Here is a 144,179-nt window from a genome sequence, read left to right on the forward strand (position 1 = left end):
ATCGTTTCTGAAGAAGAGAAATTTGTTAACATCGAGTATAGACTTAAGTGTCAGGAAGTCGTTTCTGAAAGTATTTGTACGGAGTGTAGCCATGTATGGAAGTGAAACATGGACGATAACTAGTTTGGACAAGAAGAGAATAGAAGCTTTCGAAATGTGGTGCTACAGAAGAATGCTGAAGATAATGTGGGTAGATCATGTAACTAATGAGGAGGTATTGAATAGGATTGGGGAGAAGAGAAGTTTTTGGCACAACTTGACTAGAAGAAGGGATCGGTTGGTAGGACATGTTTTGAGGCATCAAGGAATCACAAATTTAGTATTGGAGGGCAGCGCGGAGGGTAAGAATCGTAGAGGGAGACCAAGAGATGAATACACTAAGCAGATTCAGAAGGATGTAGGTTGGAGTAAGTACTGGGAGATGAAGAAGCTTGCACAGGATAGAGTAGCATGGAGAGCTGCATCAAACCAGTCTCAGGACTGAAGACCACAACAACAACAACAACAACAACTGATGCAGCAGACCATTTTGTGTGTATCACTGCCCGGGAAGGATAACCTCATCATCCATTTCTGTGACGAAATACAGGAATTCAAGATGAATCTGTCGCTCTGGGAAAGGCAGCCGGTGGCTACAAACGTCTCTTACTTTCCCAAGCTGTCAGCATCAGCAAACGTTGCCAGTGCTGCAGATTTTGGAGCGTATAAAGATCTTCTAAGAAAGTTGCATACTGACTTTTTAAAACCAGATTCAATGATCTTTCGCGCTTGGAAACAGGTTTAGCAAGTTTTGCTACTCCAGAATGTGTGAGTGTTTTCCTCGAGACCCTTTGGTGCGCGGTATTCAAGATGCTGTTTCTGCTCTCGCCGAGTGTGGTCGTTCAGCGACGTTTGTGTGGACTCCGGCCAACATCGCCATTCCAGGAAACGATCGGTTGGCCAAGCAGGCCACCACTTCGCCACCCCTGGAGCTTGGTCTCGTGGAAAGAGACCTCCGGTCAGCCCCACATCGCAAGGTCCGCGAAGTCTGGAGCTCTGAATGGTCTGTCTTGAACGCGCCAAATAAGCTCCGCATGGTCAAGTAGTCCACGGCCGTATGGAACTCATCTTTGAGGGGCACGCGTAGGTACTCAGTTGTTCTCTGCCGTCTCCGAATTGGACATACGCGGTTGACCCACAGCTATCTCCTTCGTCGTGAGAACCCGCCCTAGTGTCGCTGTGATGCAGGGCTGACAGTGGTCCATCTTCTGACGGACCGCCCCCTTTTAGCCCTCTTGCGGCAGTCCTTTAATTTACCAGCTGCACTTCCTTTAATTCTAGGTGACGATGCCTCTATAGCAGACTCAGTTTTACGTTTTACCCGTGCAGCTGGGTTTTATCACTCGCCCTAGTGTGGGCGCTCTCGCATGATTTCTCAGGCTACACCCACTCCAGCGACTTTTAATTGTGATGTAGATACCAAAATAGCGTCTTTTATGGTAACAAGTTGTGTTGATACCTCTATCAACGCTTTCCAGCTGGAGGTTCATCGTTTGTAGTTGAGTGGTTGACCTTTCACCTGATCCATTAACCACTGTAGTCTGTTTTACTTTGTTCAACTATTTGCTCTGCTCCTTTTAAGTGTCCTCTATTTTGTGTTACTGCGGTGTTCATTTTAGCTCTGTACCCCTTGGTGTTCCGTCCCTCTGGGTGCAGAGGTTACGCTTTTACTGTATAGGCCTTTTACAAGTATGTCTGTTTGGACCTGGGGACTGAGGAATTCGATGTTTAGCCCCCATCAAACCCCAAAACCAACCAACCAACCAGAATCTGTGGACGTCGATTCTGTAAGCCTACCTCTCCAAATGAAAAGCATACATCTTCCGTGCGATTCAAAACTGAAAGATAGGTATGAGAGCAGAAAGAGTGTAGGTGACTTTTACAAACATTCGTTACAGAAGCGTTACCCAAACCTTTCTGTATCGTCATGCATCGTGGATGCTTAGTCTGCTCGAGTCAACGTCCAATTCTGAGCATTTTCCCCCCTAATACAACTGCGTAAAACACTACTGAGATGCTCCATATAAAATTATCATCTGAAATGTGTTTTGAGACTGAGCTGTGCTGAATCGGTCATTTCCAACATCGAAGCTCGTATGCAGAGAAACGTAAATAAATGAACCAAACCGCAATAGAAAACTGCGTTGGATTAATTTCGTATATTTTCTCTGTTATTCAGTTTTCTAGTTTTGCCCTCGAGCTTGCCGTTATCCATTAGCTTTCGTGTTTAGTATGTATTTACATTCATTTTCTCCTTTTTTATTTACTAGAAATATTCTCTTAAATTCTCAAATTTAATCGACATTAAGACTATTGTAATAAGGGTTCTAATTAATTATTCAACACGTTTGATTAGAATTGTGGGTCCTTTTCACTGTTCCCTCGCCGGCCGGTGTGGCCGTGCTGTTCTAGGCGCTTCAGTCTGGAACCGCGTGACCGCTCCGGTCGCAGGTTCGAATCCTGCCTCGGGCATGGATGTGTGTGATGTCCTTAGGTTAGTTAGGTTTAATTAGTTCTAAGTTCTAGGCGACTGATGACCTCAGAAGTTAAGTCGCATAGTGCTCAGAGCCATTTGAACAATTTGAAATGTTCCCTCAGTATGCGTATCCGCAGTTGCTCACCAGAGTATTGACTTATTTGTGACTAAACAATTTCAAATGCTGCCTTCCACAGAAGGAGAATAAGCCAGATTTGCTTAGCGCCGCTTGGCTGCGACTGTCAAGCAAGCAGTCCGTACGTTCGTTCGTAAGTGACACATCTTCTGGAAGACGAAAATGGAATTTCAGAAACCGTTTTTCGCTGTCGTGTTTACCTGTTAAGGACTGAAGTGGATTTGCTAGTCCAGATGAATATGTCGCCAGGAAAACAGCTGATACATTTTATGATTTAGTCAGAACAGTCGCTATTACTCTTCAATTAGACGAGATGTAAACATCTTCAGTCTAATACTCCTACTTATCCTTCACTGTAAAATAAGCCACTCTGTCCGTATTAACCGAAATTTTTTAAAAACAAGACAAAAATTGATAGCCCACGCACGTTTCAAAACCGGATGCGTTTACATGGGAGCGAAAATCGATTGCGGAATTGTAAAACCGGTAACCAGAAGTAGATTTCCAGAATCGATTTTGCAGTGTTTACATGGTCACTCCTAAACGGAATTGGGAAACCGGTTTATGAAGTGCGGTTTTTAGAGCCCCATGTAAACGGGGCTCCGCGTTCCTGCTCGCCTACGGAGCCGGAGCAAAGAGAGGAACCACACTGCACCATACAGCGGTACCTTGAACGGCCCTGCTTGGCGTACATGTTTCTTAGCGAGAACCCCATTTCCGGACCGCGCAAATACTGAAAACCGCCGTGAGAGAGGGTGAAACAATATCCACAACAGTTCGGTGGCCAGCATGAGTCACAGTTGGAAATGTGCATCAGTGGTTGAGGACGGCATATTCCATACTGACAAGGGAAACTGTCAGTAACACACCCCACAGATTTAGTGGTAAAATGGCCCAGTGGATAGACCGGCGAAAACTGAACTCAGATCAAGCAAGAAAACAGGAAGAAGGCGACTTGAACTGTGAAAAAAAAGAAAAGGAAAACAGAAACAGTGAATGGTCCAGGTTCAACATATGCAGCATCGAGCAACGCTGAATAAACGTGGCGTCGTGGCTGTGTCGTAATGGTGTGGAAATGCAAAGCGGGAGATCCGTGTTCAAAACTTTTTCGTGCAACTTCTTTTTGTATTCCACAAAATTATGAACTTTCCGTCCCGTCGTTGACGTGTCTGTACTCCTTCTGGAGTTTTGGCGATTGTTATGCTATGCATTGTTGTTGATAATTCTTCCGGGTTATATGGCCGTGGTCCACGGAATTCTTCTATTCCTAACGTTTCGTCCAATACTACGTTGGACTTCCTCAGAGGTATGGCTGGTCCTGTTGAGTCCTGCCGACTGACGAGTCGGGCATCGGAGAGCGGCCTAAGTACCGAGGAAAGTGGGCGTGGTCTAGCTTCCACATAGTAGCAGAGAGAAAACTAGTCAAAGATAAAATATAACTATTGATAATAGTCCGTCATAGATAAAATTCACTTATCGATTCTGTAATGCCACTGTTCATATCTCGCTTAATTTCAAGGCCTCTTGTTTTCTATTAAAATTATCTTCATGTTTACAAATTTCAATAGCCTCCCTATACAGTCGTGGATAATAGTTCGTGGTAGCACTTAAAACTGTAGTTTCAGAAAACTTAACTACATGGTCACCGGACTGAAGTGCACGTTCCGCAACGGCCGATTCATCTATTTTACCCAGTCGGCAAAGACTTTCATGCTCCTTTACCCTCGTATTCACACTTCTTTTCGTAGTACCAATATAGACCTTGCCACAGGTACACGGAATTTTATACACACCGCTAGATGATAATGGTGGCCTTCTATCTTTAACAGAACGAAGTACTTGTCCTATTTTTCTGGTAGGTTCGAATACCGGTTTCACTTTATGTTTCAGCAAAATTTTGCCGATTCGATCTGTAACCTTACTAATGACAGGTAAAGACACCGTGTTCTTCTCTGCTACTATGTGGAAGCTAGACCACGCCCACTTTCCTCGGTATTTAGGCCGCTCTCCGACGCCCGACTAGTCAGTCGGCAGGACTCAGCAGGACGAGCCATACCTCTGAGGATGTCCAACGTAGTATTGGACGAAACGTTAGGAATAGAAGAATTCCATGGACCACGGCCATATAACCTGGAAGAATTATCAACAACAGTACCATCCGGTCGTGAAAGGCTTCATTGTATGATACTATGCATTTGTTAAAAAAATATGAGTCATGTAGTAGGAATGTATTCAAAAATGGTTCAAATGGCTCTGAGCACTATGGGACTTAACTTCTATGGTCATCAGTCCCCTAGGACTTAGAACTACTTAAACCCAACTATCCTAAGGACATCACACAACACCCAGCCATCACGAGGCAGAGAAAATCCCTGACCCCGCCGGGAATCGAACCCGGGAACCCGGGCGTGGGAAGCGAGAACGCTACCGCACGACCAGGGAATGTATTACGGTCGCAGCAGACGGAGTGGCCGAGTTCTAGATGCTACAGTCTGGAACCGCGCGACAGCTACGGTCGCAGGTTCGAATCCTGCCTCGGGCATGGATGTGTGTGATGTCCTTAGGTTAGTTAGGATTAAGTAGTTCTAAGTTCTAGGGGACTGATGACCTCAGAAGTTAAGTCCCATAGTGCTCAGAGCCATTTAAACCATTACGGGCGCGATGAATAGTGAGAGCAGGTGAGGTGTCGCATATACCTCTCACAGAAATAAATTGCTGCAAACTATACGAGGTGCGCCAAAATAATGAGACTGATTTTCTTTGCAAGATGTAGCAACCCTGCAGGCTTGCATAGGCGCAATATCTTTGATCTTGGTCCATAAGCTGCTTCTAGTCCAAGCAGCACATCGATGCAACTGCTCAGTCGTGAGTTGTGCTGTAATAAGTTAACACGTGTTTGTGTCACTCGTCACGGAAATGGAATCGCATAATATTGCGCAACGGTATGTCATTTCTTTTTGTGTTAAAATGGGTGAAAACTCGACGACAACTTACAGTAAGCTTTTGGAGAGGACGTTATGTCAAGAGCTCAAGTTTTTCGTTGGCATAAAATGTTTAGTGAAGGCAGAACGAATGTTGAAGATAAAGACCGCAGTGGACGATCATCAACCTCACGGACGGATGTCAACTTGGCCAGGGTGCGTGAACTTGTACGATCTGATCGAATATTATCGCTGAAAATGATTTCAGTAGAAATGAACATCAGTCGAGAAACGGTTCGTCTAATAATAACATTGCTGATAGTTGGATTCTGCATCACGATAATGCGCCATCCCATACTGCTCTGTCAGTACAGCAATTTTAAACCTCAAAACAAATTTCAGTACTACCACAGCCACCTTATTCACCATATATCACTCCATGCGACTTTTTTCGATTTCCAAGAGTCAAAACGGCGGTAAAGGGAGACCATTTTCAAACAACACAAGATGTCCAAAAAGCTGCGACTAGGGTCTTGGAGGGTATTACAGAGGATGAGTACCGGAAATGGCAATCAATGGCAGAAGCGCTGGAAAAAGTGTGTACAATCAGAAGGGAACTATTTTGAAGCAGACAACACTAAACGTGACTATAACGGTAAGCAACATTTTTTTTTCACATCAGTCTCATTACTTTATTGTCGCGTCTCGTATTACAAGAAAGGGAATAAAGAGTCAAAACTTACAAAACGGCACCCAAGTGTCATAACATGTGGTACGTGTGTAGAACAAATAAGTGGTACGTGTGTAGAACAAATAAGAGGTACGTACATCTGGAGGTCCCTTCCTTACACCTCGCTGTTGCAAACGTACGTTACACCACGACACAGACACAAATTTGAATGCAGCGAACAGACACATCAATAACCAGTCGGACAGTTCATAATTTCGCAAAAAAAATAAAAAAACATGGTGCATGAGGGAGATTTGGAACCGGACAGTCCATCAACATGACCGCACGACCACGATGCCACGTTCATTAAAGGTCGCTCGATGTTGCACATGTTGATTCTGGACCATTCACTGTTACTATTTTTCTTCTTTTCCCCACAGTTCAGTACACCTTTTTCCTGTTTCCGTGCTTGAACTATGTTCGGTTTTTGAGGGCCATCTTGCCGCTAAATCTGAGGGAGGGAGGGGGGGGGGATGGGGAGTTTGCCTTGTGAGTGGCCGATATGGTCCTCTATGTTGCGAGACTGACCAGTGTCGAACAGAACGTTATTTATGTCTGTCATCCTGCTTTCTCCTCACGTTGTAAAATCTGTACCATTTGTCGCCATGAATACATAACTCCGCCTCTATTACCTACGTACTGCGTTTCATGCCGTCCATCATTCGCCTCGATTATTGCTGTCCAACAATATCCCTCTTCCTTAGCAATTGACAGGCAGTGCACTACGCCGGAGTATCGAATTTAACATGAAACTATAGTCGTACTATTTTTTTTATATCTTGTACGCTGCTACAGTCGATTCCCTTTCAGACGGAAACACAAACGCAACGAATTATTATTTCTGAACCAGAGCATACACCTTCCTGGAAGATTAAAACTGTATGCCGGACCGAGACTCGAACTCGGGACCTTTGCTTTTCGCGGGCAAGTGCTCTACCTTCTGAGCTACCCAAGTACGACTCACGCCCCGTCCTCACAGCTTTACTTCTGCCAGTACCTCGTCTCCTACTTCCCAAACTTTACAGAGGCTCTCCTACGAACACAGTTTTAATCTTCCAAGAAGATTCTCATCAGCGCACCCTCCGCTGCAGAGTGAAAATCTCATTCCAGAGTATACACCGTTTGCATTTAGAATAACCACCCCAGAAAATAGAGATGACTTACTTACAGTTCCGATTTTGATGGCCCTGTTGTCGCCTCTTTTGCCTCGTCTATCTGGTGCCGAGTTGCTAGCCGAGAGCCTACTGTGACACATTGAAGTGCGTCTGCTCCAGCTATCGCTTTGTGCAAACCCTCCACCCCTCCAGCTGAGTCAGCCAGCCGCCTTCCTGCTAAGCCTGCTCCAGGACGCGGTGGTTGCCGAACATTCTGTACCAGAAGCAGATGAGCGCCACCTCGGAAATTTCCTCAATGACCCTCAGACGTTAGCTCAAGAAGTCTAGAGAGAGACCAAGAGAGGAATGCAATAAGCAGGTTGAACTGGATATCGCATTAGGTATTCGGAGATGAAGAGGCTTGCACTGGATCCGATAGGAAAGCTGCGTCAAATCAGTCTTTTTGCTGAAGACAACAGTAACAAAAACAACCACAACTTACATACATGCAACAATATTTAGGGAAATATATGTAGCCGGCCGAAGTGGCCGTGCGGTTAAAGGCGCTGCAGTTTGGAACCGCAAGACCGCTACGGTCGCAGGTTCGAATCCTGCCTCGGGCATGGATGTTTGTGATGTCCTTAGGTTAGTTAGGTTTAACTAGTTCTAAGTTCTAGGGGACTAATAATCTCAGCAGTTGAGTCCCATAGTGCTCAGAGCCATTTGAACCATTTTTTTTAAAATGTGTGTAGCCTATATACAATCCTATTGTTGAAATTATTACGTATATAGTAAAAATAATTCTTGATTTTTGAGACTTTGTCTTTATAGATAATGAATTTTCGGTATATAATATAATTAGGGACGAGAATCTAATACGTATGTAATAATAAAGTGTAATTGTAGTTAGTACAACTATAATAGTTATAAGACCCAAAGTAACTGTCACATGGGCCTAACATCGTGTAGGGCCCCCGCGAGCACGCAGAATAACGTGGCATGGACTCGACTAATGTCTGAAGTAGTGCTGGACGGAATTCACACCATGAATCATGCAGGGCTGTCCATAAATTCGAAAGAGCACGTTGCAAGGTATCCCAGATATGCTCAATAGTGATAATGTCTGGCCTGTTTGGTGGCCAACGGAAGTGTTTAAACTCAGAAGAGTGTTCCTGGAGCCACTGTGTAGCAGTTTTGGACGTGTGGGGTGTCGCATTATCCTGCTGGAATTTCCAAAGTCCGTCGGAATGCACAATGAACTTGAATGGATGCAGCTGATCAGACGAGATGCTTACGTACGTGTCACCTGTCAGAGTCGTATCTAGACGTATTAGGGGTCCCCCGTCACTCCAGCTGCACACGCCACACACCATTATAGAGCCTTCACCAGCTTGAACAGTCCCCTGCTGACATGCAGGGTCCATGGATTCATGAGGTTGTCTCCATATCCGTACAGGTCCATCCACTCGACACAGTTTGAAACGAGACTTGTCCGACCAGGCAACATGTTTCCAGTAATCAACAGTCCAATGTCGGTGTCGACGGGCCCAGGCGAGGCGTAAACTTTGAGTCTTGCAGTCTTCAAGGGTACCCGAGTGAGCCGTCGATTCCGAAAGCCCATATCGATGATGTTTCGTTGAATGGTTCGCACGCTGACACTTGTTGATGGCCCAGCATTGAAATCTGCGGAAGCGTTGCAATTCTGTCACGTTGAACGATTCTCTTCAGTCGTCGTTGGTCCCGTTCTAGCAGGATCTGTTTTCGGCCGCAACGATGTCGGAGATTTGATGTTTTACCGGATTCCTGATATTTACGGTACGCTCGTGAAATGGTTGTAAGGGAAAATCCCCACTTAATCCCTACCTCGGAGATACTGTGTCCCATCGCTCGTGCGCCGGCTATAACACCCCGTTCAAACTCACATCTTGATAACCTGCCATTGTAGCAGCAGTAACCGAACTAACAACTGCGCCAGACACTTGCTGTCTTATATAGGCGTTGCCGACGTCAGCGCATTATTCTGCCTGTCTACATATCTCTGTATTTGAATACGCATGCCTATACCATTTTCTTTGGCGCTTCAGTATAAATGATAACAAGTGTTTATGAAAGATGGCGTATTGCCATGGTTACGTTAACATTCGCCTATGAGGATGCTGGAAAATAATCGTAAATCACTGTTCAGTTTCTCTGTATTGTGATTACTTTGTATAACTTTATAAGTTTTTTAGGTTTCTTTTAAGCTCTTATCGGCTCAAGCCAAATACGAGGAACGTCCAATAAGTAATGAAACATATCTTTTTTCTGAACTCATGTTGATTTTATTCGGGATGCCAATACACCATATTATTTCGCAGTCTTTTGGCTACAACACCCTATTCTTGAACATAATCTCCGTCCTTACGTCAACTTACTGGGAGGCCCTGTGTGCCGCATGGTACCACACCATGAGACGATGGCGGAGTCAACATCTTGCTGCATCAATAAGCTCCCCATCATTTACGTACCGTTTCCGACGGAGTTCATCCTTCATTAAGCCAATGAGATGGCAGTCGGAAGGTGGGAGATCCGAGCTGTGGGGCAGATGAGAAAGAACAGTCCAATGAAGCTTTGTGAGCTCTACCAACAGAGACGTCCATTTGGGAGCAGCGAGGTGTTTGTTAGTGATCCATCGATGACTTCGAATGAGAGTGTCCGCACGTCCCAACATTGCAGAAGTCACAGGTGTGTGCAGTCTACCGGCACGCTGGAGATTGGACAGGTTTGTGCGACCGTGTTGCGATGATTACAGACGTCTCGCACCACGATTCGCCGTGCTTTTGTTCACTGCCGGGTCTCCACAGACAATCTGCAAAGCACTTATGAATACGTGTGATTTTCTGGTTTTCTGCCGAATGAAACTCTGCTGCCTGCTTGGAACCCACTTCCGTTACAGACGCCATTTTGAATGCGACGTACAGCGCCGTCACCTTCTGGCGTTAGGAACTGGCTTATACTGTATAAGAAGTAGTAGTAAATAATAATAGTGATGCTGTAACTGTTGGTTGGTAATATTTACTAACAAAATGCAACCTAACGCTAAATTGCGTACTTGCGGCTATCCTGTGTTGCCGTTTTTTAGTACGACTTTAAAAGAGATTATTAATTGATCATCGATGCGTCGGTTCTCGATTGTGTTCAGAAGACGTGCGGATCGATTACGCGAATAATTGACCTTTTCATCTGGATTGCCTTCAGGCAATCAGTATCTTCGATGAAAATACCTAAGGCACCTATTTGATGGTTCAAATGGCTCTGAGCACTATGGGACTTAACATCTTAGGTCATCAGTCCCCTAGAACTTAGAACTAGTTAAACCTAACTAACCTAAGGACATCACACACATCCATGCCCGAGGCAGGATTCGAACCTGCGACCGTAGCAGTCGCGCGGTTCCGGACTGCGCGCCTAGAACAGCGAGACTACCGCGGCCGGCGCACCTATTTGAATATAAAAATGGAAATGAAAGCAAATTAGTGGAATTTCGTAAGAGAAAGATTAACAGATCGGAAACTGAACATATTAGTGGTCTCCCAAATACAATCGAGACACCGAGATAAAGAGCGAACCTGTAACAAAGCTCATATACAATTTGAACATCATTTTTGGTTAATGAAAGAAAAGAATAAGAAGAAAATTACCGCATCGTAAAATATTAATATATTTTGAACAAATTGACTTTAAACTTCTAAACATTGACAAATACACAACAAATACATGACTTAATCTGATATTTCTTTTGTGCATGGCGCAGTCCAATAATCGTTGCTTTGTCAGTCCGTTCCTTCGTAAAGTTAAATGTCCTTGCATGCGCGTAAGTACATTATATCTTAAGCCGAGCTACCGAAAGGTTTGTTCGTCGTTTCACATAGTTTTTACACAAAATAAAAAATACAACTTGTAGCAATGCTATATAGTACGTCTTAACATGTCGGCGACCAAAAGTACAAAAGATAATGAAGTCTCTAGAATATTTCTTATCAAAGATAGATTGTTCTTTCTTCTGTTTCGCAGCTTCTTGATATCAAGTCCTGAGGCAATGATTTTAAATATCTGCGCCCAGCGGGTCATAGTGTTTATTTAGAGTATTTAAACGCTGGACACGCGTCTTGGTATCGGCGCATATTAAAAAAAAAAAAAAAAAAAAAAAAAAAAAATAAATAAATTTCTTCTGTTTACTCTCGCGCTGTGATGCTTAGCATTTTTACGAACTACAGCTCGTTGGCTCGAGGTGTACTGAATGCAAAGACTAAAGCGGACGTTACTGTCGTCAACACGAAGTAGGAAATGCCACGAGTGCATGGATAAAGTCTGTTGGCGAACAAGACACACAGCACACAGGGACATCATTTCGTATGATGTGCCAATATCTTCAATGCGGTACAGACGCAAAGATGAATGGGGTAGGAAATTAAACGAACGGCTAGTACTCTGGAATGAGTCACCTGAGACCAATGGTTACGTAGACCAAAAGAATCAGAAAATAGATCTGGGACAGAGTCCACTCACCAACCTCTAGTATTACGTAACATTCCGAACATAGAGGCCTGGTATTCTTCCGTTATTTATAGTTCGCACGTCAACTTTTCTATGCTCAGAAAATGCTTGCAGAGTCTGTGCAATCTTAATCGCTTGGAACCACACGTTATTTACTCCAACTTAACACATTAGTCTTACTGACTATTAGTTCCTAGGTAGTTGAAATCCTCATTTTCATATATTGGCTGTCTAGAAAACACGTGATCGTACACTCCACTTACGGTCTTCAGCCATCCGTTCCTCTCATTTTCCAGAGATTCAACGTCTCTGAAAGTACCACTTACACAACAGAATATATAATGATAATTAAATGGACACCCTAGCTGCAAACAGGCGTCGATGTACTTCATTGGGGACATGTTGAAAATGTGTGCCCCGTCGGCACTCGAACCCGGGACCTCCTGCTTACATGGCAGACGCTCTGTCCATCTGAGCCACCGAGGGCACAGAGGATAGTAAGCAGGAGATCCCGGGTTCGAGTCCCGGTCGGGGCACACATTTTCAACATGTCCCCAATGAAGTACATCGACGCCTGTTTACAGCTAGGGTATCCATTTAATTATCATTTCATTTCTAGCAAAGCTGCATGGTCATCTACGTAACTGTTCTGTCATCGGTCCCTGGACTTAACATTACTTAAATTAACTTATGGTAAGAACAATATATATATATAATTCTTACCTGCATACAAATTTATGTAGTTTACATAAAAATAGGTAATATTCTTTTCATCGGTGGAAAGTCTGAGACTTCAGACAGCACTATCAGCTGAGTCATTAATGTAAGACATGAAGAGTGCGCCCCTAAGAAACATCCGTGGTGCGCACCAGATATTACTCCTGTCCAGCGTGCTATTTGAACAGAGCAAGTAAAGACTCCCTAGAAATTACACAATGACTTTTTATCCTATTTTTCATGACCAAACGAAAATCGGGAAATAGACGAATTGGCTATCAAACTGACTAGCGTGAGGTCAAGTTTTACATAAAACTGTTTAATTCCTTAAAAGTAGTCAGAGTAAATTACGAAAAACTTTATTAGTGGTTTGACGGAAAACTGAAATATTTCAACAATAGTGGCTGCTAGCGATGTAAATAAAGTGCCAAAAAGTTAGTCTCTTCAAGACCTAGCTATTCCGCGCATAAAAAGTTGTATTGGTGTGACATGCAACTATCAGTAAGAAAATTTTGAACTACAAAAATTCAAAAGAAATGGTCAAATGTTTTGTGAAATATTTTGTCTGAAAGTAGTAAATAAATATAGGTACACGTGTGTTGCCCGTTTGAATGGTGCCAAATAAGAATTTAAAGTCAACGTTTAACTTAAAATCTTAAAGGTTTAAAATGTAGTGGATGGTATCTGTCATGTGGACTATGTAGACCGTGCTGTCTTATTTACTGTACATGATTTCGAACACCACTGGAAGGTGTCTCAATTTTTTCTAAACTGTTTTATTTTTTTAATTTTAGACACTCCTTTTCACAAAACGTTTCTCCAGTTCTTTTTCTCAACAACAAAAAAATTCATTGCGAAGAGTCAGTATTGTCGCAGACATGACATACTCACATGAATACTTATTTTTAGCTAATTTAGGAGCGATACTGGTGTTTAAAAATTGTAAAACCACATGCATTCGCATGGAGCCCCTCCACTACATTCTTAGTTATGTATGTCATTGACAATAAGACAGAGAGACCAACTTTAAAACAACATTATTTTCTCACTAGTTGTCGTCGACTTTTCACATTCCTAATGTCACATAATGTTGCACGCCAGAATACTTGTTGCCTATGCTCGATGTTAACTGCTGCTTTCTATTTTTTGTTTCAGGTAAGTCCTGCCCGACAGTCGAGAATTGAATAATTTACCGCTTAAATTGGTGAGTAACTCAACACAACGTTTTTAATGCAGAAAATAGTCCAGCAGTTTTAGAGGTATCGTATACGCCTACGTCATTAGAGAGTCAAAGCCTGAAAACTGTTTACTTCTACGTCGCCTCGTTCTGCAAAGGAACTGTGACATTTGTCTGCCGCAAGCCCTTGTGTCAGCGATATACAACTTGTAGTACTTATTTTCTAACTTCTCACACTCACCTTCCATCCTCTCACAAGTTTCATAAACTTCGCCACTATTTCTTCTAATATTACGGTTCCAGTCAAAAAAGATCAAAAATGTACCTATATATTTTTCAATAGCAGGATGCGAGAAGTGAATTTTTGCTTCTTTGCTTTTTGCACTATAGTTTGAATGAAATACCAAAAATAGTATGCATCTTGCTATCTGTAATAAACCTACATCTTAAAATGTATCCTTGAAGTCTTTATGTATGATATGCAATAAGACGCGAAAATCGTGAATAAACATCAGTTGATCTTTTTTTTCTTTATTGTTAATTACACACCTGATACAGGTAGGCCAGCAGCGGCATACTACACTGCTCTTCGGCCACTGATGAAACCAATGATACAAAAGAAAACAGTCGCAGAACAGACATGGTGGATATACAAACGTAGACATACATAATTAAAACACACGGAACCGTTCACGGGCGCAGAGTCCAAAATAAAAATGTTCAGGCACGTGGACACACACAGAGATGACGGATGACACACGCGAACGTTGGAGCACAAACGATTAAACACTGGAACACTTGAGCACGAACACGACGTCAGACACAAACCCTAGACAATGATCTCTGGCGCGCGAAAGTTCACTATACGTGTACGACTCCGGGCACCTGCCAAAAGGGGAAAAAAGGGGGGGGGAGGAGGGAGAGGGGAGTGTAGATGCCGGTGGCAGAGGAGGTTGGAGGCGAAGGAAAGAAGGTAGGGGGATAGGGGAAGCCTGGGGGGAGGAGGGAGGGAGGACAGAGAGAAGGGAGAGAGGGTGCCCTTGGAAAAATACACAGGGTACTGTAGAGGAAGATCAAAGTTGGTAGGAGGAGTAGATGGAGGGGATGAGGGTATCATCAGGGAGGGGGAGTTGGTGGAAGCCACCTTGGGCGAGGGTATGAAGAGTGGAGAGATGGAGAGCAGGTGGGACGTGGAAATACAGGTGCGGCAGCGGATGGGGGTGGGAGAGGATGGGAGAGACAATCGGGTGAGGGAGATCAAGTTTGTGGGAGTTGTAGAGGATCTGTATCTGTTCGAGGAAAAGAAGGAGGTGTGGGAACGGAAAACAGAATAAGGTCATATAAGATCCGCATGGTGGAGGGGAGATGGATACGATAGGCGAGGCGGAGCACATGGAGTTCTAGCATTTGAAGGGATTTGTAAAAGGTAGGAGGGGCGGAGATCCAGGCGGGATGAGCGTAGCAGAGGATAGCGTCGATGAGGGATTTATAAGTGTGGAGGATGGTGGAGGGGTCCAGACCCCATGTACGGCCAGACAGGAGCTTGAGTCGGGAGCGTGCCTTGGCTTGGATTATCCTGAGATGGAGGGTCCAGGAGAGGTGTCGATCAAGGTTGACGGCAAGGTATTTAAGGGTGGGGGTGAGGGCGATAGGACGGCCATAAATGGTGAGATAGAAGTCGAGGAGACGGAAGGAAGGGGTGGTTTTGCCTACAATGATCGCCTGGGTCTTGGAAGGATTGACCTTGAGTTGATTGTCGTTCTTATGGATTTATACATGTCATTCGTGTGGAAGGAAGAGAGGGGGTTGACATGATAAAGTCAGAAAAATATGAAAACCGACATAATTTCAAGCCCCTGCATATCTGTAGTCGAAATGTTAAGTATAAGGGGCGTTCCATAAGCAAAGTAGTTCTTTTTTTTCTCTCAGTGAGTTTCAGTCGAAATGCTGTATTTGTTGTGTGGCATTGTGGAATATTCCCGCTCAGCTCTTATTGTTTCATGACGTTCTGATAGATGGCAGCGCTATAGGTAGCCTTCAAAATTGCATCTTGCCAATATTGGCTATGTTCGTCATTGAAAATGGACTCGATAAGCAACCTGAGCTATCAGCAAACGGAATCTAACCTGCATAGCACTTTGTGCGTGTTGTGTGAATGTCATTTAAGCCCTTAACAGATCGTTACATGAAAAACTTAAAACTAACATTTGGAAAAGCTATCTGACTGCGTATTTGAATACGGAAAACTACAGGAACAAATGAACCTGTACCAATGAATACTTAAGCTATGTGACTGCGTTTTTGAACAAGAATCTACAAGTGATACAGAATCTGACTTGTGCAGTGGAATTTACTGGATTAGAGTAAATGATATGTTGTGGTGTGTCAGTGTCTCTGTTTTGGTCCTAAGTTTTGCACTGTTTTGGTCCTATGTTTTGCACTCACCTCGTTAGATGACTGCCTTTCTCCATGTGGTTTACAGCAATTCGCAGCAGCATGCAGCAGCAGTGGCTAAAGCTTATTGCTACTAAGAATGAATTTAATAAAAAGGACTTTGCTTGGATCCTGTTAAATACTAAATAACTTGTGAGAAGGGATTTCATAATTTAAGTCTATTTATAACTTTAAAACTGCAGAAACGCGTTAACAAGTCTGTATTTGCAATTCGAGTGTTAGCAGACATACGCGACATAAAAATGAAAAAGCTTGCATACTTCGCCTACTTTCATTCCATAATGTCATATGGTATAATATTTTGCGGTAGCTCTTCAAGTCGAACAAAAGTTTTCAGAGCCCAAAAGCGTGTAATGCGTATTATTTGTGGAGTAAATTCAGGGACGTCCTGTAGAAACCTCTTCAAAGAACTGGGTATACTAACTACTGCCTCTCAGTATATTTACTCCTTAATGAAATTGTCCTAAATAATATATCTCTTTTTCCAACAAACAGCTCAGTTCATACATACAATACCAGGGACAAAAATGATCTGCACAAGGACTTAAAAGCACTTACTTTAGTTCAAAAAGGGGTCCACTACTCAGGAACACTCATCTTCAATAATTTGCCAGGAAACATAAAAAATTTAGTTACAAATGAAGATCAGTTTAAAAGGAGCCTGAAAGACTTACTAGTGGCCAACTCCTATTCCATTCACGAATTTTTTAATTGAAACGAGTGATGTATTGTATATATTCATACTATTAGTATTGTTATTTCAGCTTAAAAAAAATAATTGACATGTTCCACATCCACGAGGATCTCCTCAGCACGGATCTGTGGAACGAAAAACTAATCTAATCTATCTAATCATAACCCATAACCAATAATAGACAGTGACAGTCACAATGACATAGGTATCAATAATGCCAGAGTGTCAGAATAATACATTATTTCAATTTCAAAGTTAAATTAACATTTAATAAACACAGCATTTATTTATTAATTAGATGTGGAGAATAATTCTTATTATTTGAAGGATAAGGAGGCTTCTTTAACCGACAAGCAAAACAGGGGATTACTGCAAACTCGGACCAACAGTGACGAGCATAACCCTGTAATTATTTTAGCGCTATGATTGCAAATTTTACCTTGAATTCCATCTTCAAGCGTATTTAAGCCCTCTAAATCTCTCCTGGCTATATAAATGAAATCATGCCTTGAGTGTGGTAGATCTGGCATCACCGACGTGAGGGCAGCATGACACGTCTTCAATCTCCGAGCTGTTGACCGACACTGCTACTTCCACTCAGACCTTGTCTCACAACAATACTTAGAATCGCGCTCCCACGTTTCGCCATCAGATTGTTACTATCGATATCTGAGTGCTTACACAATGCAAAGAATAGCTTTAAGTTGGATATATTGTTTTCAATGTAATGGAGAGTTCTGACACGCTCCTTACAATCTGTAACGGACGTACGTTTCAAGCAAAGATCTGTCATTGAGAGTCTTTTGGCGGGAAAGCAGAGCATCGCAGATATTCATAGGCATTTTCAGAATGTGTGCGGAGACCTAGCAGTGAACAAAGGCACGGTGAGTCGTTGGGCGAGACCTCTGTCATCATCGCAACAAGGTCCTGTAAACTTGTCCGATCTCTCGCGAGCCAGCTAGCCGCACACAGCTGTGACTTCTGCAATGTTGGAACGTGTGGACACTCTCATTCGATGGGATCGACGGATCACAACAAAACATCGCGCTGCTCAACTGGCTGTCTCTGTGCTGACACACTCGTCCATCAGATGGGGTGCTCAGATGATGTTTGGTTTGTGGAGCACTCAACTGCGTGGTCATCAGCATCCGTACAAAATTCAAATTTTGACACTGTCCAAATTTTGTCACAGTCCAAATTTTGACGCAATCCAATCTAGCCACTGTCACCAATGATGATGATGAGGATGAAATGATGAGGACAATGTAAACACCCAGTCCCCAGGCAGAGAAAATCCCCAACCCGGCTGAGAATCGGAGTCCGCAGCTCGTGGTCGTGCGGTAGCGTTCTCGCTTCCCACGCCCGGGTTCCCGGGTTCGATTCCCGGCGGGGTCAGGGATTTTCTCTGCCTCGTGATGACTGGGTGTTGTGTGACGTCCTTAGGTTAGTTAGGTTTAAGTAGTTCTAAGTTCTAGGGGACTCATGACCATAGATGTTAAGTCCCATAGTGCTCAGAGCCATTTGAACCATTTTTTTTGAGAATCGGACCGGGAACCCCGTGATGCAGGGACAGCAAATGGTGCTCTTAAGCGTATGCTATCCTCAGGTAATCGAAAAAACGACCTCAGCATATTCGTTGCCATGAAAATGCAAATGAACTTCTCCAGGAATATGCAAGACCTTATACAGGTCTGCATACACTAGAGAAGCTCACAAAACTTTATTGGATTGTTTGTTCTTCCTCACCCACCCTACAGCGTGGATCTCGCAACTTCTGGCTTCCATCTGTTTGATGCAACGAAGGATGCACTCCATGGGAATCATGCAGAGGCTATCAATGCAGCAAGATATTGGCTCTGACGTCGACCAGTAGGTTGGTATCATGTGGGCATGCAGGCCATTTCAGTAAGGTGGCGTAAAGCCGTCGCATTGAACGGAGATTATGTCGAAAAATTGTTTTGTAGCCAAAAGGGTGGGGAATAATATGTTGTATTGCAGTCCTGAATAAAGTCAACCTACATTCACAAAAAAAGTGTTGCATTGCTTGTTGGACGCCTCTTGTAGACTTCATTCAATCTTTTACATTACTTTTACTTATAAAAATTTGGAAAACAAATTTCTGTACCATACATATTGTTCCCTTATATGGTTCAAATGGCTCTAAGCAGTATGGGACTTAACATCTGAGGTCATCGGTCCCCTAGACTTAGAAATACTTAAACCTAACTAACCTAAGGATATCACACACATCCATGCCCGAGGCAGGATTCGAACCTGCGACCGTAGCAGCAGCGCGTTTCCGGACTGGAGCGCCTAGAACCACTCTGCCACAGCGGCCGACTTGTTCCCTTATACAAAGTCACCTGTAGTTTCTATACATTCATTATAACCGTTTAGAGTGTTTAAGCAATCACTTTAACTACAAGTGCTATTGGTGGCTGGTTATAGTCAATCAGCTATACAGTAAAACAACAATGATAGGTTTGTCACATAATGTTTATTAAAAAATATATACAAAGTTTGTTAGTGATAAATGTCGGTGTATGCATGAGAGACATGGCAAGGGGACAGCGCTGGAGAATGGACCATGCTGGATCACTGTCCAGCTGTCATCGCAGTCCTCAGGAGGAGGATACGGGGTGATGCTCAGTCGTCCTGTTGGGAGATCCTCCTGGCGATTCCAGTTCCTACCAGCTGGCGGTAGTAGCTGAACACCACCAGCAAACTGTAGGCTGCACCCACTGGAACACACACCACCAACATGCTGGTATTTGTCACACTCTAGACATGCCAATACTGCTAGCTCCCTTTTGGCATCAGATGCTGCTACACACCCAGCTCACTTTCTGGCACACAGCACTGCATTCTAGACACCAGAATACAATCAGCGAACAGTATGCAGTGCCCTGAGGAACGCATGCAACCTATTCCCTGGTATACGATGAGTGTGAGAGAAGTACTAATTTTTTATCTGCCAAAATTTTTATTTTTTTTTTCAAACATCAATATTTTCCGCTTCAAAGTAGTTTGCTTCGGCTGCTGTATACTGTTGGATTCATTGTCTTGGTAACTGCTCTGAAAGGCTTGAACTGGTAGGTCCTTTTACATGCCGGTCACATTCTTTCGTATGTTCTGTAGAGGCCTAAAATGACATCCTTTTAAGATATCTTTCTACTTTGGGGAAACAAAATCGCCACAAGATCTCAGATCAACTGCATAGTAGGGCATAGTATTTTACAGACTAGACTGCTGAATTCCACCGCCCATTGTACCTCCTGGCGTAAGTTATACTTAACAGTTGAATTCCACCAGCCTATTATAGACGGCACCCCTTAGAAAACACATGGTAGACCCTCTGGAATATGATACACAACAAAATTGAATACCACTACCCTCTTGTTGGCGATGCTAGCTGGAGCAGGTACAATAAACACTCTGGTACTGATCATGTAAAAATCTATCAACGTTCTTTTTTTGTCTTACTCTGAGTTTCATTTTGACGTTACTGTTGTCGTGTCCGAAACATGAGCATTTCTCTGGATTAAGGGAGTGCCTACACGGAGTCGGCTGCCCCAAGTGAGAGGGAATCTTGGCCTGACTGTGTCGTTGAAAGTCCCTTATTACAAAAGTTAAGGATTGGGATTAGTCCTGAATGACGAACCTTGATTGTTTTATAATTTCTGACTTTATTCAGAGGCTATCCTCAGCCTAGTATGCATCTGTTCTAAATGAGTTGTATCCACGAAAGACCAAGTCTTTGCAAATAGACGGCGGTTAACTAGCACCATTCGGTCTATTAAAGGACCTGTCAGTGCTAATCGCTTGTGCAGACACGGCAGGACACGCCTAAGTCATCAGCTACCCTGGCTGTTTCTGCCAATGCTGCTACCTGTCCACCTCCACTAGGACCTGCCTGCCCTGTCTATTCTCTGCTTCTCTGTGCTCTAACCGCCACGACTTCCTCTTCGGAACGTCTGCATCCGAGTTTTCCCTTCACCACCTGCCAGACTTGGCGATATGTTGTAGGGCCCTCGCCAACTCTTTATGTTTCTCAGGAAGTGCGGAAGGTGCCTGTTGTAAATGTTGCCCTGGACCTGCTATACGCTCTTCATGACGTACATATGCCCCTTCCATATCTTCTCTCGCTTAACTCTCTCTTGCTCTGAATGACATTTTACGGCTCACAGTGCTATTCCTTAAGTGTGGCTGCCGTCCCCATGGTGCCACCGACCAAAAACATTTCTTCTACGTAACATTAAGTATCTGTCATTTCAAGTAAGTCTCTTGTCGTGCTCTGGTGCTGTCTGCAGGCCTCGTAACTTTCCCCTTGTTATGGTCGTGAAGCTCTCCCCTGTTATTAATTCTTAAGACTTTGCCGTTATTTTCTTGACAAGGCACTTCGTCGATGTTTACTGCTCATGTTCTGTTCACACTGAATTCTATTGTGAAATTAACGACGTACGTGTGGTTTCTTGCAAAAGAGTGACTGAATGCTTTAGTCTTGTCAGGTGAAATAAATGAATAAATAAATTATGTAAAGCGCCAATCAGCAGTCTCAGTTTTGCTGGAGAAGGTAGAAAAATCGTGGATATTCGTGTCTGTGGGATTGCAATACATTCCTAGCGTTGAAACTGTGTCAGCACCTTACAGAAGACATATGTGCAGACATCAGTTGCATAGTCATGCTGGGGCATTGCGTAAAGCAAGGAGCATTTTTATTTGATCGCATCCAAACAATGGTAGAGTTTTCAGCCGAGGCAGTAAGTAGATTCGTATGGCCGTGCTACTGCCGTACCCCTCTGCCCTCTGGGAAGCCATGTGCTGAATACAAACACCTAAAATGGCTCCTTGCACCTTACCAGTTGCGTTTTCTTCCACGATCTCCACAGAAACCATTGAAAACTACGACACAAATGTCCAACCTATTGCCCGCATCTCGTGGTTGTGCGGTAGCGTTCTCGCTTCCCACGCCCGGGTTCCCGGGTTCGATTCCCGGCGGGGTCAGGGATTTTCTCTGCCTCGTGATGGCTGGGTGTTGTGTGCTGTCCTTAGGTTAGTTAGGTTTAAGTAGTTCTAAGTTCTAGGGGACTGATGACCATAGATGTTAAGTCCCATAGTGCTCAGAGCCATTTGAACCATTTGTCCAACCTATTACAAAATGACCAATGTCCAGTGTGAAGAGGAGGAGACAGTTTTGGTTGTACACCTCCACAGATGTTCTCCATCTATAAACATGACCTCTAGTAGGTAACTGTGTAGACATACATCCATAGGACCCCATTATAGGTTTGCATTAGTCAGTAGTCCACTTTCTTACACCTGACAGACCACTGAAGCCTCCATCTCATAGAAAACTGTGTACTGAGAGGTTTAGCAAACGCACAGGAATGGACAACATAGTATGAACTCAATACAGTCAGTTTAGGATATTATAGAATCTTAATAATTTTAAAACTACATGCTTGGATCATCCTTTGTAGACAACTTCATTTGGCACATATCTTGTACGCTGTGACAAGTCATAACACATGTTTCGTAAGTTATGAGCTCACCCCCTTAAAGGAGCACTGTAATTGGTGTAGAACTAGGAATACCTACTGACAGTCACATAGTCATCTACACCGACAGCAGCAGAGCGTTGTGTATGTGCCAACCGCATGTACAGAATCAGTACAGTAAGATGTGTAGACGTGGAGACATAACAGAATGGCATGGATGTGCTGAAGTCCTCACCGTGAATGAAGCTGCTATATTTGTTGGTGTACCAAGATGGACTGCCCAGTTTGTCTACCACGAATGGTCCAACACTCACTGACATGTAACATGGCATAAGAGCAGATATGGATGGTACAGAACTAACATGAGAAGATCATTTCAACCACCACCATCACACCAGTTATGTGTGTGTGCCAGTCGCTTCTGTAAGATCAGCATAGTAAAATGGGTAGATGTGGAGATGTAACAGAGTGGCATGGATGTGCCGAAGTCCTCACTGTGAATGAAGCTGCCATATTTGTTAGTGTGACAAGATGAACTACCCATTGTGTCTACAATGAATGGTCCAACACTCACCGCCATGTAACATGGCATAAGAGTACATGTGGATGGTAGAGAACTAACATCAGAGGATCATTTCAACCACCACCACCACACCAGCTATGTGTGTGTGCCAGTCGTTTCTGTGGGATCAGCACAGTAAAATGGGCAGATGCGGAGATGTAACAGAGTGGCATGGATGTGCCGATGTCCTCAATGTGAATGAAGCTGCCATATTTGTTGGTGTAAAATCACAAACTGCCCAAGAGTGTCTACAACGAATGGTGCAACACTCACTGCCATTTAACATGGCTTAAAAACAGATGTGGATGGTGTAGATCTGGTACCAGAAGGTCATATCACCACCACAGCACCAGTGTATGTGTGCTAATCCCTTCTATGGGATGAGTGCAGTAACATGTAGAGATGTAACAGAATGGCACGGATGTGACGAAGTCTCACTGTGAATGAAATTGCCATATTTGTCAGTGTACCAATACAGATAGCCCAGAGTGTCTACAACGAATGCTGCAATATTCACTGCCACGTAACATGACATAAGAACAGATGTGGATGGTGTGGATCTGGTACCAGAACGTCATATCAGCCACCATCAACACAACACCAGTCTATATGTGCTAATCCCTTCTATGGGATGAGTGCAGTAAGATGTGTATATGTAGAGATGTAACAGAATGGTATGGGTATGCCAAAGTCTCACTGTGAATGAAAGTGCCATATTTGTTAGTGTACAAACACAGACTTCCCAGAGTGTCTACAATGAATGCTGCAATACTCACCGTCATGTAACATGACATAAGAACATATGTGGATGGTGTAGATCTGGTACCAGAAGGTCGTATTACCACCATCACCACACAGCACCAGTGTATATGTGCTAATCCCTTCTATGGGATGAGCGCAGTAAGACGTGTAGATGTAGAGATGCAGTAGAATGGCATGGATGTGCCAAAGTCTCACTGTGAATGAAGTTGCCGTATTTGTTAGTGTACCGGCACAGACTGCTCAGAGTGCCTACAACGAATGGTGCAACACTGACTGCCATGTAACATGGCATAATAACAGATGTCGATGGTGTAGAAATGGTACCTGATGGTCATATCACCACCATCACCATTGCACCAGTGTATACGTGCTAATCCCTTCTATGGGGCCAACACAGTAAGATGCATAGACATGGAGATGAAAATGAATGGCATGGCCGTGTCGGTGTCCACATTGTAATTGCTGGATTTGCTGGTGTTTCAATGCGGACTGCCCAGTGCATCCATGAGAACTGGTGTACCACATGCTGTTACGTAGCATGGCGTAAGATCGGCGACCAGCTGTGGGATCGTCTTGCTATAAATCTCTGTCTTCACGAAAGCTTTCGTGCCACACGAAACCACGACTTTTCTTGAAAGTGCCTCGCCTGCATATGCTTGCTTAATCATCGTTTACGTTTCTCTAGGGCTTTTCCCGAGCTTAATGCAGAACTTAATGTTTGCTTATCACTTTTTCTTACACCTACGGTAAAGTGTATAAGGGTAATAAGAGAGCGAACGCACCTGTTAGGACGACCGCTACGGAGAGCAGGATGAAGCCTCCAATAACGAAGTCGACGTAGAAGAAGGTGCCGACTATGACGATCTGCAGCAGCGTGCGGCTACACGTCGTACCGAAGAAGCCAAACAGCCAGATGAGCACGTGGCGCGCGGAGTCCTGCGGCAAGACAGAGGAGCGTCCACTTCACTGGTGCAGCTTGAGCAATGCTCGCCGCTCAACAGTGGTTGTTACGAGGGTTATAATCACTGCTTTTACAGAAACTACAAAGAGAAGAAATCATTTTATTCATTATATCCGTAGTGACTAAAAGAAGGGATCGATTGGTGGGACAAGTTCCAAGGCATCAAGGGATCACCAATTTATTATTCGAGGGAAGTGTGGAGGATAAAAATCGTAGAGGGAGGCGAAGAGGTGAATACACTAAACAGAATCAAAAGGATGTAGGTTGAAGTAGGTACTGGGAGATGAAGGAGCTTGCACAGGATAGAGTAGCATGGAGAGCTGCATCAAACCAGTCTATGAACTGAAGACCACAAAAATAACATCCATAGTGGATGACGAACTGCGACCGTCATTTAAACTGACGATCTACGTATGTGGATACTATATGCAGCAAGTTCCTTTTTTTTAATTTAATACGATTTTTTGTTCCATTAAGTAGTTTTCCACTCACTGCAGGCTCATTGTGATTTGGAGGTCCAATTGAAACATTGTTTTTGGAGTATAGGGTCGTGGTGATGTCGGGAATAACGGAAATTTAGGTATGAGTTAACGAAATGTGCACGGAAGGAAAAAATGATTATGTTTTAGGATACTGAAGTTAATAAATCAATCAAGAAGGCTAGAGAGTAGTGGGCAGATAAGCAAATTGCTGGCATCCCACTTAAACAGTGAATGAACGTCATTCAGCTCCAGTATGATGTACAGTCGTGGACAAAACGAGCGAGACCCCTCGCCTTTTCGTTATGCTGATCCGCACAGCTTTAAAGTTTGCTACACAGCATAACAGGCAAGGCGACGAAGTGCCAACATAATATACACAGGCGTGAAATTGAAAAACTATACGAACTTTTTCAGACTGTTTTCAATCATGTGTAAGACTATATTAATGCCGATTAGTGTGTTAAACGCAACACTTAAATATAAGATATAAATGAAAGAAGAAACGCTAATTAATATGAACTGTACTAATAAAAATGAATTTTAGCTTATCGAGATAACGTAACTCTTTTAGTAAGACAAAGTACCCCAGATCGTAACGAATTAGCAAAATATTATGCGCATTCAGTGTCACACTTAAGTCAATTCAATTATTGACAGAAGCGGAAAAAGTAGGCAGTTACAAGTATGAAATTCTACAAGAGTTTCATATTGACATCCACAGGGCACCCGTACAGAATAAAGGTAGCAATAAAACGTATTGTGGGCGCGAGAATTTCTTAAAATTGCTTTACTGATAGTCAATCTGCCTTCATCGAGGTTAGAACCGAAAACAAACCAGACCTCCCTTGCAGTACCAAACATCTTTCACTACGCTATCAGACAACCCAGGCAAACAGCCCTCTGTTATTACCCCAGACATGAATAAGCCGGCAATTTCGCAATGAAAATGGCAAAATGATCTGCAGTTTCTGTTCCATAGAGCTTTCTGGACTCAAAAACATGAATTTCCTACCTTTATGTCACCGCTTATATGACAATCATTCGGGATGTTTATCAAATTAATAAAATACTGATATTAGCGAGTAAATTTAGTAGGATAATTCTGAACCACCCCTGGAAATAAACGGCGACATAGCTGGCAAACGTATCCTACAATGTTTCGAATTCTCCATTAGACTCGGCACAGCCAGAAAACGTTCATTAGCCCAGGTGTTTCTTAAGCTAACTAGCAATGGGAATGGTCGCACTTCTAAAACGCGGTGGCATTAATACTGGGATCTGAATTACCACGTGTATTGGCAAATGGATTTTATTTGCATTCCTGTAAACGTGATTTGGATCGAAAGCTTGGCTGCGATTAAAATGCCTGATGTATCGACTGCAACTAGAACATTTCGAATAAAGAGTAGGGGGAATTATATCTATGCGGCCCTCATCCTCAGTAACTGTCGTAGCTATTTTCGTTGTTAGGATTTCGTCACACGGTTCGCGCGGCTCCCCCCCCCCACCCCACCCCACCCCACCCCCACCCCCCACCCCCCCTGGGCCGCCGTCGGAGGTTCGAGTCCTCCCTCGGGCATGGGTGTGTGTGTTATCGTTACCGTGAGTTAGTTTAAGTTAGATTAAGTAGTGTGTAAGCCTAGAGACTGATGGCCTCAGCAGTTTGGTCCCATAGGAACTTAACAATTTTTTTTTAAGTAACTGACGACAGCAGAAGTATATAAGCTAAAGAGGCCAAGCGCAAGAAATGCTTAAAGAGATACATGTTAAGATCAAATATAAATTTAAGTGTGGGGAAGTCTTTTCTACTGGTGTCGGTCTGGAGTGAAGCCTTGTATGGAAGCAGAAAGTGGACAACAAACTTGTGTAGACGAGAAGAGAATACAAGCTGTTGAAATGTGGTGTTGCTGCTAAATTTTGAAGACTGGATGGGTAGATGGGGTAACTAATTTAGAGGTACTGAATGAAGGAAGAAGCTTAGTGGCACATTACATTGGGCTGTAAGAAATCATCTCTGCGGATTGAAGACTGGAAAAATAACAAGTGTTTTCGATTATATCTCCGACTACAGCCAGCATTCCGTTTTGGCCATGTGTATATTTTCCGTTAGACTGTGTCATCATTCCACAATTGTGCTTACAATTTGCCGTCTTCCCGAATATTGTAGCGAACCACGAAGACTAAAGGATCTACATGAAATGTATTTGCAGTTGCGATTATTGAGATCAATCAGCTGTACAATCGAATGACGACAATGAAAATTTTACCGGACCGGGACTCGAACCTGGATTTCCCGCTTATCGCGAGCGGTCGCCTTACTATTTAGCTATCCGAGCACGACTCAAGTTTGTTTTCACTTTGTTCGTTGTTGATCGTTGTGTTTGGTCGTTGCGGATGTCACATGACATCCAGTCAAGTTCGTTTGTTGATCCTTCCACTCAGTTTTTTATTACAGATGCCAACCGGCTCTCTGACCGAACACGCTGAGCTACCGTGTCGGCATCGGCCAGAACCAAACTTCCATATGTCGTTAACCATGTGTCTACAACCTGTAATCGTACATCCATTACGTATATTACCGTACAGGGGAGACATTTTACTCGAAGCCGGCCGCGGTGGTCTAGCGGTTCTAGGCGCTCAGTCCGGAGCCGCGCGGCTGCTACGGTCGCAGGTTCGAATCCTGCCTCGGGCATGGATGTTTGTGATGTCCTTAGGTTAGTTAGGTTTAAGTAGTTCTAAGTTCTAGGGGACTGATGACCACAGATGTTAAGTCCCATAGTGCTCAGAGCCATTTGAACCATTTCTTTACTCGAAAGCCGCTTGCCCGGTATCGACGGGTAAATACGATATTGGTGCCTGTGTTACGCATGTCCGAAGGAGCTTTGCATCGTAATTCGGAATAAGAAAGGTGCTGCAGCATCATACGAAAAGATCTCGTCAAAGGATCTGCTCCACTGGAGCTAAAAACAGGAGGAAGTTAGTGGCAAGGAAAGACTGTTGTCAAGCTTACAAATGATTCCAGCAATAAGTACAATAACGATGATCATCATTCTGGATTTATTCCCAATTGTAGGAAGTTACCACCTTTATAGCAACACGTTTCAAACGTTTCTGCCGGCCGCTGTGGCCGAGCGGTTCTAGGCGCTTCAGTCCAGAACCGTGATGCTGCTACGGTCGCAGGTTCGAATCCTGTCTCAGGCGTGGATGTGTGTGATGTCCTCAGGTTAGATAGTTTTAAGTAGTTCTGAGTCTAGGGGACTGATGACCCCAGATGTTAAGTCCCATAGCGCTTAGAGTCATTTAAACCGAACGATTCCAGTCTCTGTTTCTGGTGCTACGGAAGAATGTTCTGTGACAAGTAGAGAGATAATGTATTGAATAAAGAAGGGTTATAATCAACAGGTCACGAATCTCCTTACATGACATACTGTATTAATGGGACTTCTGTCACGGTACTCAGGAGTGGTTAAGTTGGTGCTGAATGTGCCCTAAAGGGCATTAGAATATGCAAAAAGTGTCATATCAAAGCTGGTGGTTGTAGTAGGTATGTGGAAGAGAGTTGTAAGATCTTACCTTATTGGCTGCGAACATGAGCAGTATGTTGAGGATGAAGTTGATCGTCTCCGTGATGCTGAGTAGTATCATGCACCACCTCCAGACTGCAAACAAAAACATGTTTCTGTGAGCAAACAGATCGCTGGCCCGTCTTAAAGGCGGTTTTGAGAAACTTTACACAGTTATCGTGAAGTGGTTAAAATTTCTGGTACAAAAGCTGTTAATGGGCTATAAGGATGGTGAAGACTTCTGCACGTGAATAAACATATGGAAGATACACGCTAGTCATGGTATCCTGGACTTCTATCAATGGAATACATAGCCATAAAAATCGGACGGGTGTTTGACTGAAATTAATTACGAGTAATATGTTGCATTGTTAGCGTTCCAAAGAGGCAGTAGATTCTAGATACCTGTTAGTTATTTAACAGTTTCCACGTACGCTGTGAAGTACAGAGAAAGCTACGAAGTAGTTCACATGACAATAACAATTTGTCTGTGAAGTGATAAACTTATTGGTGGATGTCTGCGCTCAAGACTTATTCTGGGTTATATACTTTTGTTTCGGAATTTAATCTTTGACCACAGATATAGCAATGTGCAATTATGTTACTTCGACCCTTACAGTAAACATATACCCACAAATAACTAGATTTCTGTCTTTTATTCATTGCTGCTACACGCAAAATTAAAGAAAACGAATGTAACAAAATTTGTGTCGTTTTCCCGTTGCTATCGAACGACAGTGAAAACTCTTCTACATAATTCATGGGCTTTAGTGCATAACTTATTATTTGCTTCATAAGTATTACTCACAAGCGATGTTAAACTAATACCTTTACTATCGCCTATGCCTAGAGCGAAATGCGTTATCAGAGAAAAGGTGATGCACGCCGGTGTGCAAAACTTATGGACGAAGTAACTTCCGCAAGATATGTCGCTGGAAGGAAACATAGCTCGATGAAATTTGTACCATACATAGAAAGAACTGCTGCAGTGTAATACAGAAGGTAACGGAAAGACATACGCACTGAGACGAACAGAAATGACCCTCTTATTCTGAGACAATCGATACACTGAAGTCAAGCGATTTATGACGTTCCCCCTAAGATTGCAAAAGGTGAGACATGATTCTTAACAGAATGTGTGAACACCACAGGCAGCAGTGTATGCACTGAAATGTGCTGCCAAGCTGGCCATAAGCACGGCAAGGAGTTCTATAGGAGGAGTTCCATCCCTCCGTCAGCGCGGTTCGACTGCTGCATGGCCGTCGGTACGCCTCTCCAATGCATCCCTCATGTGCTCCGTGGGTTTCAAATCGAGGGAACGGGTAGGTGAATCTATTCGCTGAATATCCTCTCTCTCCAACAGCCGGTCCGCATGCCCGGTTTGTTGCTCATTGTCATCCGTAAACACGAAGTCAAGACTGGATGCCCCCCACCCCACCCCCTCCCCACCAAAATACGCATATAGGGAAGTATTGCAGTGTCACAATAAAGTTGAGCTGTGGCAGTATCGTGTTCAAAGATTTGGAGGTCAGTACGTCGATGCAAGATTATACCTCCCCATATACACTACTGGCCACTAAAATTGCTACACCAAGAAGAAATGCAGATGATAAATGGGTATTCATTGGACAAATATATTATACTAGAACTGACATGTGATTACATTTTCACGCCATTTAGGTGCATAGATCCTGAAAATCAGTACCCAAAACAACCACCTCTGGCCATAATAACGGCCTTGATACACCTGGGCATTGAGTCAAACAAAGCTTGGATGGCTGCCCATGCAGCTTCTACACGATACCACAGTTCATCAAGACTAGTGACTGGCGTATTGTGACGAGCCAGTTGCTCGGCCACCATCGACCAGACGTTTTCAATTGGTGATAGATCTGGAGAATGTGCTGGTCAGGGCAGCAGTCGAGCATTTTCTGTATCCAGAAAGACCCGTACAGGACCTGCAACATGCGGTCGTGCATTATCCTGTTGAAATGTAGGGTTTCGCAGGGATCGAATGAAGGGTAGAGCCACGGGTGGTAACACATCTGAAATGTAACATCCACTGTTCAAAGTGCCGTCAATGCGAACAAGAGGTGACCCAGACGTGTAACCAATGGCACCCCATACCAACACGCCGGATGATACGCCAGTATGGCGATGACAAATACACGCTTCCAATGTGCGTTCACTGCGATGTCACCAAACACGGATGCGACCATCATGATGCTGTAAACAGAACTTGGATTCATCCGAAAAAGTGACGCTTTGCCATTCGTGCACCCAGGTTCGTCGTTGAGTACACCATCGCAGGCGCTCCTGTCTGTGATGCAGCGTCAAGGGTAACCGCAGCCATGGTCTCCGAGCTGATAGTTCATTCTGCTGCAAACGTCGTCGAACTGTTCGTGCTGATGGTTGTCGTCTTGCAAACGTCCCCGTCTGTGAACTCAGGGATCGAGACGTGGCTGCACGATCCGTTACAGCCCTGCGTATAAGATGCCTGTCATCTCGACTGCTAGTCATACAAGGCCGCTGGGATCCAGCACGGCGTTCCGTATTTCCCTCCTCAACCCACCGGTTTCATATTCTGCTAACAGTTATTGGATCTCGACCAACGCGAGCAGCGATGTCGCGATACGATAAACCGCAATCGCGATAGGCTACAATCCGACCTTTATCGAAGCCGGAAACGTGATAGTACGCATTTCTCCTCCTTACACGAGGCATCACAACAACATTTCACCAGGCAACGTCGGTCAACTGCTGTTTGTGTATGAGAAATCGGTTGGAAACTTTTCTCATGTCAGCACGTTGTAGGTGTCGCCAGCGGGGCCAACCTTGTGTAAATGCTCTGAAAAGCTAATCATTTGTACATCACAGCATCTTCTTCCTGTCGCTTAAATTTCGCGTCTGTAGCACTTCATCTTCGTGGTGTAGCAATTTTAATGGCCAGTAGTGTAATAATTACTACCCTGCAACAAGACTGTTTCTTCATCGAATATTACTTTGTTTCTAAACATTACGACTAGTTCGTAATGGATCTGCACTGCTAGCACCAGCACGGCACGGTAGTCGGTCGGCGTTACGTCCATCTTCGGTAGACGGCATCTTGTACACAACGGCAGGGAACTTAACTTCATCACAGCTCAGCCAAGTAGCACGAAATGTTTTTAAATTATATACACAAACCTTCCTCGTGAACCACTCTATCTTTCACTAAAAACCTGATCAAAACACCTAACGTAGTTCCTGGCATTGTTGACGGATTACGAATGCAGTTTAAGTTTCTAAGAGCAATAAAATTTTTGTGGTATAACTTAAAACTAAGAGTTTTTTCGATTTTTTTTTCTTTATAAGAATCTAGGGGCATGGTTGGGAAGAAGAGAAATTTGTTAACATCGAGTATAGATTTAAGTGTCAAAGTCGTTTCTAAAAGGATTTGTATGGAGTGTAGCCATGCATGGGAGTGAAACGTGGGCGATAAATAGTTTAGACAGGAAGAGAATAGAATCTTTTGAAATGTGGTGCTACAGAAGAATGCTGAAGATTAGATGGGTAGATTACGTAACTAATGAGGAGGTATTGAATAGAATTGGGGAGAAGAGAAATTTGTGGCACAACTTGACTAGAAGAACGGATCGGTTGGTAGGACATATTCTGAGACGTCAAGAGATCGCCAATTTAGTATTGGAGGGCAGTGTGGAGGGTAAAAATCGTAGAGAGAGACCAAGAGATGAATACACTAAGCAGATTCAGAAGGATGTAGGCTGCAGTAGGTACTGGGAGATGAAGAAACTTGCACAGGGTAGAGTAGCATGGAGAGCTGCATCAAACCAAGTCTCTGGACTGAAGACCACAGCAACAACAACATGTGCACGGGGAAGCCTTGCTTGGTACCAAATTTCATAATTATAAATCAGTGGGAAGTTCTATGTAGGTTTTGATAAGTGATGTCGCGAGTTTCAATAAATGGCTGTATCTTTCGATTGTACTGAATTTGAAGTTTCGAGCTCTTACACTGCAAAGGGACCGTAGTGCCGAGTATTAGATATTCAATTTGATACCTCCTCAATTTCAGTTTGATACTTCTACATGTTTCTGAGAAAAAAGGGTCTTAGTAGTCGGCAGACAGACGGACAACAAGTGTTTCTTCCTTATGGACTGAGGTATGGAAGTGGTCACAGAATTAAACTGAGGTGACAATAGTCATGGGATACCTGCTAATATCTCGTCAGACATCCTTTAGACTTGCATGGTGCAGGAGCTCGACGTGGGATGGACTCAAAAGGTCGTTGGAAGTCCCCTGCATAAGTATTGAGCCATGCTGTCTCTATAGCTACCCATAATTGCGAAAGCGTTGCCGGTGGAGGATTTTGTGCACGAACAGATCTCTCCATTATGTCTTACAAATGTGCGGTGAGATTCAAGTCGGGCGATCTGCGTGGCCAAACCATTCGCTCGAACTGTCCAGAATGTTCATCAAACTAAATGCGGACATTTATGACCCACTGACATAGCGCATTGTCGTCTGTGACGGTATAAACCCCCGTTACTAGATGAATATTTCTAGTATGAAAGGATTGCTTTGTGGACAGCGAGCGCTCTACATGGTGCGCGATTCGCGGAAGCGCGTGGCGCGTTCGCGCGTGATTTGCAACGGTCGCCGGGCTGCCACGTCGCCCGCAGCTTGGGGATTGTGTGGTTTTTCGCGCATTACTCGAAAACTATGTAACTTACGGTGAAGAGCGATGCGGTAGTGGATTGGATCAGCAATATGCACCTTCTGAAAGATAGATCTTTATTTCAAGTCACGAGACGCAAAAGTTATAGTAACCTCAAAATCGGTTAATATCACGAATACTTAAAGATTAATAAAAATAGTAAATAACAACTTACAGGGATTAGCGCGCACTCATTAAAAATGTTTCGTCATAGCGGATCGAGTTTCGTAGTCATAAGTTAAGATTCATATATAATTAAGGCCGTAAAGTGCAATAAACGAAGTTTGAGGGAAAATTGTTTATAAAATTCAAAGGAAAATTTATGACGTAAAGAACGGCACTATATAATATTTTGGGTGGCATCACACGTGTTTTAAACTAGTTAAGTTATACTATACACTTAACTTGCGATAGTTTTCATTGTTTGCAAATTATTATTAATATTTTTCGCCCATAATTAATTAATTATTGTAGATATGAAGATTTTGAGCAGCGCAATGTGTATATCGCTACAGATTACGTCTAAAAACGGTGCTATATGCAGTTCTATGTAAAAACTTTGCAGCACAGATGTCAATAAACAAATTTGCGCTAAGTGGCGAAATTTTGCAGAAACTGAAACTTGATTTACGGTCGACAGAATAATTCTAGATATTAATGTAATAGTAAATAAGGTGTACTTTTTAGCGCGGTTCCGATGGTGTACTTATTCCTGTCGAGGGATGTATATATCAAAATTTGTAACCTTAACTGGTGAGATTGGTACTTGCATAACCAGGGGGTTGACGTCCGAGCCCATATAAGCGAGCGGCCATCTTCGTCGGGGTCAGCCGTTTTGGAGTGTGGGTGGCGATCAAGCCCCACTTGAGGGTGGCCCACGTGATCGTTTGAGAATTCTTTTTCACGCCGATTTATTTCGACAAAGAGTATTGTTTAGTAGTGCAAGTGTGCAAGCATATTTTTGGTGAACTGGAAGTGCTACGATTATGTGTGTGAGTACAATTTACGAGGTGTACTCCGTCGTAATTGAACATGTGGCGAACTGTGATTTCGTGCCAAAACTGTTAGAACAAAGAGGACAGTGGGACTTGCGGTTCTGTTCGAATTATTCGAACAATTTTCGTTTGTAGCAGCCTACACGACTGCTATTGGGGGCTCGGAGTCAAATTATTATTAAAGTAAAACTGTAAACCGTCTCACCAGTGCTAATTTCATTGTGTGAAAGAAAAGGACAACGCCAATAAATAGTGATTGAACTGTGTCGTGAAAAACAGATTTTGCTATAATAATCGCCTAATTTTTGTTCCCTAGCATAAACTGTACTTATGTCTGAGTGAATAATTAATTCAAAAACTATAACAAATGCGCGGGTGTGGAAGTGTACTAATGAACCAAGGGTGGAAATCATCCCCTGAGACTTACGTGAGAGCCAAAATCTGCAATAACGTTTTTTAAGCAACATTTTGATACGCACATTTCGTGTGAAAAAGCTTCAACCGCACTTCTTTATGTTTACCGCCCTGCCGTATTCCATCGTTGTTTGGGAACATGTAGTCCAGGAATGGCTGTACATGGGCTCCAAGTAGCCGAACATAACCAGGATCCAGTGCAGACAAAGATCACTCCATTATGGAGCCACCAGCAGCTTGCACAGTGCCTTGTCGATAACTTTGGTCCATGGCTCTCTGTGGTTTGCACCACATCGAATCCCACCATCAGCTCTTACCGACCGGGATCGGGACTCATATGACCAGGCCGCGGTTTACCAGTCTGTAGGGAAGCAGCCTACTCACGTCATATAGAACTCATATGCTTATCACTGTGTACCAGCCTAGTCCGCTGTAACTAGCTATGACGTCACGAATGTTGAGCAATACCTTAAAAGTAAAGTAAATAATCTGGAAAGTTAATAGCATGTCATGAGAGATGCTAAAATAATAATGTTTAAGTTTCAGTTTAGTAACTTTAACAGTTTTCGAAATTTGGACGTTTTGCGTAAAAATCATCGGTGCAACAGCAAGGAGCTAGAAATTTCAAAATTTATATTCGGATTCCTTTTTCATTGTAATTTAATGGAAACAGCATGCTGGATCTCACAAAGTAATATTTTGGTTGAAATTCATAATTTTCTGTTTTTATGTCCTAAGCGTATGGAAGCAAGATAGATTAAGTAAGTGATTAGATAAAGCTAGGATGTTTAGATATAGTTATAATGGAGATAGGCTATAATAACAAAGACGTGAGAAGTTTGCAAAAGGTAGCTATAAAACTATAGCTGTAGCACCTCCCCAAAGAGCAAGCTCAGAGCTCATCTATTGCATGCAGTGCAACTAAAATAATTCTCTCGCCAAAAATATTTAGCATAGCCACATCAGAATTTTATTACAGATACTTACCTGTGTCCTGATTGCACAATTAAATTGAGAGCTTCATTGGCCTTCAGCGTGAGTTTGATGAGTATTAAGATCAAATTTTGGCGAGCATTCTGTTTAAACATTTACATCGATAATTATTATTGAACAGTTTCGTTATGTAGGGATAATAGGATCCGCACAATAGACTCTGAACAGCTCTGATACTACAAGAGTTGATAGGGTAAACTTTTGTCTGGAACTTTAAGCTTTATTGTTTTCGGAATATAGTGAAACTTGTTATAGTAAACTACATTTTCTATGAATCCCAGACATCATTCTAAATCCTGAGCATAATGAACTTCAATGATCAATAACTTTATTTCTCCATCAGAGTGGGCACAGTGAACTTTAATTACAGGTATCTCGTTTTTGTTAATCACTTTCTGGTTGCCAACATTGTAGTTAGAAAGCCTATGTTGAGAACGGCAACAAAACAATCGAGATAAACTTTTCCACTCACCGCCCCAGAAGTCGCCTAGGGTCCAACCGATATGGTCACGAGCTCAGGAGAGGACCTGCAATCGATTTCTTGCTGTTAGCAAAACGCACTCGCTTCAATCGTTTGCTACCATAGAACATTAACGCCAGTCTCGCCGCACCGTCCCAACGGATACCTCCGTCGACATCCGATACAGATTTCTACAGTTGTTTCACGCAGTGTTGCTTGTCTGTCAGCACTGACATCTCTACACAAACGCTGCTGCTCTTGATCATTAAGTGATAGCCGTCCACCAGTGAGTTGTCCGTGTTGAGAGCTAATGCCGGAAATATGGTGTTCTTGTCACACTCTTGACAGTGTGGATCGGGAAATATTGAATTCCCTAACGATTTCCCAAGTGGAATGTTCCATACGTCTAGCTCCAACTATGATTCCGTGTGCAAAATCTGTTAATTCCCATTGTGCGGCCATAATCACTTCACAAACCAACATGAGTGGCCCCAAAACTGAACCCTGTGGAACACGACTACTAATTACAGGAAGTAACGATACAGGCTCAAGGCTTTGGAGTTGTTCGAGGCGTGACTTACTGTTAGTGATTTTCTACCTTGTGTATACGATATTACCACCACGTCTACATGTGCATGTCGCTATCCCGAGCTTGTCATCTCAGTGCAAGTTTGTAATAGCGAAAAACATGTTTTATATGATATAATTAAAAATTGACAGATTTCAGAATTTTCCCTTTACTTGGGCTGCGAAACCTTTGTTTTTGCTAGATTTCATGAATCTAAGGGAATGTAGGTTGTGATGGGTGACTTTACGAGTTTGAATAAATGGCCGCATCTTTCAATTGCAAGGGATTGTAGACCTTGGTATACGACATGAACATCAATTTGATGCCTCAACTCGTGTCTGAGGAAAAGTCCCCTTAGCAGTTGGACAGGCAGATGAATAACAAAGTGTCCATGTAAGTGTTCCATTTATACCAACTGAGGTATGGAAGCTTGAAAAACATGAGAGGTCCCAAAACTGAACCCTGTGGAACACCAGTACTAACTATAGGAAATAACGATAAAGGCCCAATGTTTTGTGGTCGTTCGAGGCATGACTTACTGTTAGTGACTTTGATCCGCAAGGTAAGGGGCACAGGGTGCTCGTAGCTGTGGTGGCGGCTCGTGTCGTTGCTGCCTAGTGGCCCTTCGTCCTCGTCCCCGGACGGCATTGAGGTCCCAGTCAACTCCTGCTCCTGGAACGCCAACTCGCCGCGCAGATAGTCGTAGCGCTCCGACAGCTCCACGGCGCCCAGTGAGTACATGGTGACCTGCAGGCCCGCCAGGATCTGCAACAACACACCACGCCACACTTGTCTAAAACCACACGTTTAACGACCCACCAGCCACAGTGCCTCCCTTTTTTTCTTTTTATTCATCAGTAGTCTTCTTCTTAATGGTTTGATGTGGCCCACCATTTCAGAGCAGGGCTTACAACCTACATCCTCAATTATTTACTGGGTGCATTCAAATCTCTGTTTTCGTCTACAATTTTTGCCCTCTACAGCACACAGTGTAGCGTGGCTATAGCATCATCTCAAACAATGTACTAGTGGCAGAAATCCACGTCACGTAGTCGAGTCGACAGGACCCATTTAGCACCCTGCATCACTTCGAACACCTTCTCTAAATGGACATTCAAGGCACCTTTTTGACCTTCTTCTTGACCTTACTGTTACACATTTTTGAATTTATCTCGATAGCTGCTATCAGAAAATAAGTACCAAACTATAGCATCCTATTTAAAAAACAAAGTTGACCGTATCTCTGAAGTGACCCCACCTAGCAACAAAAAACCAATGTCATATTGTGGCCCCCATTGTCCCATGCAACTTTTGTCCCACAAACTTTTCAGCTCCTATCATACTTTCGAAGTTTTTCATGGTGCCAACAGTTAGTGACTCAATCTGTATACTGAACAGTAGGGGTCAATGACTACATCCCTGTCTTGTGCCCTTTTAATCCGAGCACTTCGTTCTTGGTCTTCTACTATTATTATTCCCTCTTGGCTCTTGTACATATTGTGTATTACCCGTCCCTATCTATAGCTTACCCCTATTTTTCTCGAGATTTCGAATGTCTTGCACCATTTTACATTGTCGTTTTTCTTCCAGGCCAACAAATCGGAACATGTCTTGACTTTTCTTTAGTCTTGCTTCCATGGTCTGCCGCAACGTCAGAATTGCCTTTCTGGTGCCATTACCCTTCCTAAAGCCGAATGATCGTCATCTAACACCTCGTCCGTTTTCTTTTCCATTCTTCTATATATTATTCTTGTCAGCAGTATGAATGCATGAGCTGTTAGGCCGATTGTGTTCGCTAATTTTCGCACTTGTCAGCTCTTGAAGTATTCGGAATTGTGTGCACGATATTCTTCCGAAAGTCAGATGGTATGTCGCCAGAATAAGACACACATCGAAAAATGTCTTGCATCACCCCGGTTCCCAGAACTGTGGATATTGTATTACTGACACAGTCCCTTTGACTGACAAGAGATGTCACTAAACCCGCCTAAAAATGTAAATAACCTTGCATGAGCTGCGCCTGCTACACGGAGGGGGACCGACAGCCAATCAGTTCCAGTCATAACACCAAAAAGGAGGTACACGGCTCGTGTTGTCTGTAGTTCAACGAGGCCTAGATGGTCAATACCACGGTTCGATCGCGTCCGCATTGTTACTTTGTGGCAGGAAGGGCTCTCAACAAAGGAAGAAGTGTCGAGGCGTCTCGGAGTGAACCAAAGCGATGTTCTTCGGACATGGAGGAGATACAGAGAGACAGTAACTGTCGAGGACATGCCTCCCTCAGGCTGGCCAAGAGCTATTATTACTGCAGTGGATGACAGCTACCTGGCTTGGAGAAACCCTCACAGCAAAGCCACCATGTTGAACAATGCTATTCGCGCAGCCACAGGACGTCGTGTTTCGACTCAAACTGTGCGCAATAGGCTGCATGATACGCAACTTCACTCCCAACGTCCACGGCGAGATCCACCTTTGCAACCACGACAACATGCAGCGCGGTACAGATGGGCCCAACAACATGCCGAATGGACCGCTCAGGACTGGCATCACGTTCTCTTCACCGATGAGTATCGCACATGCCTTCAACCAGACAATCGTCGGAGATGTGTTTGGAGGCAACCAGGTCAGGCTGAAGGCTTAGACACACTGTCCAGCGAGTGCAGCAAGGTGGAGGATTCCTGATGTTTTGGGGTGGCATTACGGGGGGCCGACGTAGTGGCTGTACGATACGTGCAACCATATCGGCAGCATATTGGCGAGGCATTCGTCTTCATGGACGACAATTCGCGCCCGTATCGTGCACATCTTGTGAATGACTTTTTTCAGAATGAGATTTTCACTCTGCAGCGGTGCGCTGATATGAAACTTCCTGGCACATTAAAACTGTGTGCCGGACCGAGACTCGAACTAGGGACCTTTGCCTTTCACCAGCAAGTTCTCTGGTAGAGCACTTGCCCGCGAAAGGCAAAGGTCTCGAGTTGGAGTCTCGGTCCGGCACACAATTTTAATCTGCCTGGAAGTTTAGACTTCCTTCAGGATAACGACATCGCTCGACTAGAGTGTCCAGCATGTTCTCCAGACATACACCCTATCGAACATGCCTGGGATAGATTGAAAAGGGCTGTTTATGGACGACGTGACCTAGCAACCACTCTGAGGGATCTACGCCGAATCGCTGTTGACAAACAGTGCCTTGAGGAACTTGTGGATAGTATGCCACGACTAATACATCGATGCATCAGTGCAAGAGGACGTGCTACTGGGTATTAGAGGTACCGGTGTGTACAGCAATCTGGACCACTACCTCTGAAGTTCTCGCTGTGTGGTGGTACAACATGCAATGTGTGGTTTTGATGAGCATTAAAAGGGCGGAAATGATGTTGATGTTGATCTCTCTTCCAATTTTCGTTGCAGGTTCTGGAACTCTCGGAACCGAGGTGATGCAAAACTTCTTTTGATGTATGTATTTCCAAAAGTTCGAGTGGTTGTAGTAACAGTAAGCTCTGTTGAGCGTGTTTTGATTCTGTTGCTGTCATCTTGGCTCTCAAGATCATGAATTTATAAGGTGCGGCGTCTCTGATCTGGATACATGGCGCAATTAAATCCGGTATATCTGTGGCATACTTTTTCTTTAGGGTTATTTGCGAAAAAGTCAAATAATAGTGTTAAATAAATGAAAACATTTCTTGTTTGCTTTTATTTTCGTTAAAATGACTTAACACCCATATTAGGTACTTCATTCAGTCTAATGAAGATCAATGGACTTTATTATTCAGTATTCACGATTATATATACCAGCCAATTACTTAAAATTTGCCGACGGGTGTGGCCGAGCGGTTCTAGGCGCTACAGTCTGGAACCGAGCGACCGCTACGGTCGCAGGTTCGAATCCTGCCTCGGGCATAAATGTGTGTGATGTCCTTAGGTTAGTTAGGTTTAAGTAGTTCTAAGTTCTAGGGGACTGATGACCTCAGCAGTTAAGTCCCATAGTGCTCAGAGCCATTTGAACCATTTTGAACTTAAAATTTAATCGCAAAATATTGAAAAAATAAATGTATACATACAGTTTTTGACGTGAAAACAGAGTAGTTTTGAGGTTTTTTCAGATGTGGCGTTTCACCCCTAGAATAAAGGATAGACGCTGCATCGTAAAGATTTTTTCATGGTCAAATATTTTGTTTAAACGTTACATTGAATAAAATCAAAAAAATTGTATCCGGTAGACAAGTGGAGTTTTCAGTTGTGCAAAAAAATTCATACTAAAAGTTCGCTGCGGGACTTCACACATGCGATTTTGAAAATGCACGCCATCTCTCCCGGATTTACGCTAATTTGAGGAAAAAGTTTCTGGGACTGTACGTTTGGAATACAACATTGTATGGTAGTGCGGGCTATCCAGGAAAGAGGAGCAGCAAAGCGTTTCTACTGATACAGAAGGATATTAAAAATTAGGTGGGCTGATAAAATGACAAGGGAGGTCCTCTGTAGAACCGGAGAGGTGAGAAAGATGTGGAAAATATAGATAGGACGGTGTGGCTGGATGATAGGACATGCGTTAAGACATCAAGGAAGGAGCAGCAGAGGGTAAAAACGGTAAGAGAAGAGAGAGAGTGCTATGTATCCAACAAATAAATGCGGACATTGGATGCAGGTGCTTCTCGAAGGTAAGTAGGTTGGCCTAGGTGAGGATTCCATGGCGGACAATCTCGTCCTAGTCACAAGGCTAACGCCCTCTTCCTTCTCCCCCCCCCCCCCCCCCCCTCCCAAAAAAAAGTAAGAAAGCAGCTGTGGCAGGTACTCACCGCAAACACGACGGCGATGATGAGGGTGCCTGTCTTGAGTGTGCAGCCGCAACAGCACTGCTTCAGCATCACCACCATGGTGGACACCACAGCGTCACCAACAGACTAGCAGGAGCGGCCGAACCAGGACACCTGCGCGCGGAAGACAACATAGTCAGCATTGTGCAGTCCGAGTGCACGAACCACAGTTCAAAGTTAACTGCAGTAAAGTCGGCATTTTTACCCCGTTTGAATCAAAATTCTGATGCATCAACCCCCATCAAAGATAAACAAGACAGTTGACCACAGTTAAATTTGAATGTAGTTTTCGCGAAATGACGAGGGTTTTATAAGCATGTGGTATAATGATGGCGGCGCGTTTCGATGTACTGAGACAGAGTGTATGCATCATATATCATACCCTACACCTCAGATGAACCCAGAGAGTTTATTAATTTATGAATAACACTTACCAGGAGCAGAATAAAATAGCGACACAAAGAATTATAGACGTTGGCTGTGAGTGGGCTTTGATTGAAATCAATATGGAAACACGAAAATTTGTACCAGTCTGGGACTGAAACCCAGGCCTCCTGCTTACTAGGCAGTTACTATGATCGCTAAGTCATTTTAGCACAGTGGTCACTGCAACTGCATGGACTGCTCCAGCACGCCTCCCGCCAGACCGAGATGGTCAGCTTATCCACCCACTACTAATGCAGTGCCCCTCGTCTATTATCCTCATTACTCATGGCATTTCACCGATTTACACACACACATACACACACACACACACACACATATATATATATATATATATATATATATATATAATGTATATTGTCTTTAAATATGTCTGCTTGTGTCTGTATATGTGTGGATGGATATGTGTGTGTGTGCGAGTGTGTAACCGTCCCTTTTTCCCCCCTAAGGTAAGTCTTTCCGCTCCCGGGATTGGAATGACTCCTTACCCTCTCCCTTAAAACCCACATCCTTTCGTCTTTCCCTCTCCTTCCCTCTTTCCTGATGAGGCAACAGTTTGTTGCGAAAGCTTGAATTTTGTGTGTATGTTTGTGTTTGTTTGTGTGTCTGTCGACCTGCCAGCACTTTCATTTGGTAAATCACATCATCTTTGTTTATATATATATATATATATATATATATATATATATATATATATATATATATATATATATATATACTGGGTGATCAAAAAGTCGGTATGAATTTGAAAACTTAATAAACCACGGAATAATGTAGATAGAGAGGTAAAGATTGACACACGTGCTTGGAATGACATGGGGTTTTATTAGAACCACCCCATATTGCTAGGCGCGTGAAAGATCTCTTGCGCGCATCGTTTGGTGATGATCGTGTGCTCAGCCGCCACTTTCGTCATGTTGGCCTCCCAGGTCCCCAGACCTCAGTCCGTGCGATTATTGGCTTTGGGGTTACCGGAAGTCGCAAGTGTATCGTGATCGACCGACATCTCTAAAGATGCTGAAAGACAACATCCGACGCCAATGCCTCACCATAACTCCGGACATGGTTTACAGTGCTGTTCACAACATTATTCCTCGACTACAGCTATTGTTGAGGAATGACGGTGGACATATTGAGCATTTCCTGTAAAGAACGTCATCTTTGCTTTGTCTTGCTTTGTTATGCTAATTATTGCTAATCTGATCAGATGAGGCGCCATCTGTCGGACATTTTTTGAACTTTTGTATTTTTTTTTTTGGTTCTAATAAAACCCCATGTCATTCCAAGCATGTGTGTCAATTTGCACCTCTCTATCTAAATTATTCCGTGATTTATTCAGTTTTCAAATTTATGCTGACTTTTTTGGTCACCCTGTATACATACACAGAGTGGTCCATCGGTCGTGACCGGGCCAAATACCTCACGAAATAAGCGTCAGACGGAAAAGCTACAAAGAACGAAACTCGTCTAGCTTGAAGGGGGAAACCAGATGGCGATATGGTTGGCCCGCTAGATGACGCTGCCTTAGGTCAAACGGATATCAACTGCGTTTTTTAAATAGGAACCCCCATTTTAATTACACATTCGTGTATTACGTAAAGAAATATGAATTTTTTAGCTGGACCACTTCTTTCGCTTTGTAATAGATGGTGCTGTACTAGTCACAAACGTAATAGTACGTGGTATCACGTAACATTCCGCCAGTGCAGACGGTATTCTCTTCGTGATACATTACCCGTGTTAAAATGGACCGTTTACTAATTGCGGGAAAGGTCGATATCGTGTTGATGTACGGCTATTGTGATCAAAATGCCCAACGGCTGTGTGCTATGTATGCTGCTCGGTATCCTGGACGACATCGCCCAAGTGTCCGGACCGTTCGCCGGATAGTTATGTTCTTTAAGGAAACAGGAAGTGTTCAGCCTCGTGTGAAACGTCAACCACGACCTGCAACAAATGACGATGCCCAGGTAGGTGTTTTAGCTGCTGTCGCGGCTAATCCGCACATCAGTAGCAGACAAATTGTGCGAGAATCGGGAATCTCGGAAACGTCGGTGTTGAGAATGCTGCATCAACATCGATTGCACCCGTACCATATTTCTTTGCAACAGGAATTGCATGGCGACGGCTTTGAACGTCGTGTACAGTTCTGCCACTGGGCACAAGAGAAATTACGGTACGATGACAGATTTTGTGCCCGAGTTCTATTTAGCGACGAAGCGTCATTCACCAACAGCGGTAACGTAAACCCAGCCTATTGAAGTAGCCGTACTGACGTGTCTGAGTGTTTATCACCGTGTTTGATACGAGTGGCTAGTGTGACGTACGGCACCCACTGCGTCTGCTCCGTATAGTCGGTGACATCACGGGGTCAGACATGGTGACCTTTCCCGGGACGGTCTGGGCCGCGGCGATACCCCGGCGCGGTTCCGCTCCCACGGAAACTAAACACTGGGCACTCGGCCTGCGTGGACAAACAACACACTGCCGGCAGAATGCTGCGGACCGTTTAAGTTGTTCAGCGTGTCGCTTCAGACGGACGAGCTCACAGCCAATAGTGTGGCAAGGAAAATACTGTTTCCGGATTCACTCTCCAGCTTACGGTGAGCAGCAGAGGGTACACGAGCTAACACTATCATTTCGTCACCTTCCTGTCGGATTCGCGAAAGGTTGGTTGGTTGGTTGGTTGCTTGGGGAAGGAGACCAGACAGCGTGGTCATCGATCTCATCGGATTAGGGAAGGATGGGGAAGGAAGTCGGCAGTGTCCTTTCAGAGGAACCATCCCGGCATTTGCCTGGAGAGATTTAGGGAAATCACGGAAAACCTAAATCAGGATGGCCGGACGCGGGATTGAACCGTCGTCCTCCCGAATGCGAGTCCAGTGTCTAACCATTGCGTCACCTCGCTCGGTTTTTTCGCAAAAGGTGCGCGTGAGGAATTACTGTGAAAAGCCTGCGTTCGATGTCGATTTCTCCGATTTTCTCATCGGGGTCATTTCATGAGACGTGTGTGGGAGGTTGTACGAGGGTCACTCCAAAAGAAATCCACAATACAGTTTTCATTCTGCATTTGTGAAAGTTTTACAGTGTGTAGATACATCCTTCCCGCTTGTTTTCAAGCTTAGTTCAACCTGTTCCCGTGAGTGGCGCCGTCACAGCTTGTCTTCAAGATGGCTGCTACACTTGACAATCGTCAGAAGCAACGTGCTGTCATAGAATTCCTGTGCTGTGAAAACGAGACAGTGGGAAACATCCACAAGAGGTTGAAAAATGTGTATGGAGATGCTGCTGTCGATCGCAGTACAGATAGTGCACAAGCAGGTTACATGATGAAAGCGGGCACGGTAATATTAAGGATTGTCCTCTCAGCGGCAGGCCTCGTACTGCACACACTCCAGACAATGTGCAGAGAGTTAATGAATTTGTGACTGCTGACAGACGCATCACAGTGAACGAATTGTCACGCTACGTTGGGACAGGGGAAGGAAGTGTTTGCAGAATACTGAAAGTGTTGGCGTTAAAAAAGGTTTGTGCCATGTGGGTTCCCAGGATGTTGACAGCGGCTCACAAAGAAACAAGAAAAACGGTATGCAGCGAACTTTTGGAACAGTACGAGAATGGTGGAGATGACTGTCTTGGAAGAATTGTGACAGGTGATGAAACATGGCTCCATTATTTTTGACCAGAGACGAAGAGGCAATCAATGGAGTGGCATCATGCAAATTCACCCAAGAAAAAAAATTCAAAAACACACCTTCTGCTGGAAAAGTTATGGCCACGGAGTTTTTCGATTCCGAAGGACTCTTGCTTGTGGACATCATGCCAAGTGGAACCACCATATATTCTGATGCATACGTGACGACACTAAAGAAACGTCAAGCACGACTGAGTCGTGTTCGACCACATCGGCATAAGCAGGATGTTTTGCTGTTGCACAACAATGCACGGCCATATGTCAGTCAAAAAACCGTGGAAGCGATCACAAAACTGGGATGGACAACACTGAAACACCCGCCTTACAGTTCCTGACCTGGCTCCATGTGACTATCATCTCTTTGGGAAACTGGAAGACTCTCTTCGTGGAACAAAGTTTGAAGATGATGACTCCCTTGTGCACGCTGCCAAACAGTGGCTCCAACAGGTTGGTCCAGAACTTTACCGTGCGGATAGACAGGAGCTGGTTCCAAGATGGCGTAAGGCAGTTGAGAGGGATGGAAATTATGTGGAGAAATGAAAATATTGTTCCTAAAGGATGTATCTATACACTGTAAAACTTTCAAACATGTAGAATAAAAGATGGATTTTAAAAAAATAGTGTGCATTTCTTTTGGAGTGACCGTCGTACGTCGCCAGACTCTTCTTGGAAGGAATGCTATGGGAATTTTAACAGTAAACTTATCAATCAACGTCTACATCTGTACTCTGCAGAACAACGTGTGCTGCATAGCAGAAGGTACATACCATTGTACAAGTTATTAGCCTTTCTTCCTGTTCCATTCACGTATGGAGCGCGGGAACAATGATTCTCTGAATGCTTCTGTGCGGTCAGTAATTATTCTGATCTTGTCCTCACAATGCCAATGTGAGTGGTATGTAGGGCGTTCCTAGTGGCATCGTTTGTAGCCAGTTCTTGAAACTTTTGTTAGCAGACTTTCTCGGGATTGTTTTCGTCTGTCTTCTCGAGTCTTCCAATTCAGTTCAAAAAATGGCTCTGAGCAGTATGGGACTTAACAGCTGAGGTCACCAGTCCCCTAGAACTTAGAACTGCTTAAACCTAACTAACCTAAGGACATCACACACATCCATGCCCGAGGCAGGATTCGAACCTGCGACCGTAGCAGCAGCACGGTTCCGGACTGAAGTGCCTAGAACCGCTCGGCCACAGCGGCCGGTGGTCAGTGTTGTCTCGACATTGCGAGGAGAATGTTCGTGTCATGAAAGTACCTCGCGTTGTGAACATAGATTTTTGACTTTTTGGCATGGTTCGTGACACTCTGGCCAGGGCATTTCCAATTTGGTGATTTTCTTACTGAGTTCGGCCTGCTGTCAGGCTTAAAGAGAACAACTGAGCAGCAGGTAATTTCGATCTTCCTGTTCCGAGGGGTAATCTTCGCAATGTAGAGTGGTCAAGTCACTGATTCTGTAGAGATGTGAAGGATAACACCCGTCTCCATTACGTATTCTTATGGTTGACGTTGTATGTCGTCATGAAAGTTTTATCTCTGAATACCAAGTTATTTGGGAAATGCATTTTGAATCCCTGCAAAGTTTTGTCGGCTGAGAGGTTTTGATATTCAGTTCACATAGCTCTAAGCGCTATGGGACTTAACATCTGCGCCGGCCGAGGTGGCCGAGCGGTTCTAGGCGCTACAGTCATGAACCGTGCGACCGCTACGGTCGCAGGTTCGAATCCTGCCTCGGGCATGGATGTGTGTGAAGTCTTTAGGTTAGTTAGGTTTAAGTAGTTCTAAGTTCTAGGGGACTGATGACCTTAGAAGTTAAGTCCCTAAGTGCTCCGAGCCACTTAACATCTGTGGTCATCAGTCCCCAAGACTTAGTACTACTTAAACCTAACTAACCTAAGGACATCACACACATCCATGCCCGACGGAGGATTCGAACCTGCGACCGTAGCAGCCGCGTGGTTCCAGACTGTAGCGCCTAGAACCGCTCCGTCACAGCGGCCGGCCCAATATTCAGTACCAATCGTCAGTTACCCCATTTAGTTACAGTGATTACGAAGCCTGTGTGAAATGCGACATACAAAGAAAGGTATTCCTTCCGTGATATCACCCTTTGCTAAGTAGTCAACATTTTCGTTGTCTCTGATACTGGAATGCTCTTTGACCAAGACATCTTGCACTCTTTTTTACTGTTTGATACATTAACAGCTTAGTTCCCGTCATAGCGAAGAGGTAATATTACGGGCAGTGACATGAAAATGATTCTGTGTATACACGGAAGTATGTCGGGTCGGCACGGGAAACCGTGCATTCGTTGTAATGCGGAAACGGAGAGATTTATCTAACGTCCAAAAGGGCGTGAAAACTCCACATTATGTAGGACACTTTTGATCGCATAATTGTAAATGTAGAACTCTTTAAGAATTAAATAAGACTATCTGAGACGGCTGTTGGACCCCCTTGTTTTACAATTACCGAAATCACCTTTTCCTGTGTCTCTGCGGCGTCTTGGCTTCTGTTTTGAGGGCGCCTTGATGTAGAGCCTCCACTGCTTAATTAGGAAGTGCCACAGAAAGAGTTTAAGTCGCCTCGCGTATAAAGCCCGTCGCACAGAGTGGTGCGGTATTACTACGGAGGTCGGCTTTAAGATTTTACCCAACGGCGCTTTTGAAGTATGACAGTTCTATTGACGTAAATTTTTTCTTTCTCATTTATTATTATTAAGACAGTGTTAGCTCAGTTGTTAGCAGAATAGTTTGCTTTCATTAAGCGTTTAAGTCAACTTGCCCTGTGACCGCTGGAAAAATGCTAATAATTTTCACAAGTTTAGGCGGCTCTAAATAAAGAAAAAAGTGGGCTCTTAGCAGAATGGACGTGGTAGGATAATACGAGTGTTTATTGTTCAACATTTAGATGTACAATTAATCACATTAGTTCACATATTGACTTTGTTACGTTTTTTGGTGAAGGTCGGCGAATTACCTTTTTTATTTGCTGGTCTTCACTTGAAATCTACGCAGTGATTATCTTACTCAGATGTCTGGGACCTGAAGTACACTTTAACAACATTGTCTAATTTCTCTGCCTCGTTATGACTAGGTGTTGTGTGATGTCCTTAGGTTAGTTAGGTTTAAGTAGTTCTAAGTTCTAGGGGACTGATGACCATAGATGTTAAGTCCCATAGTGCTCAGAGCCATTTGAACCATTTGAACATTGTCTAACAAGTAAATTACAATCATATCATTTCAGTCACAAGTTTTTGGTCTAGAAATATCTGCATGTGACAAATCGAAGTACGGCTACTTTTTTATAACGAATCAGTGTGTATTTTTCTTCGTGTTGATAGTACGTTAGTGTCTCTAGTCTGCCTTCCTCCAAATCGTATCCTGAAACACCTCAAAAACATTCGGAACCCTAGTTCAGACAGATTGCATAAAATAAATGTCAGAGAGTTTTCTTCTCAGAAAATCAGGGCCACCTTCGAGCACGTGACGCGGTAACAAAAGTATGTAAACGGAGCAGACACGGACGGATCACCCTAGCGAAGGTGTGAGCTGCAAATGGAGAAATCCAAAGAGATTAACAACTTTGAAAAAGGGCAGATTATTGTTAAGCAGAGGCTATGAGCGAGTATCTCCAAAACAGGGACGCTGGTCGAATGTTCACGTGCTACTGTCGTGAGCATCTACGGAAAGAGTTACAAGTACAGTGAAACTACCACTATGCGCTAAATGCTTGGACGTCCACGACTCTTCAGAGAACTTGGGTTCCGCAGGCTTGTCTGCTGTGTAAAGGAGGATATATGGTGATCTGTGGCATCTCTGCCGAAAGAGAACATTGCTGGTGCACACACAAGTGTTTCGGAGCACACCGTTCATCGTACGTTGCAGAACACGGAGCTCCGCAGCTGATCACCCCTACGTGTTCACATGTTGACCCAACGACAATTAGGATTGCAGTGGGCACGGGACCATCGGGATTCGACGGTCGATTAATGGAAACGTGTCGGCTCTTGTGATGAATCACCTTCTTGCTACACTACGTAGATGGTCGTCTCTAGAAACGCCGTCATCGAGATGAACGGCGGCTCGGACGCAGGCTGATGGGAGCAGTATTATGCTATCGGAGACATGCTCCTGCGCTTGCATGGGTTCTGTGGTAGTAATCGAAGACACGCTGACCTGCGAACCGCCTACATCCCTTAGTGCTTGGTGTGTTACCCGACTTCGACGTCATGTTTCTGTATCTCAGTGGTTTGAGGAACATTATAGTGAACTCACGTCGATGTCTCGGCGATCAAATACGCCTAATGTACAGGGTTATTACAAATGATTGAAGCGATTTCACAGCTTTACAATAACTTTATTATTTGAGATATTTTCACAATGCTTTGCGCACACATACAAAAACTCAAAGTTTTTTCAGGCATTCACAAATGTTCGATATGTGCCCCTTTAGTGATTCGGCAGACATCAAGCCGATAATCAAGTTCCTCCCACACTCGGCGCAGCATGTCCCCATCAATGAGTTCGAAAGCATTGTTGATGCGAGCTCGCAGTTCTGGCACGTTTCTTGGTAGAGGAGGTTTAAACACTGAATCTTTCACATCACTATGCGTGAAACTTGCCCGCACGCGTTCAACCGTTTCTTCGCTCACTGCAGACCGACCCGTTGATTTCCCCTCACAGAGGCATCCAGAAGCTTTAAACTGCGCATACCATCGCCGAATGGAGTTAGCAGTTGGTGGATCTTTGTTGAACTTCGTCCTGAAGTGTCGTTGCACTGTTATGACTGACTGATGTGAGTGCATTTCATGCACGACATACGCTTTCTCGGCTCCTGTCGCCATTTTGTCTCACTGCGCTCTCGAGCGCTCTGGCGGCAGAAACCCAAAGTGCGGCTTCAGCCGAACAAAACTTTATGAGTTTTTCTACGTATCTGTAGTGTGTCGTGACCATATGTCAATGAATGGAGCTACAGTGAATTTATGAAATCGCTTCAATCATTTGTAATAGCCCTGTATATCCTGCGCAGTCTATCTGTGAAGCTATCACCTCTTACGCAAATCAGCGCGAATTATTTACGCAAATTGCAAAACCTGTGCGTAGACATCTAATGCTACGTGCCCCACAAACCTACCAACAAATTGTTAGATCCCTGATACTCAGAATCAGTGAAGTATTTCGTTTGAAAGACGGACAAACAAGCTATTAAGCAGTTGGTCATAATGTTTAAGTTCATCAGTATATGTGATCTGTGCCTCACCTCTGCTGTTACTAGTACTGAAACTTCATTATTTAAATGAGTGTGTCTCTACATAAATTGCAGGATGACTGAGAAGTTGAAACTTACACGTTATTTGATTCTGAAACAGCTCAGTAAAACTGAACGCACTGAGCCTACTTTCTCTCTACTTTTTCTTATCATGTCAACACTGACCCACAATATTCTAGCGCAATCCAACCGCTCAAAAAAATTACAACCTGACTTGAAATAATTAATTCAAAAGAATGGCCCTGGCTAAAAAGAAATCGTAACAATAACATATACATTTCATTAAGCACTTACCTCACAAGAATCTTCATTACGCGAACTACTGCAAAACAGCGAGTGTCAATACTGTTAGGTAAATAAAAGATTCTAATTACTAAAGCCACTAACTACTAATAGGCATATGGTAAGCAAAGGAAAGATTTTGGTGAAACCAAATAATGTATTTTTTACCTTAATAATGTGACATCCATTTCAGACACGAATATAAGTCGTCATTGACATCTTGTACAAAGGTATATAATCATGAATAATATTCATTCTCCAAGTCGAACATGTACAGATCGTTAGCCTACGCTAACACTTCAGACCTCTACCCTCCATCAACCCTAACTTCCCACATCTAACATCCATCACTGCTGGTTGTTCACCTCCAACTGCCCAACAGTATTTCCATCACTGTTGGCGACTAACTTCCAACTGCCCAACACTACTGGCGATTAACTTCCAACAACGAGTCCGACCAGCCACAGAGTCTCTTACAAAGAAAGCGCAGTCAAAGATCCAATGCAAAGCGCTACACTCTGCTGAGATAGAAGCAGCCCACTTACAGTACTGCTGCGTAATCTTAAGGGTTTCCACCTTCCTCATGTTCTCTCTTCGCTTTCATATTTTCGCACCAACAGCAAAGACCAACCCAAACGCCAAGCTATAAAACTAAAAACACTCGTCAGTCAGTCATTAGTAACAAATGTCCACAGGGCAAAAACCCTAACGAAATGATCCTCAAAAGATGAGGAAACAAAAATAGTGCGAGAGAGAGAGAGAGAGAGAGAGAGAGAGAGAGAGAGAGAGAGAGAGAGAGAGAGAGAGGATATGGACCCGGCACTTCGGCTGAAAATGACGAGTAGGAAACTAGTCGGAACGTTGCCGCAGAACGATGCCTTGACTCGACTGATAACATGCGGCGGCTTCATCATATTTCACATTTATCTGTACACGTATTTCATCCGTATATCTAGTGAATTTCGTCCGGCACTTTCATCTTAACTCGGAAGAAATTTGTAATTCTGCCAGTAATTGATCGTCGTTGGAGAAAAAAGACTTCCTTTGACAACTGCCTGGTTGTGTACTGTTTTATATAATGCGCTTCTAGAGAGGACGCTAAACATGAGTCGATACTGAGCCGTTTGGCGTGATCTCTGGCCAGTAAACACGCCGGCAAAATTATTGGCTCGCTTCAGTGCTAATTCTCACGATGTGGATGATGCACTTAACAACGAAAATAAGAGACTGAATGCGCTTCATTCTTTTAAAGTACCCCTACTTCCATCAAATTACAGGAAAGACACAGCAGCACGTCGTTACCGGTCTTTCTACTCCTTCTCACTGCCATCACCCCCCTATCGATATTAGAGTATCTTGCTCGCAAAGTACTTTTATATAAACAGTGAATCATGTATGTAGCAAACAAACGAACGAACACCGTCCGAACAGGGCATGAAGGCTAACACTGCCGACCAGCCGCCGCGTCATCCTCAGCCCTGCCGCGTCACTGGATGCAGATACCGTGGGTCGTGTGGTCAGCACACCGCTCTCCCAGCCATCGTTAGTTTTCCTGACCGATGCCGCTATTTCTCAGTCAAGTTGCTCCTCAATTGGCCCCGCAAGGGTTGAGTTCACCCCACTTGTGAAATCTCTCGGCAGACCTGGACGGTGACCCCTCTTCCACCCCCACCCCCCACCCCCCCTCCAAAATGCTAGCCAAGCCCGACAGCGCTAAACTTCGGTGATTTGACGGGAACCGGTGTTACCGCTGCAGCAAGGTCTTTGGCATAATGTATCAAATTTGAATGAAACTGCTGCAAACGATCCTGACTTACGCTTCGATGTCATCCCTTTTTAACACCCAACCCTACGCGGTGTTAACTGGTTCTCGCTGTATTCTAGCGTGCTTACGCAGTTGAGCAAAGTTTCATCGCAATGGGATGACTAGTGTAGGAACGCACAGAACATGAGCAATGAAACATTCATTTTTATATATTACGTTGCTGCGTGCTGCTGGAACAGGTGTTCACTCCAGATTCTAAAGACTAATATTCTTTGGAGTTGGGTCACAATTGGAGCGACAGAACATTATTCACATTTTCGGTTATTTGTGTTTTACGGGCATTAGGCCGTGGGCCAAAGCATAGTTCTGTCCCTAAAGTTTCGTCTTCCAATGCTGTTGACATCATCAGAAGCTTTAACGACACAAACATTTATGATGTGCAGTGCCATTTGAAAACTGACGTTTTTTGTTGTTTGACTCGGGTGAGCCGCCGAAACTGGGGGCCTAAAATAAAAATCCCCTGAAAATACCAGTTAAATAGCTAAAACTCATGAGTGCAACTCTTGAATTCGTATCTACGTAAATGATCATATAATGCAGGTTTTCACGGCCGGTATGTGCATTTTTGGTGATATTCATTATATGGTCGTTAGGCCGTGGTCCGAGGCATAATTCTTTGCCTAAAGCTTCGTCTTCAGTGCTGCAGGAGCCATCAGAGGTTATAACAATTGTGATAGCAAGGTTTTATCAAATTCTAATCATTACTATTCTAAGAGGTACAGACAGGCCGTAGAAATTCAAAAAAACAAGAAGAACATTAACAGAAATGAAATGAAATGATCGTATGGCATTGTTGGCCGGGAGGTACTGTTGTGACTTAGCACGACAGCCAAGTCACAACGAGAGGAAGCCGAAAGGCACGCGTTAAGCTCACGCAGATTGGCGTGAGGTCTGGAACAGTTAAAAGGAAATGAGAACTTAGAAAATGGACGCAGTTGCTGTAATACTTAACTTTAATCCACAATTGTAGAACATCTCTCGTTACGGTACATGCTTCATAATTTTAATTATCAATTGAATACGGCGCCTTGCTAGGTCGTAGCAAATGTAGCTGAAGGCTATGCTAACTATCGTCTCGGCAAATGAGAGCGTATTTGTCAGTGAACCATTGCTATGAACGTCGGCTGTACAACTGGGGCGAGTGCTAGTAAGTCTCTCTAGACCTCCCGTGTGGTGGCGCTCGGTCTGCTATCACTGACAGTGGCGACACGCGGGTCCGACGTATACTAATGGACCGCGGCCGATTTAAAGGCTACCACCTAGCAAGTGTGGTGTCTGGCGGTGACACCACAGGTACCATGCGGGGAAGTTCGGCCGCCGTATTGCAAGTCCTTTTTAGTTGACACCACTTCGGCGACTTGCGAGTCAATGATGATGAAATGATGATGAAGAACACACAACACCCAGTCATCACGAGGCAGAGAAAATCCCTGACCCCGCCACGAATCGAACCCGGGACCCCGTGCGCCGGAAGCGAGAACGCTGCCGCAAGACCACGAGCTGCGGACTAACAGAAAAGAAGAATGATTGAAATTGGACAAGTTGTAGGTCTTAGTACAGAATTACAGAGTATACTGAGATGATAAAAGTCATGGGATAACTATATGCACGTGTACTGATTGCGTTAGTATCGCGTACACAAGGTGTAAATGGGCAGTTCATTAGTCATTTGTAGTCAGGTGATTCATGTGCGAAGGTTTCCGACATGACTGTGATTGCCCGAAGTGGAATGGTGGTTGCAGCTAGACGCATGGAGCATTCCGTTCAGGAAATAGTTAGGTAATTTAATATTCCGAGATCGTAAGTGTAAGATTGCACCGAGAATGCCAAATTTCATGCATTATGTCTCATCAAGAACAACGCAGTGTTCGACGGCTCTCACTTAACGACCGAGAGCAGCGGCGTTTGCGTTGAGTTGTCAGTGCTAACAGACAAGCAGCAGTCAAAGAAATAACAGTAGAAATCGACGTGGGATGTTAGCCGATCGTATGCGTTAGAACAGTGCGTTGAAATTTGGTTCTAATGGCCTGTGGCAGCAGACGACCGACGTGGGTGCCTTCACTAACAGCACGACATGGCTTGCAGCCCCTCTCCGTGTGACCGTATCGGTTGGATCCTAGACGATTGGAATATCGTGGCCTTGCCAGATGACCCACGATTTCAGCTGGTAAGAGCTGATAGTAGGGTTAGAGTCTGGCGGAAGCCCTTTGGGGCCAATAACCCAAGTTGGCAACAAGGCAGTGTGCAAGCTGGTGATGGCTCCATAATGGTGTGGGCTGTATTTACATGGAATGGACTGTGTCCTCTGGTCCAACTAAACGGGTCATTGACTGGAAATGGCTATGTTCGGCTTATTGGAGCCCATTCATGGACTGCATGTTTCCATGACAGTGCGTCATGTCAGCGGGACACAATTCTTCACGATTGGTTTGGGGAACATCCTGGACAGGTCGAGGGAAAGATTTGGCCCCGCAGATCGTCCGACATGAATCCCATCGAACATTTATGGGACAGAATCGAGAGGTCAGTTCGTGCAAAAAATCCTGCACCGTCAACACTTTAGTGATTATGGACGACTGTAGAGGCAGCGCTACTCAGTATTCCTGGAAGGGACTTCCAGCGGCTTGTCGAGTCCATGTCATGTCGAGCTGCGGCACTAAGCTGGACAAAGGGAGGTCCGACACCATATTAGCCATGGCTTTTGTCACCTCAGTGCATATGGACCACTGAGCTTCAACGATAAAATTATATCTGCCGTTGCCGCAGTGGATACACCGGTTCCCGTGAGATCACCGAAGTTAAGCGCTGTTGGGCGTGGTCGGCACTTGGATGGGTCACCATCCAGGCCGCCATGCTCTGTTGCCATTTTTCGGGGTGCACTCAGCCTTGTGATGCCAATTGAGGAGCTACTCGACCGAATAGTTGCGGCTTCGGTCAAGAATACCGTCATTACGACCAGGAGAGCGATGTGCTGACCCCACGCCCCTCCTATCCGAATCCTCCCCTGAGGATGACACGGCGGTCGGATTGTCCCGGTAGGCCACTCGTGGCCTGAAGACGGAGTGCTTTTTTTCTAAATTTATATTTATACTTTACAAGCATGTATTCAAATAATATACTGGAATCTGACAGCTGAGTTGGTCAAGATCATACTGGAAAAAATCTTGTACTATGTAAAACTGGATACCAACTTCCGAAGCTGGTAGAAACGGGCGCAATTTTATCTCCCCTCTTGAAAGCGGTCAGAAATTAATAAATGGAGGCTTTACTTTTAGATCGAGACTATCCATGAATGCCATGTCTCGAATGAAAAATTTATCCGATTGCATTTGGCTTCCAATGCTGAAGGGCATCTCCCCTGTCTTCACTGAAGGCGCGCTCGTAGGCGTAGAAAAAAATGTTCAAATTTGTGTGAAATCTTATGGGACTTAACTGCTAAGGTCATCAGTCCCCAAGCTTACACACTGCTTAACCTAAATTATCCTAAGAACAAACACACACACCCATGCCCGAGGGAGGACTCGAACCTCCGCCGGGACCAGCCGCACAGTCCATGACTGCAGCGCCTTAGACCGCTCCATAGGTGTAGAATACATGGCTTCAAGAGAGGTACAAATGGCTCTGTACTGAACCGTATACAGTATACACCTAAAGAAGCTGTTGAATCCTTGCAGCACCATATTTTCGAAGCTCCAGCAGAGCGGAATAAATAATTTCCGTTTTGATTCGAAGGCGTGTAAATGTGTATGAATTTTAAAAGGAGGATATTCAGATTAACAGTAAATCGATTTGTACAAAAAGAAATTCGTTTTCCTTGTTTCCGTAAAAATGAAAAGGCATTCCTTGCAGAGGGGCATTTGGTAAATCTTTGCATTGGTTGACGCGTATTCTGCCATCTGTAGATAAAAAAACCGTATGGATCATGTAACGCGTCCTCGTATATTATTATGCTTTGCTATTGTTTTTATTAGAAAAATCTTTATTCAGTCGGTCGTCGAAATTTTGAAACAAAAGTTACTGTGGATATCGCGTAATAAATATTTCTCGTGAAGCACTGTTGCAACACAGGCAAAGATCAATTGTAGAAACTAAGCCACTGAATATTACAAATAATGTTATTAAAGAATACGGCCGCCTAATCAAAATATCCACCGGTATGCTGCCGGTCTATAGTGTCCAACGGGCACAATATTTCGGCGATCATACATGTCGCCATCATCAGGTGAACTGACGGACTGAGCTCCTGTGAACGTGCCGGCACGGAGATCCGTACGCTATGGCTGCTCAGAGGGAACTGGGTTCGGTCGCGGCGGCGGCCGATTTAAATACCCTCCGCCCGCGGCGCGCTCCCTCCGCCGTCCGCGCCCAGCGCCACGGTCACGCGGTGGAATAGATTGCGACGGCGTCTGAGATGACGTCGGTGTGATGGCTCTGTCCGCCGTGGTCGTCACAACTATACGTTTGCTCGATTTACTCTTGATTAACCCGATCGCTGGTTCCCAAGCCTTGCTAAGATTATAGCCACAGCCACGGGCGGAGGGTATTTAAATCGGCCGCCGCCGCGACCGAACCCAGTTCCCTCTGAGCAGCCATAGCGTACGGATCTCCGTGCCGGCACGTTCACAGGAGCTCAGTCCGTCAGTTCACCTGATGATGGCGACATGTATGATCGCCGAAATATTGTGCCCGTTGGACACTATAGACCGGCAGCATACCCGTGGATATTTTGATTATCAAATACGCCGGGAGAAACTCAAGAATCACACAATACGGCCGCCTGACTACATCAAATTTGAGGGCACGTACATTCGCGAATGAGTGGTCAAAAAAAAAAAAAAGACGACGCGTTAATACTGTGTAGGAAACGAGTTTTAAATATGGTTACGCTTGTACACACTCAGATGTATGCGAACATACGAACGGAATAGACACACGTACGTTTTGAGTGCCATTATTTAACCCAATTTTTATCAGTAAGAAATGGCACAACACGTCATAACACTAGGCCAGGATGACAGCGAAACGTAACTTATTCTAAGACTAATAAACGAAGACCGTAAAGCTTCTTTTGTTCAGCAAATGCTTTACGTTTTAATCTCTGGTAGTTGAACTAGTGTCTATATATTCATAAAAAAAATTATATAATTCCTTTACAATCACGTGTTTATATATGAGCTATTCGGCGCCGTACGGAAGTTGCTTGACGCTAAACACGTGACTCTGTACTCCCTGACCGACGCGGTCCGCTTGTTGTGCCCATTATGCAACACCGGCACGAAAAAAGACCACTCCACTTATCTCCTCACTGAATGGAAAACACAACTTCTGCCTCCACTACTATCGCTTCTCTTATTTTGCTTACCCAACCGATTCCACAGACTGGTACCCCTCTTGAGAACTTTCCATGTAACTGGTATTCCGAAAAAAGCAGTGAATCTTTACAACGATATATCGAAACTGCACAGCTGTGATATTGAATGACATCGAATACGCTTCTAAACACTGTTCGTAATATACATTAAGCAGTAATTTATGTGGCACCCGTAAAAAATTTTAGTAAGATTTAAAGAGAACACAACAACTTTCAGTCACGATCCATTCAAGTCGATAATGATTCTTAGAGTAGTAGTAAACTGAATGTTCGTACTCGGATATCGTACGATAAAATTATTGTAGGTGCAGTTCCCGTCAAGTTACTAATGGTAAGCCATTAACTCATCTTGACACGTTTATAACTTTATCACTACATACTCACTTAAAATCAGTGTAAAAATTTTTTTTAAAAAAACGTGGCACCCTTTAGTTGCCACGTCAGTGTTTAATAATACATCATCTTGTATAGGGTTTTGGTCGTAAATTGCCCTAGTGGGCTGGCGACCGTTAATTACTTCCTTTTCGTTCATATATTAGTATAAGTGGTACCCCTTTCTGTCCAGTGTTGTTCGTGAGTGAATGCACAAAATAACTTCCATTTTCCAAATTATAGCCCTGTTCGGTTTAATTACTTTTAATTTTAGTAGACTTTCCATCAGAAGAGTCGGATGTACACTTTCCTCCTACTTATCGGTATCACTTCTTTAGGAACGATAGCCTTATACAATTAGAAAAAATCCCTTAGGCATACACGCGATCCACGGTCATAGTTTATATCGCAAGCAGGATAGACCGATTAGTAAGAGGGAGGTTGCACGTGTAACAGGGCTATAATTTGGAAAATGAAAGTTATTTTGTGCATTTACTCACGAACAACACTCGACAGGAAGGGGTACCACGTGTAACCTCCCTCTCACGTTATGTCTTGGCCACCAGATTCGTCTGCTGTGGACCTGGTGGAAAACGCCTGGGACGCTTTCGGGCACAGTTCCGCGCTCATAGAACACCGTCTCGAAATTTTTCGGGAATTTCGTGCGGCGTCCATGGACATCTGGCGTCACATACCTCCGGGAGCCTTCATGCCGCGTAGAGTTGCTGGTGTATTACGTTGCAGAGATGGAGCAACACACAGCTAAGAAAGTTGGTTAGCGTATATTAACTGGAAAACGGATGTGGTTTAGAGAAACTAAAATATTTCCATGAGGTGAAGTGTTAGGTGCAGTGCCTTCGGACTGTGCAAGCGTGCCTGAGTTTTTTGTTGACTTCCAGTGGTGACAGACACAGCTGTAAACTGCGACATGAAACGCACTCACAGACGCTTGACAGGCTGTGTTTTTCTTCATAGCAGTTCACTGAGTATTCATCATGGTAACGCCCCAAGTGTCGTAACTGCTTCGGAGATACAACTCCGAAAATACCCAACATCCTCCGCAGGAGGCAGTTAACGAAAGTGTCTATACTTTGTTTACTAAGGATATTAGTGGTCCTGATACACTCACCTGAGAGACGAAAGAAAGAAACGTCTGGGGTTAACGTGCAGCTGTACCGATACCTGATGATGACATCAAATAAAGTCAACACTTTTTTTACTGCGTCTAGTGGTTATAGGCGCTCAGTCCGGAACCGTGCGACCGCTACGGTCGCAGGTTCGAATCCTGCCTCGGGCATGGATGTGTGTGATGTCCTTGGGTTAGTTAGGTTTAAGTAGTTCTAAGTTCTGGGGACTGATGACCACAGATGTCAAGTCTCATAGTGCTCAGAGCCATTTTTTTTTTACTGAAATATTTTTGATTATACGCAAAGACTTTGATTGAGGCGTATGTAAAGAAAAAAGGAACTAAAATTAATTTAACAATATTGTCGATAAGATCGACATAGAAATTTTATAATAAGAAAGAAACTCTTTGTTCTGTGTAATTAGAATGAAAAAATTATCTTTGTTAATCATTACTCAAGGATAAAGAATTCGCTACTAGTTTTCTCTTGTTCTGGAATGCACGCAACGGTCTGCGATCGAACTTTGTGAGTCTGTAATAATTTAATGGTTGTTATAGATAGAGCAATTATTTTTTCACTTAAATAGATATCCTGTCCCATGCAGGAACTAGTAACTTCTCTAATTTTCAGTGCCTGCAGTAGCGCGGAAAGATCGCGCAATGGAAGTCATTGTTGGCAGCCATTACCGCCCGTAACATTTATTTTAATGTTTCCATAGGTTCTCTTAGGCGTAAACACCTGAGAGTGAGTAAATAATTTCTTTTTGACAGGCCTTACTTGAATATATTACTAACTTCAAGGCATGTGCAGTATTTATCGTAATTTGTGGACTATCAGTTGGATTCAAATAGGCCGCTTCACGGCGATTACCATTTCAAAGACAATATTTTGAGGTAAGAAATAGTAAATAATTTACGGTCCTTAGAAAGACACACCAATATTTTACCGACACCTGCTAATAATAATAATAATAATAATAATAATAATAATAATATTTTTTCATGTGTAAGTTTATCAAAGATTCCTTGAGACATTTAGTTTTTCGATAGATCACGTAAACATTTTACATGTAATACTTTAAGGCACCTCACGCCACACATACGTAGCAATGTTGTGCGCCGTTATTTAAAACAAAAGTTATTTTAATTAATGAATCTGAGCAGATTTCAGTATATTGTTCCCCGTTTGTAACTGGAATTCTATTCTTTCCTGTAGTATATACTTCACAGAGTGCTTTTCAACATAATCCCCCCCCCCCCCCCCCTTATGACTAGATGCCATAAAAGCCAGTATATTTAAGGTACCTGTACACATCCGCCAATGAGCCGGCACCAATGCTTTAAAAAGACGCGATCGACTTCGTTCCTCATTTTTTCTCAATGCTAGCTTGTTACAGGAAATCGAAGTAATCATACATTGGTCTGTAGCAAGATTTTGAAGCACATGAACTACTTCGGATAAAAATGACCATTGACACACAACGACGCCGATTCAGAAAACATCGTTTTTGGAAACACAGCGGACTCTTTATTTACAAGAATTAATGAGTATTACCGACAGCAGATCTCAAGTTAATTCTGTATTTTTAGATTTCCAAAAAGTTTCTAATACCGTCGCTCACAAGCGGCCTGTAATCGAATCACGTGCCTACGGTGTATCGGTATCAGCTGTGCAAGTGGATTCGTGATTTCCTGCCAGAAAGATCACATTGTGCGAAGTCATCTAGTAGAACAGACGTGATATTTGCGGTCCTGAAGGGAGTGTTTTTGGCGCTCTACTATTCTTAATGTATATAAACGATCAGCAGACAATCTGAGCAGCACTCATAGAGTTCATGCGTATGAAGCTCTAGGGACCGATGACCGTTGCAGTCTGGTCCCTTTAATCCCACAAACCAACCAACCTCATTAAGCTCTCGTTCACCGACTAGTAGTCATCGGATGATCAAAACGAATTCGAGAATCATTTCGACAAGATATCAGTATGATTCACAACGTGGCAGTTGACCTTGAACAAGAAAAAATGTGAAGTCCTCCACCTGAGTACTAAAAAAAGATCGTTCAGTTTCAGGCACACGATAAATAACACAAATTTAAAGGTCAGACATTGGAAACTCCAGGTAGAAACATCAGCAATGCAGAAAAAGACAGTTTGCTACTTACCTTAAAGAAGACACGTCAAGTTGTAGATTATAGGTTCGTGGCTTGTGGAAAATAATTTGATGCTAAATCACAGTAAGACTCAGTTTTTACAGTTTCTAACCCACAATTCAACAAGAACTGACATTTTAATCAGACAGAATGGGCATGTTATAAGCGAGACGGAACAGTTCAAGTTCCTAGGCGTACGGATAGATAGTAAGCTGTTGTGGAAAGCCCATGTTCAGGATCTTGTTCAGAAACTAAATGCCGCTTTATTTACCATTAGAACAGTATCTGAAATAAGTGACATTTCAACACGAAAAGTAGTATACTTCGCATATTTTCATACGCTTATGTCATATGGTGTTATTTTTGGGGTAATTCTTCTGATCCAAAAAGGGTATTTTTGGCTCAAAAAACGGGCTGTTCGAGCTATGTATGGTGTAAGTTCGAAAACCTCTTGTCGACCCCTATTCAATAGTCTGGGAATTTTGACACTGCCCTCACAGTATGTATTTTCTTTAATGTCGTTTGTTGTTAGCAATATTAGCTTATTCCCAAGAGTTAGCAGCTTTCACTCAGTTAATACTAGGCAGAAATCAAATCTGCATGTGGAATGCACTTCCTTGACTCTTGTGCAGAAAGGAGTGCAGTATTCTGCTGCATCCATTTTCAATAAGCTACCACAAGAACTCAAAAATCTTAGCAGTAGCCCAAACACTTTTAAGTCTAAACTGAAGAGTTTCCTCAAGGCTCACTCCTTCTATTCTGTCGAGGAGCTCCTGGAAGAGGTAAAAAATTAAGCAAATTCCAGTGTTACATTCTTGATTTTCTTTATTTAAACTAACGACTTGTCGCCTGAATATGTTTCTTATATTTCATTTTATCTGTTTCTACAATCGTGTTATAATTTCATGTATTGACTCGTTCCATGATCATGGAGACTTCTCCTAAATGTGGTCCCACGGAACAATAAATAAATAAATTAAAAAAATAAACTAAATATCTAATAATTATAATTAAAAACAATTTAAATCTGAACCATCACAGAAATCGTTGTTGGGAAGGCGAATCAGTGACTGTGTTTTATTGGCAGAATACTCAGAAGATGCAACAGATCTACTAAACACGGCAGTGCAGTGTTTTTATTTTACAGTGTCTGGCTGCTTGATACAATGTTCCCTCGGACATGGCTACACCGTAGGCACGCAGTTCGATTAGTAGCCGCTTGTGAGGAACGGTGTCGAAAACTTCTGGAAACTAGAAATGCGGAATCAACTTGAGATCTGTCGATAATTGTTCTAGATATTCTGCGAGGTACAAAATTCAAAATAGTCTGTCCAATCTTCCCACTGTTAATAAAGTCAGTTAAAACAGACGAATCCAAACGTTTCGATTAACGAACAGCCTTACCGCAAAGCCACGTGCTGGTCATCATACTCGTGTGACCATCCAGGTTCTGTCGGCGTGTTTGACAAATAGCGTAGTTCCGGGTGTTCAACCAAGCTGTTTCTTCAGTGGACCAGACCATTAGAACAGCTGAGTAGAGATTCAGCACAACTGACTAAAGCAACTAAGCAAATCTGCTGTCGCAGACCACTGACTGGGATGTAACCATGAAATACAATACAATAGACCAGCAACGTGGTGCACACGGCAGGTTCATAGGAGGGCGTTGTTAATTTTCCGTAACTCGGTAGCAAGAGGGATGAGAAGGGTACCTCGTGCCCAACCGAAAAAACTTTAAAAAAGAAAAAAATCGTCAGTTGTTGTTGAATTAGATCAACAACTTGCTTTTTGTAAGGTTACTGATGTGTAAGTATGGTCCAGAACCTGACAATATCTTTCAGAACACTCTTAGCAGTATCAAAGTACTTTCAATAATGTGTGCTACTGAATTCATGACCACTACAAAGAAGAATTTTAAAAATACAAATTTCGTTCCCTGTCGTTGATTTTTACTCTCAGTATACTTCTCAAGCAGACGTTGACGTGTTAGTAAGGCTCTGAAACTCGAAATATTGAATAGGGCATTCATTGGGGAAAGTTTAATGTGTTATTGAGACTTAAATTTTTGTATGAGGTTTAACTGAAAAATGTAAAAGATATTTGGCATCTGGTAGAAGTCTGCCCCCGGTAGCTGAGTGGTCAGCGCGACAGAATGTCAATCCTAAGGGCCCGGGTTTGATTCCCGGCTGGGTCGGAGATTTTCTCCGCTCAGGGACTGGGTGTTGTGTTGTCCTTATCATCATCATTTCATCTCATTCGACGCGCAAGTCGCCGAAGTGGCGTCAAATCGAAAGACTTGCACCCGGCGAACGGTCTACCCGACGGGAGGCCCTAGTCACACGACATTATATATATTATCCGGTAGAAGAATTTATTACAAACAATACATTTATTTTTCAAAGTTTTAGAATATAAAGGAACTGACTAGATTACAATTTCTTCAAAAGGTGGGCATAAAGTACCACCTCCCCCCCGCCCCTTTCCGCCCCTTGGCATTGCGAGGGTTAACAAGGCCTGCCGTAATAAATGCGTCGGATGACCTGCTGGCGACAATAAATGTATCACGGATATAAAGAGCAGAATAGCCTTGGCAAAGCAAGCTTTCCAAAATAAAATGAATTTACTAACAGATAATCATAGAAGTCTGGAAAGTAGGAAAAAGTTAGCCAAAAATTTGTCTGGAGTGTCTTAACATTCGGATGAGAAGCGTGGACTCTGGGAAAGGCAGAGAAAAAGAACTGGAACCAATGTAAATGTGGAGATGGAGAAGAATGACGAAAACAAGCTGGATAGACAGAAAAAGTAATGAATAGGTCTTAAGAGAAGTGAATGAGAACAGAACCCTGCTAAATTATATAGGAAGAAGAAAATCAAAAATGATAGGGCACATAATGAGACACAACCAATTCCTAAAGAATGTATTTGAAGGAAAAGTTTTAGGGAAAAAACGAATAGGCAGGCCAAGAGCAACGTATCATCAAAGAAAAATGGTTCAAAAATGGCTCTGAGCACTATGGGACTTAACATCTGAGGTCATCAGTTCCCAAGAACTTAGAACTACTTAAACCTAACTAACCTAAGGACATCACACACATCCATGCCCGAGGCAGGATTCGAACCTGCGACCGTAGCGGTCGCGCGGTTTCAGACTGAAGCGCCTAGAACCGCTCTGCCACTCCGGCCGGCCATCAAAGAAGATATGGGGATAAAATCGTATGAAGAAACTGAAAAGGATGACAATGGAGAAAGTGACGTGGCTAAATCGACAAGGCATAGCCTTTAGTTTATGATGATGATGATGACCTGTTATAACTGGACGGAGGCTTTAACGAGGCGTCCGGAACTCAATTTATTAAGATCTAGCCGACCATCACGTCCACCAGAGCTGGTAAAATATACGTAACGCGGAATGTCATTGCGGGCTCTAAAAAATAAAAAGAGCATCAAAGGGCGTAGTGGGTGCGGGAGTCAAACTCGGCTATAAATAGCGGAGTGAGACCACCAACAGTTCAGTGGCGTTGCATTCCACGCAGCGAGCACACATAACAACAAAACTGGCAGCACCTGAAGGCTAGGGTTGCGTCGGTCGTCGGAATATCGTGTGTAGAACGCAATCAGCAGCTCGGCTGAATATCCGGAAGTACACCGTTAAGCCCAGAAGGTACTTCCACATTTGTCGCTGGCTCTCTCATTTGCTGCACAGCTTACCTCGGCGAAATGCACGTCGTGGTGTAGCAGAGCGCGATGATGCGTTCGCGGAGCCGGTCACAAGGCGACTGTTGCGACCCAGCGTGCTGTGATAGCCGCGCGGGCCGCGTGATGCCATGAGGGGGGAGGGGGAGAGGAGGAGGCTGGACCATTATGCGGGCCACAAGTGGCAGAGGGGCCCCTCTCATGTGTATTCCGCGAACGTCGGTACAAAAACACGCTGCACCAGAGTCATTCACTTCGATGTTGAAGTTTTTATCTGATACCATGGCAGAAGCTACGAAGGCTGCCCAGAATGCAATGCGCCAACAAAGAATGGTGTTTTATCTGCACACCCTATTTTTTCAGGTAATCTCCATCCCATTCTGTGCCTTTCTACAGCGCGAAACGAGGGCGTGTATGCCCTGTCGGTACCAAACCTACCGCTACGGTCGCAGGTTCGAATCCTGCCTCGCGCATAGATGTGTGTGATGTCCTTAAGTTAGTTAGGTTTAAGTAGTTCTAAGTTCTAGGGGACTGATGACCTCAGCAGTTAAGGCCCATAGTGCTCAGAGCCATTTGAGCCACATGCTATGCCTATTCTAACAGTTGTATTTCAGATTACAGTCAGTTACGTAATTTTAATAATACTTCAAGCTTCATTTATATCAAACGTACATGTTTCAGCAGGACTGAAGAGACATATTCCTTGCAGAGCTAGACGCTATAAGCAGAAAGCTAACGCATGTTCCATGTAGTCCAATGCCTTTACGAAACAGTACCTCTGTGCAATGCACCCTCTCCAGTCACATTACTGTGAGCACCTGCAAAAAACCTGAACAATCACCTTTTGCACCGCAGACGCGCAGCAAGAGAATCAGTGACATTCTGGAAGGTACTGTCAGGCTTATGGAGCCATGTCGACTCCAGTGTTTCGGCTGGAGGAGGATCCATGGCGGGAACAGCCCGGTCGAGGTGGTCCCATAGATTTTCGATTGAGGTTAAATCAGGGGAGGTTAATGTCCAAAGGAGTGTGGCAACACTTCAATGCGAGATGCTTTTAATAATTTCCACAACGAAATTCTGTCTCGAAATCTGGCAGAAAACCCAAAGAGATTCTGGTCATACATAAAGCACACCAGTGGCAAAAGACGGAATCAATACCTTCACTGCGCGATAACAACGGTGAAGTCACTGATGACAGTGCCACTAAAGCAGAGTTATCAAACACGGTTTCCCGAAACTCCTCCACCAAAGAAGACGAAGTAAATATTCCTAATTCCAATCAAGAACAACTGCCAAGATGAGAAACATAGAAGTAGATATCCTCGGTGTAAGAAAGCAGCTTAAAACACTTAATAAAGGCAAGGCCTTCGGTCCAGATTGTATACCAGTCAGGTTCCTCTCAGGGTATGCTGATAAAATAGCACCATTATTAGCAGCTATATACAACCACTAGCTCACAGAAAGCTCTTACCTAAGGACTGGAAAATTCCTCAAGTCACACCAATACCCAAAAAGGGAAGTAGGAGTAATCCGCTAAATTACAGGCCTATGTCACTAACGTCGATTTGCAGTATGGTTTTGGAACATATATACTGCATTCGAACGTTATGAAGTACCTCGAAGAAAACGATTTATTGACACATAGTCAGCACGGGTTCAGAAAATATCGTTCTTGTGAAACACAACTAGTTCTTTATACTCATGAAGTAATAAGTGCTATCGAAGGGGGATGTCAAATTGATTCCATATTTTTAGATTTCCAGAAGGCTTTCGACACCGTTCCTCACAAGCGTCTTCTAACCAAACTGCGTGCCTACGAAGTATCGCCTCAGTTGTGCGACTGGATTCGTCATTTCCTGTCAGAAAGGTCACAGTTCGTAGTAATACACGGAAAGTCATCGAGTAAAACAGAAGTAATATCCGGCGTTCCCCAAGGAAGTGTCATAGGCCCTCTATTGTTCCTGATCTATATTAACGACATAGGAGACAATCTGAGTAGCCGTGTTAGATTGTTTGCAGATTAGGCTGCCATTTACCGTCTTGTAATGTCATCAGTTGATCAAAACGACTTGCAAAATTATTTACATAAGATATCTGTATGGTGCGAAAGGTGGCAATTGACCCTGAATAAGGAAAAGTGTGAAGTTATTCACATAGTACTAAAAGAAAGCCGGCCCAGGTTCGTCGTTGAGTACACCGTCGCAGGCGCTCCTGTCTGTGATGCAGCGCCGGCCGGAATGGCCGAGCGGTTCTAGGCGCTTCAGTCTGGAACCGCGCGACCGCTACGGTCGCAGGTTCGAATCCTGCCTCGGGCATGGATGTGTGTCCTTAGGTTAGTTAGGTTTAAGTAGTTCTAAGCTCTAGGGGACTGATGACCTCAGATGTTATGTCCCATAGTGCTCGGAGCCATTTGAACTAAAAGAAATCAGCTAAATTTCGATTACGCGATAAGTCACGCAAATCTGAAGGCTGTAAATTCAGCTAAATACTTAGGGATTACAATTACAAATAACCTAAATTGGAACGATCACACAGATAATACTGTGGGTAGCGCAAAGCAAAGACTGCGATTCATTGGCAGAACACTTAGAAGGTGCAACAGTTCTACGAAAGAGACCGCTTACACCACGCTTGTCCGCCCTATTCTGGAGTACTGCTGTGCCGTGTGGGATCCGCATCAGGTGGGACTGACGGATGACATCGAAAAAGTACAAAGAAGGGCAGCTCGTTTTGTATTATCGCGAAATAGGGGAGATAGGGTCACAGACATGATACGTGGATTGGAGTGGCAATCATTAAAACAAAGGCGTTTTTCGTTGCGACGGGATTTTCTCATGAGATGTCAATCACCATTTTTCTCCTCCGATTCCGAAAACATTCTGTTGGCACCCACCTACAAAGGGAGAAATGATCATCGCGATAAAATAAGAGAAATCAGGGCTCGCACAGAAAAATTTAAGTGCTCGTTTTTCCCGCGCGCCGTTCGACAGTGGACCGGTAGAGAGACAGCATGAAGGTGGTACATTGAACCCTCTGCCAAGCAGAGTAATCACGTAGACGTAGATGTAGTTGAACCTCTTCGAAACATGCACGTTACACTGCGAGTTTTGTGACACGTTCCACTGTTCAGATGGTAGATGCCATAGTACCGAGGAAAAGCAAATTAAATGTAGGTGAGTGGACATGGCCAGAAATAGATGCATACTTTTGTTGATCCACTATGCATTCCAGAATGACGAGATCATCCAGGGAATGCCCTCCCATCTGGACGTTTTCGAGAACTGTTACAGGGTGTTTACTTACAGACGTTTCACGCCATGCACGCGAACTGCCATTGTCCCATAGAGTATTAAGCGTGACTCATATGAAAACACCACCTGTCCCCAATCACTGGACGTCTGGTTGTGGTACTGGCGTGCAAATTCCAGTCGTCGTCGCTGATGAAAGGCAGTCAGCGTGGATATACACTATTGGCCATTAAAACTGATACACCACGAAGATGGCGTGCTGGAGACGCGAAATTTAACCGACAGGAAGAAGATGTTGTGATATGCAAATGATTAGCTTTTCAGAGCATTCACACAAGGCTGCCGGCGGTGGCGACACCTACAACGTACTGACATGAGAAAAGTTTCCAACCGATTTCTCATACACAAACAGCAGTTGACCGGCGTTGCCTGGTGAAACGTTGTTGTGATGCCTCGTGTAAGGAGGAGAAATGCGTACCATCACGTTTCCGACTTTGATAAAGGTCGGATTGTAGCCTATCGCGATTGCGGTTTATCGTATCGTGACATTGCTGCTCGCGTTGGTCGAGATCCAATGACTGTTAGCAGAATATGGAATCGGTGGGTTCAGGAGGGTAAGACGGAACGCCGTGCTGGATCCCAACGGCCTCGTACACTAGCAGTCGAGATGACAGGCATCTTATCCGTATGGCTGTAACGGATCGTGCGGCCACGTCTCGATCCATGAGTCAACAGATGGGGACGTTTGCAAGACAACAACCATCTCCAGGAACAGTTCGACGACGTTTGCAGCAGCATGGACTATCAGCTCGAAGACCATGGCTGCGGTTATCCTTGACGCTGCATCACAAAAAAATGGCTCCGAGCACTATGGGACTTAACTTCTGAGGTCATCAGTCCCCTAGAACTTAGAACTACTTAAACCTAACTAACCTAAGGACATCACACCCATCCATGCCCGAAGCAGGATTCGAACCTGCGACCGTAGCGGTCGCGCGGCTCCAGACTGAAGCGCCTAGAACCACTCGGCCATTCCGGCCGGCGCTGCATCACAGACAGGAGCGCCTGCGACGGTGTACTCAACGACGAACCTGGGTGCACGAACGGCAAAAGGTCACTTTTTCGGATGAATCCAGGTTCTGTTTACAGCATCATCATGGTCACATCCGTGTTCAGCTACATCTCGGTGAACACACATCGGAAGCGTGTATTCGTCATCGCCATACTGGAGTATCACCCGGCGTGATGGTATGGGGTGCCATTGGTTACATATCTCGGTCACCTCTTGTTCGCATTGACGGCACTTTGAACAGTGGACGTTACATTTCAGATCTGTCACGACGCGTGGCTCTACCCTTCATTCGATCTCTGCGAAACCCTACAGTTCAGCAGGATAATGCACGACCGCATGTTGCAGGTCTTGTACGGGCCTTCCTGGATACAGAAAATGTTCAACTGCTGTCCTGGCCAGCACGTTCTCCAGATCTCTCACCAACTGAAAACGTCTGGTCAATGGTGGCCGAGCAACTGGCTCGTCATAATACGCCAGTCACTACTCTTGATGAACTGTGGTATCATGTTGAAGCTGCATGGACAGCTGTACTTGAACACCCCATCCAAGCTCTGTTTGACTCAATGCCCAGGCGTATCAAGGCCGTTATTACAGTCAGAGGTGGTTGTTCTGGGTACTGATTTCTCAGGATCTATGCACCCAAACTGAGTGAAAATGTAATCACATGTCAGTTCTAGTATAATATATTTTCCAATGAATACCCGTATATTGAGCAAGCAGTAAAGGAAACAAAAGAAAAGTTCGGAGTAGGTATTCAAATCCATGGAGAAGAAATAAAAACTTTGAAGTTCGCCGATGACATTGTAATTCTGTCAGAGACAGCAAAGGACTTGGAAGAGCAGTTGAACGGAATGGATGATGTCTTGAAGGGAGGATATAAGATGAACATCAACAAAAGCAAAACGAGGATAATGGAATGTAGTCGAATTAAGTCGGGTGATGTTGAGGGTATTAGATTAGGAAATGAGACACTTAAAGTAGTAAGGAGTTTTGCTATTTGGGGAGCAAAATAACTGATGATGGTCGAAGTAGAGAGGATATAAAATGTAGACTGGCAATGGCAAGGAAAGCGTTTCTGAAGAAGAGAAATTTGTTAACATCGAGCATAGATTTAAGTGTCAGGAAGTCGTTTCTGAAAGTATTTGTATGGAGTGTAGCCATGTATGGAAGTGAAACATGGACGATAAATAGTTTGGACAAGAAGAGAATAGAAGCTTTCGAAATGTGGTGCTACAGAAGAATGCTGAAGATTAGATGGGTAGATCACATAACTAATGAGGAAGTATTGAATAGGATTGGGGAGAAGAGAAGTTTGTGGTACAACTTGACCAGAAGAAGGGATCGGTTGGTAGGACATGTTCTGAGGCATCAAGGGATCACCAATTTAGTATTGGAGGGCAGCGTGGAAGGTAAAAATCGCAGAGGGAGACCAAGAGATGAATACACTAAGCAGATTCAGAAGGATGTAGGTTGCAGTAGGTACTGGGAGATGAAGAAGCTTGCACAGGATAGAGTAGCATGGAGAGCTGCATCAAACCAGTCTCAGGACTGAAGACCACGACAACAACCCGTTTATCATCTGCATTTCTTCTTGGTGTAGCAATTTTAATGGCCAGTGGTGTATGAACCTGGCGCCTGCTGCAGAGGCCCATACGCAGCAACTTTCGCTGAACTATCGCTCTGGAGATACTGTTACTAGCCCCTTGGTTCATTTTGGTCGTGAATTGCTCAACAGTTGCACTTCTATTCGCCCGTAAAGATTTCGGCAACGTCGTTCATCCGTGTCAGCTGTGGCCCATGTTCACCACTGTTAACTAGGCGACGGTTTTGGAATGCGCTATTTTGCCATGCGCGGTGTACCTTAACGACTGCGGTACGCGAACGGTTTACAGACTTAGTCGTTTCTGAAATGTGTGTACCTTCGGTCGTAAAGCCAATGATCATGTCCGTCTGGATGGCAGCTAAATCGCTCCTTTTCGGCATTGCGACGACGACTGCCCTGTTTTCTTCGTCCCCCAACACGCTTTATGTGGTGTCACCGCCAGACACCACACTCGCTAGGTGGTAGCCTTTAAATCGGCCGCGGTCCGTTAGTATACGTCGGACCCGCGTGTCGCCACTATCAGTGATTGCAGACCGAGCGCCGCCACACGGCAGGTCTAGAGAGACTTCCTAGCACTCGCACCAGTTGTACAGCCGACTTTGCTAGCGATGGTTCACTGACAAAATACGCTCTCATTTGCCGAGACGATAGTTAGCATAGCCTTCAGCTACGTCATTTGCTACGACCTAGCAAGGCACCATTACCAGTTACTATTGATGCTGTAAAACTTGTACCGTGAAGAGTGATGTTCACCATTTATGGATTAAAGTTAAGTATTCCACAGCTACGTCCTTTCTTGCTAGTCTAATTTCCTTGACCTGTTCCAGACCTCACGCCAGCCTGCGTGAGCTAAAACGCGTGCCTTTCGGCTTCCTCTCATACCGGGTTGGCTCTCTTGCCAATCCACAACACTTTATATGCCCTCCACTGTTAGTTTTTATTGCACCTTGACGTTGACCATACGCGGTGGTCACCTTAACGTGACTGGACCGTGTACAAGTATTAGAAACATTATGTGATCAAAAGCATCCCGACACCTTCTGAAAATGACCTACAAGTTCGTGTCGCCCTCCATCGGTAATACTGGAATTCAGTATGGTGTTGGCCCACCCTTAGCCTTGATGACAGCTTCCACTCTCGAAGGCATACGTTCAATCAGGTGCTGGAAGGTTTCTTGGGGAATGGCAGCCCATTCTTCACGGTGTGCTACACTGAGGAGAGAGATCAATGTCGGTCGGTGAGGCCTGGCACGAAGTCGGCGTTCCAAAACATCCCAAAGGTGTTCTTTATAATTCAGGTCAGGACTCTTGGCAGGCCAGTCGATTCAGGGATGTTATTGTCGTGTAACCACGCCGCCACAGGCCGTGCATTATGAACAGGTGCTTGATCGTGTTGAAAGATCAGTCGCCATCCTCGAATTGCTCTTCAACAGTGGGAAGCAAGAAGGTGCTTAAAACGTCAATACAGGCCTGTGTTCTGAGAGTGCCACGCAAAACAACAGGGGGTCGAAGCCCCCTACATGAAAAACACGACAACATCGTAATACCACCGCCTCCGAATTTTACTGTTGGCACTACACACGCTGGCAGATGACATTCACCGTGCATTCGCCATACCCACACACTTCCATCGGATCGCCACATTGTGTACCGTGATTCGTGATTCGGCACTCCACACAATGTTTTTCCACTGTTCAATCGTCCAATGTTTACGCTCCTTGCATAAAGCGAGACATCGTTTGGCATTTACGGGTGTGATGTGTGGCTTATGAGCAGCCGCTCGACCGTGGATTCTCACCTCCCGCCTAATTGTCATAGTACTTGCAGTGGATCCTGATGCAGTTTGGAATTCCTGAGTGGTAGTCTGGATAGATGTCTGCCTGTTACACATTACGACCCTCTTCGACTGTCGGCGGTCTCTGTCAGTCAACAGTCGAGGTCGGCCAGTACACTTGTGCTGTACGTGTTCCTTCACGTCTCCACTTCACTATCACATCGGAAATTGTGGACTTAGGCATGTTTAGGAGAGTGGGAATCTCGCGTACAGACGTGTGACAAAAGTGACACCCAATCACCTGCCCACGTCCGAAGTCCGTGAGTTCCGCAGAGCGCCCCATTCTGCTCTCTCACGATGTCTAGTGACTACTGAGGTCGCTGATATGGAGTACCTGGCAGTAGGTGGCAGCACAATGCACCTTATATGAAAAACGTAGGTTTTTGGGAGTGTCCGGATACTTTTGGTGACATAGTGTATGCTGGCCCCATTTCTTCCGTTTCGTTGAATTTTTGAAAGTGTCCGTATATTGTGTGTATGTGTGTGTGTGTGTGTGTGTGTGTGTAGAGAGAGAGAGAGAGAGAGAGAGAGAGAGAGAGAGAGAGAGAGAGAGATTATTTCTACTCAAATTTACGAGTTAGATACCGTTTCCAAATTGTCTCTCTAGGGCATTAGAATTATACATTTTGCGTATGTCGAAAGTATCACAGTTCGACTACCACCACTTAGGTGAGTAGTCAATGTTTTTTAAACGCACACCTACCTTTCAGGTTGTGCCGTAAGACTCTGTTTGCCGTAAGACTGTTCTTCACAACTATATTCCTTACCTTTTCATTAATTGCTGGATCTACGCATCTAGTCTTTAGTATACTCGTGTAGTACCACGTTTCGGAAATTTGTATTCTTTTTGTGTTTGAACTGTTTGCCGCTCTTCTTTTCATTGACGCGTAAGGCTATGCTCCATACAAACAATGTCAGCAGAATGATATTAAAAATTAGTTCATAAAAAAAGAAACTGACAGCACACAGTAAACACAGTCTTAGTACTTCTTTATTAATATATACAGCATCTAAAAAAAGTTAACTTCGTACAGTCTCTAAGTGATTTGCTTCACAAATCGAACACTGAATGTTACAAACTTATCTTCGACTTTTCTTTCTAAGTACGACGTAGGACACCTCTAGTCATATAATTATTTCTTAGAAAGGGGCAGCAGAGAGTAAAAATGCCACAGAAGTCAGAATAAAACAACAGTTCATTTTCGCCACACACATTGATTTCTGCAGTGTTTACAGAAAACGTCTTAAGATATCAGCCAGAGGGTCTGTTTGATTTGTAGTGACGCGATTGAGCAGACTCCCGAAATGATATTTGTTAAGAATTCGGTAAACGATAGGACAAGTTTCCGGGCATATCGCTTTTTCGTACTACACAATACATTTCGATGCAACTAACAACATGTCTTTCTCTTGACACCATGCTTAGAGTAGGGCAGTTCACTGAAAGTGAAATACAGGTGCAACCATTTTTAAAATAGTCACAAATTTCATTTGCATGAAAGTAATTTTTTCCTTCTAATTGCCTGCTATACAGATAACAAAGGAAGGAAGACATTAGAGACAGTATGCCATAGAATTAACTCTTTACCACCAAAATTTGTATCATTCCAGACCTCTGAGGATGTCGAATGTGTCTGTAATGGAGACCGTACAAAATTTCGTGATCCGTTCAATATTTTCTCCTATTTAGGGTCGAAACTATATCCCTTTTCTAAACAACCGTGTTCATTTTCGCCAAATAATTTTATACCAGCCTCAAGTCAAACCAAGTGATTACGTCGTATTATTCTGTAAGAAAATTCGACTTTTTTACCAGTCTTTTTTCACCATCGACTATTAGCTTTATGTTCAGGCATCACGATTACAGTTACGACCTTCATTTATAAGTGCAAAATTTCCTCAGCAAGCACTAGTCAAAATAATTTCAACCTCGGGCATGTATAAACGTTTCGTGGCACGTGGATAAAAATGATACGTGCTAGAAGATCATTATAATTTTTATAATCTCTGGCATGTTCTTGGGAACGAAAGTTTCCTGCTCGAAAATGATCCTGCGGTCGAAATGGCAGTCTGTATTGCTGGAAATAGAGCTAACAGTCGAAGACAAATAGAAAAATTTACGTCCTGTGAATCATGCTCATTGAAAGATACGTGGGTACAGATTTATTTGATCCAGAAACTAAACATCCGCAATTCCCAATGAATAATGCCGTATTATGGTCTCTCATCAGAGGCTCGCTTGTTGCTAATTGCATCGAAGGGCCACCGCACAGCTTCAGGAATCAATAGTCCGGACCAATAACACAACTCTCGCTGCAGCATTACGTGTGGCCCGTCAGCTATCCGCTGAAAAACACGGAGCGGATGCCGGGGTCACGAAAGTTGCCGGTAGAGTTCCGGTGGCGGGTGCTTCGGCGGTTTTCCTCAGCAATCGGCAGCGCCGGCGGCTTTCACCGCCTGGAGTTGCTGACGAGCTGTCCTCACCAGCACCACGACACTCCGCGCCAGCACCACTGCAACACGAAAACACGGCGAGCTTACCCCGTGCGCTACGACTACACGAGATGTTACGTCACGAACCGTCCGTATGACCAAACAGCTAAAAACCAGAGAGATAGAGTGTACATGGAGAGTCATTCTGTGGTAGTTTCGAAGGCGAAATAATACGTGCATGAACTTGTGAGATAAGCTGTTGGTGAATTTCTTTTCGAAATCATGCCTCACGTTTGCGCAACGACGCCAGGTCTGTTGCAGGCATACTCATAATGGTGGTGTCTCCCTCTCTGACACAGGAATATGTGAAACTGTTGGCGGTAGTTGACCAACACACATTGTTCTGAGAGATTTCTGCAATCAATTAATTGTGCAATTCATTACACTTCTTAACAAATAGTGTACACCTGAATTTAAATTACCACCTGTTTTAAGGATTGACATACAAAAACAACTTCATGGTCCAGCAGCAACAGAATTCGTGCTTCTTTGCCATATTTGTAAATCTGAGCAAGTTATGTTTGTACTGGGTTGCTTTTACAAGAAACTGTGAACATATTGGTGCTCTTCTTTAGGTATCTTGGTTGACTATGGGGTGAGGAGCACTGAATGTTAGTGAAATATATTGCGATTGTACACGTTGGGGGAAGGGGTAGGGGGACAGAAGAAGAGGCAAAAGAGAGATACTCGTTTTATCAAATAAAATTTTTTTTCTCTTATAAGGTTTCTCCTCTCAGTTGCAAGAGAGGAATATTTATCTTTCCTAATGTACATGTTTAAAAAAGTTTAAGCTCAGCAATATTTTCCATGTATGAAGCTATTTTGTTTCCTCTTTAGAATTCCTTTCGTTGAAAACGACTGTAATCTAATGAGTGGCAACAGTTGGACATTTACACATGTAAATTAGTTCACATTTCCAGTGACGATGTCAAACGAAAATAAATAAATAAATAAAAGAAAGGAGTTCCGTGTGGAGTTGATAGTCTCCCATCGGGCGCCTCCCCAGGTGGCGGATAGGGGAATTCTCTGCAGATATGGAGGGTACCGGGGAAATAAAATACCCGGGGTGGACCAAAACTATCAACCGAAATCCACCAACGTCTGCCTGGTATCAGCGTCTGTTCGCCTAGATGGTGCGGCTGCAGCAACCTTCTTGATCTCAGCAATCAAGTCGTATTCCTCGCGATCTTTCCTCGGAAGGACCACCACCAAGTTAGTTTTCAACTTGAAAACCAAACATGATGATAACACAAGGAATGAATCCACTACCCCGGGCACCAGTCGCAAGGCTGGCTTTACCTGGTCATCGGATTCCGGGGGACCAGGAGCATCATGTTACGCCTAAGGTTGAGAACCAGACGACGTCCAAATTATTACACACAAAACAAAGACACTTCATCGGTACACTTAATACTAATACTCTTTTAAAAAACTGGGCAAGATCAAACAACTTACAGACGTGCTGCAAAAATTCCAGATCAAAATCCTTGCAATCCAGGAAACACGATTTACGGACGAAAACCATTTTGATACAGACAACTACAGGATCTACAAAGGAAAACCAGCAGTTAAAACTAATGAGAAAGGACTCAAACAGTTTGGCACAGCATTTGCAGTCCACAAATCTATCAGCGACTCTGTCATTGACTTCCAGTCTGCCTCAGAACGTATATCAACGATCTCCGTCAAATCGGCCAACAAAGCATATACCTTGATAAACGCACACGCACCCACGAACAACTATAACAAGAAGAACGGCCAGAAAGTGGATGACTTCTGGAATGACCTTGAAGAGACGACAAACGAAATTGCCAAACACCATGTAATAATCTTGTTAGGCGACTTTAACGCACAATTAGGTAAAGAGAAAAAATACAGGAAAATCACAGGAATCCATACAGCTCACAAGAGAACTAACAAAAATGGGGAAAGATTGATAAGCTTTTGCGAAAATTTCGGCCTCGTAATTATGTCAACACAATTCAAAAAACCCAACAAGAAACTGTATACTTGGAAGTCGCCCAACACAATGTTGGGTGAATTCCAGATAGACCATATGGCCATCTCCAAGAGTAATACAGCAGAAATTCTGAATGTGAAAATGAAAAGAGGATTTTTTGACTCAGACCACCATCTTCTACAGATAAAGACCAGATTACAGACCAATAGAAAAAAGCCAAAATTAAACAAAGTGCTGAGACCAGACCCCGAATACATAAAAGTCAAGAAGGAGAACATCTTACAGGAAATTAGTCAGACAAACGCCACAAACTGGACAGAAGTTGTGGACGTCCTCAAATCCACGATGAAATTGGGTCAACCCCCGAGAAGGAGAAAACACAGGTGGTGGAATATAATATGTGACCAAGCAATAGAAGAAAGGACCAATGCCTGGAGAAACTTCAATAGTCACAAAACATCAGAAAAATGGCAACAATTTCTAGTAATCCGAAAACAAACATCGAAAACTATTCGGAGGGAAAAAAGAAATTATGACAAACGGCGACTAGATGAGATAGAACAAGACTTTAAGAACAACAACACCAGGAATTTTTATGAGACGTTTAAAGAACACATTGCAGGATACCGGCCACCCAATCTTTGTTTCAAGAAACCGGATGGTTCACTAGAAACTAACACGAAGAATAACTGACAAATCCTCGCAGACTATTTCAACAAACTTCTCCACTGCGAAAGACCTACAGAGGATATTCACTATGAGACGTCTACACCAAATCCTGACTCTAAGCCGCCAACCATCAACGAAATAGTAGAAATTATCAAGACACTCAAAAACAATAGAGCCCCAGGAGAAGATGGAATTATTGCAGAACTACGGAAACTAAATAATGAAAGATTAACAGGAAAAATTCACAAAATCATATTAAACATTTGGGAAACAGAACAGATCCCTTCTGAATGGAAATGCGCACTCATCCATCCACTCCACAAAAAAGGGGACAAAACTGAACCAAATAATTACAGGGGTATCTCACTCGTACCGGTCACATATAAAATCCTATCAAAAGTTCTCATGAATAGATTAGAAGAACAAGCTGACCCACAAATAGGAGACTACCAGGCTGGTTTTCGCAAGGGACGATCATGCATAGAGCAGATTTGGAATCTGAAAATGATTCTCCAGATGAGAAACACCCGAAACACAGTGATTACTTTTGTAGATTTTAAAAAAGCCTACGACTCAATAGACAGAGTATCGCTCTGCAACACGCTGGAAGAATTCAACATTGACAGAAAGACAAGAGCAATCATTCGGCAAACATTAACTGACAGTCTCCAAGGTTAAATTTAGGGGGGATATCTCTGAACCATTTGAAATCCAAACTGGAGTGCGACAGGGTGACGGACTTTCACCATTACTCTTTAATATCATTCTTGAAAAAATTATCAGGACGTGGGAAAAAGAAGTCAAAGGAATCCAAATTGGCATTAGAAAAGATAATAGATTCAATGTGGAGTGTTTAGCTTTTGCGGATGACCTTGCAATCCTCACAAATAATAGAAAAGAAGCCACTAATGCCATAGAGAAGTTACACGAAATTGCAGAAAGAACTGGCCTGCAAATTTCGTGTGAGAAAACCCAGTACATACAAAGAGTGCCAAAAGACAAATTGCCTATTGTGACAACCCATGGGAAAATCGTACAAGTACCACATTTTAAGTACCTGGGAGGAATCATCCAGCCATCAGGGATCAACCTAAAGGCCAATGAGGAAAGAATAAAAAAACTACAGAAAGCATATAAACTCCCGTGGAACTATTATAACAAAAAGTCCATATCCATTAACGCAAAATTGAGGCACTACAACACTGTCGTACTTCCGGAGGCACTGTATGCATCTGAAACAACACAAATAGGTGGGCAAACTAAAATCAAAGAAATAGAGAAACAAGAAAGGAAAATTATCAGGAAAATTTTTGGCCCGATACAAGAGCAAGGAATCTGGAAGAAGAGACCAACATCAGAATTATATAAATACACAGACAAGATTACGGATACTATAAGGAAAAGAAGAATGCAGTTCTACGGACATATCCACAGGATGAATGAAAACAGAATTTCAAAGCGCATTCTTAAAGTCATCAACTCAGGCAGGGGAAAAACAAAATGGATAAAAGAAGTTGAAGAGTACCTCAGACAAGCACACATAACAGTAAACGATGCAGAAAATACAACTGAATTCAGGAACATCATCAAAAAACATAAATTTGATACCACAACACAGAAGAGACCAGGATGCAAATGGACAGCGGAGCGAAAGAAACAACACAGTGAACACATGAAGAAAATTTGGGCTCAGAAAAAACATAAACAATCATCATAAAGGAATTCAAGTTCAAACGCTCTCTTAAATGGGAATAATCGCAAATAATAATAATAAAAGAACGAGTTCATTGTAAGGGGAGTTTCGATAACAAAGTGGATCAAGTAAATATAGTTAGCTGAATGTAAAATTTCCGAAGCTTGCAATGGAGCAAAGCATCTTCTCATATTGATCTACGTTTGTTTCGACAGGATTCAGTAATACAGAACTATGATCTTCATTTGTAGCTTTACGATAGTAAGAAAATCTTTCATCTAAGTAAAACTGCAGAATCCAAAACAATACCAAACATTTTGTCCAAAAATAAGATATTTATAGTGATAAGCACGCCGAGGCGTTTCTGCCTGCAACAGACCTGGCGTTCGCCGTGCCTAGCTGACGTGACGTCACCAACAAGCACCGAGGCCTTCCTTTGAGTCGGTGTTGGTTTGCGTCAACGAGCACAAAAGAAGTAAAATACGAATATATCTTATTTAAAATGAGACATGTTTAAAAATGTTATCTGTCAGCGGTTTTGTTATTTAGCGTTACACGCGCAATCGGAATTACTGGTATCTTTGATCAATAGTAGATCACGATACTGTTTGACGAAATTTGCGATTCCGTTATTTTTCGATCTATGTTTTACCCGAATTTGCAAATCTGACGTAAAAGAAACGAGCCTGTGGGATCGGTGTATCCTATGGAACCATTTATGTAATTTTCATACTTCTCCAGGTTTTTCAATAAAACTTTGCAACATTACTTTTATTTTTTTATTTTAACAGAATTTAATTATCATATAAGTTCTATTTGTTTTATTTGACCGTAAATTGTGTATATCACGCACTTTACAGGTTGTTGTTTTTTTTGTGGTTTTCAGTCAGAAGATTGGTTTGAAGCAGCTCTGTTCTGTGCAGCCTCTTTATCTCCGAATAAATATTGCAGCCTATTTCCTGGATCTGTTAACATGGTTAGTTGGTTGATTTAGTTGGCAGAGGACACCAAACTGCGAGGCCATCGGCCCGAACGGATTAGGGAATTATGCGGAAGGAAATCGGCCGTGCTCTTTCAAAGAAACCATTCCGGCATTTTCCTGAAGTGATTTAGCGAAATCACGGAAAACATAAATCGGTATGGCCGGACGCGGGTTTGAACCACCGTCCTCCCGAATGCGAATCCAGAGTACTAACCACTGCGCCACCTCGCTCGGCCTACTTACATGTATTCATCTCTTGGTCTTCGCCTACGATTTTTACCATCCACGCTTCTCTCCAATACTAAAATGGTGGTAACTTGCTGTCTCAGAATGTGTCCTAGAAATCGATCCCCTCTTTTAGTTAAGTTTACCACGAATTTCTTGACTCCTCAGTTCTGTTCAGTACTTCCTCATTAGTTATGAAGTCTATCCATGTAATCTTTAGCATTCTTCGGTAGCACTGAACATTTTATTACCTATTAAATAAGGAACTCTTCTAGTTTTCCGTGAGGAAATTCATTTATAAAATTACAGTCATATGGAAGATTAAAATTTTATATTGTCTTTCCTATGACTGTACTTTTATGAAAAATTATTTTGGAGATGTGACATACACCATAATCTTTACAGAACTGTGTTTCACAATTATTTACAATAATATACAATTACATTTATTCTTATAAATTTTACTGATCTCAAGAGCCATGTTTTCTTCGTAACTGATCACTCATGTTTGCAGAAAACTATGTGCAAATGTTAATTTGACCAATTGCCGGTTCTAGAGCACTCTAGAACTTGATTCTGTAATATATCGCTTTTCAAGTGCGCCAAAAGTAATTAGTCTTTGTCTCGGGGTCGAGGAATACAGTCTTTGTTTGAACGCATAGAGTAGAAATATCTCTGGAGTGAGCATTCAGAAGCGCAGAATTGATTTTCTGTTGTCAACATACGTTGCCACAATGGTCACGTGGCCGGCCGGTGTGGCCGTGCGGTTAAAGGCGCTTCAGTCTGGAACCGCGTGACCGCTGCGGTCGCAGGTTCGAATCCTGCCTTGGGCATGGAAGTGTGTGATGTCCTTAGGTTAGTTAGGTTTAATTAGTTCTAAGTTCTAGCCGACTGATGACCTCAGAAGTTAAGTCGCATAGTGCTCAGAGCCATTTGAACCATTTTTTGAATGGTCACGTGATCTCGGGACGCCGTAGATTTGTCCGACATTTGTCCTATAAATTTTGAATGTTGTCATATCGCTAGTAAAGACAGATTCCCTTCGTAAGTGGTGTGGACTTAGCATAGACGTTTTGCAGGCGCCATAGCAGTTTACGTCTGATATTTGAAATAAATTGGGCTCTTAGCTTTGAAGAGCAAAATGAACGAGCATGACGTCAGAGAAGCTTCACGTCAGCATGTATTTACAATGTCTTTCATGTCACATCTCGTCAAGTCGCTTAACACAGTACTGAACGGCGAAATTGGGGTTTTGAGTGACCATCCCTAATATGCATAAAATGTTATAGTATCAGAACTGAGGAGTTAACAACGACAAAATTTGTCAATGGCCGAAGCAAACTTTATTACCTATGTTCTTGATCAATTATGTTTGGTAAATTACTTAGAAGTGAGACAACGTTTCAAAACATCGACAGTTATTTACTAGGGAAAATATGTACATTCATACACATCAAAGAAAGCTTCAAACGAATTAATGAAGCCTATTAAACTTATCCATTATGTTTTTTCTTACGTAATTGATAACGTCATAAACAACTGTATTTTACTCCTTCATTAAAGCTGACTTTTTTGCTTAAAATGTCATATGGTGGAATTTGCTTCGTCTACTTATGTTCTTATTCATACACATTGTGGGCGTCAGCGCCGTTGTGTTATTGTAAAACCTAAATAACTTTTCGCCTTCAGATATACGATCTCGGTTGTGTAAGAAAGTGGATAAAATATCCCAGTCGTCATGGAACATCTCCAATCTGTCACTAAAACAAAGCGCTATTATAAAATAAAAATTTTGAAGGTACAGCAGCACAAAATCCACTACTATAAGGAGAATGAGCGCGGCGAAAATAGGTTAACTTAAGATGTTAACAGACGGGTACCGTTAAAATTTTCTTCCCGAGAAACCTTGACGTACCGTGAAATGACGTGACGTTCCGTTGACGACCTGTGCGAATACCTCCATTCGAAAGGTATTGTAGGCTCACTCCAGAGATATTTCTACTCTATGTTTGACCGTGAAGTTGTAAGTTAGTCTTCGTGCCGTGGACAGAATGTGTGTCAAGCGAGATTTTTACTTCGGTAACTGTAATTTCCATTGAAAATGCATTCGGTATGTTCTAGGATTTTGTTGATTGAGGGCAGTGATCAGTATGAAGTCTGTGTATGCTCTAAAGAAAGCCCTCTTTAGTTATGTGCAGAATACTGATGCACATATTTCATTGTTTTCCTTTGCACATGAAAGAAAATACGATGAAAAAGTATCTCCACGAATGTCAACAGACATGGACCTTTACATCATCCCTTTGACAAGAAGTAGTCTGGAGCCATAAGTACTGACACGAAATAAGATGAGAATTAAGTCTTTTCCTCATTACATCATCCAATTTGGAACTGTTTTGTATTACTGTTTCTCGTACTATATAGCTACGCATTTACATAGCTGAGTGACTAGATAAAAAAATGCAATTAATTATCATCAAATTTCGTAACAGTGACTTTTAAACCGGCATAGAGAACATTAGTACTAGAACCAGCACAAGCAAGAACTTTCACTTGTTTAAATCCATGTGAATACGTGAATTTATTGTACTAATAAAGGCTTCGTAATTTCCTTATGCTGTATCATGTACCATGTCCATTTGATTTGACTTCCAGAAACATGGCGGAGAGTTGTTCAGTTTGCTCTACTTAAGACACGGTGTTACTTCTTTATGTATTCTGTCTCTTTGGCTAAGTCGGTCATCCGGTCGAAGTGCCTATATAACGGATTTCAAGTGCAACAGAAATTTGATTTACGTTACTTCACACAATTATTGACCGACTTTAAACATTTGAAATGCTTTCTACAATTACATCCATACTCCGCAAGTCACCTTACAGTGTGTGGCGGAGGGTACTTTGAGTACCTCTATCGGTTCTCCCTCCTATTCCAGTCTCGTGTTGTTCGTAGAAAGAAAGATTGTCGGTATGCCTCTGTGTGGGCTCAAATCTTTCTGATTTTATCCTCATGGTCTCTTCGCGAGATATACGTAGGAGGGAGCAATATACTGCTTTACTCCTTGGTGAAGGTATGTTGTCGAAACTTTAACAAAAGCCCGTACCGAGCTACTGAGCGTCTCTCTTGCAGAGTCTTCCACTGGTGTTTATCTATCACCTCCGTAACGCTTTCGCGATTGCTAAATGATCCTGTAACGAAGCGCGCTGCTCTCCGTTGGATCTTCTCTATCTCTTCTATCAACCCTATCTGGTACGGACCCCACACTGCTGAGCAGTATTCAAGCAGTGGGCGAACAAGTGTACTGTAACCTATTTCCTTTGTTTTCGGATTGCATTTCCTCAGGATTCTTCCAATGAATGGCATCTGCTTTACCGACGATTAATTGTATATGGTCATTCCATTTTAAATCACTCCTAATGCCTACTCCCAGATAATTTATGGAATTAACTGCTTCCAATTGCTGACCTGCTATATTGTAGCTAAATGATAAAGTATCTTTCTTTCTATGTATTCGCAGCACATTACACTTGTCTACACTGAGATTCAATTGCCATTCCCTGCACCATGCGTCAATTCGTTGCAGATCCTCCTGGATTTCAGTACAATTTCCCATTGTTACAACCTCTCGATATACTACAGCATCATCCGCAAAAAGCCTCGGTGAACTTCCGATGTTATCCACAAGGTCATTTATGTATATTGTGAATAGCAACGGTCCTACGACACTCCCCTGCGGCACACATGAAATCACTCTTACTTCGGAAGACTTCTCTCCATTGAAAATGACATGCTGCGTTCTGTTATCTAGAAACTCTTCAATCCAATCACACAATTGGTCTGATAGTCCATATGCTCTTACTTTGTTCATTAAACGACTGTGGGGAACTGTATCCGACGTCTTGCAGAAGTCAAGAAACACGGCATCTACCTGGGAACCCGTGTCTATGGCCCTCTGAGTCTCGTGGACGAATAGCGCGAGCTGAGTTTCACACCATCGTCTTTTTAGAAACCCATGTTGATTCCCACAGAGTAGATTTCTAATCTCCAGAAAAGTTATTATACTCGAACATAATACGTGTTCCAAAATTCTACAACTGATCGACGTTAGAGATATAGGTCTATAGTTCTGCACATTTGTTCGACGTCCATTCTTGAGAACGGAGATGACCTGTGCCCTTTTCCAATCTTTTGCAACGCTACGCTCTTCTAGAGACCTACGGTACATTGCTACAAGAAGGGGGGCAAGTTTCATGATCTACTCATTAGGAGGTACACTCTTTCGTTACAGCCGGCCGGTGTGGCTTATCGGTTCTAGGCGCTTCAGTCTGGAACCGCGAACCACTACGGTCGCAGGTTCGAATCCTGCCTCGGGCATGGATGTGTGTCATGTCCTTAGGTTAGTTAGGTTTAAGTAGTTCTAAGTTCTAGGGGACTGATGACCACAGATGTTAAGTCCCATAGTGCTCAGAGCCATTTGAACCATTTGAACATGCATGGGTGTAACACTTAGTAGTAACATGAAATGGAATGATCACATGGTCTCAGTCGTGTGTAAAGTAGGTGGTAGACTTCGGTTTATTGGTAGAATACCGGGGAATTGGAATCAATCTGCTTACAAATCACACGTGCCATCCATTCTAGAATACTGCTCAAATTTGTGGGACGCATACCAAATAGGAACGGTAGGGGACACCTTATACAGAGAAGAGCAGCACGAATGGTCACAGGTTTGTTTGACCTGCAGGAGAATGTTACAGAGGTGATGAAATAACTGAACTCTTAACGATAGACTGAAACTATCCCGACAAATTCTGCTACCAAAACTTTAGAGAACTGGCTTTGAATGATAACTAGGGATATACACTACAACACAAGGGATCCCGAGACAATATTAGATTAATTACAAAACGCAAAAAGGCATTTAAACCATCATTTTTCCCTCGCTCAGTACGTGAATGGAACAGGAAAAGTCCCTGATAACTGATCCCTGATAACTGATACGGTGGAACATCCTCTCTGCCGTCCGCTGTGGCCGAGCGGTTCTAGGCACTACAGTCCGGAACCGCGCTGCTGTTACGGTCGCATGTTCGAATCCGGCCTCGGGCATGGATGTCTGTGATGTCCTTAGGAGAAGCTCCGTCCACGCCACGCCGCAGCCCCAGTGGTCCACAACCCCACGACGACTACCGCAGTCCACTTCACGCCTCCGCCGCCCCACGCCGAACCCAGGGTTAATGTGCAGTTGGTAGACCCCCCCCCCCCCCCCAACAGGGTCAGTCTCACATCAGACAAGTGTAACCTCTATGTTTGCGTGGTACAGTAATGGTGGTGTACGCGTACGTGGAGAACTTGTCTGTGCAGCAATTGCCGACATAGTGTAGCTGGGGCGGAATAAGGGGAACCAGCCCGCATTCGCCGAGGCAAATGGAAAACCACCTAAAAACCATCCACAGACTGGCCGGCTCACTGGACCTCCGAGAAGATTCGTGCCAGGGATCAGGGGCTCCTTCCCTCTCTGGATGTCCTTAGGTTAGTTAGGTTTAAGTAGTTCTAAGTCTAGGGGACTGATGACCTCAGATGTTAAGTCCCATAGTGCTTAGAGCCATTTGAACCATTTGAGCCATCCTCTCTGCCATACACTTCAATTGTTAGCAGAGTACAGATGCAGGTGTAGATCTCAAGCGACGCTCAGCACTGACCACAGAAATGTGTGTCTTAAGAGGGGCCACTATTTCTTTTTAACTCCCTACGTACAATCATTGTGCTAGCTGGATGCTGGTAGCCCTTTAGAGCTCACGATTTATTACTCCCGCTGATTTCATACGATTATTTTAACAAAGTCACTGTACCTGTCATCACATGAACCTTCCCTGGTCTTGGTTTAGCTCTGATTGCTCCTTCTCGTTTCCACTTTACGACAGTTCCACGAACAGTGGACTTGCGCAGATTTAGAAAGGCTGAACTGTACCTGATAGGTTTTTTTACTGGGGTGACACCCAGTAACTAGTCTACATTCGAAGTCACTAAGCTCTGCTGACCAACTCATCCTGCTTTTACCGCTTCCCCACTCGCACTCCCCGCCTCGTTTTACACTGGCGGGTCCACCTCTCGTGACATCTAGTTGTCAGTTGAGCGTTACAACTTGTCCGGATACTTTTGACCAGGTAGTGTATCGTGATACTGGACACACAACATGGTTACCTCTGGGTGGCATAGTCGGTAAGCTGGACAGCAGGCATTGAATTTCTGACATGTTAAAGCCTATGTCTTTGTCCTGTCTTCGAAGTATCCATGGCATCGTTCAGCAAGATAATACAAGACCGGATGTTTTTCTTGCTGACACGCCTCGATGCAGAAAAGTTCGATTGTTGCCCTCGTCAGCATGTCGTCCTGATGATTAACCCACCCTTCCAAGGCTGTGGCACATCACACTCGCCCTCTTTACGAGTGATGGACTCTAGTGTAGAGTTGAAGCAGGATTTAATGACTTAGCAGGCTCTGTCGTCCAAGCTTATTTCGACTTGTGTCAGGCTGTGTTAGAGTCATTGCTGCTTCCAGAGGTCTACTAAATTTGTCACTTTGATACCTCCAAATCATGCAATATTCCTACTTTCATTATCAGACGTCAAGAGGTCGCCAGTTTAGAATTGGAGGGAAATGTAGGGAGTAAAGGTCGTAGAGACCAGGAGATGAATACAGTAAGCAGCTTCAAACTGGTGTAGGTTACAGGAGCTACTGGGGAAGAAGAAGATGGAATAAGAAGAAGGAGCTTGTGCAGGATAGAGTAGCATGGTGAGCTTCATCAAATCAGCGTTCGGTCTGAAGACAACAATAATAACTACTTTGCTGTATAAGCGCAATAAGTCGAATTTCGCTGTAGTTCTTGGTGTTGACAATTGAATGGCTAGCAGTGTAACACATGGCTGAAGCGCAGTGGTTTTGTGTTTCGACTTACCCCCAGATATGAGGAAGAGGTAGAGCAGCACCAGCATAGCGACGATGTCCAGGTCGAAGTAGGTGCGAACCCCAAACCACAGAGCCACTGCTGTGGTGGCCACATGCATGGCCGAGAAGCCCCACACCCACGCCATCACCAGCCGGGGATCACTCTGGGAACAGCCAGCGAAAAGCTCAGCCCAAACGGTACTCGCAGCGCTGAAAAGGGCACAGCAGGCTAGGCGAAATCAAACAGAGCACAGTGTTTCAGACAGTCCTATCATCATTGTGGACCTGTGATGGTGCCATCTATCATGCAAAGTTACTTCTGCACTCATTAGTCAGAACATTATGACCACTACCCACTTCAAGTCTGTTGGTGTAGCATGAACATGACGTGACAAGGAAAGTTCGCTGCCTGGCAAAACAGCTGAAGCATCCAGATGACATGGTCGGATGTCGGTGAACTTCATACACATACATACCATCGATGGGTAGGTAATGCGTTAGTGTTCTTCGTGTTTAACGTCGTTAGCAGGCCTGGTAAGATATATGAGGCTTGAACAGCATATGCCATTGAGGAACCATTGTGAAGGACTAAGAGGTGCTCCACAGCCGTGTGAGACAGCGTTATCAGCAGTTAACAAAAACGGTTCAAATGGCTCTGAGCATTATGGGACTTAACATCTGAAGTCGTTAGTCCCTTAGAACTTAGAACTACTTAAAACTAACTAACCTAAGGACATCACACACATCCATGCCCGAGGTAGGATTCGAACCTGCGACCGTAGCGGTCGCGCGGTTCCAGACTGAAGCACCTAGAACCGCTCGGCTACACAGAACGGCAGCAGTTAACAGACTTTGAAAGATGCCTCTTTGTGAGTCTCCATTTGGCAATATCCAGAGTTTTGGGGCATTCAGTTGTGACAGTGGCCCAATGTTGGGCAACATGGGTACATGAGGGCAGGTAAATGCATCATCTAGATTCCAGTTTACTGTGTCTGATCCCCATAACGGACAGTCGCCTTACTATGCACCAAGCACATCGTAACTCCTTCACACCTATGTCTGCCTCTGTGAACAAGTAACAGATACCTTGCCACGTAGTGTGTCATCCCACACCACTGGTCGGAGACTATCTGCAGCCACACTTGGGAATACTGCCCTCTGCGTAGATTCTATCAACAGCACAACACAGAGGACTGCATTTTGAGTAGTACCATGACCAGGATGCATGGACTGATGATGAATAACGTTATGTTCAGCAACGAATCGTGGTAGTGCACTTCTGGGTGACCATGCTGGCGACTTTAGGAGAGGTTCCATTCTTCCAATGTTTTGGAGTGGCAGAGCGTTGTTATTCGCAGCCCCATGGTGGGGGAAGCCATCAGGTCACGGCTGGTAGTGATCAAGGGTACTGCCGGCCGGAGTGGCCGAGCGGCTCTAGGCGCTTCAGTCTGAAACCGCGCGACCGCTACGGTCGCAGGTTCGAATCCTGCCACGGGCATGGATGTGTGTGATGTCCTTAGGTTAGTTAGGTTTAAGTAGTTCTAAGTTCTAGGAACTGATGACCTCCGATGTTAAGTCCCATAGTGGTCACAGCCATTTGAACCATTTGATCAAGGCTACTGTGAGGGCACAATGGTGTGTTATGAACATCGTGTGTCTTTATGTCTTGCTTTTCATACAGTAGTATATTTGTTCCATTTTTCAATATGACAACACTCGTCTACATGTGACAGGCATGTCTATGATGTGTTTGCATGGTGTTGAGGTGCTCCCATGGCCAGCAAGATCACCAGATCTGTTCCAAATACGAAAAGTGTAGGAACAGCTCGGACGTCAACTCCTTCCCAGCGGAGTAACCAGAACATTAAGGACGAGTTACGACAGTTGTGAACCAGTTTGCTTCAGAAAAGTGTACCATGCCTTTATCACATCCTTCACAACCGAATCAGTGGATGGTTCCAGGCCAGAGAGGATGTAACATCATATTGAGAAGTGGGCTCGTATTGTCAAGTCCTTTGCAATCGCAGAGAAAGCCACGTAGCTTCTCAACCCATCAAGTTTTATTTCATTTCCTCCTCCACTTATGGCTCCTTCACTTTCTGTGTCAGGCTATTTATGTACATGGAGCGGAGATGAATGGGTACTCATTTGAGCGACTGCAAATAGGAAAATCCACAAGTGACATCTACAAGGGGCAGATTTTCAAGGAACGGCTCCTTGTGACTAGCATCACAGAAACGCCGAAGCCAGGCTGTTTGTCTGGTACTGTCTAAAGCATCTGTGGGACGCGGTTGCAGGATGGTGAAGCCAAGAGTACGCGACAAGATGTTGGACTCCAAACTTCATCACAATACGTGGAGGTTGGAGTCTTGTCCACTTTGTAAAGCAGGATAGATGGTGATCTGTGGTTGATATAATGGCAGAGCGCTATGCTGGTTAAGATAAATGTATCGGAACACGCCGCCCATGCGTGTTCCCATGTTGACCCAACGGCGCCATCATTTACGATTATAGTTCAAAAATGGCTCTGAGCACTATGGGACTTAACGTCTGAGGTCATCAGTCCCCTAGAACGTAGAACTACTTAACCCTAACTAACCTAAGGACATCACACACATCCATGCCCGAGGCAGGATTCGAAGCTGCGACCGTAGCAGTCGCGCCGTTCCGGATTGAAGCGCCTAGAACCGCTCGGCCACAGCAGCCGGCGATTATAGTGGGCACGAGAACACCGAGATTGGGCCATGTATAAATGGAAGCGTATTGCCTGGTCAAATTTGTCATGTTCCTTGTTACAAAAGATCGATGGTCGTTCCTGCATGTGCTGCCACCCAGGCAAATGGCTGCTCGAAAAATGCAGCGTGCGATGGAGAGGCCAGTCGAGGTGGTACAGTGCTACATGGAGTATTCACCTTGATTTTCAAGGAGTTCTAGTCGTAGTAATCGAAGGAACCATCACAACAAGGGAGTACGTGAACTTCATTGGGAACCGTATGCATCCCTTATGCTTGGTGTCTTCTCCGACGGCAATGGGATTTTTCATCAGAGTAAATGTCAGTGTCACAAAGCCAGAATCGTGCTACAGTGGTTCGAGGGGTGTGATAGTGAAATCACGTTGATGTCTTGCTCATCAAATTATCCGTATCCGAACCAGATGGAACACATTTAACTAAAAGGATAACACAACCAAACAACAACAAAAGTTGATAGGAGAGATTTCATCATTTTGTCTAAGGCTAGTTCAAAATGTTTCTTACCTTTCTTTGTCCAATGAGCAGGATGATGTTGAAGATCTGCTTGATGATGGTGAAGCCCGTGTACAAGAAGCACGACAACGTTCTCTCTAAGAAAGTCACACAGCAAATATTAAAAGGAAAATTCAGAATCGTTTGCAGTGGACAGCTTAGTTTGTAGTTTTAGAAATACATACACTCCTGGAAATTGAAATAAGAACACCGTGAATTCATTGTCCCAGGAAGGGGAAACTTTATTGACACATTCCTGGGGTCAGATACATCACATGATCACACTGACAGAACCACAGGCACATAGACACAGGCAACAGAGCATGCACAATGTCGGCACTAGTACAGTGTATATCCACCTTTCGCAGCAATGCAGGCTGCTATTCTCCCATGGAGACGATCGTAGAGATGCTGGATGTAGTCCTGTGGAACGGCTTGCCATGCCATTTCCACCTGGCGCCTCAGTTGGACCAGCGTTCGTGCTGGACGTGCAGACCGCGTGAGACGACGCTTCATCCAGTCCCAAACATGCTCAATGGGGGAGTGCCGTGCACTATTCAGTGTCCCCTCGACGATCACCAGTGGTGTACGGCCAGTGTAGGAGATCGCTCCCCACACCATGATGCCGGGTGTTGGCCCTGTGTGCCTCGGTCGTATGCAGTCCTGATTGTGGCGCTCACCTGCACGGCGCCAAACACGCATGCGACCATCATTGGCACCAAGGCAGAAGCGACTCTCATCGCTGAAGACGACACGTCTCCATTCGTCCCTCCATTCACGCCTGTCGCGACACCACTGGAGGCGGGCTGCACGATGTTGGGGCGTCAGCGGAAGACGGCCTAACGGTGTGCGGGACCGTAGCCCAGCTTCATGGAGACGGTTGCGAATGGTCCTCGCCGATACCCCAGGAGCAACAGTCTCCCTAATTTGCTGGGAAGTGGCGGTGCGGTCCCCTACGGCACTGCGTAGGATCCTACGGTCTTGGCGTGCATCCGTGCATCGCTGCGGTCCGGTCCCAGGTCGACGGGCACGTGCACCTTCCGCCGACCACTGGCGACAACATCGATGTACTGTGGAGACCTCACGCCCCACGTGTTGAGCAATTCGGCGGTACGTCCACCCGGCCTCCCGCATGCCCACTATACGCCCTCGCTCAAAGTCCGTCAACTGCACATACGGCTCACGTCCACGCTGTCGCGGCATGCTACCAGTGTTAAAGACTGTGATGGAGCTCCGTATGCCACGGCAAACTGGCTGACACTGACGGCGGCGGTGCACAAATGCTGCGCAGCTAGCGCCATTCGACGGCCAACACCGCGGTTCCTGTTGTGTCTGCTGTGCCGTGCGTGTGATCATTGCTTGTACAGTCTCTCGCAGTGTCCGGAGCAAGTATGGTGGGTCTGACACACCGGTGTCAATGTGTTCTTTTTTCCATTTCCAGGAGTGTATTAACGAAGTTTTCAGAGACGTTGATACATTTTCTGTAGCCAGTTCTTTGACACTAAAGTTTGAAAAGACACAATACATGCAGTTCATTTCCTGCAAAAGGTCTCTTTCCTAAAATGTGATGCCAAACGGATAAAAGAAGCTGAAGTGATAAATTATTCAGTTAAGAACATGGTAATAAATTCAACTCGGAATCACACGCCACAAAACTACTAAAGCACCTAAACATATCATTATTTCCAGTTTGGGATGTTTTCAGATGCAGCTGACCAGATAGTAGAAGGGTACTACATTCGCTTACTTTCATCACCTAGTATCATACGGGACCATTTTTTGGGGTAACTCATGAAGCCAAGCTAACGTTTTACAAGTCCAGAAGCGTGTAACAAGAATTAATGTGGAGTGAATCTCCTGCAGAGGAACTGGATATGCTAACTCCATAATGACATTTGTCGTATATAATGTATCTCTTTTTCGGACCAACAGTTCTGTTCCGGAATCGATACTAGAATTAAGAACAATCTGCATGGAGATTTAAAATCACTTACTTCGGACCACAGCGGTCAGGAACTATACATTTACAATAACTTGTCAAAAGCCATGAGAAGTTAGCTAGTAATAAAGGTCTGCTTACGAGGGGCCTTAAGGGTTTATTGGTGGCCAATTCCTTTTACTCCACTGACGAATTTCTTAGCAGAATCGATTGATATGTTATAAATTATTAATAATATCAAGTAACGTGAGTGTTGGGTATAATCTGACATCCGTACATCTTCAATGCAGTAGTGACATCAACGCAAATACACTGAGATCCAAAATTAAAGCAACAAAGGGAAATTCTGCAAGGTTGCGTTTATTTTGCCACAAAACAGTATAAGCAGGCGAGAGGAAAGGAGAAACAATGTAAAGGATACAGTAAGTAAACAACTGCAACATAAATAACGAAAGACAAAAAAGTTCTTCGCTTTTCTCCAACTTAATGGATTTGCACACACATTCCGACAACTGGTTAATCTGGACAGTGTGAGGTGTCACCACCTGTGGCAGCAGTGTAGACCTGACAACGATAGGGCATGCTGTGAATGGTGTCATCAATCTCATGTTGAGGCAATAACGCCCACTCTTCCCGCAGAGCTGAGTGTTGGAGAGTGGTTGGTGGACAGTGACGTGATGAAACCCGTCTCCCAAGCGCATCCCAGACGTGCGCTTTGGGATTCAAAGTGGGAGAGCGAGCAGGTCACGCCACGCGTGTAATATCTTTCGTTTACAAGAAAACGACAACCACCCGTGCTCTGTGAGCTGGAGCATTATCGTTCTTTAATACAAAGTCTGAGCCCACGGCACCTTTCAGTAACCGCACCTGTAGTCCAAAGACCTCGTCGCGAAATCTGATAGCAATTAGACCTTGCGGATTCACCGGTACAACTTCATGACGATCTTTTCGAGCGGTCAACATAATCCCTGCTTACACCATCGGCGATCTTCCTCGATATCGGTCTCTTTACACAAAGTTTGGCTCCCGAAATCGTGTTCCACGCTCCCTCCAGATGCGAATCCGTCAAGAATCATTCTCCACACCAAATTGGGACTCATCTCTGAAGAGAACATTGGCCCACTGTCCGACCGCCCAGATGGCATGTAAACGACTCAGCTCTAGACGTTCCCTTCAGTAAAGACGCGTCAGAGATACACATACAGCAGGTCTCCAACAATCAAGGCCACTCTTCCGAGGTCTTCTGTACACCATTTACCTCCACACAACACGTCCAGGGGATGCTGGGAGGTCAGATGCCAGATGCCGTGCCGTACTGAGATGGTACCATCGTGCCCTTACAGCCAAATAATGGTCCTCTCTTTCCGATGTCACACGTGGTCGGCCCTGCCCTGGTTTTCGGAATACATTTTCGGTCTCTACAAACTGTCGCCACATCCGAGAAGCATCAGAACGATTCACATTAAGCCGTCGGGCCACATCAATCTGCGACTGTCCTGCTTCCATTCTTCCTATGGCAATACGCCGGAGAGATCCTGCTAGGTCTCTGTGTCATACTGTACCGCCTGTGCCTCTGTACACAGCGATTGTGGATGTGGGAATACGTGGCAAACACTAAACAGTTTGAAACTTTTTGGCAGAATAAAACTGTGTTCCGGATCGAGACTCGAACTCGGGACCTTTGCCTTTCGTGGGCAAGTGCTCTAGCATCTGAGCTACCCAAGCACGACTCACGACCCGTCCTCACAGCTTCAATTCTGCCAGTACCTCGTCTCCTACTATCCAAACTTCACAGAAGCTCTTCTGCGAACCTTGCAGAACTAGCAGCCCTGGAAGAAAGAATATTGCGGAGACATGGCTTAGCCACAGCCTAGGAGATATTTACAGAATGAGATTTTCACTCTGCAGCGGAGTGTGCGCTGATATGAAACTTACTGGCATATTAAAACTGTGTGCTGGAAGGTAGGAGACGAGGTACTGGCAGAACTGAAGCTTTGAGGACGGATCGTGAGTCGTGCTTGGGTAGCTCAGTTGGTAGAGCACTTGCCCGCGAAAGGCAAAGGTCCAGAGTTTGAGTCTCGGTCCGGCACACAGTTTTAATCTGCCAGGAAGTTTCATATCAGCGCACACTCCGCTGCAGAGTGAAAATTTCATTCTACTACCAAGTTTGATAGGTGCTGTGGCGTGGCTGTCCGTTGACCGGAACGTCATCTTCCGTGCAGAACGCGGTCGTACGCACATCTATTGACAGTTTGTGTGATTACATAGTGAATTAGACACAGGACGGGGAAATCGGTTTGTTGCTTTACTTTTGGACATCAGTGTAACTGTTCCAGAATTATGGCCTGATGGATGATGCGTAGCCCCAATAGCATGATAACTGTCATATGCACGTCAGTGTATCTTACATTGATATGTTTTGTCACAAATTTTCTATCAGTTCTTAAACGAAAATAATAGTATTTTTAAAATTTTTGCATAATTTATTATCCATTCGGTTTTATGTGCAGCTGTAAGGAACGACCTTTCGCGAGGTATCCGACTGCAGATGTCCATTGCATACAGTTCCCTTCACAATCTTCGCTCGGAAACTAGTTGGATGCACCTCCATCGTCGACAGCAGCAATTTCTGACGGGTTTGAAACCGATTGCCATTCCCAAGGCTTGACACTCGTCTCCGGTTTCTGTCAGTTACGATCTTTATACGACCACTGTTCAAAACGGTTCAAATGGCTCTAAGCACTGTGGGACTTAACATCTGACCGAACGAGGTGGCGCAGTGGTTATACACTGGACTCGCATCCGGCCATCCTGATTTAGGTTTTCCGTGATTTCCCTAAATCGCTCCAGGCGAATGCCGGGATGGTTCCTTTCAAAGGGCACGGCCCACTTCCTTCCCCGTCCTTCCCTAATCCGATGAGACCGATGACCTCGCTGTCTGGTCTCCTTCCCCAAACAACCCAACACAACTTAACAGTGTCGGAAGTTCCATGCGGCTTTTCGCGGATGATGCTGTAGTATACAGAGAAGTTGCAGCATTAGAAAATTGTAGCGAAATGCAGGAAGATCTGCAGCGGATAGGCACTTGGTGCAGGGAGTGGCAACTGCCCCTTAACATAGACAAATGTAATGTATTGCGAATACATAGAAAGAAGGATCCTTTATTGTATGATTATATGATAGCGGAACAAACACTGGTAGCAGTTACTTCTGTAAAATATCTGGGAGTATGCGTGCGGAACGATTTGAAGTGGAATGATCATATAAAATTAATTGTTGGTAAGGCGGGTACCAGGTTGAGATTCATTGGGAGAGTGCTTAGAAAATGTATTCCGTCAACAAAGGAGGTGGCTTACAAAACACTCGTTCGACCTATACTTGAGTATTGCTCATCAGTGTGGGATCCGTACCAGATCGGTTTGACGGAGGAGATAGAGCAGATCCAAAGGAGAGCGGCGCGTTTCGTCACAGGGTTATTTGGTAACCGTGATAGCGTTACGGAGATGTTTAATAAACTCAAGTGGCAGACTCTGCAAGAGAGGCGCTCTGCATCGCGGTGTAGCTTGCTCGCCAGGTTTCGAGAGGGTGCGTTTCTGGATGAGGTATCGAATATATTGCTTCCCCCTACTTATACCTCCCGAGGAGATCACGAATGTAAAATTAGAGAGATTAGAGCGCGCACGGAGGCTTTCAGACAGTCGTTCTTCCCGCGAACCATACGCGACTGGAACAGGAAAGGGAGGTAATGACAGTGGCACGTAAAGTGCCCTCCGCCACACACCGTTGGGTGGCTTGCGGAGTATAAATGTAGATGTAGATGTAGAACATCTGAGGTCATCAGTCCCTAGACTTAGAACTACTTGAACCTATCCTAAGGACATCACCCACATCCATGCCCGAGGCAGGATTCGAACCTGCGACCGTAGCAGCAGCGCGGTTACGGACTGAAGCGCCTAGAACCGCTTGGCCACATCGGCCGGCCGACCACTGTTCTTCGGCCATATTACATGGCTGCAACTGGTGGACCATTCCTTGTAGGGACCAGTGCGCTCTTTTAAGGAGGCGACTGATACACGGTCCAGTCACTTTAATGTGACCATCCTCTATATTCGGCGTCAATGAGCAATAACCACTTTGTCACCGCCATTGCGCGTCCACTGAGTGGCAACAGGTGACATTTTCAGATTAATCACGTTTTATGCTCCACTGGAAAGATAACTGTAGGCGTGTACTGCGGGAAACATCTGACAGCAAACACCCTGTAGCAATCGTTGGAAGCGTCCAGGTCGGAGGCATCCCTGGGTGGTCTCGTCATCCTGGAAGCAGTCTATCCGTGGGGACCATATCAACCCCTACATGCAGTTTGTTTTTACTCGGCACCACGGTATCGACCAGTAGGACAATGCAGTGTGTCACACAGCTCATAGTCTCTGTGCGTGGTTCGAAGAGCACCAAGATCAGTTTACCGTACTCCCATGGCCACCAAACTCTCCGCATTTAAAGCTAAAGGAGAATCTGTGGGTCCACCTCGATGGGGCTGTACGCATCATGGATCCTCAACTGAGAAACCTAGCGCAGTGGTCAAGGCACTATAGTCGCCTTGGCTGCACATCCCTGTCAGTGCCTCCCAGAACCCGACTGACTCTTTTTTCCGCACGTCGCGCAGTGGTCCATGCTGCAGAACGTGGCCGCGCGGGGTTAGCCGAGCGGTCTAGGCCGCTGCAGTCATGGACTGTGCGGCTGATGCCGGCGGAGGTTCGAGTCCTCCCTCGGGCATGGGTGTGAGTATTTGTCCTTACGATAATTTAGGTTAAGTAGTGTGTAAGCTTAGGGACTGATGACCTTAGCAGTTACGTCCCATAAGATTTCACACACATTTGAACATTTTTTTTGCAGAACGTGGTTATACAGGTGGTCACACTAATGTGAAGATCAAGAACGAAGTCCTCAGGTTAAAAGTGGTGTAAGACAGTGACATAATCTTTCGGCTCTATTGTTTAGTCTGTACATCGAAGAAGCAATGACTGAAATAAAAGTAAGATTTAGGAAGGGAATTACGAGGGCGAGTCAAATGAAAACCTTAAATTTGTAATAACAAATCGAAATTTCGCGCCGTTATCCTGTAAGTTGGTAAGCGTGCTACAAACAGCGTGCAGAATGGCCTGTTGGTGGCAGCATAGTGCAGATACACACATACCGTCGCTGTATCAGTATAAAGATGGCCACCCCACTTGCGACTTGCACTAGGGAGAACAGCGTTCTGTTATTCGGTTTTTGCGTAGTGGAGGTGTGAAACCTATTGAAATTCATCGACGAATGAAGGTTCAGTACGGTGATGCATGTTTGTCACAGCATGAAGTCTACGAATGGAGTAGGAAGTTCGCAAATGGTGTGACTTCAGTGGAAGATGCTCCTCGTCCAGATCAGGCACAACGAGTTGTGACTCCACAGAACACTGCAGCAGTTGAAGCCATAGTAAAGGAAAACCGCCGAGTGACACTGAATGACATTGCAGCACCTCCAGTTTCACAAAGTGTCTGCAAGATGGGTGGCACGGCAGCTGACTCCTGAAATGAGAGAACGAGGTGTTGATGCTTGTGAAGAACTTCTTCGGTACTTTGAACGAGAAGGTGATGGCTTCCTTGCAAGAATTGTTACTGCGGACCAAACCTGGGTTCACTTCCACCAAACGGAAACGAAGAGAGCGAGCAAGGAATGGCGCCATTCCTCATCACCAAAACCAAAGAAGTTTCGAACAGAACCGTCAGCAGGGAAGGTTATGCTGACTCTCTTTTGGGACGAGAAAGGCGTCATTTTGGACTATTACATGCCTAGAGGGACCACTGTCACCAGTGCATCATACACACATCTCGTAAAAAGTCATGAGCGGCCTGCAATCAAATCAAAGCGATTGGGATTGCTGTCAGCAGGTGTCCTTTTGCAACATGACAATGCAAGGCCCCACACTGTCCGTACAACAACAAAAAAAAAAAACGGTTCAAATGGCTCTGAGCACTATGGGACTTAACTACTGTGGTCATCAGTCCCCTAGAACTTAGAACTACTTAAACCTAACTAACCTAAGGAGATCACACACATCCATGCCCGAGGCAGGATTCGAACCTGCGACCGTAGCAGTCGCGCGGTTCCGGACTGCGCGCCTAGAACCTAGAACCGCTAGACCACCGCGGCCGGCCTGTCCGTACAACAGTTGCAACAATCACAGACCTGCATTTTGAGTGTCTTTCTCATCCACCATACTCACCAGACCTTCCCCCAAGTGATTTCCATATCTTTGGACCACTCAAAGACGCAATGGGTGGAAAGAAGTTCCGTTCTGCTGAAGAGGTACGCCAAGCGGTGCATGAGTGGTTGCTCGGACTATCAATAGAATTTTTTTTCTAAATGAATTTATGCAATTTGTAAGCGCTGGAGGACTTGCATTGAGCGTGGGGAAGATTTGTACCACTTCTGCACAATAAATAATATTTTAAAAAATTTATGGTTTTCAATTGACTCACCCTCGTAAAGTTGAGAGTGAAAGGATGTCAGTCATAAGCTTCGTTGATGACGTTGCTATCCCCAGTGAAAATGAAGTAGAAAAGCAGGATTGAAATTGAATGAACAGCCTAATGAGTAAATGAAAGAAACTTGAAAGTAAAGAGGAGTAGTAATAAGCTTGACATGAAAATTGGGGACTACGAAGCAGACGAAGTGAAAGCGTTATGCCATCCTGGAAACAAATTAACAGACGAGAACGAAACAAGATGGACGTAAAAAGCAGACTGTCGCAGGTAAAGAGGGTATTTAGGGTCAAAAGCAGTGTACTAGTATCAAATATTGGCGTGAAACAGTGGAAGAATTTTTTAAGAATGTACGTCTGGAATACAGCATTTTGCGAAAATTATCACTGACTATGGGGTCACCAGAGAAGACGGCAATCGAAGGTTTTGGTTCAAAATTGTTCCAATGGCTCTAAGCATTGTGGGACTTAACATCTTAGGTCATCAGTCCCCTGGACTTAGAACTACTTAAGCCTAACTAACCTAAGGACATCACACACATCCATGCCTGAGGCAGGATTCGAACCTGCGACCGTAGCAGCAGGGCGGTTCCGGACTGAAATGCCTAGAACCGCTCGGCCACAGCGGCCGGCCAAGGTTTTGGGATCCGGTGCTGCAGAAGCAGGTTGAAAATTAAGTGGAGTGATAAGATAAGAACACAGGAGGTACAGGTTGATTGGGCAGGAGGTTAGACATCAAGAAATAACTCTCATGGTAGTTGACGGAGCTGTAGACGGTATAAACTTTAGAAGACATGGACTGGAATACGCCCAGCTAATAATTGATGACTTTGGGGGCATAAGTGCTCTTTCAAGATGAAGTGGTTGGGAGAGGATACGAAGACGTGGCAGGCCGCATGAAATTAATTAAAAAAAACGGATCGGTGGACTGTCGATATACACCGACGACATGTGGCCTACAGCCTGGATATGGAGTGATTGCAGAGGGGCGGTGCCCTACTGACCGTGCATGTGCCGTATCTTGCCGGGCAGAGCGGCGGCCAGAGCTCCAGGCTGTGGGTCACCGCGGAAGTTCTCCAGCTGTCCCTCCAGCACGCGCTCCCGGAACGCGAATTCGTAGCAGAGCAGGGGTAGCGCCACCAACTCCAGGCCCGTTGTCACCTAAGACACAAAAGCAGGAATGACAGTAAGCCAGAAAAATAAAAAGGCAACGAACATAAATTCTTCTTTTATGTGGCCATAACGTAACAGAAAAATCATAACATAAAAAATTAAACAAACAAACCAAACAACGCCAAAACATACAAACAGAACAACCATAAGAAAACGTCATACATTGACTCACCATAATAAAGTAACTTATCAGAATATGAAGTACTCTGAAGAACCAAAGAAACTGGTACACCGTCCTAATATCGTGCAGGCCCCCGCGAGATCGCAGAAGTGCCGCAGCCCAACGTGGCATGGATTCGACTAATACCTGAAGTAGTGCTGGAGGGAAGTGACACCATGAACCCTACAGGGTTGTTCATAAATCCGTAGGAGTACGAGGGGGTGGAGATCTCTTCTGAATAGCTCCTTGCAAGGCATCCCAGATATGCTGTCTGGGGAGTTTCGCGGCCAGCGGAAGTGTTTAAACTCAGGAAAGCTGTCGAAAAGGACATTTTTTTCGAAATCCGCTCCTCTTCTCTATTTTGTTTTTCACTTTGATAGTTGACTAGTAGCAAAACGTATATCTTCATTAACACCGAATTCAGTCACATACGATGAAGTGGTATTCCAAAGACGCATGTGTATGTGCTTGACGGCCGAAATGAAAGTGCATTCAGCAATTTTTTGACCCAAACAAATCTACACTTCATTATTGTACAGATTTACAACAATGTTACAACAATAATTTGCAAGCAGTTGCAAATATAATCAACTGTAAACAATTCCAAATATAATTAAATGTGAAAAGATTACGTCTGTAGGGGTGGTGGTGATTGAGAGGGGGGCGACATAGAGATATTTCTAACTTATTTTTGACGAATGCATCTTTGGAATGCCACTTCATCATATATATGACTGAATTTGGTAATAACGAGGCTATACATTTTGCTGTTAGTGAATTCTTGAAATGAAAAAAATAGTTAGGGGGAGAGACTTAAGGAAAAGATGACTTTTTGGACAAATCTGATTGCACCGTTGTAACATACATATTTTTATTTGAAGATGCTTTATATCTGTTACCGTTTCAGTGATATTTATTCAGAAGTATTAAACTCAGTTATTTCCAGCGGAGTGTTTCACCCCGTTTAACGACCGATTGGGCATTTATAAATGAAATATGTGTGTCTTGTTTTGATCTGCACTACAATATATTCAAAGCTGAATAAAATCTAAGTGTATCGCTTGGGTAGGTATTTTTGTGAGATAAGACGTAGGGTGACTATTTAATTTTCACCTCGGAAAGTATAAAGTTATGTAACTACTTTTGTTTGGAGGTACACGTCTGCGGCCATCGTACATCCTGAAATCCACGCTCTACAGTGCTATAGGACGCCGCTAAAACAAAACGGCGAACGCATCTCTACTTCATCAATGGTTTGCGGCATTTAGCTCGGCTCCTCTAGTGGCCTGCTATAGTACGGGGATTTCTGGGTATACGACTGCAGACGTGTGCCTGCATGCAAACAAAAAATTAATTGCGTCACTTTGTTTCTTCGCAGTGGTAATTAAAACTTTAGGAGCACCCTAGTACGTGGCAGGGCTAGGATTTGTCGCACTCACCAGGAAGTATGTGGCGATGCTCCGCGCCGGGAATGCCGCTTCACTGCACACTGAGACAATCTTGCGCACCATGGCGCTACCAAGGGGTGCGTCTTGCCTGCAAAAACGTAAACACTGTCTCAGAACTTGCGCTGCAAATGCGTCTATAGTCCGATTAAAATTACTTGACCCTTCATGCGCTGTAGCTGGTTTCCTCCAACCAGAGCGCTCAACGTCACGTTCGAACAGTTCGCCATTGCCAAACTGCCACGGCAATTAGTTCATTTTCAGTGTCTTGTCTGACTTTCTTCCCGAATCTTGGGCCTGGACCTTTTATTTCGTATTTCATCACACATGATAGACACACACACACACACACACACACACACACACACACACACACACACACTAACGAAATACACACGTTTCATACATAGTACTAACCAAATATTACTGGATCCTTTCGCACAAGACGCGATTCAGCGTCGTTTATACAGTTATTCTAATCACGGAGATCATTAGATAAGCTTCGCATGACATTGTGCGAATTTTTGAAGTGTGTCAATTAATCGTTGAGACTGGCACCTGGGTTCAAAATACATGCAGTATATCAAATCAGACTTTCAAAGCAGTGCGTCCAATTAACAGTATAAATATTGCAAACTTTAGGGAAAGCCTACAGCAGCTAGACTGGGATGAAGTGTATAAGGAACCCGATGCAAACTTGAAATATGACTTATTTCACGATACATTTTTAAGGGTATTTGAAAATTCCAGAATGAGATTTTCACTCTGCAGCGGAGTGTGCGCTGATATGAAACTTCCTGGCAGATTAAAACTGTGTGCCCGACCGAGACTCGAACTCGGGACCTTTGCCTTTCGCGGGCAAGTGCACTTGCCCGCGAAAGGCAAAGGTCCCGAGTTCGAGTCTCGGTCGGGCACACAGTTTTAATCTGCCAGGAAGTTTCATATTTGAAAATTGTTTTCCCAAGAAAATAGTTAAACATAATTCCAAGAAAACATATAAAAATCTTGGCTAACTAAAGGAATAAGAGTGTCTTGCAACCGTAAAAGAGAACTGTATCTAACAGCAAGAGGGAGTACTGACCCCGAAATTGTTCAATATTATGAAAACTATTGTGCGGTACTAAGAAAAGTTATTAAAATGTCCAGAACCATGTGTATCATGTCTGAGATCAGTAACTCTGATAATAAAATTAAAGCAATTTGGAATATTATTGAAAGGGAAACAGGGCAACCAAGAGCACAGGAAGACTTTAGTGCCATAAAACTGAATGTCAAGTGTACTAACAAACAATCAGAAATTGAAAATATTTTCAATAATCATTTTTTAAATGTTGTGGAGAAAATAGGATCTAGATCTTCACTAGAAGAGGCAAGGCTACTAATAGAAGAAGCCATACCTGTGCAGTTTGAAACAACTGTAATTCCATCAACCTCTCCCTCTGAAATCAGTAAAATAATAAACTCACTGAAAAGTAAAAGCTCTTACGGAATTGATGGCATTTCCAGCAAGGTACTTAAAGCTTGTTCCCCACAGATAAGTAGGATTCTCAGCCACGTATGTAATAGCTCTTTCGAGCAGGGTGTTTTCCCTGATAGACTGAAATATGCCATTGTAAAACCATTGCATAAAAAGGGGGATACGTCGGACGTCAACAACTACCGCCCAATCTCTCTTCTGACAGCTCTATCAAAATTTTTTGAGAAAGTAATGTATTCAAGAGTAGCCTCCCATATTTGTAAAAATAAAGTACTAACAAAATGTCAGTTTGGTTTTCAGAAAGGCTTTTCAACAGAAAATGCTATATACGCTTTCACTGATCAAATATTAAATGCTCTGAATAACCAGACATCACCCATTGGTATTTTTTATGATGTCTCAAAGGCCTTTGATTGTGTAAATCATGGAATTCTTTTACATAAGCTAAATCATTATGGTTTGAGTGGGTCAGTGCACAAATGGTTTAATTCATACCTAACTGGAAGAATGCAGAAAGTTGAAATAAGTGGTTCATGTAATGTTAAAACAACAGCTGATTCCTCAAACTGGGGGGGCTATCAATTATCGGGTCCCACAGGGTTCCGTCTTAGGTCCTTTACTGTTCTTGATATACATTAATGACTTACCATTCCACATTGATGAAGATGCAAAGTTAGTTCTTTTTGCTGATGATACAAGTATACTAATAACATCGAAAAACCAAGAAGTATGTGATGTAATTGTAAATGATGTTTTTCACAAAATTATTAAGTGGTTGTCAGCAAACGGACTCTCCTTAAATTTTGATAAAACACAGTATATACAGTTCTGTACAGTAAATGGCACAACTCCAGTAATAAATATAGACTTTGAACAGAAGTCTGTAGCTAAGGTAGAATTTTCAAAATTTTTAGGTGTGTCCATTGATGAGAGGTTAAACTGGAAGCAACACATTGATGGTTTGCTGAAACGTCTGAGTTCAGCTACGTATGCTATTAGGGTTATTGCAAATTTTGGTGATAAGAATCTCAGTAAATTAGCTTACTATGCCTACTTTTATTCAGTGCTTTCGTATGGCATCATATTCGGGGGTAATTCATCGTTGAGTAGAAAAGTATTTATTGCTCGAAAACGTGTACTCAGAATAATTGCTGGAGCCCACCCACGGTCATCCTGCAGACATCTATTTAAGGATCTAGGGATCCTCACAGTAACCTCACAGTATATATATTCACTTATGAAATTTGTTGTTAATAACCCAGCCCAGTTCAAAAGTAATAGCAGTATGCATAGCTATAACACCAGGAGAAAGGATGATCTTCACTATGCAGGGTTAAATCTGACTTTGGCACAGAAAGGGGTGAATTATGCTGCCACAAAAGTCTTTGGTCACCTACCAAACAGCATCAAAAGCCTGACACATAGCCAACCAACATTTAAAAATAAATTAAAAGAATTTCTAGATGACAACTCCTTCTACTCATTGGCTGAATTTTTAGATATAAATTAAGGGGGGGGGGGGGGGGGACTTAAACATTAGTGTCATGCAATATTTTGTGTAATGTAATATCTTGTACAGACATCTTTTATTAACCTGACACGTTCCACATCATTACGAAGTGTCGTATTCATGATCTATGGAACAAGTATTAATCTAATCTAATCTGATCTAATCAACACCGTTTTGCAGGGTGATAACATAGCGTAGTGGTTAGCATATAAACCTGACGAGTAGGAATTCGAAGGTTGCTGACACGATCGCTCAACGTTTATGGTCAGAGGGTTAGCTGCCCTTTATAGTAAAATAACTGAGTGAATGGATCAACAATGATCTTGAAGAGGTGTAAGGATCGAACTTCACCCAGCAGTCTCGTGCTCTGTCATCTACGCTATGAGAGCAACTGACACTAATTGTATCTGGCGGGCCCTTGAATTTGCGTGCGCAACGGCCTGGTCGGCTAACTTCTTTGCTAAGTAACTCGGTAACGGCGTAAGGTATTGATTTTCTTAACAATCATTTCTCAGAACAGTTACAAGCTTTTCAGGCGGTTTCTGACCACACCCTCTCTCTGTCTGCGTGTGTGTGTGTGTGTGTGTGTGTGTGTGTGTGTGTGTGTGTACAGAGTTATTCAGCTGCCCCTGTTCATGGATTTTACGCCACCCGCAACTCTTTCAGATACTACACGCATGATTTTCATATTCTCTCACTCATTGCGCGCAAACTATTGATCACAGACAAACTTAGCAGAACCTTTTTGTAGAAAATGTAATGTGGCCTCTAGTGAAAACGGATCTCAGTATAAAATTTAACTACATTAAATTTAAATTTCCTACAAAACAGTCCTGCCCATTTTTATGTAGGTCTAATAATTTGTGTGTAACGAGCGAGAGAATATGAAAGTCTGTGAAGGAGTTGCAAGCTGTATCAAACCTATCGACAGCGGCAGCTGAATCATCATCATAAACAAGCCACCACCGTTTGAGAACTATGATGTCCACACCTACAACACTAGAAGGAGAAAACGACGATTATTACTCATTATGTGGCTCAGAAAGGAGTTCACCATGCAGTTAAAAAAAAAAGTTTTGAGAATTTGTCCAGTAGCATAATATTATGCCTGTCAGGCAAACAAATTTTAAATCTGTCCCAAAATCATTTGTTCTGAACAGCTCCATCTGTTGTCTACTCGAATTTTTATTTAAAAACTTAGAGCGTGTAAGAAAACACTAGTTTTAAATGTAGCTGCAAGAATAGGACTGGAAAATAAGACGCTCATTAATGTTAAATTTAGGCTAGGGTGACATTCAGGTGCTTGTAAATGGCAATCATATTACCATCCATTCAAACTGATCGCGTATACATGTCCTTTAAACCAACCCGTTCCACATTATTTCAATAAAAGGATATTAGAATTATCTATGAAACATGTTATTAACTAATTCAGTGACTAGGTACAATTTCCAGATGTATCACTTCGCAAGCAGTGACCACACAAAAAGGTGACCAAAGTATTGAACCAGTTCTTCATGTTTCTTCTTCCACGACTGATGGATGGCATAGAGATAGTGCAAATGACAACAGGCAAATTTTAGTAGAGATTCGTGCGTCTGTAAAACAACGATGCACGCAGCATACAACTACCGCCGTCATACCTTGTCAAAAGATCTTGCCGACAGCAGAGAAAATTCGGGTCCTATGTAAAATCGCTAAGCAGGTCTATGGTTTCTATGCTCTCAACCGTTGAGCTGTCTGGCGTGGCAGTAGAAGGTAGCAAAAAGGAAAGCCGAAGCTTTAAATTTCGCGTTTAAGAAATCGTTCACGCAGGAGAACCGTGCAAACATACCGTTGTTTGACCATTGTATAGTCTACCATAAGGAGGACATAGCAACAGGCATACCTGGCATAGAGAAACAACCGATAGAGTTAGAAGCAAATAAGTCGTCAGGTTCGGATGGCAACCTGGTTCGGTTCTAGAGTCCACTACGGCGTTGACCTCTTACTTAGCTTGGATTTATCGCTTATCTCTCTCCCAGCGCAAAGGCCCCCAATCGACTGGAAAAAAGGGCAGGCGACTCCTATACATGGTGTGAATTTTAAGTTGACAAACCAGAATAACTCGAAAAATAAGTTCACTCGTTAGTAAGAAGGATGTTTGGTTAGTTAGTTCGCTAGTCAGGTAATTTGTTTGATAATTAAAAGTTGTGTGGCCTCATGACCACGAAACAAACAAAACTTATCCGAATCGGCGGAAAAAATTAATATTTGGGTCAACATTTGCAAAACTCTAATTCCTCTCACTCAAACTCCACCCTATGGGGAGAGAGGGAGAGTTTTACTTTTAGCGAATCAGAATTTGCGAAGTAAATAAGTATTTTTTATTTATCCGTAACCATTTTCCACGTAAAAATGAGAACATGGATTTTCTTGAATTACAACGCCAACTACCAAGAATCAAAACAAATGTTTAAGAGAAAATGTACGTAGTTTTTTTATGTAGAATCTGATTCTGCAATAAAAATTGGGAGTTCCCTTTTGAAATTTTAAAGTTGCCTCCTGCCCCACCCCCAGAGGGCTGGGGTGGCGGGCTAATTTTAGCACGAGCATATGTCCCCCTCGAAAATTATCAACTTTGGATTCTACACATTTTTTCGTGTGAAGCTTATTTTTCGACTTATTCTGGTTTATCAACTTAAAATTTACACCCTGTGTATAAGAAGCGTAAAAGAACGGACCCGCAAAATTACAGACCAATATCGTTAACATTGCTTTGCTGCAGAGCTCTTGAACATATTCCCAGTTATAATATAATAAATTTCCTTGAGGCGCAAAAGCTTTTATTCACAAATCAGCACGGTTTTAGAAAGCTTCGCTCGTACGAAACTCAGCTTGTCCCTACCTCACATAATATCCTGCGAACTATGTATGACGGGCAATAGACAGGTTCCACATTCCCAGATTTCCGAAAATCATTTAGCACAGTGATCTGCAGACTGTTAACGAACTTACGAGCATTTTGAATAGGTTCCAGATACGTGACTGTCTGGAAGACTTGTTACGTAATAGAACTAGTGAGTTGTCCTCGACGGCGAGTATTCACCAGAGACAAAGGCATCGTCAGGAGTGCCCCAGGGAAGTGTGATAGGGAGGCTGTTATTTTCTATGTACATAAATTACCCGGCGGACAGGGTGATGATGATGTTTCGTTTGGGGGGCGCTCAACTGCGTGGTCATCAGCGCCTGTACAAAGTCCAAATTTTTTCACAGTCCAATTTTGTACACAGTCCAATCTATTCACTGTTAGGAATGTTGAAGAACAAGATGATGATGAAATGATGAGAACAACACAAACACCCAGTCCCTGGGCAGAGAAAACTCCCCAACCCGCCCAGGAATCGAACCCAGGACCCCGTGATCTTAGAGGTATCAACGCTAGCCACTAGACCGCGAGCTACGGACGGCGGACAGCAATCTGCGGTTGTTTGCTGATGATGCTGTGGCGTACGGAGAGATGACTTAGACAAAATAGCTAGATTTTGTGATGAATGGCAGGTAGCTCTAAATGTACAAAAATGCAAGTTAATGCAGAGGAGTAGGAAAAACAAAACAGTAATTTCGAATACAGTATTAGTAGTGTCCTGCTTGACACAGTTACGTCGATTAAATATCTGGGCGTAACGCTCAAAATCGATATGAAATGGAAAGAACATGTAAGGCTTATAGTTTATTGGAGCATTTTAGGAAAGTGTTGTTCATCTGTAAAGGAGACCATATATACGACACTAGTGCGGCTCATTCTTGAGTACGCTAGAGTGTTTGGGATCCGCACCAGGATGGATTAAAGGAAGACATCTAAGCAGTTCCGAGACAGGCTGCTAGATTTGTTATCGATGGTTTCGAACAACACCGAGGAGTCCAGCAGTATATTGCTCCCTCCTACGTATATCTCGCGAAGAGACCATGGCGATAAAATCGAAGAGATTAGAGCCCACACAGAGGCATACCGGCAATCTTTCTTTCCACGAACAATACGAGATTGGAATAGAAGGGAGAACCGATAGAGGTACTCAAGGTACCCTCCGGCACACACCGTCAGGTGGCTTGCGGAGTATGGATGTAGATGTAGATGCAGATGTAGATGCAAGTATTACTTAGAAGCTACGGGGACTCTACATCTAAATCTACATCTACATGGATTCTCTGCGAAGTGCCTTGCACAGGGTTCATCGAATTACTTTCAAAGTAATTCTCTATTATTTCACTCTCGAACAGCGAGCGAAAGAAACGAGCCTCCATAATCCACGGAGGGAAGGTGACGTCTCTTTCGAAGAACACTGTTGAGAAAATTTAGAGAACTGGCATTTACAGCTGACTGCAGAACGATTCTAATACCGCCTACATACATTTCGCGTGAAGACCACGTAAGAGAAATTAAGGCATGTAGACAGTCGTTTTTCCCTCACTCTGTCTGTGAGTAGAATAGAAAAGGGAATGACTGTTAGTGGTCTATAGGGTGCCCACACCATTCACCGTAGGTCGCTTGCGGATTATGTATGTAGTTGTGGACGTAGATCTAGAAGCTGCAATTCATCACACCAAACAGAAATTGTATCCAGGTTATCCCCCTAACCACTCAGCGAGGAAACTTTACACTACAACGTCATCTATACGCAGCAGCAAACTGTTGCTCGCGCTCTCCGCCAGACCGATGTGTACACAGAACAAGAGCGGTTCTATCACATTGCCCTGGTGCTGATACTTCATATGGTTATGGTTAACTTTATTAGGACTTGGATTGGCATGTGCGTGCAGGAGTGCAGTGTGTAAAGAGCTCGGGCATTGTTTGCTGCGATTCCCCTCGAGTGGACCTGACTCACCTGAAGAGCACGTGTCGTAATGTGCGGACACTCGGCCAGCGGCGAGGCGACTGTTTGGGTCCACTGTGTGGAGCAGCGGCGTCCACAAGTGGGCCGGTGCTATCTCCAGGGTCTAGGGTCACGCAAACACTGCGGGCGCCGAGCGCGGAAGCGTCGTCCGAACGGGGCATATCGAAATAAGTGGCTGCGGGAGAGAGAACCGGCTGAAATCGCCCAAAAGAGCAAAACAGTTTAGGGAACAACTACCAAACAACGACACGAACCACCTGCTGAGGCAAGGGGACACATTTAATGTCCTGAATAAACTAGCAGATGCGATCTCAAGCAAAGTCCTCAAAGAATACCTGACAAACAATTAATGAATAAACACCAGACTCAGACTCCGTAGACCCTCCGTGTTCCGCCAGGACATGGTTCTGGCCAGCCGCCTCACGGCTGGAACCCGCCATGTTTTAGGACTAGGTTCGGGGGGGAAGGGGGGAGAGGGGTAGTACATCATCACCGGACTTGACAAGGCAGCGATCATGACAGTAGATATGGAGCTAGATTAGTTACAGGCTCATAATTGTTGTTGTTGTTGTTGTCTTCAGTCCTGAGACTGGTTTGATGCAGCTCTCCATGCTACTCTATCCTGTGCAAGCTTCTTCATCTCCCAGTACATACTGCAGCCTACATCCTTCTGGATCTGCTTGGTGTATTCATCTCTTGGTCTCCCTCTTCGATTTTTACCCTCCACGCTGCCCTCCAATACTAAATTGGTGATCCCTCGATGTCTCAGAACATGTCCTACCAACCGATCCCTCCTCCTAGTCAAGTTGTGCCACAAGCTCCTCTTCTCCCCAATTCTATTCAGTACCTCCTCATTAGCTATGTGATCTACCCATCTAATCTTCAGCATTCTTCTGTAGCACCGCATTTCAAAAGCTTCTATTCTCTTCTTGTCTAAACTATTTATCGTCCACGTTTCACTTCCATACATGGCTACACTCCGTACAAATACTTTCAGAAACGACTTCCTGACATTTAAATCTATACTCGATGTTAACAAATTTTTCTTCTTCAGAAACCTCAGAATTAGGATAGTTAGATTAGCACAGAACTGCAGCGACAAAGTCATCTGCCAGCCCAGTGCCAGGGGCACTCCCACAGGGATCAGCTCAGTGGGAAAGGCCAGCAAAATTAGGTTTGTTTCTTCTGGCACACCTGTAACGCTGCAGGTAGAGTAGTCATAGTAACTTGTTAAAAGTAGTATCAAAGTCTAACAGTAGTAGAAAATTCAATGCAATAATCATAACAACATGCATAGTAAATAACACTAGAATAGTCCCCATAGTGGTGAAGGAATTATAGTATTAACCTGTAGTGTTAGAAAGTAAAAGCTGCAGATTGTCAATTGTAATAGTTAGAAATAGGACCTACTAATGTACTTAGGTAGTAGGTTAATTTGTATAATTATAATTATTTGAATAAAGATTAAAAAGAAAAAAGGCTGAGATACCTATACGTTTCTGCAGAGAGCAGTGGCAGGCAAACTTTTTTGCTCAAGGGCCAATACTTCGGGCCGCATATGTAGCAATCTTGTTTTTAATCTGTTTTTGTTTTTGTTGTGGTGCTCGTCAGTCCGAAGACTGGTTTGTCGCAGCTGCCCACGCTACTCTATCCCATGCAAACCTCTTTCTCACCGAATAAGTATTGCAACCAACATCCTTTTGAACTCTTGGTCTCCCTTTACAATTTTAACCCCCAACTCTTCCCTCCAGTACTGAACTAGTTACACCTTGATATGTCAGAAGCATGAATGGTCAACAAAAACATTGGGAACAAGAGCCCAGCACCTTGATCCCACAAAGAAGCCAAAAGGTTTTGACCTACCGAGGAACTTTTGGTGCTGCCTCAACAGGTTAAGGACTGGACATGGTTGCTGTAGCTACTTCAGGCACAAATGGGGCAGGATCAGTTCACCAATGTGTGAATGTAATCAAGAAGAGCAGACAGTTGAACATTTAGTCCAACGCTGTCCACTTCATTCGTACCCTGGAATTCCCGATGACTTGTTCACTCTCACACCCAGCTTAATTAACTAGTTGAAAAACACAGACTTTAAGGTTTAATCTCGTCTAATATCATACGTATATTGTATAAAACCATTTCCCTTATATCAACTGTATATTGTATAAAATCACCATACGATTAAATAAAATAAATAAATGTCAGAACGTGTCCTATCAACTGGTCCTTTCCTTTAGTCAAGTAGTGCCACAAATTCCTTCTCTCCTCATTTCTACTCAGTGTCTCCACAGTTACCCATCGAACCATCAACATTCTTCTTTAGCGTCACATTTCAGTAGCTTCTATTCTCTTCTTATCTGAATTGTTATCATCCAAGTTTCACTTCCATACAAGTTACCCTCCAGACAAATATATTCGGAAAAAACTTCCTAACACTTACATCTATATTAGATGTCAACAAATTTCTATTCATCAGATAGGCTTTTCTTGCCATTGCCAACCAACATACTTTGTTCACTTTTCTTCGGCCATAATCAGTTGTTTCACTGCCCACACACAATATGTGATCAAAAGTATCCGGGCACCTGGCTGAAATGACTTACAAGTTTGTGGCACCCTCCATCGGTAATGCAGGAATTCAATATGGTGTTGGCCCACCCTTAGCCTTGATGACAGGTTGACTCTCGCAGGCATACGTTCAATTAGGTGCTGGAAGGTTTCTTGGGGAATGGCAGCCCATTCTTCACGGAGTGCTGCACTGAGGAGAGGTATCGATGTCGGTCGCTGAGGCCTGACACGAATTTGGCGTTCCAAAACATCCCAAAGGTCTCCTATTGGGTTCAGGTCAGGACTGTGTGCAGGTCAGTCCATTACAGGGATGTTATTGTCGTGTAACAACTCCGCCACAGGCCGTGCATTACGAACAGGTGCTCGATCGTGCTGAAAGATGCAATCTCCATCCCTGAATTGCTCCTCAAGAGTGGGAAGCAAGATGGCGCTTAAAACATCAATGTAGGCCTGTGCTATGTTAGTGCCACGCAAAACAACGAGGGGTGCAAGCCCCCTTCAAGAAAAACACGACCGCACCATAACACCACCGCCTCCGAACTTTACTGTTGGCACTACACACGCTGGCAGATGGCGTTCACCGGGCATTTGCCATAGCCACACCCTGCCGTCGGATCGCCACGTTGTGTACCGTGATTCGTTACTCTACACAACGTTTTTCCACTGTTCAGTCGTCCAATGTTTACGCTCCTTACACCATGCGAGGCGTCGTTTGGCATTTACCGGCGTGATGTGTGGCTTATGAGCAGCCACTCGACCATGAACTCCAAGTTTTCTCACCTCTCGTCTAACTGTCATAGAATTTGCAGTGGATCCTGATGCAGTCTGGAATTCCTGTGTGACGTTCTGGATAGATGCTGTCTATTACACATTACGACTCTCTTCAACTGTCGGCGGTCTCCGTCAGTCAACAATCGAGTCGGCTTGTACGCTTTTGTGCTTTACGTGTCCCTTCACGTCTCAACTTCACTATCATATCGGAAACAGTGGACCTAGGGATGTTTAGGAGTGTGGAAATCTCGCGTACAGACGTATGACGCAAAGTGACACCCGATGACCTGACCACGTTCGAAGTCCGTGAGTTTCGCAGAGCGCCCCATTCTTCTCTCTCACTATTTCTAATGACCGCTGAGGTAGCTGATATGGGGTACCTAGCAGTAGGTGGCAGCAAAATGCACCTAATATGAAAGACATGTTTTTGGGGCTGTCCGGATACTTTTGATCACATAGTGCACCAAAATTAATTTACTACTTTCAGTGTCTCGTTCCCTAATCTAATTTCATCTGTACCGGATAATTAATCCTATTATATTCCACCCACATCGTTTGGCTTTAGTTGATGTTCGTCTTATATTCTCCTTTCAAGACACTGTCCGTTCTGTTCAGTTTCTCTTCCAAATCCTTGGTTGTCTCTGGCAGAGTTAGATCGAAATTTTTACATGTTCTTTCTAAACTTTAATTCCGTCTCCTATTAATTGGTAACTCACACAAATTAGTGTGCCCCTAACAGTTTAGCAACTGTAAGGGCGCTATCAGCTGGCTACCGGCCACCAAGTACTGATCGTTAGAAGTCGGCACAGTGCGGAAGTCTTCGTGTCGTCTGTTTACTGTTTCAGATTCCTGCCACCTTTGGCGACCCCAACTGCCTGACGTAGCGTTGTTTTGCTGTCTCTATGAGCGGATGATTAATCGATTCATAATGAAAACTGTACTTATCACTGAATGCAATATGAGAAAGAATCACAAATATTTACTAAATGTTTTGAATAACATTTCTTTTACATTGCGTTGTATTACAACAGCCTTAATTTAATTTCAGTTCCTTGATACAAATATGTACCGCATTTTACGGCGTCTCTATGATGTGCATTCGCTAATCACCGTTACTTCCGTGTCAAAATTTGCGAGGCGCCGGGGCTAGCAGTGTATTTAACACTAAATTCGTCTAGAATCTTCATATGGAAATGATGCTCTAAGCCCTCCCCCTTTTCTAACTCCGACTTGCTGTTGCACATGGATTAAGCAGAAACGCGAACTGACTGTAATCTGCCCTGCAAGTGGAGTAGAAAAGAGTTTGGCACCTGCAATAATTTAATTTGAAAGAAATTAATTTGATAAAGAAAAGTTTCATTAATGTGATAAGAAATGAAAGGGTTGCTCTACCGATCTACAGAATGAAAGTTCTGTCCAAAATAACAATTTTATTTATTATGACTAAACTCAAAATAATAAACAAAACACATGAAACATTTACAATACGTCAAATTGGATACTCAAATAAATCGTGTGAAAGTGAAGTAGCCCATAAACTAGCTTGTGACATTTATGACCATGTGGTATGTGGAGCCAATTCCTTGCAACTCAAATCTTAAGAGAAATACCCAGCCAACCCAACATTAATTGCTGCTATGGTAGTGAGAACTCTGACAATGAAAAAATGGCTCTGAGCACTATGGGACTCAACTGCTGTGGTCATAAGTCCCCTAGAACTTAGAACTACTTAAACCTAACTAACCTAAGGAAATCACACACATCCATGCCCGGGGGACCGAGCGAGGTGGCGCAGTGGTTAGACACTGGACTCGCATTCGGGAGGACAACGGTTCAATCCCGCGTCTGGCCATCCTGATTTAGGTTTTCCGTGATTTCCCTAAATCGCTCCAGGCAATTGCTGGGATGGTTCCTTTCAAAGGGCACGGCCGACTTCCTTCCCCGCCCTTCCCTAATCCGATGAGACCGATGACCTCGCTGTCTGGTCTCCTTCCCCGAAACAACCAACCAACCAACCATGCCCGGGGCAGGATTCGAACCTGCGACCGTAGCGGTCGCACGGTTCCGGACTGCGCGCCTAGAACCGCGAGACCACCGCGGCCGGCTCAAACAATGAACACCCAAGACAGAACAAAGTTAGAAAAGACGGGAACAGGGTCGTTCTGCTGAGCTCTGATTGTCACATAGCAAAATTCCATAATCTGCCGGTGCTGCGGACATACATTACCAAGCTGTCTTCTTAACTGTAGGGTCACGATCTGGCGTACCGGAGGCGATGGCTGGTTGCTTCGACATCCCGTCATGGTGATGATAATGTCGCGAGTATAGCCCGAAACAAATTATCCTGGTCTGGTTGTTCCAGACTAAAGACTTCCTAGCAATACAAATGCGCCTTTGAGGGAGATGAAGAAGGCTCGCCACACAATCACTGACGGTACAGTGATCGATTTTAACAAGCGAAGTCACACAGTAACTCCGATACAGTCAGCTTTAGCCAAAACTGCTCAAGACGGACAAAATAGGCCGCTTGTACGCAAAAGGCTCAATTGCGAACTGTACTCGGAAAGTTACGTTGAAGTCGAAACTTCAGCAACTTTGTCAAGCAGTTACGATTAAATGAAAGTGTATTAGACAGCCAACGGAAGGCAGGTTGTCCAGAGCAGCGAGAGCTCAATCTTGTAACCTGCTCCGACCGAAAGTCGAGAGCCGACAGTACCAAGAGCACCCGTACAGGCCGAACACAGAACATTCCCGCCCTCACGACAGTGGCCGTGGTTAAACGTTCCAGTCGGCAACTCGAAAACCGGCCGAAAATTCCACTCTATTGCCGAAGCACTACTATTCCACCAATGGAGAAACTTGGCGCCAATTTCTGCGCCGATTTTGCTACGTCACGAAGCTGTCCCCTGAGCAAGCCAGTCATAGATATGATTTCGCAGAAAACGCGGGAACTTGCCCGCCAAGACTGCCTGGGAATACAAGTCTTTCCTAGGCCTTGGTGGTAGACCGTCAGAAAGTGTTTACACTAAGTTTCTGCGAAGTAACGGAATCTCTAACCTGAGCTGCTCCATCAGGCCCCTGTGGGCGTGCCGCCCCCGCTCTTATCACAATGTCGGCGTCTGGAAAGCATCCACTCGACTCCCTCACACCCGTCGGCTTAACCCTTTCAAGGTCAGCAGAACCCGCCTGTCACCCACCACCTGGTGACAAGAGACACTGCGTGGGAAGTCCGCGTGTGACGGAATAGCAACTTTTCACTGCAAGCAATTAGAGAGGAAAATATTCATGTCTTCTGAGTTCTCAATACTAGCCTTGTAATGACCATATTCGGCTATACTTCCCCAAATCGAATTACTCAGAGTAAGATATAAATCTGAGAGAGGGAAAGTCACTGTGTGCATCGTAAAGGCATGCCACCTCTCAAATTTATGCCTTAGCTGCTGATTAGTGCGACTTGCACACGTCCACGAGTTGTCAGTACAATAAAACATCCCCTCTTCCACATCCTCTAATCCCGCAGTGGTTGCGCTCCTTACCCCTTCGCCCCTGAGGTAAGCGGCCAACTGTATTAGCTCGTGGCCAAATACGTTAATGTCAATTAAATTTAAGCACGCTTTAAAATATCACTCTCTCTGAAAGTATTTTTGTTTATTAATGAGCACAAAAATTGCACTCTTCCAGACTCTTAATGTTAGTTGACATATTAGAATTCGGGTATTTCTGTCTAGATGTGTGTTACTGCAAAATACGGCTGAAAACCATACGTCGCCCGCCGTTTGACCACCACCGACATAGGCCGGCCGCTGTGACCGAGCTGTTCTAGGCGCTTCAGTCCGAAACCGCGCGATTGCTACAGTCGCAGGTTCGAATCCTGCCTCGGGCATGGATGTGTGTGATGTCCTTATTTTAGTTAGGTTTAAGTAGTTCTAAGTTCTAGGGGACTGATGACCTCAGATGTTAAGTCCCATAGTGCTCAGAGCCATTTGCACAATCTGAACTGACATAGGGCATGCGAAAGAACTTGCTCCTCTGCTAGCAGGAGTCTGCTGTATGTAGGTCGCTGAAGCAGTGAACTGCCCCTGCTGACTGTGAATACGCACGTCATTCTCGTTTTGGAGGAGGATTCTAAAGCAGACGCACAAAACTATAGGCCACGATTGCTGAAGTCAGTATATTGTTTAATTTTAGAACACGTTTGATGCTCGCGTATTATGACGTTTCTGGATAGCGAAAATCTCCGTAGCACTCTACATGGCTTCCGAAAACAATGATAGTGTGAAACTCAGCGCGCTCTCTTCGTCCACGAGACCCAGGAATCAGTGGGTTGGTGCCCGGGATGATGTGTTCCTTAACATCGGGAAGGCATTCGTTACTGTTCCGCAGTGTCGCCTAATGAACAAAATACGAGCGGACAGAATATAAGCCAGCTGTGTGACTGGACTGAAGAGTTGCGCGGAAATTCCTAACGAAGAGATATCTTCAGGTACCTTGAGGAAACTGATTATCTCGAAAACGACGCATCTTTCAATTAAAAAAATTTCCATGTGAAAAGTAAATGTTAATAAAGGGGATATCCAATTCTACCTAGAAAATACGAGGGGCGTTCAATAAGTAATGTTGTTGTTGTGGTCTTCAGTCCAGAGACTGGTTTGATGCAGCTCTCCATGCTACTCTATGCAATGCAAGCTTCTTCATCTCCCAGTACCTACTGCAACCTACATCCTTCTGAATCTGCTTAGCGTGTTCATCTCTTGGTCTCCCTTTACGATTTTTACCCTCCACGCTGCCCTCAAATACTAACTGGTGATCCCTTGATGCCTCAGAATATGCCCTACCAACCGATCCCTTCTTCTAGTCAAGGTGTGCCACACATTTCTCTTCTCCCTAATTCTACCCATCTAATCTTCAGCATTCTTCTGTAGCACCACATTTCGAAAGCTTCTATTCTCTTCTTGTCCAAACTATTTATCGTCCATGTTTCGCTTCCATACATGGCTACACTCCATACAAATACTTCCAGAAATGACTTCCTGACACTTAAATCCATACTCGGTGTTAACAAATTTCTTTTCTTCAGAAACGCTTTCCTTGCCATTGCCAGTCTACATTTTATATCCTCTCTACTTCGACAATCATCAGTTATTTTGCTCCCCAAATAGCAAAACTCATTTACTACTTTAAGCATGTCATTGCCTAATCTAATACCCTCAGCATAACCCGACTTAATTCGATTACATTCCATTATCCTTGTTTTGCTTTTGATGATGTTCACCTTATATCCTCCTTTCAAGACACTGTCCATTCCGTTCAGCTGCTCATCCAGATCCTTTGCTGTCACTGACAGAATTACAATGTCATCAACGAATTCCGTTCAGCTGCTCATCCAGATCCTTTGCTGTCACTGACAGAATTACAATGTCATCAACGAACCTCAAAGTTTTTATTTCTTCTCCAAGGATTTTAATTCCTGTTCTGAATTTTTCTTTTGTTTCCTTTACTGCTTGCTCAATATACAGATCGAATAACATCAGGGATAGGCTACAACCCAGTCTCACTCCTTTCCCAACCGCTGCTTCCCTTTCATGCCCCTCGACTCTTGTAACTGCCATCCGGTACTGTACAAATTGTAAATAGCCTTTCGCTCCCTGTATTTTACCCCTGCCACCTTCAGAATTTGAAAGAGAGTATTCCAGTCAACATTGTCAACAGTCTTCTCTAATTTTACAAATGCTAGAGACGTAGGTTTGCCTTTCGTTAATCTATTTTCTAAGATAGGTCGTAGGGTCAGTATTGCCTCACGTGTTCCAACATTTCTACGGAATCCAAACTGATCTTCTCCGAGGTCGGCTTCTTCTCTGTCAAACTCTTCACGCACTATCATATCTCCCATTTCATCTTCATCTACATCCTCTTCATGTACATCCTCTTCCATTTCCATAACTTTTTTTTCTCGACTAATTTGTTGTGGGACAACGTGGAATATTCCCGCTTCAGCCCCTATAGTTTCATAAAGTTCCGATAGGTTGCGGCACTATACGTAGCCTTCTGTAACAGAGGTGCGGTCCGAGAGGAGTGCTGTAGTTGACTTTCATTTGGTGGAAAACCAGAGCATCGCAGATATTCATAGGCATCTGCAGAATTTCTATGGAGACCTGGCTCTAAACAAAAGTACGGTGAGTCGTTGGGCGAGGCATGTGCCATCGTCGCAACTTGGTCACGCAAACGTCTCCGATCTCCCGCGTCTCGGCAAGCCGCACGCAGCTGTGACTCCGGCAAAGTTGGAACCAGTGTGCGATTTGTGGTTTTACCAGTGGGGGGATGATGTCTTAGGGGGTTAGTATAATTACATATGTTACTAGCTTGGACCGTGGCGTTATCCATGGTTAAACAGTTATTTATAAATAGATGTTAATGCCGAAACTCACTATTCACGCGTATGCACTATCAGAAAAGCCCTCCCTTGTTATATCTTTAAAAGTACATTATAGGCAAAGCTTAGTTACGAAATCATCTACGAGGTGCGGCTAGAAAAAAACCGGACTGATGCTAGAAAAAACATTTATTTACAATTATTTACAATTTCGTGTTATCTCCTTCAATGTACTCTCCTCCTCGGTCTCTACACCGCTCCATACGAATTTTCCACTGTTCATAGCAATGCTGCAGATCATTTTCGGTAAGTCCATACATTACTTCCGTCGCTTTTTCTTTTACTGCTTCAACAGTCTCAAATCTAGTTCCTTTCAAAGCTGACTTGACTTTAGGGAAAAGAAAAAAGTCACAGGGGGCCAAATCAGGTGAGTAGGGTGGATGATCTAAGATGGGAATGTTGTGTTTTGCCAAAAACGTCTTCACTGACAACGCACTGTGAGCTGGGGCATTGTCTTGGTGAAGGATCCATGACTTTTTTCTCCACAAATCGTTCCGTTTTCTCCGTACTCGCTCATGTAGGGTAGCCAGGACGCTAATGTAGTAATGCTGATTCACTGTTTGTCCCTCTGGTACCCAATCAATGTGCACAATCCCTTTGATGTCAAAAAAAAAACAATCATCATTGCCTTGAATTTCGATTTTGACATTCGTGCTTTTTTTTGTCGTGGAGAACCAGGAGTTTTCCAATGCATCGATTGGCGTTTAGTTTCGGGATCGTAAGTAAAAAACCACGATTCATCGCAAGTAATAACACTTTCAATGTTTTCCAGGATGTCAGAACAAATCATTCTTCGGCGTTCCTTCTGTTCAATTGTGAGACACTTTGGAACCATTTTTGAGCACACTTTGTTCATGTTGAAACTTTCATGAAGAATCTGCCTAACACTTCCCTTGTCAACTCCTGTTAACTCAGACACTGCTCTGATTGTTAAACGGCGATCTTGTCGAACAAGTTTACCGATTTTTTCCACGTTTGCATCAGTTTTTGCTGACAATGGTCTGCCAGTGCGAGTGTCATCACTGGTGTCTTCGCGGCCATCTTTAAATCGTTTAAACCACTCAAACACTTGTGTTCGCGATAAACAATCATCGCCGTACACTTGTTGTAACATTACAAACGTTTCACTTGCAGATTTTCCTAGTTTGAAACAAAATTTGATGTTAACACGCTGTTCTTTCTGTACACTCAACATTTTCCGACGCACAGACAAATCGTCAACTACTGAAAACAGACGCCACGGGCAGACTGAGTGCAGGAGGCAGATGAAACTCGAGCAGTAGGCGGAGCGAGAGTCACGTGACAGGCCACGCGACTTTCAGCCTTATTGCATTCGTTTTATTGTTTCACCAGTACTAGTCCGGTTTTTTTCTAGCGACACCTCGTACATACAGCTTACGACAGGAATTTAAAAAAAAGGCACATCTGTAAAAAGCTGCACTTATTCCGATGATAGAAAACTGAAACATGCGTTATTTTTCTACGTAACCTCCCTGGACTTCAATGCAGTTTTCCCGACGTTTTACGAGTTTTTTTTATTTCATCAGAAAATACGTTTTTCGGTTGCATCTGTAACCAATTTTGCACCGCAGCAAAGACGTCTTCATCACTTTCAAATCTTCTTCCCCGTAGTGCTTCCGTTAAGGGTCCAAACATGTGAAAATCACTTGGAGCCAGGTCTGTACTGTATGGTGGATGTTCCAGCACCACGAATCTCAAGTCCTTTATTGCGTCGGCTGTCCGTTTGGCAGAATGTAGGCGAGCGTTATCTTGCTGCAGGATGACATCTCTTCAGAGTTTTCCACGACGTGTAGATCTGATTGCAGGTTTTAGTTTCGTACGCAACACGTCACATCCACCATACAATACAGACCTGGCTCTAAAGCCTCGTTTACCCTGGGGCGACATCTTGCAACATTGTGGCATGCTACCGAAATGTGGCGTGCGTCGTCTTGTATCTTGTATCTTGCGGCGTATGTTGCATGCGGCAGGTTAATTTATACCAGAGCAACAGAATTTGTCCCACATGTGTGTCGGTCTTGCAGTATAAAGGATGATAAAGTATCGCAGTGGCGGCCTACTTGGTACTTGCACACGCAGCCAACAACGGAAATGAAAACCAAAGGAAAAGAAAACGATGGTGGAAGAGAAGAGTATTTAAAGAAGTTCCACGAAATAGTATCCTAGGAACTAGAAGCAGACGGTGGTGCGTTATTTAGTAATGTGTGCTTTCGTCGCAGGCGCGTTAGTCCGCTCCATACCGTTGCCAAAAGGCGGCCTAACGGTAAATGTTCGCACAGGTACCGGGCCGGTCACCACCCTGTGGGTGGGACTTTGAGCCCCCAGCTCACCCAACTCTGCAGTACGACTGCTGCGGTATGAATGCCACACTACTTCCCTCGCAAGCTCGCAAGTAAACGGATGACACACCTTAGACGAAAGCAACAATGACAACATGAGAATGATGATTTAGTTCTAAATGTTTTGAAATGCTTAACTACTACATAACACTTTTTCAAAATTAATAAGCAAACATATTAATAGTATTAATAGTAAGACTGTATTAAAAACTTTCAGTGTTCGGCTCCACAAATTTAAATTATATGTAAAGTTTTACTCCAGAGCGTAGGAAATAAACATCCCAGGTAGGGATGCATAAACTAAAGCCAGAGGAGGGGATGGTCTGATGCAGAGGGGGGGAAATCCCCCCCATCCCCCCCTGCAAATTGCACACTGGTTGGAACGTGCGGACACTCTTACTCGAGATGATTGTCGCAACAAAAATGAAATCGAACTTCTCCTTCTCCGTGACAACGCAAGGCCTCACATAAACCTGCGCACCCGGGAGGACTTCACTGGACTGTTCTTCCTCGGCCACCCTCCTGCTTCTTTCCGTTCGGCTCAATGAAGGACGCAGTCCGCGGAAAGCATTATGTGGATGATGGGGAGGTCATTGAAGCAGCAGTATGTTGGCTCTATCGTCGACCAGTAGAATGGTACCTTGCGGACTTATAGGCTCTCCCAGTAAGATGACCTAAGGCCGTCGCATTGTATGGGGATTATATTTAAAAATAGGGTTTCTTAGCCAAAAGAGTCAGAAATGATATGGTGCATTGAAATGCGGAATATAAGCAAACTGCTTCCAAAAAAATTTGTGTTTCATTACTTATTGAACACCCCCTCATACATCCGGACTAATGAACCGCGAAACTCTCCTTTGATTTTCTGCAACTTCGCGACTGCAGCGCCGCCAAAGCAGCTTGCATGTATAAACACTCTGCGAAACGATTCATAATTTGCATATGTAGTGCAGAAGCACATTCAGAACACAAATGAGGTCGTATTTCGGAAGTTATTGTGGCGCTGTAAACACGGGAAGGCGTCTTGTAATGTGAGATGAAATGTTTGAGGCAGTGTGGTATAGATAAGAGGGATATGGAAACCCACTTGCCTTCTTCGAAGCGAATTAGAATAGTCTGTACTGACATATTTGTATATGTTAAAACTAGAAAAGGTATAAGGTAAGCCGGCCGTGGTGGTCTAGCGGTTCTAGGCGCGCAGTCCGGAACCGCGCGACTGCTACGGTGGCAGGTTCGAATCCTGCCTCGGGCGTGGATGTGTGTGATGTCCTTAGGTTAGTTAGGTTTAAGTAGTTCTAAGTTCTAGGGGACTGATGACCACAGATGTTAAGTCCCATAGTGCTCAGAACCATTTGAACCATTTTTTGTTTAAGGTAAGGACGTTCATTGTTACAACTAATGTTTTGTTTATTGACTGGAAATGGAATAAGGGAAAATGACCGTTGTTTTTTGTCAAGGACAGAAAACTAGCACAATATGAGTCATCGATGATGCAGGAATAGTAGCCGAAAGTGAACAGCGATTGCGTTTTGTAATAAATGTAATTGAACATTTGCAACCTGTAGGGTGGACATTCTGCTGGGCTGAATGTTACCGCACAGTGGGGGAAAAAAATTTAAGAGAGATACCCATTTTGATGCGATGCCAGAAAAACATAATAGGTACAAGCAAGGCACAGAAGCAAGGACAAAGCCAAAAAGTATTTTTACAAGAATAAATAGCAGCTATGTCTATGAATGTATAAATCGTACCGGGTTTTAAGTGTATTAAAATTAGTCAGAAACCTGTAAGGAAACTCGCGAAACAAACTACAATCGGCAAAAAGCATCAGAAAGCACGCAACAGCCAGGCAAGTGTACAGTTCCTTTTGAACTTAAAGAGATCAGGTAACAATTTATTTCTCTTCTTAAAGGATTTTGAATGACACTGGTACGATCACGACTGGGCTACTGTGAACCGTGGATATTGCATTGCACTCAGATTTTATTATTATACACTGCCGGATAAAATTGGAACTCCCTCTCGGACTGTGTTTAGTGGAACCAGGATATAATATGCGCATGCTGAGGGGTTGTAGTGTTTTGTGATTCACATGTCACGGCCATCGGCAATCAGATGGCGCTTAAGGGGCTTGTCTGTGAGAACTCTTGTTTTGACTGCGCTGCCAACAAATGTGCTGAGTTTAGCGCCGAACAGTGTTTGCAACATTCATTCTAAGGTACAACCATGAAAGCAAACACACCTCAAGATCGGTACGTTGTGCTAATAGCTAGCCAGTACTGAACACAATAACGTATATATTCAACAGTGCTCAATAGATGTCTCAACAAGATGCGTTTGTTTTTGGAAACGCTGGAAATTAGTTTCCAGAGTTGGTCTGTAAGTGTAGATTTATCACGCGAATGAAAGCAACAGCAGCTCATCATGTCGACAGCTGGTACCTTCATCGCAGTTTTGGAAGCTACTGGGAAACTATTGGTGCCGTCTCTTTCTTTGAAAGTGAGAACCCTCCAACTTCATTATTTACTTCGTTACTTACAAACGTATTTCGCAAAGTGTTTATCGACAAGTATGCTGGCTGTGTGAAGTATGTTCTGATTTATGCCCAAAATTAGAATTCACTGCGAGAAAAGTAAGCTTATTCCTTCTGCACTCGAAAGTAACTGAAACAACGAGAACAAACGGCAGCATATAAATTCCTGTACCAATACCAGAATACATTTCATTTGCATATGTGCTAAAACTAGAAAATACAACAAAGTGAATGTAGCTCAGTGTGCGAAAAATGACAGTTCTAGTTCACATTACTGTGCAGTCACTGTGCAGATCACTAATAGAGATGTGTGTGTCAGGTGGATAGTCCCTGACTACACACTATTGCAGAGTAAATATTGCACATGGTAGGATATCAATCTGTGTTAGAGACTACCCTTATATAAGGTACTCAGTTATAGATGTTACTCCCCCATCCTCTCCCACCCCCACCCGCTGCCGCGCCTGTATTCCCACGTCCCACCCGGTCTCCATCTCTCCACCCTACTTACCCTCTCCCAGGGTGGCTTCCGCCAGCTCCCCCTCCCTGATGATGTCCTCCTCCCCTCCATCTACCGCTCTTATCAACTTTGATCCTCCCTGCCCCCACTTCCTGTGTCCTTTCCCTTAGGCACTCTCCCTCCCTCCTTTTCCCCTGTCCCCTCCCTGCACCCCTCTTCCATCGGGCTTCCCCTCCCCCTTCCTCCCTTCCCCCTATCTCCCCTGCCCATGGTATCTGCTCTCCCCCCCTCCCTCTCCCCCCCCTCCTCCTCTCTTGGCAGGTCTCCGGACTCGTACACGGTTAGTGAACATTCGCGCGCCGGAGATCAACGCCTCATGTTCTTTGTGTGACGTCGTTTTGTGCTTTAGTGGTTAAGTGTTATTCGTTTTGTGCACCTCTGTTAACATGTGACAATTTTCATCTCTGTCTGTGTCCAAGTGTCTGAACAATTTTATCTTGGACTCTATGCCCGTGAACGGCGCCTTATATTTTAAAAAAGTGTTTGTCTCCGTTTATATGTCCACCATCTTTTTTTCTCTAATTGTCTTCATTTGTAATTTTGTGTTTCTCTGCGGCCAAAGAGCGGCGTAGTACGCTGCTGCAGACCTGCCTGTAAATAGGTTTCAAAATCACAATAAAGAAAAAAAATTAAAAAAATAGATGTTAGTAGTTTGCGTCTAGAAGGTTTATTTGGAGAATCAGTAGTGGTACTACCAACAAATCAAAATCGTAATAGTATCACTCTATTGTACACCAGGAACTGATGAAAAAGTTTTTGTAGGTAAACATTTGGTACACTAACACAATTAGTTTTAAGATACATATACAAACTTTCCATAGCTGGTGAAATCATTACAGACATAAGGGGAAAAAGAATGTCTCTCCAGTGGCGCCCTGTGCAAACTTTTACCTATGTGCTGCAAGCTTGCAAAACTAAATAGTCTCTGTTCCATTATGTCAATTAAATATTGTTGCTTTAGCTAATGCACTAAGATCAAGTGTGTTGTTTGTAAGTTTATGATTTCCACTACATTTTTTGTTAATGCTTTAATATGTCCTAGATCTTTCACTTCTCCTGCATCCACACGTCACTGGTCCTGAGTAACAAATATGGAAAGCAAAAATGTGTATTTCAAACATCACACTTACATGTCCAACTCTTTATCATCATACACTTTCACTCTAAGTTTCCTCATATACTCACTTTTTTCACCACCTGCTATGGCCTCTTGACTTCAACATGGGTAGTAATCGTAACTAAACTGACTATATTAATATAACAATATAAATTGAACTGTTTAGATATATTCCAATTTTATAATAAATAGTTTAACACTGTTATGAATGAAATAACATGGGAAAAAAGATAGCAGAGGGAAACAAATCCAAACCAACAAAATGGCTGTTGGTGCCTTTGACCACTACTTCGTTATGACTCGAGTACTGTATGTTGGCAACTTGGCTGATCAACAAACTGTTTAAGAACAACAAACTGGCAGGCTCCTGTCAGCATCAAGATTCAGCAATAGCCAGGTGAAAAAGGCGTCCATCTATGCACATTCAGCCTCCCAATAATACCTAGCCACAATGAACTTTACTAAGAGCCAGACCATTTCCCATTTACAATGTTGAATTAACTATAAGTTCATAGGATGATAAAATTTTCTTAAAAAAAAATCTTAGGTCAGTCAGGCAAAATATCCTAGGAACTTGAAAGGGGCATCTACCTGCTTCTACTCTCATAGTTTGAGCCAAATTAATGACACCCGCCCCCCTCCCCCGCCACACATCATACCATACCCTCTTCTTCTTAGATTTAATTTTACAAATCTTACTAACTCTTTAACTCTCACTTTTTCCTCCAAAGCTCTGCTGGAAAAGGGTCCCTTTAGCAGATCAACAGAATTCACCAGGTCGGCTGTACAGTGCTTTACATACACTTTCAAAGAAAAATTTTGACCTGGTGCTGAGAGCAATGTAGCACCCTCTGTGCCAGCAGGGATAATATCACATCAGAGCATGCACAGTGTATCTCTCTTCTGAGTTGATCATAGTGCAGCTGACCAGAAAACATGTCTTTGTCCTTTTTTTTATGCCAACACACTTTCAAAGAGAAATGGCTTAATTTTAGTGAGATTTCCGGCTTGCGTCTAGGAGAGAGCATAATTTTAGTGTGATATTTGCAGAGTGCTGTAGCACATTAGCAAGTGATCACTAGACAGCACTGCGTATCTCACTTAATAAGTACCATAAACTCAATCCATACTGCATTAGTGGACAGCCCACAAGGCCATGAACATGTTTAGACAACATGACAACTATGGAGCTTAAAGATTATGTATGATGTAGAGTTGATAAATCAGGATTGAAGGATTATGTGTAAATGAATGTACCAAAAGTTTTGTAAGGCACAAAATACTAAATAAAAATGGCATTGACAATATGATAAGGAAACTAAGAATCAGTAAATTGGTCCTATAGATTTACCACTGAGAGAAATGTTTGTGACTGCGCTAGTTCATTTGTAGACACTGTTCAATATATACTGAATTGCAACTGTTCAACCATCATACGAAAAACACTGATCATATTAAATGTAGACCTAAAGTACTAGAATATGGTATACTCTGTGACTGAATAAAATAAGAATACTGTTTATTAAAATGTTGAAACTAAGGAAATATACACAAGACTCAAATAAGTATATGAAACTGAAATTAAAATAGCCAAGTACAAAGAAAATTATACCTACATTTTGAAATCTAAAAATGGTCATAAAGCAGCATGGAATAACTTTAAAAGTGAAACAAAGCAATGCAAAAAAGACAACACCATTCTCATGGACTCTAATATATTAAATGAATAGTTTGTGAACTGTGCAGGCAGTCATCATTCAAGCTGCAACAGCAGCTCAGTTGCTGAGACAATTCAACCAAAGCAAAAAATGTATCTACATTCCCACAGTCTAGGATTACTCCCCACAATATTAGCTAAGTGGTTAACAAGCTTGGAAATTTTAAAAAGTATGAGTAACTTGCTCATAAAGAGCATAACAAATGAAATTGCTTTACCTAGCTAACAGAATAGCGGTAGATGGCATTTTCCCTGAAGAACTTAACATCTTTGTTACACTGCTGGTGTTTAAGAACGGAGAAAAGTGCCTCTCTACTAACTTTAGACCAGTCTCAGTTGCTTCAGTTTATCAAAATAACAGAAAGCTGTGTACATAAACAAATACACGACTATTTTAAAAGTAACAGGTTACTGAACGAAGGCCTGTTTGGCTTTAGATCAAATATGTCAACAGTAAAACCAGTCTTAGAGACTAGGTCACTATGGCATTAGAAATAAATCATTAGGTATATTCAGAAACTACCCAACAGGCTATGGCAAGTCCATGCAAATAATCAGGCATTAAAGTTGTTGGAAATAAAACATGGAATACAATTGGGATCAGTTCTTGGACCCTTATTCTTCGTCGTTTACATGAATGACTTCTCAAGTCCTACACCAGGTAAGAATGTGCTGTATGCTGATGACATCGAACTGATAACAACAGGTGAAAACTTATAAACTGTTCAAAATTACAACAGAGAAAAAATCAAGATGACTGATTACTGATGTCTAGCCAGTCAGCTTTCCATTAATAAAACTAAAGGAGGATTATTTTATCTGAGTGTCAGTACAATGAAGTCTGAGAGTGAGAATGTGAAATTACTTAGATTTGACTGATAAAAGACAAAGGATGGGCACATAATTACTAAAGCAGCAAGCTGGCAAGAGTATTATTTTTGTTACATGAATTAAGGAAAAATGTCAGTACAAATCTGCTACTGTACTCTTTATTATGCATTCTTCCACTCACTCCTGCAGTATGGAATACTGCTATGAGGAAATGCAGCAGAGCTGTTCCAATGGCAGAAGTACAGCGTTATGTAGGGTGTATATAAAGTCCAAAAGCACTTTCAATTATTTATTGCACAAGAACTAAACATTGTACATATGTTATACATATTGCATTTTGAAGAGAAACTTTGAAAGTTTTTTTACAAACATTCAATATGCAAACCGTGAGTGACCTGGCGGACGGCAATACGGTATTCGAATTCTTGCCATACCCGTACCAGCATGGCATCGTCGACTGTGGCAGTTGCTTCCCGTATTCTCTCCCAGAACTCTGCTACATCACGTGGTAGAGGTGGTACATACACCAGATCTTTAATGCGTCCACACAGAAAAAAAAGTGAGATCTGGTGATGGGGGAGGCCATTTCATGAAACAGCTGTCACCTTCTGTAGCACGGCTCATCCATCAATGTGGCAGCTTTGTGTTCAGGTACCCACGAACTCCACGATGAAAATGTTGTGGAGCCCCATCATGCTGAAAGATGAATGGAAAGCCCAATTACATTTGAGGCATCAGCCATTGCTGCAACATGTCCACATAGGAATATCCAGTGACAGTGCCCTCGGCAAAGAAGAATGACCCATACAGTTTCCAATGTGGCAGGACACAAACAACATTTACCTTTGGGGAATTGCTCTCAAATTCAATGTTTTTGTGTGGATGCTTTTTACCCCAGATTCAACAATTATGGCTGTTCATCTTCCCATTAGTGTGAAAAGTGGTTTGTTACTAAAAATTAAGTGATCAAGAATACCATCCCCGTCCTAGTTCAATTGTTGCAACTGCGAACAAAACTCAAAAAACTTGTCTTTTGCTGTAGTCATTGAGTCTTTTGCTGTAGTCATTGAGTCTTTTGCTGTAGTCATTGAGCTTCTGCACTATCTCCAATTTGAATGGTTTTATAGACAGTTTGTGTCGCAGGACTTTCTGCACTGTCACTGGAGCCATTTCGAGTTCACGGGATGCAAGACGCACTGATTTCTTTGGACTCCTTTATGAATGTCTCTCGTACGCACTCCACATTCCCTCCACTCGCACTGGGACGTCTGCTTCTCTTTGCCAGGCACAAGCAACCCATCATAACAAATTTGTTGTTCCAGTGGTAAATGGCCTTCCTTGTTGGTGGCTTCTTACTGTATTTGGTTCTAAACATCCGTTGAACAGCTGTAGCACACTTGTTTTTGTCAAACTCCAACACACAGCAAGCACTGACTATCGGCAAATTACCATACTATGCTGTGGCGATATACATGACAAAAGACTTTCAGGGTTTCTCTTCAAAATGATGTATGTATGATATCTGTACGATGTTTGGTTCTTGTGCAATAAATTGTTGAAAGTGTTCCCGGGCTTCATGTACACCCTGTTATATATTCTAGATATGTGCCCCAAGTGGCTTTATGACAGTCCCCATGTTTTACATCTGTTGCTATCCAAGTTATCTAAATAAAATTTTAGAAAAATTAAGAAATAATTTTCATTTGCAAAATGTAATAAATAGCCACAAGATAGATTTGCTGTATTCAAAACTGACTCTCTCTCTCTCTCTCTCTCTCTCTCTCTCTCTCTCTAATTGCCAAAAGCAGCTCACTACACCCCCTTGTACAAGTTTAAAAAAGTTTTAGAAACTTCATTTAAAGAGTGAGAATTTTACAGTTGATGAATTCATGGAGTGGTTTTCAAGAACTGTGCTTTGAGTAACTTTACTTTTCAGTAACGTCATATCTAATGATCATAGAATTATAATTATTCATTTATACACTTTAACTATAGTAGTGTCATTGCTTCAAGTAACCATAAGTAACAGTAAATGTTGGTAATTAATATGTAAATGTATGCAAGTTTGATAAAATCTTCTCAGGTGATCAGCCAAGAAGTGGTGTTATCTTGTTGCACTGTTTCAGTAAGTGTGATACCCATCTTCTTCATGTGAAAATTATGATTACAAAACTGTTTGAAGTGTTGCGACAAGAAGACACCATCACTCAGCTGGTCACCCAAAAAGATTTTGTCAGTAGAAAGCCTGCAGTCACATATACATAATTAATGTACAATTGTGTGTGTGTGTGTGTGTGTGTGTGTGTGTGTGTGTGTGTGTGTGCGTGTGCGTGTGCGTGCATCAAAATGTGTGAATGGCTGATACTAAACATTCTAACTAAAGTTTTTGTTTTGAAAAGAAGTCTCCTAAAATAATTAGCTAGTAAATTTTCTTTTATACTTTATAGGCAGCTGAGACTATATGTTTGTTTTAGCAGGTGATCAACATGTTTTTAATATTTGCTCCCATTGGTATGTTTAATGCCTAATTAATAAATTATTGACAATGACAACATACTCTTGAGAGATCTGCAACCATTATACAGCATTCTAGGTAACCTTTTTGCCTTCATCATCACAATTCTTTATTAGTTAGTCACCATATATTACACATTTCAGATTAGTTTCAGTGGTGAAGTTACCACAAAAACTCAGTGTATGGTTAAGAAAAGAATATCGTTGAGCAACACAAAGGCATTATTAATAGTCCTTAAATGTACCTGTGCAGTTGTATGAAAAGCGATAGGGACATTCCTTGAAAAAGTTTTGCTGTTCCTTCCCCCCCTCCCCTCTTGCATGTCGTTACTTTATATCACATATATAATAGATCTTAAAGATCCTCATGATATGTATTACATATTTTTCATTTATTTTCAGGTGAGTCATCTCTGATACAACTTCATACTAAGGATCTTTGGTAAGCACAACACTTCTTCTTCATTAAATTAACTTTCCAGTGTCCATCAGTAATGGTTAGAATAGCTTGGATCACAATTGCGAATTGTTCCATGCATCAACAGATTTCATTACACCTGGCTACATTTCATTGGTGTCTGTTTATTTTCAGTGTAATTGATTTTAGAATATTGCAGTTCCATCATAGGCACCACTTGCTGCGATAGTGCACTTCAACACTGATGTAATACAAATTGACATTCCATCAGTGAAGTTAGAAACCACAGCAGATTACATCCAGAAAACTTGCTGACAGCTTCCAGTTTAAACAGCATAATGTGGTAGACTCTCTAGCAGAAACTCACATGACTAGATATCCATCTCAAATAATTTTATATGCTGTCTAAACTAGAAGTCACTCCAATGTTTCCCACATGTCATTAATGTTTCCACAAATACATGTTTCAACTAGTTTTCTGCATATGTGAAACAGCATTTATGTTGCACAATGGTGAACTTTTTAATATTGATGTTGGCAAGCACCATAACAGTAGGTCATGTCCAAGAATGGAAGGTACTTTACAAAACTGAACACACTGCAAATTGTCACCAGTAAAGAACAGGTGACTAGAAAGGAACTAGTTTTTTAGTGTTCAGACACAGCAGTTTGAGTTTAATTAATTAGTGTACAATCTTTAAAATAAAGTTCCTAGATAAATACATGTCAGCTTACAAAATACATGCTATAATAGTAACAACTTCACAGCTATGTAGTTAAAAGTTATAAAACATTACATATGAAGACTGCTATTGAATTCTTTCGACTGATAGCCAGTTTAGATCGTGACTGGACTAATACATAAGTAACTTTTGTACAAAAAGAATAAAATTTTCTGCCTTTTTAGATTGGTGGCATGAAGATCTCCAGGCATGCCCACAAAGATATTTAATGGCAAAAAACATCTTTTAGATATAAATGCATGCTATCACAGCAATATCCATTACTAAAATATACTTGGATTTCAAACCCATAAGTGGGCAGTAAACCACTTCACACCACTTGAAACCTAAGAATATTTTATTAAGGTTTAGACACGTTCTGTGTGTCCCACCTTAGATTTCTCATTTCTCCTATACATAAACAGAGAGATTAAAGAGAGAAAGGGAATGCAAAAGCACAAATGTAAAAGAGAGGCTCACATGAATAAAACTGGTGTCTGGAGTAACAAAGAGGGACAGTAAAACACAGGAAAAATAAGAGGTGGGTTGGAAGTAGGAAGAAGTGAGGTGTAAGTAGTAGACAGAAATGGGCACATGCAGTACAATGGAAAAAAAAGTTCAGATAAAAAGAAACTTGTCTTCAATAGTGTAATATAGTTCTGTTGAATTCTCCACTTATTTTGGCTATTATATGAAATTGCTTGAAATTAATTGTGTCTTTCCATATCAATCTTTTTACTTTTATTTACTTTTTTGGTTTTCTTTGTGCTATTCAAGTTTTCATATTTTCTGCCTCTTTTAGAAAGTACACCCAGGTATTTCTGTAGTGATTTTTGTTTTGTACATTTTTAACCCTTTCATCCCCCTGTTAAACCAATATAAATATTTGCATGCAAACAGCATCAATGATCTGTGAGAGTCCCTGAACGGAAGGCTTTTGAAAGTACAAGGGATGTTCAGTAGGTGATGCAACATTTTTTTTTTTTTTCTGGAAGCAGGTTTATTTTATTCAGGATTATAATAAATCATATTATTCACCATTCTTTTGGCTACAAAACCCTATTCTTTACCACAATCTCTGTTCAATGCAATGACATTATTCTACCCTGTGGGGAGGGTCTGTATGCCCACGTAGTACCATTTTACTGGTCGACATCAGAACCAATGTCTTGCTGCATCAATAACCTCACAACCATCCATGTACTGTTTCCTATATAGAGCATCCTTCATTGGGCCAAACAGATGGAAGTCAGGTGGTGTGAGATCTGGGCTGCCAGGAGGATGAGAAGGAGCAGTCCAATTAGCTCCTGTGAGCTTTTCTGGGGTGGGCAGACTTGGGTCAGGCCTTGCTTTCTCATGGAGAAGTTTGTTGGAATTTTCGTGGCCACTTTTCAGCACTATAACAGTCACAGCACTGTGCAGCCAGCCAGTGTCGGGCAGGTTTGCTTTACTTTGTTGCTGTGATGACACATGCTTCACTCAACACATTAAGCTTTTGTTCAGAGCAAGGTCTCTGTAACATTCTGAAAGCGCCTATGAATATTTTGATACTCTTGTTTTCCACCAAAAGAAACTCAACAACAGCTCTCTGCTTGGAACAGACACAATTTCGAAGGCTACTTATTGCAATTGCATGTATCAGAACTTTGAGAAATTACATGGGCTGAAGCGGAAATATTCCATGATGTCTTACAACAAATTCTGCACTTATTCCAACTAAAATTGTCCTAGAAAAAAAAGTGTTGCATTTCTTATCAAAAATCCCTCATACGTTACACATTATCATAGCAGTCAAAGTAATGCTGAATTACATTTCAAAGTAAAACTGATACAAGACACTTTTTTTCCACATATTTACCAAGTCCCTCTAAACAGTGATCAGAACATTGTACAAATCATTCACTTCCTCAAAGAAAAACTTCCACTCCTTGGTCATGAAGCCACTTGAGAAGAGCTGTGTGAATATTCTCAGGATTGGTCATCTTTTTTCCCCAGATTTTCTTTCAGGTTCCTGAAAAGATTGCTCGGACATTGTCATTAGTGGTCACTGTTGATGACCTTGCTTCCCAATCAACGTAAACCTTGTCTGTGGGACCTTGGTCAAACTGTAGGTATCATTTTATTATGGCTGGACAGGGTATTGCATTTGGTCCACATGTTTCTAGAATTTCATGGTGAACTTGTGGGCAATTTAGATGTTTTGCCTATATGAAACTGTCCCACGTCCTTCAGTTCTGGAGTATATTTTCAGTTTCTGTGCCATTTTACTCCCACGCTTTGATGCACCTGTTGTCTGTACTGCAGCAGAACTGCCTCTATAGGAAACTCAGAATATGTACTCTCTTCTGATGATGTACCACTTTTGTTGTGTAAAGGTCTTAGCATTGCACAACACATGTAACTTAATTTCTTAAGCCCCTACTTATCTCCCTTGTTGTCTTTCAGTGATAGATGATTTTGATTTTCAATAAATGTTAGGAATCATGGGGTAAATTCTAAAAGAGAAATAAAATCCTGTGTCATTGGTAATGGTACAAATCACTTCATTATTCTGCCAATTCCGTGTCATTGGTAATGGAACAAATCACTTCATTATTCTGACATAGATGACATGTTCTTACATAGATGAGATATAAGAAATTGATGTCATAAGACCGATGTCACAAGCCACTATATATATATATATATAACTCTCAGCTTAAATTGGGTAGTTCTGGACTTTTCAGTGACTTAGTACAGTTACTAGCAGTGATAAGAGCTACATTGTCAGACACTTCAATTTTTTTAATAGTATGGTGGTGGCACTGACTACAGAGTGCCGTAGTGGATCAATATTTCTCTGTTTTGTGCTGAAGGATGAAGAGGAATGTGATAGTAACCATTTAAAAATCATCTCAAACATAATATGAAACTGGGCCTGTAACCTTGAAGAAACTGACAACTACAATACATGTATAAATCTAGCCATGGGAGTTGTGGATTTGAGAATCTACAGGGAGCTCACCTTTTATAGTGAAGAAACATAGTACAGATACATCACAGCAGCACAATAATTTGTTAACTTTCATGAAAAGGAAATCAGTGGTCAAGGACTGGAAGAGGGAAGAAAGGAAATCGGTTCTCACAGGATTCTTATGTCTTATATAATTATTCCAAAATAAAATGAATTGTGCTTTTATTCATTTATTGATAATAATCATACATATTATGAATTTAAACACAAGGAACAAATACATCTGGTTGAAACATATTCTCTAGCAACAGCAAGAATCCTTCATGCATAAGCATACTGCTTCGCTCTGTTAGGAAAACTTCTTCATCCACACTATCAAACAGTATGTATCACACTCACACTTACAACTGTAGTAAGTGTCCAGTTGTCATCTGGTTGAAACATATTCTTTAGCAACAGCAGGAGTCCTTTGTGCATAAGCACACTGCTTCCCTCTGTTAGGAGAACTTCTGCATCTGCACTATCAAACAGCATGTATCACACTCACACTTGCAACTGTAGTAAGTGTCCAGTTGCCATACTTAATCCACAAGTGTACAAACTGCTTAGCCTTGTTGGGAGAACATTTGCCACCTCCACATAATAATTGTGCTCACACTCACAACACTAGTAAGTGTCCAATTGCTACACATGAATTATAAACAAGTTCACTGCTCCTGCTGGGGAATTTGAACACTATTTTATAGTATTCACTGCACTCACACGTACCACAGTAGTATGTGTCCTCTATGTGAATAAATTTTAACTCATACTGTTTAAGTGAAGAGAGTATGGTTAACAAATGAAACTTACAAAAAGAAGAAAAGTTTATATTAAGGAGAACACTTTTGATCTCTGGAAAAACACATATAAGTTCCAAACTGTTTGAGGGTTTTTTTCTGTTCACTATTAAAACAAGATCCAGTGTATAATTTCAATATACCTTTTATGGAATTTCATGTTAATTTTTAAGTTTTGGAGAAAGTTTCCTGATCACACCACGTTACCTGTTCTAAGTGAAATAATATGTGAAGGTTGTAGTGAAGAATGACTCAACAAAGTGATAACATCTTATATCAACATTAAATAATAGTCCTATAAAAAAGGTATTGGGCAAGGAATTGTTGCACTTAGGCAAACCCACATAAAAGCAAATAATCGAGACCAGAAAAGGCAGAGGTTAAAATGATTGATTACTTTTGCTTTTTAAATAGCAATGTAATTACAATGTACAGAGGAGGAGGGCTGAACACAATGAACTGTTGAACAGGTGAACAGATTCAATATGCACTTGGACACCTCATCTGATCACTGGAAAATGTAAAACAGTCTGGAAAATGTAAAACAGTCTATGCCATGAGTTACAAAGATTAATAACTTGTACACATGAAAGTGATGCCACTGACTAGGAGTAACAGTTTCTAAAAATCAAGGGGTCCAGCTTCAACCACACAACATAAAAAATGGAAGACATATGAGAAACACGTCTTTCATGCAGTAAATTCTGTATATCCGGGAGTTAATTAAGTCAAACTGACTGTCAATTATCCTCAAAAAAAATAAAAAAAAAATAAAAAAAATAAATAATAAGTAAATAAAAAATGGAAAGTTTGATATGGTACAGCAGTCTTTGACATTGTGCAGACTTCAATACAGTGATCCACAATTTTTAAATCCAAGTGAATTTATTACAGTGGACATTTGGGAATGAGGAAAGTCCTGGCTGATAAAAATGTCTAGCTCTACTGTGAACCTGTGAGGTATTGTTTTCATATTGTTTACTTTCTTCTTTGGATTCCAAAATTGGAATGTCAAGATGATAATTTTTTCCGCACTTGCAGCATTTCAGTACGATGACAAACTGGTCTGGGTGAAACAATGTGAATTATAAAGCACAAATTGATGACATTTGATCCCTTAAATGTGAAAAACTACTTGTCACTGTGGGTAACAGAGAATAATAAGTACAGAAGTGGAAATTAGTATCTTACAAATTGTTCAGAAATTCATGATCTATGAAATATTTGATACAATTTCGAAATATTCATAGAGCTTATTCTGGATGACACACATTGCACTGAGGCCACCAGGTAGTATCTTACATCATGTGCTACTAATAAGTGATTGCCTATTTATCAGTTAGAAAAATGAGAGAGGCAAAACAGATTAAAGAAAACATGCTAATAAAAAGAGAAAGTGCTGACAGCATACTGCACTCTCAGACACAAGTAAATAGTGAAGTCATCAATCCATCCACCACCCTCTTTCCATAAGTGTTATACCTTTGGTATTTACATTCTTAATCCTTGGATATTTCCTCAAGTCAATGTTTTTGTTTAATGGCCTAATGGCTGGCTAATTCTTTGGATGAAGCTGACCTATAAATTAAAATTTCTTGAGTCTAAGGTTCTAATTTTTGTCACATGTTAGAGGCCCTTCATGATTGCTCTGGATCTCTTGACTGAATTAAGAGAGGTTTAAATGATGTGATTATCTTCTACTTTCACAGTTTTTCTCTATGCCTAGGATGAAGATATGAGGAGCGATATTGTGGTTGTTGGCACAGCTCTGTTAGTTGATTTCCAGTTTCAAAATGTGTATGTCCATCTGTATAACTGAGGTTCTCCCCTTTGACATTATTTTACATCTGCAATGTTTGATCTTGATTCTGAAGTGGGATTTGTTAGTAGTGGCAGCAACTTGGAGCAGTGGTATTTTCTGAAAAATAAACAAATAGATGAAAATTCTGATAAACAACAAAACTATGGATTTTAAGCAGATGCTATTTATAATAAACTTTGTCAGGTACCAAAAATAACTGACATCAGTACAAACTATATCACCTGGAATGGTCATCTATTACACATATATGAGACATTTTGGAGAAGTATATGTTATAGTGTAATGTAAATGACTTAATACATATGTTATGAAATTCAACAACTGTAATGCTCATAACACAACCTCAGCAAGACTAAACCTGAGATACTAAACATCACCTTGGCAGTTGCTCATTTATGTCTTGGAATTCTTTTATTCCTTACAACTAAGACATGAAAGTTTTCTTATTAATAATCCATGCATCCAGTTTTCTGTACTGTAGTACATTTTTTGTTTGTAATCTCCACTTCTAATGAAAACAATGAGAAATTTATAAACTATGCGCCAACAGGAAATTTATGAAGTATGTGCCACTGCAGCAACTCAGCAAGCTGTGCAAGATGGGTGACTAAAAAGCCATAAAAACTAAAAGATATGTTTGTAAAAAGTTGCCACTCACCATATAGCAGAGATGCTGAGTCACAGATAGGCACAACAAAAAGACTGTCACAAATAAAGCTTTTGGCCTGTAAGGCATTCGTCAAAAATAACTGACACTCTCTCTCTCTCTCTCTCTCTCTCTCTCTCTCTGCAGTCTCAGGCAGCTGTAGCCACACTGCCACAGTTGTCTGAAACTGCAGTCACGTGTGTGTGTGTGTGTGTGTGTGTGTGTGTGTGTGTGTGTGTGTGTGTGTGAGGGGGGGATCGTCTACTTTTGACGAAGGCGTTACTGGCTAAAAGCTTTATTTGTGACACTATGTTGCCTTTTCATAATATTTTTACATTCCATCCTGGATTTTTCATTCTTTGTAAAAAGTTGTCAATATATAAAGATAAAAATACCTTAAAATCTACAGCAAAATTAAGTGTTAGTAAGTCTATTCTGAAAGTATTTCCCTGAAGCGTAGCCACATATGGAAGTGAAACGTGAGATTAACAGTACCTATAAGAATAGGAAATTTTGAGATGTGATGCCAAAGAAAAATGTTAAAGATTAAGTGGGTAGACTGGATATGTAATGAAGAGGAACGGGATAAAATAGGAGAGAGAGAAGTAATACATGGTTCAACTTAACTGCTAGAAGGAAAATGCTGATAGGACATATCCCAAGAACAGAATAAAATAGGAGAGAGAGAAGTAATATATGGTTCAACTTAACTGCTAGAAGGAAAATGTTGATAAGACACATCCCAAGATAGCACAGAATAGTTAATAGTTCATGATTTTGTTCATGGCTGTTGTTCAACACCTGCAGAATATTTCAACAAACATAAAAAGTCAGTCGTCAACTGCACAAGAAAACCTTCGTTTGGTTCACTTCACCAGGTTCAGTAGTTGAAACTGTCATCTTTAGAGGTGAAATACGCTAAAATAATTGGTAAACCAACTTCAAAATAAACACTGCACAGTAGTGGCCTGTGCTACAGAGTCAGTAAAAACAGAGTGACATCTCTAAAAATATACAATATGTGCGATGAAAGGCAAACAATTGAATGTCATATTTCACATCATGCATGAGAAAAGTCAACCACCAAACTGCGCACTTCATTGTTGGTCCTACACGTTACCTGTAACGTTCTCCAGGTATTTGTCAAACCCAAACTGATGGCTGACTTTTCTCATGCATACTATTTACAATGTGAAATCTGACATTTAATTGTTTGCCACTTCTCGCACGTATCATATATTTTTAGAGATCTCACTGTGTTTTATTGACTCTACAGCAAAGGAAACTACCGGCTGATTCTTACTTTGACATTGGCTTCCCAGCGATTTGACCCTATTTCACTACTGAAGATGTAATTTTAAACTGTGTAAACCGGTAAAATGAACCCAATTAAGGTTTTCTTGTGCAGCTACCGACTGACTTTTTATCTTCGTTGAGACAGTTAATAGCACTAAAGGGAAGTTAGGAGGATAAAATTTTTAAAGTGAGACAAAGGCTTGTCTATAGCAACATCTCCAAGCAGAAAGACACTATCTGAGCAAAACAATCCAAACACCTATTTTATGCATGCATGTACGGATGCATTGAACCGGGGACCTATAAACAACAGAGGGGCTTTGTCCTGCCTTAGCCCTCAGTGGTTCTCAACCCCACAACAGGTCACAGCAGTCCACCCATCCCACTGCCAACCCACACTGAACCCAGGGTTATTGTGCAGTCTGGTCTGCATAACAGGCGAGTGTGACCCCAAATGTTTGTGTGGTAGAATAATTATAGTGTATGCGTACATGGAAATGGTGTTTGTGCAACAATTGCCGACACAGTATAACTGAACCGGAATAATGGGAATCAGCCCACACTCGCCAAGTTAGATGGAAAACCACCTTTAAACCATCCACAGGCTGATCAGCACACCAGATCTCGACACCAATCCATCAGGCAGATTCATGCCAGGGACCGGTACACCTTCTCGCTCGGGAAGCGGCGCATTAGACTGTGCGGCTAGCCAAGTGGACCGAACACCTATTAGTTGACATTAATAAGGCACATGTCTATTCTTCACCTTGATGATAGCTTGAACTCTGCTGGGACACACTGAATTAGGTGTCCGTGGAAGGAATGGCAGCCCATTTTTCCTCAAGACCTGAATCCAAAGGTAATAATGTTGGACACTGGGATCTAGAATGAAGGTGTTCCATAGGGTTCATGTCAGGACCTCGGGTACACCAACCCATTTCAGAAATGTTATTGTCCACAAGCCACTGCGTCAAAGCTCCTGCTTTGTGACAAGATGCACTGTCGTACCGATACAATCAGTCTTCATCGCTGAACTCTTCCTCTGCTGAATGTAGTACACACTGCTGTAAAATATGTTCATATCCTTCTGTATTTTGTGTTTTCTAGAGCACAATAATGGGCAGCATCCTTAACCAGAAGAAACACTTCCATACTGTAATAATACCTCCTCCACACTTCACTGTTGGTTCTAGACATGACAGCAGTTAACGTTCTCCAGGCATTTGCCAAACCCAAACCCTTCCATCGGGTTGCCACAGTGTGTATTGTGATTCATCACTCCCGATAACTCACTTCCAGTCATCCACTGTTCAGTGGTGTCACTACTTCAGTCATCGCTTAGCAATGACTACAAAAATATGTCACTGCTCAACCACCCCCTCTTGTGTCAGCTACTCCAGGAGTCAGTGCTGAAACACACCATGGAGGAGCTAAGTTGCGATGCCCAGTGGCAGAATCTGTCTGTACAAAATACTGGAAGAACTCTCTCTTTCTAGAATGAAAACAAAGTTAACTTAACATCTCTTGATTCCTGTGCACCTTGTGCCTCCTACATACAAGTACTGTACTCTGTATTACTATTTGCAAAATGAAGGCCAAGTATTGTCTTCTTACTACTACGTACTGATGCTTTTGAAAACTGCAACCGAACTGTGCCTACCAGCAATGGGCAGCTGGTTAAATCAGTGTTGACAAGGAGCACTGAAGTCTGTCTTACCAGAGGTGTGGTGCTGTCCACTCTTTCCACTGACATGCAGGTCAGCACCTTCTTGATGCCATTTCATGGCAATGGGCTGGCCGATGTGCAGTTGATGTACAGGAATGCACACTCCCTATGCACAGTTGTGCACTAGATGGCCCGCAGGTAGTAATTGGGAACTCAAGAGTGATTCCTTCCACCAATTTTGTGTATTTTCACAACCGTCCTCCATAAAGCTGGACGGTCCCCGCCCGTCACTATACGTCATCTTCCTGGTCTTGGGTCAGCTGTTGTTGGTTCTTCATGTTTCCACTTTACAATCTCACCACCAACATTCAGCTTGAGCAGCTTTAGGAGGGTTGAAATCCATCAGTTGACATCCAATGACTCGGCCATATTTGAAGTCAATGACTCTTGACTAACCCTGTGCTGTTACTACTTCTGCACTGACAACACAATACACCCCCCCCCCCCCTCCTCTCCCACCTGCTTTTATACTGATGGGTCTGCTTTAGTCAATTATGCGCTATGTAGCGGTGTCCAGATACTTTTCTCATATGGTTGACACTGTAGTAGTTATGCAAAAATTGAGAAACTTAAAACAGGACAGATTTAACTAGCAGAGCTGCATCAAATCTGTCTTTGGACTGAAGAAAGCATCAACACTGTAAGCTACCATTGTCAAATTAATAATGGAAGGGGTAAAGGTAACCATTCTCATTATAGTTGATGTTTTGAGTGATAGACAAGCACAGAAATCAGATTTCCAAACTAAACTGACACTGTGACACTTGTGCAGTAAATAGATTTTGTTTCTTTTATATACTTAACAAAGCAGTGGAACATAAGAGCCATCTTTGATTTTTAATGAACAGCGTTACTTTAACAATTTTTGGTCTTTAATAACTGGACTTTTGTGCTGACTTCATCGACCATTTTATGTATTGAAATACCCTATTTATTATGCTAACTAAAGTGAAAAACTACCAGTTACACATATCAGAGATGAAAATCATACTAATACCTTATGCCTGGTCTTTTGGCAATACTTATGCACCATTTGCAAAATTCACTCTAGTGGTGCAACTTTTACTGACATTTGTGAAGAACTATGCACGAGTTACGTACACAATTCTTACTTTTGGTTTCTTTGTCATTGATCGGCTCAGAACCCAACTAGGATCTGCAACACAAAAACAATAATGCATAGGGCTATTTACATAGCAACAGTACACATAACAGCTGGATTTCACAAAAGTTAGTACTAGAAATATTGCCACAATTTTAGCTGTGTTACTCATGACGGTGCATTCACCCTGTTTTCTGTTTCACAAATGTTGTTCCTACTCTCTGTTAATTTCACTG

The 144,179-nt window shown here is 43.1% G+C and overlaps 2 protein-coding genes and 1 long non-coding RNA gene across 3 annotated transcripts in view; all 3 read right to left on the reverse strand.

Moving 5' to 3' along the window:
• Window positions 1-19,452: 19,452 nt before the first annotated feature.
• On the reverse strand, window positions 19,453-66,123 carry LOC124551088. The gene is made up of 6 exons (XM_047126018.1): window positions 66,007-66,123; window positions 41,753-41,884; window positions 37,490-37,715; window positions 28,813-28,898; window positions 24,579-24,732; window positions 19,453-19,715 (listed from the first exon to the last, which is right to left on the reverse strand). The coding sequence occupies exons 2-6, from the start codon at window positions 41,828-41,830 to the stop codon at window positions 19,621-19,623; spliced, it is 639 nt and encodes a 212-aa protein (XP_046981974.1). The 5' UTR covers window positions 41,831-41,884; window positions 66,007-66,123; the 3' UTR covers window positions 19,453-19,620.
• Window positions 66,124-74,722: 8,599 nt separating this feature from the next.
• LOC124550683 lies at window positions 74,723-111,219 on the reverse strand. Its single transcript, XM_047125408.1, has 6 exons — window positions 111,050-111,219; window positions 103,192-103,288; window positions 101,424-101,580; window positions 91,970-92,055; window positions 88,723-88,876; window positions 74,723-76,260 (listed from the first exon to the last, which is right to left on the reverse strand). The coding sequence occupies exons 1-6, from the start codon at window positions 111,217-111,219 to the stop codon at window positions 76,172-76,174; spliced, it is 753 nt and encodes a 250-aa protein (XP_046981364.1). The 3' UTR covers window positions 74,723-76,171.
• A 27,388-nt stretch (window positions 111,220-138,607) lies between these two features.
• The window catches only part of LOC124551321, a 9,573-nt gene continuing 4,001 nt past the window's right edge, over window positions 138,608-144,179 (reverse strand). The window contains exons 2-3 of the long non-coding RNA XR_006967814.1: window positions 143,839-143,997; window positions 138,608-139,269 (exon numbers count right to left, since the gene is read on the reverse strand). This is a non-coding gene — a long non-coding RNA (uncharacterized LOC124551321). The remainder of the gene's footprint in view (window positions 139,270-143,838; window positions 143,998-144,179) is intronic.

The sequence above is a fragment of the Schistocerca americana genome, chromosome 9 (assembly GCF_021461395.2).
Source record: "Schistocerca americana isolate TAMUIC-IGC-003095 chromosome 9, iqSchAmer2.1, whole genome shotgun sequence".
Taxonomy (NCBI): Eukaryota; Metazoa; Arthropoda; class Insecta; order Orthoptera; family Acrididae; genus Schistocerca; species Schistocerca americana.

Bases quoted from the DNA above. Each gene is read 5' to 3' on its own strand.
- LOC124551088 (XM_047126018.1), bottom strand. From the start codon at position 41,830: ATGGTGGTGATGCTGAAGCAGTGCTGTTGCGGCTGCACACTCAAGACA. The intron at 37,716-41,752 runs GTGAGTACCTGC...GTGTTGTTGCAG, and splicing joins TCATCGCCGTCGTGTTTGCG to ATCCTGGCGGGCCTGCAGGT. The intron at 28,899-37,489 runs GTAAGTCATGCC...TTTTGTTTGCAG, and splicing joins GCGGATCAAAGTCACTAACA to TCTGGAGGTGGTGCATGATA.
- LOC124550683 (XM_047125408.1), bottom strand. From the start codon at position 111,219: ATGCCCCGTTCGGACGACGCTTCCGCGCTCGGCGCCCGCAGTGTTTGC. The intron at 101,581-103,191 runs GTGAGTGCGACA...TTTGTGTCTTAG, and splicing joins GCATCGCCACATACTTCCTG to GTGACAACGGGCCTGGAGTT. The intron at 88,877-91,969 runs GTAAGAAACATT...GGCTGTTCCCAG, and splicing joins TGCTCATTGGACAAAGAAAG to AGTGATCCCCGGCTGGTGAT.